This window comes from Mustelus asterias, chromosome 8, assembly GCF_964213995.1.
Source record: "Mustelus asterias chromosome 8, sMusAst1.hap1.1, whole genome shotgun sequence".
Lineage (NCBI taxonomy): Eukaryota > Metazoa > Chordata > Chondrichthyes > Carcharhiniformes > Triakidae > Mustelus > Mustelus asterias.
Window position 1 is genome coordinate 83,280,883 of NC_135808.1, and position 144,179 is coordinate 83,425,061.

The window sequence follows — 144,179 nt, forward strand, 5'->3', positions numbered from 1 at the left end:
ATATTTATAATGTGCATTACATAGTATTTGCTAAATCCTTATTGTGCAGTATATTAATGTGTACTACATAGTATTTGCTGAATCCTTGATGTGCAATATATTTATAATTTGTACTATATGACATTTGCAAAATCCTTGATGTGCAGTATATCTATGTGTATGTACCATCTGATATTTGCTAAATCCTTGTTGTGCATTATCTTTATTATGTGTAACATATGATATCTGCAGTCTTGCAATGTTGCAGTATCTGTTCCTGGTCCAACCTTTCACGTGACGCGCGGCCGCTGGCTGTCCCGGTGCCACCCATGCGCAGCTCCTCCCCTCGTCCCGGATGTTTGGCGGCGCCATCTTGGGGAAGGAGCGGGGAACCGGAAGCGGTGCTGCTGGAGTGTCCCCTGTGAAAATGAATAATATTCATACCGTGCCTCCAGATGGAAATCGCGCAGTGATGGTATGTACAAGTCTACACTCACCGGGCGGGGTTTGTGGTCGGCACGAGTGTCTTTTGCCTGGTTTCGTTTGACTCGGGTGTTTGCTGTTGTTTAGGCTCAGTTTTGCTGCATGATTGACAAGTGAAGCAAAAGACAAAACTACACCGGATATTGACTCAAGGCAGGGCCTTATAGGGTACCATAACCTAGCATTATCTCACATGCCAATTGGCCTTTAAAAAAAATGTAGGCTCGTGATACAGAACTTCCATCACTTTTCAACTACGGTAAAGTAAATGCTGTACCAGGCATTGGTTAGACGACACTTCTGGTACGGTGCAGACACTTGGTATTGATGTACTGTTTAAAAACATAACCCTGCCTGAGAAAGTTCCCAACGCTAGGCAGCTCGTTTTGCTACAACGATCATTTATTTGTGAGATAGCAGTGCCACGTCGTTGGGCTGGCCCGTTCTCCAGAACCGAAGAAAATCTCATACTTTGTCTTTTTAATTTTGAATGTACAATTAAATATCTTTAAACAGCACATTAAGCCCCAAAGTGAAGAGTTCATTGCCAACAACTCTACCCCAGTATGGTTCCTTTGCTAACTCCTTTTTCTCCAGGAACAATCAACAATCTTCCACAAACCTTAGCCTCTGTGTTTTCTAATGATTCATTTAAGAAAATACTACTGCCCAGTTTCAGGCCCAGTGAGGCGAACATGTAGTGGAATGTTTGCTGTAATTGGCAGAACACATCACTGGTACTGAACCAGAAGGTGCTGATTCATTTAAAGAAAATCTGTTAAAATTTTAAATTAATGTAACCATTCACTGCTCTCATTGTGGACCTACTGTGAAAATTACCTGGTGAAAGACTACAGAGGGAACCCGTACCAAGTGCTGATTTAACTTTTTTGTTGCTGAATACAAATAGCATCACTGATAATTTTGGATTCCTGCAAGTAGCTATCTGGGTCATAAACTGCCCAGAAAGTAAAGGCACCAAAAAAGGTTTAACACTAATCTTCTATATCAGTAGCCTTGGAGTCATTTTAGAATACTGTAATCAATGAGATAACATATCTCTTATTTAAATGACAGTTATGCTGAAATAAATTGTATGGGACCAGGGTAAGGAGAGTGATGCAATTGCAGTTCAAATTTTGATATTTTCTTGACCATTGAATCCCAGATGCCTCCTTGATGTACCTCATTAAAAGAGAAAGTATAGCTGAGAATTCTCCTAAAGCCTGGTTATTTTCCATCAGTCTGATTTTGTTAACATTTTATTTCCATATCAATTCCTTTTGCATTTGATTTTGAAGCGGTATTACCTTCAGAAAATGCAATGGCTTGGAACCAAGAGGGTAACGTACTCTGAAAATTAATTAATCCTGTTAATCTTTAAAGTGAACATTTTTTGTGGTGTTATTCAACTGCAGCTTACATTTATATGTACCTTTAACCGAGTAATTGTCATAGTTACTGAGGGAATATTGAGTTAATCTGTGGATCAACTGATTTCCCCAAAATAATTGCCTTCCTGTGCACCATGTCGAGCTTAATTTGTAGCTTTTTCATAGAAGGTTTACTCAAATATCACCAGACTCTACATTAGTACTTTTAAAATAGCTTACTCCAACTATTTCACATGGAATTACAAATCTTTGAGTGACCTCAAGATGCTGTTATCACCAAACCTAAAGCAAATAGTACTTTGGTGATCCTCAACCTGCATCAATCATCACAACTCAGTGAAGCAAGATAACATGATAATCATACCATTGAAGTACAGGAACTATTAAATAGTACACAATTAAAAGGAGTTTACAAAAAATACATTCATCACAAGATTAACACTCCTTGTGACCGATATAATCAGTTCAGGTTCATCATCATAGAATCATAGAGTTTTATGGTACAAAAAGTGGCTCTTCAGCCAGCGTGTCTCATTGGCCATCAAACACCTATCTATTCTAATCCCATTTTCCAGCTCTTGGTCCGTAGCTTTGTATGCCATAGCATTTCAAGTGCTTATCCAAATGCTTCTCAAATGTTGTGAGGGTTCCCGCTTCTATCATTCTTTCAAACAGTGAGTTCTGGATTCCCACTATCCTGAAAAACCTTTTCCTGAAATCCCATCTAAATCTCCTGACCCTTTCTTTAAATCTATGCACGCTAGTTTTTGACCCCTCTGCTAAGGGGAAAAGTTTCTTCCTATCCACTCTTATCTATGTCCCGCATAATTTTGTACACCTTGATCAGGTTCCCCCTCGGTCTTCTCTGCTCTAACGAAAACAACTCCAGCCTAACCAGCCTTCCTTTACATACCTGTAGAGATGTTTACAGTCAGTTTTTATGTTCCCCGCTAGCTTACTCTATTTTCCTCTTCTTAATCAATCCCTTGCTCGTCCTTTGCTGAATTTTAAACTGCTCCCAATTCTCAGGTCTATTGCTTTTTCTTGCCAATTTGTATGCTTCTTCTTTGAATCCAATACTATCTCTAATTACCCTTGTAATCCATGAGTTTGCCACAATTCCCTTACCACTCTTGCACCAAGCAACTTCTGGAGTTCACCTATTTGTTCCTTAAATGCCTGCCATTGCTTGTCCACTGTCCTTCCTTTCAATAATGTTTCCCAGTCCATCATAGACAATTTATGTCTCATACCATCATAGTTACCTTTATTGAGATTCTGGACCCTGGTCTCAGAATCAACTACATTACTATCATATTATGGTCACTAATCCCCAAGGGTTCTCTCTCAGCTAGATTGCCAACTAATCCTTTATCATTGCACAATACCTAGTCTAGGATGACCTGTTCCTTTGTTGGTTCCTCAACCTATTGGTCCAGAAAACCATCCCATATACACTCCAGAAATTCCTCCTCTATTGTACTGTGATTAATTTGTCTCTCAATCTGCATGCAGATTAAAGTCACCCATAATTACAGATGTTCCTTTAACACATGCATCTCTAATGCTTTTCCCAACATTACCACTACACTCTTGGCTTTATCTTTATTCTTTTCCTCATGTATCATTTCAAACACCCACATGTTCACTCTGAGCAATTCACCACATCATGATAATTAGAGTCACATTTAAAGCACCTATTAGTGTTTCCTTGGGCATTCCTAGGATTCATTAAGCTATTATTACTGTTCCAGTTTCATTTTCTGCTATTATAACCAGATTTGCCGTACATAATTTCATAACATCATTTTGACTGCTTTCAGTCCTTCAGTTGTTTTGGCTGCTGTGATGATGTCTGGCCTAGAAACTTGGTAAACATTCAGTCTTCTATTCTTTCTGTCACAACGGAATGGCTCATTTATTCCATGATGACTGAACGGAATGACATTTCCCCAGGAGTTTTTTTTAAAGATATCAGCCACAGTTCGACAGCGGCTCCTTTAACCAGTTGCCAGTCCATATGCAACAACTTGGCACAATTTAATAATTTAAATGCTAGTACTGATCTCCGGGTCCCTACGTTGAACTTTAACAAATTATACAACACAAAAGTGTTCATGATACTCTTTCACAGAATGTTTATTCATTCCCAATAATCTGTCAAAATTCTAACAAGGCATCAGAAATTTAACAACTGATCTTTTTGTAGATACCATTCCCCCCCCCCCCCGAAACTCCAAACCTTCAACAGTATCACATCCATTTCAGAGAATCCCTTACATTGTGCAGGGAACTACAACATCAAGATTAAGCCTTGTTTTTTCTTTGGTGAATAGTAACCTGTATCCACGTATCAACCTCATTCTATCATTAGTTATATGGTTCAGGCTCCAAGAACATCAGAGGGTAATTGTATGCCAATTTAAACCTGCTTTCTGCAATTTTCCATGATACTCACAAGGATTTTAGTTCTGTGCCCAAAAACAGATTGTTATTTAATGCCTCCATCTTTGGGTAACCATCCTATGTGAACTTAAGAGAGTAAGATAGTGAAGGATAGAAACTAGAAGCAGGAGTAGGCCATTTGGCCCCTCGAGCCTATTCCACCATTCATTTTGATCATGGCTGATCATCAAATTCACTATCCTGATCCTGCCTACCCCCCATATCCCTTAATCTAATTTCTTCTTGAAATCACACAACTTTTTGACCTCAACTACTTTCTTACCAAGTTGAGGAACCAACAAGGGAACTGCAGAAGGAGACCATTTGGCCATCGAGTCTGCACTGAACACTATCCCACCCAGGCCCTATTCCGTAACCCCTCATATTTACCCTGCTAAACCCCTTGACACTAGGGTTAATTTAGCATGGCCAATCAACCTAACCCGTACATCTTTGGAAAATACTTTGATAATTAAAAAGAATAATTAATAAAGCTCACCATTTGAGTATGAGAGGGAAAGAGTCAGTCTACCTCACTCCCAAATGATTTTCACAGATTCACCACTTTCTGGGTGAAGTAATGTCTCCTCACCTCTGTTCTAAAAGGTTTGTCCCTCATAGGAGGCGATGGCCTAGAGGTATTATCACAAGACTATTCATCCAGAAACTCAGCTAATGTTCTGGGGATCCAGGTTCGAATCCCACGAAAGCAGATGGTGGAATTTGAATTCAATAAAAATATCTGGAATTAAGAATCTACTAATGACCATGAAACCATTGTCGATTGTCGGAAAAAACCATCTGGTTCACTAATGTCCTTCAGGGAAGGAAATCTGCTATCCTTACCTGGTCTTGCAGACATGTGACTCCAGAGCCACAGTGCCACAATAATGTAGTTGACTCTCAAATGCCTTCCAAGGGCAACTAGGAATGGGAAATAAATGCTGGCCAGCCAGCAACTCCCATGTCCCATGAATGAATGAATAAAATGAATATCCTCAAATTATGACCCATAGTTCTGGACTCTCCCACCATTGCAAACATTCTTTCTGAATCTACGCTGTCTAATCCTGTTAGAATTTTATAAATTTCTATGAGATCCCCTCATATTCTTCTAAACTCCAATGAATAAAATCCTAACCGACTTAGTCCCGCCTGATATGACAGACCTGCCCTCCCAGGAATCAACCTGGTAAAACTAATAGTGTAGGTTTGTCCAATCTTTTCACTTGGGGAACAAAATTTCTATTTTTTTTCTCACTCAAGGGGCCGGTCAGCAATTGTTGGAAAGATAAAGTTTGGCACATTAAACATTAATTTCAAAATAAAGTTAAGTTATGAAGAAATGAAACAATTTGAGGTAAAATCATAGAATCCCTACAGTGCAGAAGGAGGCCATTCACCCCGTCACGTCTGCACCGACAACAATCCCACCCAGGCCTTATTCCCGTAACCCCTCATATTTACCGGATGGGATGTACCCCAGGTTACTGTGGGAGGCGAGGGAGGAGATTGCGGAGCCTTTGGCGATGATCTTTGCATCGTCGATGGAGACGGGAGAGGTTCCGGAGGATTGGAGGATTGCGGATGTGGTCCCTATATTCAAGAAAGGGAACAGGGACAGCCCGGGAAATTACCGACCGGTGAGTCTAACCTCAGTGGTTGGTAAGTTGATGGAGAGGATCCTGAGAGACAGGATTTATGATCATCCAGAGAAGTTTAGTATGATCAAAAGTAGTCAGCACGGCTTTGTCAGGGGCAGGTCGTGCCTTACGAGCCTGGTTGAGTTCTTTGAAAATGTGACCAAGCACATTGACGAAGGAAGAGCGGTGGATGTGGTCTATATGGACTTCAGCAAAGCGTTCGATAAGGTCCCCCATGCAAGACTTCTTGAGAAAGTGAGAGGGCATGGGATCCAAGGGGCTGTTGCCTTGTGGATCCAGAACTGGCTTGCCTGCAGAAGGCAGAGAGTGGCTGTGGAGGGGTCTTTCTCTGCATGGAGGTCAGTGACCAGTGGAGTGCCCCAGGGATCTGTTCTGGGACCCTTGCTGTTTGTCATTTTCATAAATGACCTGGATGAGGAAGTGGAGGGATGGGTTGGTAAGTTTGCTGACGACACCAAGGTAGGTGGTGTTGTGGATAGTTTGGAGGGATGTCAGAAGTTGCAGCGAGACATAGATAGAATGCAAGACTGGGCGGAGAAGTGGCAGATGGACTTCAACCCGGATAAGTGTGTAGTGATCCATTTTGGCAGATCCAATGGGATGGAGCAGCAGTATAAAATGAAGGGTACCATTCTTAGCAGTGTAGAGGATCAGAAGGACCTTGGGGTCCGGGTCCATAGGACTCTTAAATCGGCCTCGCAGGTGGAGGATGCGGTCAAGAAGGCGTATGGCGTACTAGCCTTCATTAATCGAGGGATTGAGTTTAGGAGTCGGGAGATAATGCTGCAGCTTTATAGGACCCTGGTTAGACCCCACTTGGAGTACTGCGCGCAGTTCTGGTCACCTCATTACAGGAAAGATGTTGAAGCCATTGAAAGGGTGCAGAGGAGATTTACAAGGATGTTGCCTGGATTGGGGGGCATGCCTTATGAGGATAGGTTGAGGGAGCTTGGTCTCTTCTCCCTGGAGAGACGAAGGATGAGAGGTGACCTGATAGAGGTTTACAAGATGTTGAGGGGTCTGGATAGGGTGGACTCTCAGAGGCTATTTCCAAGGGCTGAAATGGTTGCTACGAGAGGACACAGGTTTAAGGTGCTGGGGGGTAGGTACAGGGGGGATGTCAGGGGTACGTTTTTCACTCAGAGGGTGGTGGGTGAGTGGAATCGGCTGACGTCGGTGGTGGTGGAGGCAAACTCGTTGGGGTCTTTTAAGAGACTTCTGGATGAGTACATGGGATTTAATGGGATTGAGGGCTATAGATAGGCCTAGAGGTGGGAATGTGATCGGCGCAACTTGTGGGCCGAAGGGCCTGTTTGTGCTGTGGCTTTCTATGTTCTATGTTTAAACCCTCTGACACTAGGGTTAATTTAGCATGGCCACTCAACCTAACCCGCACATCTTTGGACAATACTTTGATAATTAAAAAAGAGTAATTAATAAAGCTCACCATTTGAGTATGAGAGGGAAAGAGACAGTCTGTTTCACTCCCAAAGTCTAAGTACAGCTCGAAGAACTCCAATAAATTGGTTATACATACTTCCACAAAACCATGTTGACTCTGCCTGATTGCCTTAAACTTTTCAAAACACCCTACTACAACATATTTAATTACTAGTTTCTAACTTTTTCGTTGTCACACATGTTAAATCAACTGGACTGTAGTTTCCTGCTTTCTGTCTTTCTCTTCCCTCCCCACCTTTTTTTGAGTAAAGAAGTTGCTATTTTCCAATCTAGTAGAAACTTCCCCAAATTGAGGGAGTTTTGGAAAATTAATACCAATGCATTAACTATTTCACCAGCCATTTCAACATTAATTATTTTGCTGGCCACTTCATACTCCTGTTCTTATTTCCTCTGTTCCTATGATATAGAGCAAGACAGGACCCTAAATCTAAGTCTCGTGTCCTTTTTGTGTTAGAATTTTTGTCTACACCATAAATGTCACTAACCTTTGATTCCACTAATATAAATGTCAGAATAAAACTAGTATATCTTTAAGTTGGAGTTTTAAATGTTAGAGAATAGTTAATATGTTGAAAATAAAGCAAATGTTAAGATAAAATAATAGGAATAAGGAAAGAAATATATGAACAAAATTTTCAAAATATTTTGTCTGCGTCTAAAATTGTATTTTTAAAGCATCCACTTAATTGTGTGTAGTTAATATTAAAGCAATGGAGGCATATTTGGGTGGCATTATTTCTCTTTAATTATCTGTGCTCATCTAATTCTGGCCTCTTGAGCATCCTAATTTAAATTGCCACAACATTGGTGACCATGTCGTCAGTTGCCCAGGGCCTAAGCTCTGGAATTATCTCTTTGTTCCTCACTGCCTCATTTCTCTCCTTTAAAACTTTCCTACTTACTTCTTTGACCAAACTTTTGGTTGTCAGATCCAATATCTCCATGTGTGCCTCAGTATCATATTCTGTTTTATAATGCTCCTGTGACGTGCCTTGAGATATTTTATTGTATTTAAGATGCTGTGTAAATATGAGCTGTTGTAAAAGTTTTTGTCATGGCCATGTTTTTGAACTGAAAATATTTAAGCAAAATGGGTTATTTTTGGAATTATTCCTTTTGTGAGTGGGTGGGTGTGGGGAGCTAGTGAGCAGAGGATTTACTTGTGCTCTTAGCTCAGTTTCACATTGGACAGTGCATTTACTCAGAGCAATGTTTGTTTCTTGAATTGATAGATTTGAATGTTACAAAACCAATACTTTACTGTTTCATCTCTCAGTGAGTTCTCGGCCTTGTGTTTGAAGTCTGCTCCATTTTGGAATAAAGCAAAGTGTTTTACATCAACCCAAGGGAAGCTGGAATGGCAACATCTGCTAAAAGCTGAAAATGGAAGATAGCGAACCTGATGAAGTGGATAAACTGAAGGCGAAGTTTATGTCAGCATGGCATAATATGAAGTACAGTAGGTGCTGCTCGTACACTTTGACTGAAGAGAGTAAGGGTACACATCGGGTTAATGAAGAGCTGTTAAATTTCAAAGCAATGTCGGTGTTAAAATCTAATGATTCATACAAGCCATATGCATGGAACAGCACTACATTTTAATCCTGATCTGAGTTTGCTGTTCTCAGCTGGGGCGGCTGTCAGGTAGTATGGTCATCCTCAGCAGTATTACCACTTTCCCACCTCCCACCCCTGACTGGGAAAAGAATCATTGGCCAGAATTCCTCTTCTTCATCTTACTTCAGTGACTGCTAATGGAAGTCACATGTGAATGTCATGTGAGGGTGACTGTGATGGTCCCTATGATTGAATAAGCTATCAGCACTCTTTATCTCTGGCCTCTCAGGTAAAGAGCCATTTACAACACAGAAGAGGGCCATTTGGCCTTCAAGTCCATGGCTGTTCCACATAGAGCAATCTGTTCCACGCCACCGCTAAGTCCCCGTAATTTGTTTCCTTGAAGCATCCACCCAATTTTCTTTCGAAATTCTTGATTGTTTCTGCATTCATTACTCTAATGGACAGCAAGTTCCAGGTCATTACCACTTGCTGCATAAAAACATTCTTCCTCACATTTCCCCTGCATCTGTTCCCAAAAGTCTTAAATCTGTGGTCTCCAGTGCTTATACAATCAGCTAATCGGTAGAGCTTTGCCATGCCTACCTTATCAAACCTTGTCATAATCTTGTACAGATCTATCAAATCTTCCCGCCAAACCCTTTGTCCCGAGGAGAACATCTCCAGCCTTTTCAGCCTTCCAGTCGTGTTAAAAAAAACCCGCCCCCACCACCCAACCCTGGAACCATACTGGTAAATTTCCTCTGCACTCTTTCAAAAACCTTCACATTTTCCCCCAAATGTGGTGACCAGAGCTGCATGCTATACTGTAGTTGAGGCCCAAGCAGAACTTAATATAGGTTCAGCATAACTCCCCTGCTTTTGTACTCAATGGCGTTATTTATGAAGCTCAAGATCTCTTATGCTTTGCTTACCACTTTCTCAGTAAGTCCTGCCACCTTCAAAGATCATTGCACATGGAGCCCCAGGTCCATCTGTTCCTGCACACTCTTTATAATTGTGCCATTAAGTCTATATTGCCTCTCCCAACCCTTCTGTCAATATGTATCATCTCACACCATCCATCACGACTGGCTGCTTTCTGTCCTTAAGCCATTTTTTAATCCAATTACACACTGGCCCGCCTATTCAATAAGCTTTTTTTAACCAGTTTCTCATATGGTTCCTTGTCTTAAAATTTGTATAGGCAACATCCACCACATTCCTTTTATCAACTATTACTTCATCAAAAGAATTCAATTAGCCTAGAATGATTTGTCTTTTACAAATGACATGTTGGCAGTGGAAATGCAAAGTGACTGGCATGAATGGAACTGGATCCCAGCACAGACATAATGGGCCAAAGGGCCTCTTTCTGTGCTGTAAAGCTCTATGATAATCCAGCACCTTCAGGAGTGGAGCTAAACAAGTGTGTGGTGACAAAATAAATAAAGGCTGCAGTAGTTGAGGCCATCTGCGTGACTGAAGAATCTTGCTTCTGGGCTGAAGGCTACAGACTTAAGCCCCTCTTCAGGACTTAAGAGCATCTGTCTACCCGGACTTCTCAGTTCTATACTGAGGGAGTGAAATATTATTGAATGTGCTCTCTTTCAGATGGAACATTAAATTAAAGGTAGGATGGGTATAGAGGGACATGGGCCAAATGCGGGCAATTGGGACTAGTTTAGGGGTTTAAAAAAAAGGGCAGCATGGACAAGTTGGGCCGAAGGGCCTGTTTCCATGCTGTTAACCTTTATGACTCTATGAAACCATGGCAGCCTATTTGAATGGATTTAAAAAATTCCCATGGAATTGTTCAAAAAAGAGAAAAAGAGTTCTCGCAGGGTTCCGACTAACATTTTTCAGCCAATAGATACCAAAAAATAAATCAATTACTCATTTGTTTCATTGCTGTTTGTGAAATTGTCCTGCCATATTGCATTCGAGACATACCATGGACATGAAAAGACAGAGGGATAAACTTGGCAACGGCAGGCCAGTCAGTCTAAAGTCGTTAGTGGGGAAACGTTTAAACACATTAATTTAGATCAAAATTGGGGCTTAGAAAAATATGGGTTAATATATGAAATAGGTAAATATATACTATCCTTGGTATAGTAATGATGTAGTAATGGAGAGGAATGATGAAGGTAGTGCAGTTAATGTTGTGTTGTACAGGCCTTTAAAAGGTGCTTGACGAAGTAATCAACTTGTTAGCAAATTGAAGCCCATGGGATTAAAGGGGTTGTTCTGTTGATACAAAATTGACTGAGGGATAGAAAGCAGAGAGTAGTGGTAAACGGTTGTTGTTCAATTTGGAGTGGTGTCTGCCAAGGACCAATGTGGGGCCAGTGCTCCTATTAATGAGCTGGACTTGGATATGCAGGGGATAATTGTAAAGTTTGCAGATAACACAACACTCAGAAATATAGTAAACTGGGAGGAGGGTAGGAGGACATTGAAAGACTAGTTAGAAAGGAAGAATATACCAGGTGAAATTTAATGCAGAGAAGTATGAAGTGATTTTATTTTGATAGGAAGAATGAGGAGATGCAATATAAATTGTACAATTTTAAGGTGGTGCAGGTGCAGAGTTACATCCGTGGATATATGTTTGCTAGGGGTACAGTAGCATTATGGTTATGTTATGGACTAGAATTCCAGAGACCTAGACTAATGATCCAGAGACATGAATTCAGTTCCCACCATGGCAGCTGAGGAATTTGAATTCACTTGATAAAATAAATTCTAGAATAAAAAGCTAGTGTTAGCAATGGTGATCATAAAACTACTAGATTGCAATTTAAAAATAAATATGGCTCACTAATATTCTTAAGGGAAGGAAATCTGCCAATCCTTTTTTTCTTTCAAAAATATGCCTGTCCTCTGAAATGGCATAACAAAGCCACTCAGTTGGATTCAAGAACGTGGCTCACCACTATCTTTTCAAGAATGATTAGGGATGGGCAACAATTGCTGACTTTGTCAGCGCTGCCCACAACAGTTTCCAGTGGCTGAAAGGTTGGTAACCAGAGTATGTAGATTTAAGGATTAAAAGATTAAAGAAGCAGAGATGACAATGAAGAAAAAATTGTTGTTGCACAGTTAGTTGTTATGATCTGGAATGCACTGTCTGAAAGGTGGTGGAAACAGATTCTATCATACATTTCAAAAGGGAATTGGATAAATATTTGAAGGGGAAACATTTGCAAGGCAATGGGGAAAGAGCAGGGCAGGAAGACTAATTGGACAGCTCTTTCAAAGGTCTATCAAAGGCACAATGACCCCCTCTGTACTGTGTCATTCTTTGATATAAATGCAAGTACACTTTCTTTACACTGCTGCTCTGTAACAAAGTGAAGTTGGTTTTCTCTAAATTTCAGATTATTGTGTATTTTGGAATCAAATAAAATGCTCGAGCTGCTAAATTTGTTCTGTAACCTTTCTTGACAAAAGATCTTATTCATCATGATAGAGTTTTATAAAATGTGTGGTATTTCAAATTTGGGTGTGAAATATGCTTAAAAAAACATGATTTTAAATGTTAGCATAGATCGTTTTTAAATGTCAGCTCGTATAAACTATATTTCAATCTTTAAAATCATGAAGTGTACTTGTCATTTTCTAACTGGCATTCCCAATAAAATAAAATGTCAGTAAACATTTACAGATATTCAACTTGAGATAAGTTTCTTAGCCAAGTGTGATCTTGTTCTTACCAGACTTCCAGACATGCATGCTTTCCAGCAGGAATCTTGGGTAGCAACCAGTGGTGGGAGCTTTATTTAAATTTCCTTCCTCTAACCCAGGCTCTGAAACCAAATGTAGTGCTCCTATCGTTGCCCTGACTGCATCAATTAACTTTACACAAACCAGGGATAGAAACTGGCCGATGTGATCTAATCTTTGTTAAATAGTGAAATTATTAACTGACCCTTCAGAGACAATGGGCAAAAATTCACTTGGCAATTGCAGGTTTTAATATGTAATTCAGCTCAATGTCCAGTTCACTTTTAAGTATTTTGAGAATGTTCGTGGTGCCAACATGATAAATGACGCCTTCGTCTTCTTCCATTTCGACAGCAAAGTCAATTCTTGTGTTCCTTCCACCCCCCCCCCCCCACCACCCCCAACACCAACCACACCCCACCCCACCCCATTTGAATGCTTTAATGAAATTTAATTTCTTTAGATGCCAACTGTGCAGCCTTTTGCCAATGGCAATTTTTTAAAAAAGAAAGTTAAAACAATGGACTTCTGTATTCTGTTTGTGAGTGAAGTTTTTTTGGGTCACTCTAGAAATAATTGGAAATGTCCCATGTAGCGCTTTGTAGTGTTGTTAGCTAATAATACTCCTCTGTCTTCTCTCCCTTCAGGCTGGGTTGTGAGAACCAAAACAAATTTTAGCAGAAACTCGCCTGTCTTTTTGCTGGGAAAATGCTATCATTTCAAGACAGAGGGTAAGTACAAATACTTGCTTTTGATTTTCTTAAATGATTTACTGTTTTCAGTTTATTATTTGGGGTGGGGGAGGTTGCGTGGGTTTCACATTGTTATTTCACTTCTGAGACTAAATTTGAATATGATGGGTTGAAATAAAATGGACAATGCAATATACAGCACGTTGATCAGCCTCCAAAAAAGAAAGATTGTATGACAGCCATAGATCTCTCTGAGAACTAGGCTCCACCTGAAACATTGGCCTGCCTTTACTCTTTTCGATGTTAACCGATGTTGGCTCTGGGATGAACGTCAGATTGCTCCAATGGATATTAAGGTTGAATGTGAAATGAATTTGGGAGCAGCAACCAATTTCTAAAAATATGCTTACTTGTAGAACAAAATTGGCCAAACACCATTTAATTCTAAATTGTAAGTCTCTCTAAGAGAGGCTGCAGAAATGAGAAAGAAGATGGCACAATGGTACAGTTGATGTCAAGGAGCACAGTTAAGATGGGAGTTATAGAAGCACTATCTTGCACCTAATGTGATTGTTTCCTTAACAGGAAATAATTATTTAATTTCTATTAATCAAATGGATCAGATAGTTCACGTTGGATCATGTTACAGAGATGGTGAAGTTGTCATGATGCTTAACTCTGAAAATGATAGAATTCAGATTGTTGCTCCCTGTAGTGAAGGTAATTCCATATTGTACAAAGGTGCTGCAAGACATTGGGCTACAACTACAGCCTTTCGTGTTAAGGAGGGCTTAATAATCCACTTCTGTTAGTTATAGCTGGGACAGCAGAAGAGAATACCTTCTAATCAACTTTGCAGTCACTTTTTAAAAAGAGAAATTTGTTGGTTTCTTCCAACTTCTAGCAGAGCCGAGGAAGAGATCCACATTAAATAGAGTTGCACTTTAATAGTAGACTAATAAATTGAGTAATATATGGTACAGCATTTCTGTTGTCCAACAGTGCAACATTTGACTCAGCAAAAACAACACAGGAGACATGATATTGAAACATACGACAACATCTTGGTATTAAAATTCCAAGATGCTTCACAAGAACATTATCAAACAAAATCTGACACTGAGCAACATGAGATATTGCAGCCGATGACTAAAAGCTTAACCACTGAGGTACTTTAAGGAGCATCTGAAAGGAGAAAAGAGGCTGAAGCTTTAGAGAGGCAGTGTCAGAACAGGGCGCCTTGGTAGCCAAAGGGCACAGCTGCCAAAGGTGGAGCAATCGGGGATTCTCAAGAAGCCCAGAATGGAGGAGTGCAAAGATCATGGAGGGCATTAAGACTGGAGGGGATTACAGAGATATGGAAGGAGAAGGCAAGGAAAATTCCCATCCTTGAAAACAAGGGTGGGAATTTTAAAATCGAGGCATTGCTTCACTGGGAGCCATTGTAGGTCAATGAGCACAGAAGTGATGAATGAATGAGACTTGGTGCGAGTTAAGACAGGCAGCAAAGTTTGCATGACTTCATGAGGATAGAATATGGTAAGCTGGCCAGGAGTGCATTGGAATAGTCAAGTCTAGAGTAATAAATACATGGATGAGGCTTTCAGCAGCAACTGAGCTGAGGGAGGGCAATGAGGTTGAGTAAGTTATGGAAATGGAAATGGGCGGCCTTAGTAATGGTGCAGATATGAGGTTGGAAATTCATCTCTGTCAAGTGTGACACCATGGCTACAAACAGGGTGATTCAATCTCATCGCCAGGGAGAGCGATGGAGTTGATGGCAAGGGAATAAGGTTTGTGGTGGGACCAAAGACAATGACGTGTACTTATATAATTAATCACACATCCCAAACCTCTTATTAGAATTTATCATATTTCCTAAACCTCCTAAAGCACTTGACTGTATAATGATACTTCGAATTACAATTGCCCTATCAACAAAGTAAGATTCTATAATGAACAACCAAGTGAATGATCAGTTAATCTGTTTTTAAGTATAAATATTGGCTTGAAACTGGGAAAACTCTTATATCATTGAGTTCTTTAAAAGCAACCAAAACAGAATCAGGTTCTTACCTGAAATTCAAAGTTTTAAAGTTTCTGAAACTTTAAATAAAGAAACTTTAAAACTTGGAATCATAGCATCTCCAACAATACAGCATTTCCTCAGAACTGCATTGTTGACAAAAATTGTATTTAGTTGCTGGATGAGGATTTGATTTCGCAACCTTTTGATTCAGAAGTGAGTGTATTACCAATTGAGCCATGCTTGTATGAAGTGATTTATATCAAAAGAGAAAGTAGAGGTAATGATCCAGTGATAAAAGCAAAATACTGCTGGAAATCAAAACAAAAACAGAAAATGCTGGAAAATCTCAGCAGGTCTGACAGCAGATGTGGAGAGGGAGTAAAGCCAATGTTTAGATGCTGTCAGACCTGCTGAGATTTTCCAGCGTTTTCTGTTTTTGTTAATGATCCAGTGGTTCAGGTCAAAACTTCCAAATGCTATTCAGGGAAACCTACGGACTACACTCGAAACTGCCTCGGAATAGATACTTGTGTAAAATAATCAGATTTGACTTTGTTCTCCATAATCTCACAATGCTTAGAATGCTTTGAAAAGTTGTAACTCACTTGTGCAAGTATTGTCCATTTGACTTGTACAGTGTCGCTCAGAGAATGGCGATCCATGTTAATCACTCATTCCAAGTACTGTTTGATAATGTATTACTTCTTCAGGAGATCATTATTATAGCTGAGTTGGATGAAGCTATTTGAAGAGTATTTTGGTGTCATTTGTTCATAAATAACAATGCCTGGGATGGCTTTTTTGATAGTGCAGTGTCTTATTCTTATCACTTGGTGTCACTGCAACCAACATTTTGAGTAAGTTACATTATTGTGGTACCTGATACTCGCCACTGAGTGGCATTGCAGGAAATCAAATTGTGTGCAGCAGTGCTTTACAGCAATACCCAACGCTGTGGTCCTCAATATCACATTATAGAATCAGAGAATCCCTACAGTGCAGAAGGAGGCCATTCGGCCCATTTAGCTTGCACTGACAACAATCCAGGCCATATCCCCACATCCAGGACCTATTCCTGTATCCCGACATATTTACCTTGCTAGTCCCCCAGACACTAGGGGGCAATTGAGCATGGCCAATCCACCTAACCCGCACATCTTTGGACTGTGGGAGGACACCGGAGCACCCGGAGGAAACTCACGCAGACACTGGGAGAACGTGCAAACTCCACACTGTCACCTGAGGCCAGAATTGAACCCGGGTCCCTGGCGCTGTGAGGCAGCAGCGCCAACCACTGTGCCACCGTGTTGCTATGACATTTAATATCCAGTATGAGAATGAGACATTATACGTATTATGAATTTTCAAAAGAAAATGATATTTGTGAGTGCAGAGAAGTTTAAATTAATTGTGTGTTTTGGGGAAAAAAATAATGATTTGCTAAACTCTTGGGGGGGGGGGAAAGATAAGGAAACAGAAGATTTCAGGATAAATTGGATGGGCGCTTGAGAGAAATAAACCTGCAAGGCAATAATGTTACTGGAGAGCAGTGGGACTGATTGAATTGCTCTGGCATTGACTCGATGGGTCTGACGGCCCCTTTCTGTATCATTCTAACAATATCTATGACTGTGAATCTCAGCCATTGAAGTAAGACACTAAAGATGGTGACTAAGAAAATCTGAGGGAATTGTATTTTCGTTCATGGGATGCAAGATCAGCATTTATTGCCCAATTCTTCTCGTATTGACAAGATGGTGAACCACCTTCTTGAACCACTGCGGTGTGTGGTGCTGGTGTACCTTCAGTGCTATTAGGAATGGAGTTCCATGGCTCTTTGATTTGATTTATTATTACATGTATTAGTATACAGTGAAAAGTATTATTTCTTGCGCGCTATACAAACAAAGCATACCATTGATAGAGAAGGGTACAAAAGAGTGCAGAATGTAGTGTTACAGTCATAGCTAGGGTGCAGAGAAAGATCAATTTAATGCAAGGTAAGTCCATTCAAAAGTCTGATGGCAGCAGGGAAGAAGCTGTTCTTGAGTCATTTGGTACATGACCTCAGACTTTTGTAACATTTTCCCGACGGAAGAAGGTGGAAAAGAGAATGTCTGGGGTGCATGGGGTCCTTAGTTATGCTGGCTGGTTTGCCGAGACAGCAGGAAGTGTAGACAGAGTCAATGGATGGGAGGCTGGTTTGTGTGTGATGGATTGGGCTACATTCATGACCTTTTGTAGTTTCTTGATGTCTTGGGCAGAGAAGGAGCCATACCAAGCTGTGATATAACCAGAAAGAATGCTTTTTATGGTGCATCTGTACAAGTTGATGAGAGTCGTAGCTGACATGCCAAATTTCCTTAGTCTTCTGAGAAAGTAGAGGCATTGATGGGCTTTCTTAACTATAGTGTCAGCATGGGGGACGAGGACAGGTTGTTGGTGATCTGGACACCTAAAAACTTGAAGCTTTCGGCCATTTCTTTGAAACAATGATGATGAAGGAATGGCAATATATTTCTGGATGATGTATGACTTGGAAGGGAATTTGCAGATGGTGATACTGTCATGTGCCAGCTGTCTTGTTCTTCTGCACCAAACTTGTCAGAATGTTTTTTGTCGGGGCCACATTTCAATGTTTTTTCCCACTTAAGGGACGAATGAGCAAATTTTGGAAAGATAAGGTTTGGCACAAGATTAAACATGAATTTAAAAAAAAAAATGCTGAGGTATGAAAAGAAAGAAATTGTTGAGCACAAAAAAATGTCAAAATAATAAATTGATAATTTTTTTAAAAGAGTAATAAATGAAGATGGCCGTGAGAGTGTGCACATCCAGTTCACTCCAGTCTCAGGGCACTCAGGGTAGGAGTGTGTATTGGGTCAATGAGAACCGTGAGACTGGGAGTGAGCCACCCACACATACACTCACTCACCCGCCCCCCCCCTCTTCCCACCCCCCTTCCCACCTTCCCCCCCCCCCCACCCCCCGGCGCGGCCTCCGCCCCCCGGCGCGGCCTCCGCCCACCGGCGTGGCCACCTGCCCCCCGGCGCGTCCCCCCGGCGCGGCCCCCGGCACGGAGCCCCGCCCCCCCGACACGGCCCCCGAGCGCGGCCCACGGGCGCAGACCCTGGCCCCGCGCGCCCCCACCCCCAGGCGCGGAACCCCTGGTGCCGCCCGGCCACCCCCCCCACCCCTTCGCGCCCCCGCCCCCCCCAACCCCTTCGCGCCCCCCCAACCCCTTCGCGCCCCCTCCGCCCCTTCGCGCCCCCTCCGCCCCTTCGCGCCCCCTCCGCCCCTTCGCGCCCCCTCCGCCCCTTCGCGCCCCCTCCGCCCCTTCGCGCCCCCTCCGCCCCTTCGCGCCCCCTCCGCCCCTTCGCGCCCCCTCCGCCCCTTCGCGCCCCCTCCGCCCCTTCGCGCCCCCTCCGCCCCTTCGCGCCCCCTCCGCCCCTTCGCGCCCCCTCCGCCCCTTCGCGCCCCCTCCGCCCCTTCGCGCCCCCTCCGCCCCTTCGCGCCCCCTCCGCCCCTTCGCGCCCCCTCCGCCCCTTCGCGCCCCCTCCGCCCCTTCGCGCCCCCTCCGCCCCTTCGCGCCCCCTCCGCCCCTTCGCGCCCCCTCCGCCCCTTCGCGCCCCCTCCGCCCCTTCGCGCCCCCTCCGCCCCTTCGCGCCCCCTCCGCCCCTTCGCGCCCCCTCCGCCCCTTCGCGCCCCCTCCGCCCCTTCGCGCCCCCTCCGCCCCTTCGCGCCCCCTCCGCCCCTTCGCGCCCCCTCCGCCCCTTCGCGCCCCCTCCGCCCCTTCGCGCCCCCTCCGCCCCTTCGCGCCCCCTCCGCCCCTTCGCGCCCCCTCCGCCCCTTCGCGCCCCCTCCGCCCCTTCGCGCCCCCTCCGCCCCTTCGCGCCCCCTCCGCCCCTTCGCGCCCCCTCCGCCCCTTCGCGCCCCCTCCGCCCCTTCGCGCCCCCTCCGCCCCTTCGCGCCCCCTCCGCCCCTTCGCGCCCCCTCCGCCCCTTCGCGCCCCCTCCGCCCCTTCGCGCCCCCTCCGCCCCTTCGCGCCCCCTCCGCCCCTTCGCGCCCCCTCCGCCCCTTCGCGCCCCCTCCGCCCCTTCGCGCCCCCTCCGCCCCTTCGCGCCCCCTCCGCCCCTTCGCGCCCCCTCCGCCCCTTCGCGCCCCCTCCGCCCCTTCGCGCCCCCTCCGCCCCTTCGCGCCCCCTCCGCCCCTTCGCGCCCCCTCCGCCCCTTCGCGCCCCCTCCGCCCCTTCGCGCCCCCTCCGCCCCTTCGCGCCCCCTCCGCCCCTTCGCGCCCCCTCCGCCCCTTCGCGCCCCCTCCGCCCCTTCGCGCCCCCTCCGCCCCTTCGCGCCCCCTCCGCCCCTTCGCGCCCCCTCCGCCCCTTCGCGCCCCCTCCGCCCCTTCGCGCCCCCTCCGCCCCTTCGCGCCCCCTCCGCCCCTTCGCGCCCCCTCCGCCCCTTCGCGCCCCCTCCGCCCCTTCGCGCCCCCTCCGCCCCTTCGCGCCCCCTCCGCCCCTTCGCGCCCCCTCCGCCCCTTCGCGCCCCCTCCGCCCCTTCGCGCCCCCTCCGCCCCTTCGCGCCCCCTCCGCCCCTTCGCGCCCCCTCCGCCCCTTCGCGCCCCCTCCGCCCCTTCGCGCCCCCTCCGCCCCTTCGCGCCCCCTCCGCCCCTTCGCGCCCCCTCCGCCCCTTCGCGCCCCCTCCGCCCCTTCGCGCCCCCTCCGCCCCTTCGCGCCCCCTCCGCCCCTTCGCGCCCCCTCCGCCCCTTCGCGCCCCCTCCGCCCCTTCGCGCCCCCTCCGCCCCTTCGCGCCCCCTCCGCCCCTTCGCGCCCCCTCCGCCCCTTCGCGCCCCCTCCGCCCCTTCGCGCCCCCTCCGCCCCTTCGCGCCCCCTCCGCCCCTTCGCGCCCCCTCCGCCCCTTCGCGCCCCCTCCGCCCCTTCGCGCCCCCTCCGCCCCTTCGCGCCCCCTCCGCCCCTTCGCGCCCCCTCCGCCCCTTCGCGCCCCCTCCGCCCCTTCGCGCCCCCTCCGCCCCTTCGCGCCCCCTCCGCCCCTTCGCGCCCCCTCCGCCCCTTCGCGCCCCCTCCGCCCCTTCGCGCCCCCTCCGCCCCTTCGCGCCCCCTCCGCCCCTTCGCGCCCCCTCCGCCCCTTCGCGCCCCCTCCGCGCCCCCTCCGCCCCTCCGCGCCCCCTCCGCCCCTCCGCGCCCCCTCCGCCCCTCCGCGCCCCCTCCGCCCCTCCGCGCCCCCTCCGCCCCTCCGCGCCCCCTCCGCCCCTCCGCGCCCCCTCCGCCCCTCCGCGCCCCCTCCGCCCCTCCGCGCCCCCTCCGCCCCTCCGCGCCCCCTCCGCCCCTCCGCGCCCCCTCCGCCCCTCCGCGCCCCCTCCGCCCCTCCGCGCCCCCTCCGCCCCTCCGCGCCCCCTCCGCCCCTCCGCGCCCCCTCCGCCCCTCCGCGCCCCCTCCGCCCCTTCGCGCCCCCTCCGCCCCTTCGCGCCCCGCCCCCCGCCCCCCCTCCCCTTCGCGCCCCGCCCCCCCTCCCCTTCGCCCCCCGCCCCCCCCTCCCCTTCGCCCCCCGCCCCCCCCTCCCCTTCGCTCCCCCGCCCCACCCTCCCCTTCGCTCCCCCGCCCCACCCTCCCCTTCGCTCCCCCGCCCCACCCTCCCCTTCGCTCCCCCGCCCCACCCTCCCCTTCGCTCCCCCGCCCCACCCTCCCCTTCGCTCCCCCGCCCCCCCCCCACATCTTCGCGCCCCCGCCCCCACCACATCTTCGCGCCCCCGACCCTTCGCGCCCCCCCACATCTTCGCGCCCACGCCCCCCCCACCCCTTCGCGCCCCCGCCCCCCCACCCCTTCGCGCCCCCGCCCCCCACCCCTTCGCGCCCCCGCCTCCCCACCCCTTCGCCCCCACCACCCCTTCGTGCCCCCCACCCCTTTGCGCCCCCGCCCCCCCACCCCATTGCGCCCCCGCCCCCCCATCCCTTTGCGCCCCCGCCCCCCCATCCCTTTGCGCCCCCGCCCCCCCATCCCTTTGCGCCCCCGCCCCCCCATCCCTTTGCGCCCCCGGCCCCCCACCCCTTCACGCCCCCCCCCACGCCTTTGCACCCCCGCCCCCCCACGCCTTTGCGCCCCTTCGCCCCCCGCCCCTTCGCGCCCCCGCCCCACCGTCCCTTTCGCGCCCCTGCCCCCCCACCCCTTCGCGCCCCCGCCCCCACACCCCTTCGCGCCCCCCACCCCTTTGCGCCCCCGCCCCCCCACCCCTTTGCGCCCCCGCCCCCCCATCCCTTTGCGCCCCTGCCCCCCACCCCTTCACGCCCCCCCCACGCCTTTGCACCCCCGCCCCCCCACGCCTTTGCGCCCCTTCGCCCCCCCGCCCCTTCGCGCCCCCGCCCCTTCGCGCCCCCGCCCCACCGTCCCTTTCGCGCCCCTGCCCCCCCAGCCCTTCGCGCCCCCGCCCCCCCAGCCCTTCGCGCCCCCGCCCCCCCAGCCCTTCGCGCCCCCGCCCCCCCAGCCCTTCGCGCCCCCGGCCCCCCTCCCCTTCGCGCCCCCGCCCCCCCACCCCTTCGCGCCCCCGCCCCTTCGCGCCCCCGCCCCCCCACCCCTTCGCGCCCCTGCCCCCCCACCCCTTCGCGCCCCCGCCCCCCCACCCCTTCGCGCCCCCCACCCCTTCGCGCCCCCGCCCCCCCACCCCTTCGCGCCCCCGCCCCCCCACCCCTTCGCGCCCCCGCCCCCCCACCCCTTCGCGCCCCCGCCCCCCCACCCCTTCGCGCCCCCGCCCCCCCACCCCTTCGCGCCCCCGCCCCCCCACCCCTTCGCGCCCCCGCCCCCCCACCCCTTCGCGCCCCCGCCCCCCCACCCCTTCGCGCCCCGCCCCCCCGCGCCCCCGCCCCCCCACCCCTTCGCGCCCCCGCCCCCCACCCCTTCGCGCTCCCGCCCCCCCACCCCTTCGCGCCCCCGCCCCCCCACCCCTTCGCGCCCCCGCCCCCCCACCCCTTCGCGCCCCCGCCCCCCCACCCCTTCGCGCCCCTGCCCCCCCTCACCCCTTCGCGCCCCCGCCCCCCCTCACCCCTTCGCGCCCCCTCCCCCCTTCGCGCCCCGCCCCCCCCCACCCCTTCGTGCCCCCGCACCCCCCCCCCACCTCTTCACGCACACGCCCCCCACCTCTTCACAGACACACTGCGGTAGGTCCCACTTTCGCTCCAAACCTCCAGGACCCTGATCTCACCTTGGGCCCTCCCTATGGCCATTCTCAGCTCAGGTCCTCCTTGGTCCTGCAGTTGCCTTGAGCCCTCCCAAGCCTTGCTCTAGTGTCGCTCTCTCCCCAGCCCTGCTTACAGTGAACCTATCAGCAGCACGTGCAGTGATACATTAGCCTGTGATTGTACACACAGCAACATTTTTCAAATCTAAGTCTATTCAGTGGACTATTTTATGTTCAACAATGTTCAGTAGGCCAACCCCAGAAGGTTTGTGGAGCACACTCTGGCCTGTGGGTCACCAGTTAGACAAGTCTGTTTTACTCCATAGAGGTTGCAGGTTTGAAAGATGCTGTCAAAGGAATTTTAGCAAGTTACTGTGCAGATGGTACACATTGCTGCTACTGTGAGTCAGTGGTGGTTAGGGTGAAAGTTTAAGGCGATGGATAGGGTGTCAATCAAGCAGGCTGCTTTGTCCTGGATGGTGTCAAGTTTCATGAGTGTTGTTGGAGCTACATTCATTTAGGAGTATTCCATTACACTCCTGCCTTGTACTTGATATAGATAGATTAGGTGACTGGGTGAAAATGGAGTTTAATGTGGGGAAGTGTGAGGTCATGCACTTCGGTAGGAGGAATCAAAAGGTAGATTATTATTTAATTGAGAGAGACTGCAGAGGGATCTGGGTGTTCTTGTTCATGAATCACAAAAATCCAGCAGGCAGGTCCAACAAGTAATTACGATAACAAATGGCGTTTTGGCCTTTATTGCAAAGGAGTTGGAGTTAAAAAATAGAGAGGTTTTGTTGCAATTATATAGGGTGTTGGTAAGGCCTCACCTGAAATACTATGTACAGTTTTGGTCACCTTACCTGTAAAGAAGATTCACCAGGCTAATTCCTGGGATGAGAAACTCTAAATAGTCTGGGTCTGTATCCATTGGAGTTTAGAAGAGTGGGGAGTGACCTTATTCAAACATATAATATCCTGAGGGGTCTTGATAGGATAGATGGTGAGATGTTTTCACTAGTGGGAGAGTCTTAAACAAAGGGACATAGCTACAAGATAAAGGGCAGATCAGGTAGGGGCGGCACGGTGGCACAGTGATTAGCACTGCTGCCTCACAACACCCCCCGGGACCTGGGTTCAATTCCGGCCTGAGGTCACTGTCTGTGTGGAGTTTGCATGTTCTCCCCGTGTCTGCGTGGGTTTCCTCCGGGTGCTTCGGCTTCCTCCCACAGTCCAAAAATGTGCGGGTTAGGTTGATTGGCCATGCTAAATTGACCCTAGTTTCGGGGGAATTGGCAGGGTAAATATGTGGGGTTAAGGGAATAGGGCCTGGGTGGGATTGTGGTCGGTGCAGACTCGATGGGCCAAATGGCCTCCTTCTGCACTGTGGGGATTCTATGATTCTATTTAAAACTGAGGTGCATAGAAATTTCTTCTTGGAGAGGGTGGTGAATCTCTAGACTCTGTTCCAAAGGGTGGCGGAGGCTGGATCGTTAGAAGTATTTAAAGTGGAAACGGATAAATATTTGATGGATCGAGGAATAGAGGACTATAGGGAAATGGTACAGAAAAGGAGTTGAGGCCGGCATAAATCAGCCATGATTGTATCGAATGGCAGGCAGGTTTGAAGGGCCTGGTGGCCTACTCTTGCTTCTATTCCTTGTGTTCTTGTAGCCACGGTATTTATTTGCTATTTAGATCTTGTTGCATACGGGCACAGACCTCTTCGTTATTTGAGGTGCTGCGAATGGAACTGAACACTACAGTCATCAGTAAAAATCCACAATTCTGACCCTATGATGAATGGAAGGAGATTAATAAAGCAGCTGGAGAGTCTTGAGCACAATCCTGAAGAACTCTTGTTTCAATCTCCTAGAGCTGAGATTTTTGTCCTCCAACAGCTACAACCAACCTTCATTGAGTTAAGTGTGATTCTAGCAAGTGGAGAATTTTCTGCCTGATCCTCAATAACTTCAGTTTTACTAGTGCAACTTGGTACGACACTGGGTTAAATGCTGTCTTAATATCAAGGGTAGTACTCTCATATCGCCTCTTCCATTTAGCTCTTTTTCCCATCTTTGGATTAAGGCATTTTTAAAAATTATTTCACAGGATGTGGGTGTCGCTAGCTGGTCAGCATTTATTGCCTGTCATTAATTGCCCTTGAGAAGGTGGTGGTGAGCTGCTGCCTTGAACCGCTGGAGTCCATGTGGCACAAGTACACCCACAGAGGGAGGGAATTCCAGGATTTCGACCCAGCAACAATGAAGGAACGACAATATATTTACAAGTTAGAATAATGTGTGGCTTGGAGAGGAACTTGCAGGTCGTGGAGTTCCCATTAATTTCCTGCCATTGGGCTGCTAGATGGTAGAGGTCCTGGGTTTGGAAGTTATTGTTGAAGGAAATAAAGATGGCCATTAGAGATCTGAAATTGTGTAGTCTTGGCAAAACTAACTGAACATTAGAGAGCAGGCTATTGTTATCTAAGTGTCATTTGATACCACCATCCTTCCATAATTTTACTTATAATTGAGAGTAGACTGATTGGGGGCTGTATTTGGCCGGATTGGATTTGTTCTATTTTCTGTAGACAGAATATATCTGGTAAATCTTTCACATTGTCATGTAAATTCCACTTTGTAGCTGTACTGGGAAGGTGCGACTAGTTTTGGAGAATAAATCTTCAATATAGCTGGAATGTTTTTAGGGTCTGCAGCTTTTGCTCTATCTAAAGTGCTTAGTTGTTTATTGATATCATGAGGGATGAGTTGAATTGGATTGGCTGAAGACAGACATCTACAATAATGGGGAACTCAGGAAGAAGCATAGATGGGTCTACCACTTGGCACCAAAAGAGAGAATGCTGGAAAATCTCAGCAGGTCTGACAGCGTCAGACCCTACGGGCAGGGTGCTAAATTGGGGGAAGGCTAACTATAGCCGGATTAGGCAGGAATTGGTGGATGTTGATTGGGAGAGGATGTTCGAGGGTAAGTCCGCGCCTGGCATGTGGGAGTCTTTTAAGGAACTATTGATAAGGCTGCAGGATAGGCATGTGCCTGTAAAAAGGAAAGATAGGAAAGGTAGGATTCGAGAGCCGTGGATAACCAGGGAAATTGAGGATCTGATTAAAATGAAAAGGGAGGTGTACGTTAAGTCCAGGCAACTGAAAACAGATGGAGCTCTGGAGGAATACAGAGAGAGTAGGAAAGAACTCAAAGGGGGAGTTAGAAGGGCAAAAAGAGGTCACGAAATGTTCTTGGCAGGCAGGATTAAGGAGAATCCGAAGGCATTCTATTCATACGTTAGGAACAAAAGAGTTATCAGGGAGAAAATCGGACCTCTCAGGGACAAAGGAGGGGAATTATGCTTAGAACCCAAGGGAATAGTGGAGATCCTAAATGAATACTTTGCATCGGTATTCACGAAGGAGAGGGGCGTGTTAACCGGGAGTGTCTCGGAGGGAGGTGTTGACCCGTTAGAGAAAATCTCCATTACAAGAGAGGAAGTGTTAGGTTTTTTAGGGAACATTAAAACTGACAAAGCCCCAGGGCCTGATGGCATCTATCCTCGACTGCTCAGGGAGACGAGAGATGAAATTGCTGGGCCTCTGATGGAAATCTTTGTCGCTTCTTTGGACACGGGTGAGGTCCCTGAGGATTGGAGGATAGCGAATGTGGTCCCGTTGTTTAAGAAGGGTAGCAGGGATAACCCAGGAAATTATAGGCCGGTGAGCTTGACGTCCGTGGTAGGGAAGTTGTTGGAGAGGATTCTTAGAGACAGGATGTATGTTCATTTAGAACGGAACAATCTCATTAGTGACAGACAGCATGGTTTTGTAAGAGGGAGGTCGTGCCTTACAAATTTGGTGGAGTTTTTTGAGGAAGTGACAAAAACGGTTGATGAAGGAAGGGCCGTGGATGTCGTCTATATGGATTTCAGTAAGGCACTTGACAAAGTCCCACATGGCAGGTTGGTTAAGAAGGTTAAGGCTCATGGGATACAAGGAGAAGTGGCTAGATGGGTGGAGAACTGGCTTGGCCATAGGAGACAGAGGGTAGTGGTCAAAGGGTCTTTTTTCGGCTGGAGGTCTGTGACCAGTGGTGTTCCGCAGGGCTCTGTACTGGGGCCTCTGCTATTTGTGATATATATAAATGATTTGGAAGAAGGTGTAACTGGTGTAATCAGCAAGTTTGCGGATGACACGAAGATGGCTGGACTTGCGGATAGCGAAGAGCATTGTCGGGCAATACAGCAGGATATAGATAGGCTGGAAAATTGGGCAGAGAGGTGGCAGATGGAGTTTAATCCGGATAAATGCGAAGTGATGCATTTTGGAAGAAATAATGTAGGGAGGAGTTATACAAGAAATGGCAGAGTCATCAGGAGTATAGAAACACAGAGGGACCTAGGTGTGCAAGTCCACAAATCCTTGAAGGTGGCAACACAGGTGGAGAAGGTGGTGAAGAAGGCATATGGTATGCTTGCCTTTATAGGACGGGGTATAGAGTATAAAAGCTGGAGTCTGATGATGCAGCTGTATAGAACGCTGGTTAGGCCACATTTGGAGTACTGCGTCCAGTTCTGGTCGCCGCACTACCAGAAGGACGTAGAGGCGTTGGAGAGAGTGCAGAGAAGGTTTACCAGGATGTTGCCTGGTATGGAGGGTCTTAACTATGAGGAGAGATTGGGTAAACTGGGGTTGTTCTCCCTGGAAAGACGGAGAATGAGGGGAGATCTAATAGAGGTGTACAAGATTATGAAGGGGATAGATAGGGTGAACGGTGGGAAGCTTTTTCCCAGGTCGGAGGTGACGATCACGAGGGGTCACGGGCTCAAGGTGAGAGGGGCGAAGTATAACTCAGATATCAGAGGGATGTTTTTTACACAGAGGGTGGTGGGGGCCTGGAATGCGCTGCCAAGTAGGGTGGTGGAGGCAGGCACGCTGACATCGTTTAAGACTTACCTGGATAGTCACATGAGCAGCCTGGGAATGGAGGGATACAAACGATTGGTCTAGTTGAACCAAGGAGCGGCACAGGCTTGGAGGGCCGAAGGGCCTGTTTCCTGTGCTGTACTGTTCTTTGTTCTTTGTCTGTAAGGAGAGAAAAGAGCTGACGTTTCAAGTCCCACTTTGGGCACTGGCTGAAGTTGTTGGTAAATACCTCAGCTATATTGTGTGCACTCACATGCAGGAGAGAATAGCATGGAGAGGCAGTATGAATGCACATCGAGAGAAACAACATGGAGAGCCAGTATTAATCTAAATAGTTATAGTTTATTGGGGGATGCATAAGGCCACAGAGCAAATTGATAGAGTGTCAGCTTTATAAAGTGCAATACCAGGCTTTGTAAGTAGGAACATTGAATTCAAAAACAAGGAAGTGATGCTAAATCTTTACAAATCTCTTGCTAGATGTTTCTTTGTTGACATATTGCATATATTTTTTGGGCAACACACTTTAGGAAGGATGTCAAGGCTTGGGAAAGGCTTTGGGATGATACCAGGGATAAAGGTCTTCCGTTATGTGGAGAGATTGGAGAAAGTAGGATTATTCTGCTTTAAGTAGAGAGGCTACCTTTTTAAATTATTCAAAATTGAGGAATTTTAAAAGAGCAAGTGTGGAGAATCCATTCACTTTGGAACATTTTACTTTGGTAAGTGGATTGGCTAGAGGTCATTGATTAAAAATAATTGTCAAAACAAATAGAGGGTTGTTAAAATCTGGAACACAATGCTTGAAAGGGTGATGGAATCAGATTCCACAAGAATATCCAATTCAAGAGGTGGTACTCTCTGAAAAGATATATTTCCTAGTAGTTAATCTGATTTTATTTTCAGTTGCGTCTTAGTAATGCCCTGTTTATCTAGTTCAATTGACTTATCCGTTTGAACAGAACCTAATCCAATATTTATTTTAAAAACAACAATCATGCCTTTTCAGCGTAGAAAGCCCTAGTTCTCCAAGCCTGTCTTGATAAATGCCCTTGAACTAGAAATCAAGTGCCCTTTTTCTGAACATTTCCAAGGCTTCACTAAAACCTATCATGTAAAGAGGCCCAATCTGAACACTGTGAGTGACCTTTTACAAGCTAGTAATTGCACTCCTAGTTTCATTTTAATGATAATCTCAATTTTTTAATGAATTAGAACACCCACACCACCTCCTGTTCGGCAGCGTTGAGTCTGCAATGTTGCTTGGTGTCTGTGTCTCAAATTGTCCCTGGCTATTTGCAGCATATTATAAACAGAAAGCCAGTTGATGAAGGATATAACTGGAACCAATCTTGCACACTTTTATAAGCATTGTTTCTATTTATAGGGGTAGAAGTGAATGCATTAATGCCCACCACCTGCATACAGTTAAACAGTCAATATATCATTAACATAGTGTGTTGTGCTCGTCTCTATTGAAAAAAAGTTGCAAGCACTGTCCCCATGTGACTAAATCTACTGATATGTTTTTTTTCTCATCTTGGGTATTCTCTCCCTATATCTTTGTCACTCACTTTCAATAGCAGCCAGGAATTGTGAGCAGGGTGTCACAAGATCAGGAGATTCACAGTTCATTATCACTGAATTAGTGTTGAGTACAATTTTTAAATTTGCTCTAATTATGTTTTGTAATATATTGCTTATCAATAATAATTCAAATATTAAGGAATTAATTTTTGACTTAATAACGAAGAGAAGCTTGCATTAAATGCAGTTCCTCGGGATACCTCCAATTAAGATAAGGACATTTTGGAGTTGTGTACAATGAGTCAGATTAATGTCTCCACATAGAATTTGACATTATGGCTGGAATTTTACCACCCTGCCCGCCACGGGAATCGGAGTGGGCGAGGGGTGGACCATGGGAAGGTCCATTGACCTCTGGCAGGATTTTACAGTTTCAGGATGAGCAAGACTGTAAAATCCCACTCTGTGTTTTTTCTATTTGCACCCAAATGATTTCTGCTTCCAAATAATGCCTTGCGCCGTTAACTATTTTTTATTTGATAATGAGGGCCCCTATGCTCTATAGTGGTGGACTCGTCAACATTGAGAGCGTTCAAGTGCTTTTTGGATAAACATATGGATGATATTGGAATAGTGTAGATTAGAGGGGCTTTAGATTGGTACCACTGGTCGGCGCAACATCGAGGGCCGAAGGGCCTGTACTGCGCTGTAATGTTCTATGTTCTATATTAATGCAGAATTAATCTCTCCCTTCTCCTCATCCCATGGAGATATTGAGTGCCGCTTGTTGAAAATCATCTTTGAGAAGATATGTTCTGCTGAAGTCCCATCTGCCAGGAACAAATGAACTGGTCATTTATCAAATTGCTGTTTGTGGCACTTTGCTGAGCACAAATTAGTTACCACGTTTCCCTAAAGTACAGCATTGACTACTCTTCAAAAGTAATTCTTTGGCCTTGAAGCACTATGATGACTTGTTCTCTCATATGGTACTGAATAGATGCAAGTGCATTCTTTCTGTTGTTAGTATGTTATAGTAGTTCAGTCAACTACAGGGGAAGGAAAGTCTAGAGGATACTTTTTGTCTTAAAGTGTGCTTTCAATATTTGCCTTTTTAAAAAAACAAATTTTTTTAAAGTTAAATTTCTGCCTAAGTAAGGGAGAGAAAAACTGTTTGCTTGCGAGTTGTTTCATTGGTGCTAGTGATGGACAGCAGTCATCTATTTCATAAAGCCAGTCTGTTAATTGCAATGTGGGACTGCAACAATAGACATATCCAGGGATGACTACCCCTCCCGCCTGACAATAGGAGGGCACTAATCTTCAAATGTGCAACAGCATCCAGTGAATCAGGTTTATCATCGAATTGCATTGGTGCTGCTAGACTTGTGGATAAATCTGAATTTGTGGTCTCTTGCTGAAAAATGTAGCTTCTGCAGGATGCTGCATGTTAATGGAATCGTTGGAGCAACTTGGATATTGTACTACAAAGAGGTGGCCATTTGTGAACCTATATCTCCGATTGAATCAAATCCTTCAGCATAGGTGATATGAGAGAGAAACCAGAGAGGAAATTTGATCGAAAGACAAGGAAATAGTTTGCCATGGTGTTCCCAGATAATGTTGGTTTTGTTATACACAATACGCTACATCTACATTGAGACTCTTTTTTTTATTTTGCCAACCAAGTACTTTTCAGTCAATAGTAGTTCAAATATAAGAAAATGCAATTTGGCACATCAGTCTCATTCCTTTCACATACCAGGTACACTACACCCTGTCATAGCCTGTATCCAATCTATTTAGTCTATTGAAGGAAGTTTCTGCATAAATAGTCCCTGATCCCCAAAGATAATCAAGCAAGTCTCAAATGTTCATCCATCCTCATTCTCCACCATTCAACTCTTGCTTGCATCCCTCTACACACAGAATAAAACACCTTGTCTGTGTCTGTCAGTTTATTATAACTAAGCGCTTCAGGGACTTTTTTTAAATGTTTTGCTGTTTGAATTTTTCAGGAACGGGTGAGAGTGCATCAGGCTGCACAGATACAGCTGCAAGCACTGAAGCAGTTTTGTCTAATGTGAATCAATTCCGTAAGGACTTCATCACTAGAATCTGGCTAACGTACCGCCGTGAGTTCCCACAGTTAAAAGGGTGCACACTCACTACAGACTGTGGCTGGGGCTGCACACTGAGATCTGGTCAAATGTTGTTGGCCCAAAGTCTTCTGCTCCATTTTCTTGGGCGAGGTGAGTTTTGTACTGATGGAAACCTATTGTAGATTTTACAATGCTAGCTCAGTGGCTGAATTCAACAAACCCTACATGTCAGAATGAACCCTGGCTTGATCACGGTTCTGTGCTGTGTTAGCTGCCCTGTATAGGAGTGACGATGGCATTCTAACATTTAACTAAATGAAAATCACTACGTGGTATCCCATATTTGAAATACATGTGCTTAGTACAGCAAGTAAAAACAGGGTGAGTTTCTGTTGTGAAGAATGGGTGATGTATCAGGAGGCATGAAATATTTGTGGAACCATGTCCTAGGAGAATTTCAGGACAGGCAAAGAAGGAATGGATGGGTAAATTAAATGGCAGAGAAGTAGTCTACCATTTATGTTGATCTGCAATAAATAGCCATAACCCATTTGATTGCAGTGCAAGCCACTATGAGTACACAAAACCTTTAATATCTTCTATATTTCTGCACTGCCCCCATATATTCCTTGGCTGAGAGGTCAGGCGGATGATCTGATCCAGTACCTCTCCCAGTGCTCATCCCACTCTTGTACTTAAAAAGAATCATTGTGCAGATGTGAGGACTGGGGAACCCAGGCAGAATTTCCCCTATTATACTAGGAACACTGAAACAAATTGAGATGCCCCATAATGCAGTGTTGGATAAAATTGACTAACTCAGGACATGATGATCAGGGGGCACCTGTGTTCTGATCCACTGCTACATCAGTGAAGTGTTTGTCTTCTGTGCCATTAGGAGAATATCTGTGAATACTTGTTTTATTTCAAAGTTTAATTGATGGGTCATATTCCCTTGCAGATTGGTTCTGGCCGGATGCACTCCAATTGGTTACCTTAGACTCTGAGCTATTCAAAACCAAGCCATCAACAATGTCTGAGAGTGATGCAGGTTTTGCCTTCCTGCCACCTTTAGAAAGACCACTACAGAATATGGGTGAACAGCTGGGCTCATCAAGTAGTCAGAAACAAACTCCAAAGTTAGATCCTGCCAATACAGCAAGCGAGGATGAGAAGTTGCATCGGAAGATAATATCCTGGTTAGCAGATAACCCAGCAGCTATATTTGGAATGCACAAACTGATAGAGCTGGGAGAAAACTCCGGCAAGCGAGCTGGGGATTGGTATGGGCCAGCTGTTGTTGCCCACATTTTAAGGTGAGTAGACATGACAAATTTTATTTTGATAAACTTAGCGCAGGACACTACCAAGGCTTAAAAATGTAGACAAGGCAAGAAAAACCAACTAGAAGAACAACGAGAGGGATTCTAGAGATTTTGGTTGCCAGGCATTCAAGTCACAGTTTTTAATGTTCCTTGATTATTCTATAGTGAGATTTTAAGCAGGAAGGAGGGAGCCTATAATGATACATTTGCAGCTTTGAATAAATGAAAAAAAATGTTTCAATTAACTATTGTATCAATAAAACAGAGGGAGAGATAAGGAACGTTGGAGACTAAAGAGGGATCAAAATTTGACCAACTTTTCCTTTATATTCAGTATTTTGAATAAATGGTCTCTCTTGCTTTGTCCTCCAAGTCATATCACTGCAGCCAAAAGAGCCTTAGCCTCCGAAAGTGGCTGAATGTGGAGCAGAGCTCAAATGTATGTTTATTTCCATGCTGTGGTACTATGCCCAGTTTAATTTAGTGTTGCTTTTTTATTTCTTTGAACTTCTCTGTAATGTAGCAACTGAGAACCTTGCAGTAATAATTGTAGATGTTTTGTTTCAATTTGTTATGGCATATGGGTGATGCTGGCAAGGCTGCCCATATTGCTTGAGCTTGTAGCCTTGAGAAGGTGATGGTAGACCTTCTCCTTGAACTACTGTGGTCCTTGCTACTATAGTGTGGATTTACAGAATATTGCCTTAGTGACCATGAAGGAACAGCACTTATATATGTTCAGAACAGGATAATGAGCAACTGGGAGTGGAGCTTGAAGGTAATCATATTTCCATAACATTGCGGCTTTGTGCTTTTTGGTAGAGGTCAAAGGGAGGAATCTACTGTCGCAGTGCCCTTGGTGAGTTGCATCAGTCAATCCTTTAAATAGTACATGCTGCAGCCACAGTGCAACAGTGATGGAGGGAATGGATATTGAGTCCATCTTCGGGAGTGCTGATCAAGTGGATTGCTCTGACAGGGTAGCATTGAGTTGCTTGAGTGTTGCAATTTCACCCATCCAGGAGAGTGGTGAGTGTTCTATCATGCTCCTGGGTTGAGACTTGTAGATGCCGCAGAGGCTTTGAGGGTTCACTCATTGCACATTACCAATCCTCTGCCCCATTCTTGTAAGCACATTATTGATATGACTGAGTCAGTTAAGCTTCTGGTCACCCCTATGATGTTAATGATGGAGGTGCTTCGAGATGATGATGCCATTGATGCTCAGGAGAAATGTTTGGACTTCCTCTTGTTTGAGACGGTCATCATGTAACACAAATGTGCCACTTATCAGCTGCAGTCTGGATGTTGTCCCAGTCCAGCTGTCAGCTGCATGGGCTGTTTTATTATCAAAGGAGTTGTGAATGGAGCTGAGCACTGGAATTGTCAGTGAAAAACCACACTTCTGGCATTACCATGGTGGGTAAGTCATTGATGAAGCAATTGCTTTGATGAATTCCTGCAGTGATGTTCCAGGCCTGTGATGAGTGTCCTCTGACAACTACAAATAATTTGCTTTTGTGTCAGGTATGATACAAAATGCTGGAGACTTCATTTTCACTAGGCTTTGGTTGAATACAACTTTGATCTTGATGGCAGCTATTCCACTTCTCTGGCATTCAGCTGTTACATCTATGTCTGGATCAAACCTTTGAGTTCTGAAATGAGGTTCAGCCCGAATCCGAAGTGAGCATCGGCCAGTATTGGTGATGAGGTTTTGCTTAATGACACTGGCTCCTTCTATTACATTGATTAGGAGGAGTCTTATAATTGGATAGGTTAGAATTATCATGGGTTTTTAGCAGGCAAGGCATGTCTGGGCAACTTTCTAGATTGTTGTACTGTAACAGCTTGGTTGAGGTGAGGGGATGGCTAGTTCTGGTGTGCAGGTCTCCAGCATCACAAGCAAGCTGTTGTCAGAGCCTTACAGCCTTTGCTATGAAAATGGCCCATCGTAATTGTGATTAATTGACAAGATGAGTGACCAATAGACTTGCTTGATAATGAAATTCTTTTGCATTTCAGGCTCCCCATGTTGGGATCTTTTCCTTCCCCTTGCACATTGTGTATTCTCTCTCCAACAGACACTGTTACCTTTTTCCCCATCTGACAACAGTCCTTTTCAGTCTTATTGCCTCCCCACCCACCCAACCTCAAAAAGATTTGTTCCAAATTTTGCTTCCATCCTGTCCCTGAATGAGGTTGGTCTCTTTTATTTATCTTTCTTTATCTTTTCCCTTTCTCCTTGTGCCTCTGAGCTGGGGCATTCTGTTCCTATTTCTTGAACACTTTCATTGGTATCGTAAAGATTGGGGAAAAAAGCAAACTGGCCCACCAGTTCTAAGTTCAAAGCAGAACTGAGAGTTGGTAAATTGCTGAGCATTGGGACAGCTCACACAGTACCTCCCTCCCTAATTCCCAAAAAAACTCCTTTAATGTGATCTAAATGCACCCTTCAAGTATGATCTAAACACATTACAATTTTACAAAATGTAAACTTATTGCCCTGCACAGCTTGAGCGCGATAGGTGCTTTGAATAGGTCTGGATTTCCTAAGGTTCTGGCCCCACTTACAGAATTGGAGGAAAATGCGTCTCTATTGGACAAGATTGATGATTTTTAAGAGAAGTAATGGCATTTGTTGATTTTCGTTTTGAACATCGACAACTAGACAGCACAGAAAATAAATTTACTACACTTTACTTCTATTCCAATGTCCATCATGGTGTTAAGAGTTGAAAAAGTTTTTCCATGGGAACTGCTTGATAATTATCCAGTGGGGAGACTGAGTGGTGTCATAAATTGTCATACCTTGAGCCACTGTTTAGGTTTGAAACCAATCTCAATCTGATGGACTATAAGGATTCTGTGAGAAATTATTTTGGAGTGATCTTATTACGGATCCCAATTTAGTATTAATACTGGTAAGCTAACTCAGAAAATAAAAATATAGTGATCCAGCGAGGTGGGGAGGGGTGCTTGTTTGATATGTTGGTTGAGGCACATTTTTGGGCAGAGCAAAACTTTTTAACTATGCATCTAATGAAACTATAATTCTAAAGTACTTGATGTTGAAATAGGGTTCCTGAAATGGGCCTTTCATTTTCCGGCACTAATGCTTTGTGTGCAAAATAATGTACTTTAAGTTTTAAAAAAAGTTGCTTAAAGTGATGTTGAATTGCTGCACAATATTGATGCATTGTACTCTGACCTCAAATCTTTTCCTTACAGTAAAAATTCAGCTGTTTTGAGTTTTATAAAATAAAATCAGTCCAATTCAATTAGCACTGATTCCAAGGTGACTGTCTAAACCTATTTAAATCCATTGCTTAGGAGAGCAGTGGAAGATGCAGTGGAGCCCGAGCTGCAAGGAATAACAGTTTACGTTGCTCAGGACTGTACGGGTGAGTGACACGGTATGGTAATGAGAAAAACTGACTGGGCATCTTGCCCAGTTCTGCCAGTCATCTGAAATTGATGATGCCAGGCAGTGCTTAACATTATTGAACATAACTCATGTCTGATGTGTTAAGCCAATGCTTCTGTGTTCTACATGAGGGTAATTTTAATCCTTTTTTAATGTTTTCACTTCAAAATGAAGATCAAGGTGGTCGTGGCTGTACATTTACTCTAATATAAACAATGTCATTATTTTAGTAAACTACAACACCCATTTTCATTTAGTATACAAACCAAAAATGCTTCAACTTTATAGCAGGTCAATCAACATTTTGAAATAGAAAGAAAAAGACAAGATAACAATTAGTTGGAATCTTGCAACTGGAGAGTTTCTTTATGATTGATTGAAACAAAGAGGGGAGCATAAAATGTCTGGGCTAAGATGTGGTGATGCATTTTAATTACCTGTAAATGAATAAATTCATATACAGTATTCACACCTCAGGAACATGGCGCAAAGGGCTGTTTGGTAAAAATGTTAACTCAAATGGGCATGCAAAAGACATGAGAAAAACAACAGCCTTGGTTTTGATCTAATCCACCTGATGATAATAAATATGTTTGGCTCAGATCCCCAATTTACACCCAACTTGAATATATTGATTCCAGTGAAGTATGAAGTCAGGTGGGGTGTGAATTGGGCATCCAACCTAAGCCTCCTTGTTAGGGTAAAATCAGTGCTTGAAAAGTTAATGCACTCTATTTCTATTCCAAATTTCTATTTATGATCTTTTCTCTCTATTTTAACTGGCTGTTTAATTCTAATTGGCCTTTTCATATTTTTTTAATGTATTTTTATTCATTGAAGTGTGTCTACTACTTGGTCTTCTAGAATTATTGCAAGTTGGACGAAAATACGTTACTACTTAATATTTTGTAATTATACAATGCAAATCCTGTAATATATTTGAATAGTGGTGGTAGCATCTTACTTTATGTTATAAATTATCTGAAGTATTACTGATGTTGTTAATGCACAAACTTATCCAGAAGAGATAGAGTCTACCCCAGTTAGCTATCCTGCATGAAAAAGCTCTTAGTTTTTACTTGGTCCTGGTTGACACAAAACTTGACAAACACCCTCAGAAGCTACAAGATGATTGGTGTGGTAAAAGTTAAAATATCTCTCAAATTCTGAAGAAAGGCTGAAATGCATTGGAGCAGACCATCCGACACTTTCTTTTAAACTTAATTGTATAGAATTGGTGGCATAGTGGTTAACACTGCTACCTCACAATAGTGTGACATGGGCCCAATATCCCGGTTGAGGCCGTCCTCGTGTGTGCGGAACTTGGCTGAAGAAGGGGCTTAGAGCTCCGAAAGCTTGTGTGGCTTTTGCTACCAAATAAACCTGTTGGACTTTAACCTGGTGTTGTTAAACTTCTTACTGTGTTCACCCCAGTCCAACGCCGGCATCTCCACATCATGACCTCACAGCACCAGGGATCCAGGTTTAATTCCAACCTTGGGTGACTGAGTGGAGTTTGCACGTTCTCCCCATGTCTGTGTGGGTTCCCTTCGGGTGCTCCAGTTTCCTCCCACTGTCCAAAGATGTGAAGGTTAGGTAGATCGGCCATGCTAAAATGATATCAGATTTTTATGATGTAATGATGATGTCCAAAGATGTGTAGGTTAGGGGGATTAGTGGGGTAAATGCAATGGAGTTGCAGGGATAGGGTGGGGAGATGGTCCTGGGTAAGATGATCTGTTGGAGAGTTGGTGCCGAATTGATGGGTCGAATGGCCTCCTTCTGCACTGTAGGGATTCTATGATTCTATATACTATTTATATTTACATTATTTTCAAAAAGATAATAGAATAATTTTTACATCATAAAAATCTGATATCATTTTAGTTGTGACGACCAAAACTGTGTCCAAAATCAGTGACTAAGTAAAATAAGTTATTTTTACTTATGAGAAACTGAGATAAAAGGCCGAGAACCATTGTAAGGACATCATTGTAAGGTTGAAAAGGGTGAAAGAAACTATGGAATGGGTGTAGACACTAAGCTTGGGTTTCTAAAGTCTGAAGTACTTCAGATTAAAAGTGATGATACAATTTCAATGTTCTGGGAGATTCTAAATTGGAATAGGAGATGATACCATAAATTTTGGATTCAACACACTAGATGCAGGGGAAAGGAAGAACATGTAGGAAAGTACATTTGGAGTTTTGGAAGAACAAAACAATTATTAAAGTGTTACTATCTTTTTCAGTTTATATTGCTGATGTAATAGAAAAACATTTGCAAGCTGTTGGATCTGGAATACCAAAGTCATCAGACAGGAGAGCTGTTGTTATCTTAATACCAGTGAGACTTGGAGGGGAGAAGGTCAACCCTGAGTACAAAGAGATTGTAAAGGTAATGGTGATGGAACCTCTTACTTTAGGATCTGTCATTCTATGATGTTTTATAAATCTTTTTCTCATCTTAATTTCAAATTCTTCCATTTTCCAAAAGGGATTAAGTTAGATCTCCAATGGTGAGGATTTCCTAGGGCATGTTCATTTAAAATCTTTTCTGTGCTGCTTGGATTTGGTCTGAGATGGAGCAGCATTGGGACACTGCAATAAGCCTTGGTATCTCTGGCCAAGGATGGATAGAAAAGTTAACCAACTTCCTGCGGTTGATTATTCTCCAGTAGCTTCTGCTGAGTAGTGTATGTGTATACATCTATTGAAAACAGTATTCACGTTGGTTATGGCACCATCCATCCACGGCTACCTAGCTTGTGACACAGTGTTGTAGCTCTCATAAATAATTCCCATTTGAGTAAGATACTGGCGAATGGTTGGCACTGAAGCGGGAATGCACCAGCCTTATCAAATGGCGGGGAATGCATAGGGTGAAAGGCAAATAAACTACTAGAGTATTGCTGTTTAAAAGTATACACATTAGTGAGAGTCAGGTGTTGTAAGGCCAATAAATCTAAGCATACCATCTTGACCTCCAATTTCTGCACAATTTGAACTCAGTCAGTTGAAAGGCCTTTAGTCTAATCACTGTACAACATAATATTGTGTAATTTCACTGAAGCTACTGTATCCTGACCAAGGGATTGTGGAATAATCTACAATTGCTCACCTGAATAACTACATGCTCTGCCAACCAGATTGGTATCCAGGTGTTGGAGGGCAGCTGAATTTACTTATTGTCAGTAAACACTTTATGGTTTTTATTCAATTTTCACGTCAAAGATTGATCTGGGTTTCTTACTAGTTTAAAACCAGTCATTGTCAGTTTTCAGGCAGTGGTATTTTCTTTAGGGCTGCCTGTGGCAAGACAAGTGCCCTGAGATACAACAATGTTAAATGGGTGAGCTGCTTATTGTGACTAGCAGATACTGACAGTTTATCTAAATAATCTAAACAAGGCCCAAAGCTCATATTCCAGCTGACCTCCAACCTCCCAGTTGGGACACATGCTGTCTGCACCCCATTGAGGTGAAAATCATAATCTATTCCTAGGATATTGATTCCTTGCTGGGCTGCAGTTCCATAGCAGAAGCTGACTTCAGCACCTTGGCCAAATGGCTGTTGTTTAATTGTGCCTGTAGTTCGAATGCAAGTTGAGTCACAATAATTCTGTCCTCTGTGTCGATGCATCCATATTTCCAACAGAGATTATTTGATAGAATTGTGAAAGGGAGAAGGGGAAACTCCTCAGTTTACTAATTCTGAAACAATTTATAACATGTCATTCCAGTTGAGTTCAACCAATTTAGCACAGACTAGGAATTGAATCTAGGACATTTCTTTGTTTGGCCCAGCTACTTAATTACGCAGCTGAGTTATCTGAGGCAGTGGGTACATGCTTATTTTGTGTTTTCACTGAAATTAGTGGCAACATTTTCTAAACCATTAAGGCATCATTGAATGGTCCAATAAGAATATTGTCGTCTTCTGTGTTAAAAGCCTCTAGAGCCACACAATAAATTACCCTTTCCTGTGGCCTTGAGCTTATCCACATGATAAGCTTTTATTGCACTTCACTTAACATATGAAAAGTATGCTAACTAAGCATGCTTAACTGGGCAGGTAATAAATACCTTTAATATTTCCAGGGTCAAGGCTGCTCCGTCATTTAAAAAGTACACTGTTTTTATGTTCATTGTAGAGAACTGTCTATAAATGAGTCAAGGCCAACAGCTGATTAACATTTGTGTTCCTGTGATCAGTGAAGATATTCAGTTTGAATATTTATAAACCCCTTCAATTGCAAAAAATGAATCAGTGCTATTACGTAGAATTGAAGCTTCCTGATAACTCAATGGATAATTGATATTGTCAATATATTAATAACCCAGTCAGATCAGCAGAGTCCAAGATTCCTAAATTAGTTGGTATCTGTTAGGGTGCTGGCGTTGCCCCCTGTTAAGAGGGGCGAGGGTGTCTACCCCTGATGTATTCCAGTCCTCATCACTGGAAACTCTGTGCTTATTTGGACATCCAGTAAGGGTAGAATCGGAAAACGAGATACATCCCCCCACCCCGCCCCTGCCATTGGCAGGACCAAACAATCCCACTGGCAGGAATGGCGGGAAAATCCCACCCAGAGTTGATGGTGGTGCCCTCTGTAAAACATGCCAAGGAGTCCAGGAACAAGCATAACAAATTTGTTTGATTGATATTGGATAAAATACAGTGCCCATGAAACTCATCAGTATAAGTCCAAATGTAACACTATTATTCAAGAAAGGAGAGAGAAAATAGGGACCTACAGTTAGCCTTACATAGTCATTGTGAGAATGCTGAAATCCATTAAAGTCCTAACAATGCATTTAGAAAAGTATAGTACGATGAGAACGAATCAACATGATTTTATGAAAGGGAAATCCTGTGATAAATTTATTTGAGTATTTTGAGGATGTAACTACTGTAGGTGTGGCATATAAAGCGACCCCATTTTCTGACACCAAAAATCATGTTTTTGCATATACTCAGCATATAATTTGATTCCTCTTTCAGCTGTGAAATGGTGTACTTACGTCAGTAGTCGACCTCAATTTTTCACCCCAGAAATGTATGTTTTACTTACCTCATACTGAGTTGTCAGAGAGGATCAAGTCGGCAATATGGGCTGTGCTGTGAAGAAGATGTGCAGGACTTTGAGATATGCCTACGGAGGGAAAACCATACATGTCATGGCGAACAGAATTGGGTCCTCTAACAAACAAAATATATAATGCTGCTTTCAGGCTAAAATTTAGAACATTCATTAACTCATCAAATAACTGCTGCAGCGAGGGAATTTGGTTTTAGTGACAAATTGGTATGAGAATGGAAGAGATATTGATTTGCCCTGAAGAAAATACCCAAGTCCAAATGTACTATAGAGCAGGAACCAGCCATTGGCCTGATCTTGAGAAGCATGTATCAGAATGGGCACTCGAAAACTATCAGAATGGTTACATCATCAGCAGAAATACAACGTGTACATACACACTTAATTGGGTCAAATCAAACCTTTGAGTCCAGCAAGGATTTCAGAACAACAACTAGTTGGTGCAGCTGCTTTATAGAGCAAAACATTCTGGTTTAGTGGCAAAAGACCAAAATTGCTCAGAGAATACCTTGATGTCAAAATTACCTGTTTTCAGCTATTCTACATAGGCCAAAACAGGAGTACCCATTTTATCACATTGGAAACATGGATGAAAACCCAATGAATTTTGATACGTCCAGGCAGCTAAACTGTGGAGTGGAAAGATTTAAAAACAATTCTCTAGTGAAAATGATAGGATATGAGAAGACAAGATTCATGGTGGCACTAGCCAATGATGCCACAGCCAAAGTGACACAAAGTAGTTTCACATCTTCCATTTCCATCAAAGGCAATGGAAATAAAAATCAGGAGAGATGTGAAGCAGGTTTTGTATCAGTTGCCGAAGACAATAAATTTGACAGTTTCAAAATGCTTTGATTGTGGTTAAAGGTATCTTTGTACAATTAATGAATTCAACAAACCATACCACAATATGAATTACTGTGTTTTTTTTCACATTTAAAATTGTCAACCACCTACTCCAACACCAGTGGTGCACATTTTATGCTCCGTGAATAAGTTAACCCTGTTTTTGGGAAGATTTTTAAAGACTCCTTACAGCACAATTTATGGTAGTGGGGTAGATAAAGGGGAACCAGGACATGTAGTATTTGGATTTCCAAAAGGCATTTGATAATATGCCACACAAAAGGTTAAGATGAGGGTTCATAGAGTTGGGGGTGATATATTAGCATTCCTTAGAGCACTGGTTACAGGACAGAGTGGGGATCAATATGGCATTTTCAAGTTAGCAGGTGCTAGGATCAATGTTATAGGTCTCAACTATTATAATCTATATTAATGATGTGGATGAAGAGACAAAGAATAATGTCAAAGCTGATGATACAAAATTAGGTGGAATATAAGCTGTGAGGAGGACAGAAAGAATCTGCAAAAGGATTTTGAGAGGTTACGTGTGTGGGCAGCAAGGTGACAGATGAATATAATGTGGGGAAATGTAAGGCTTTTCACTTTGGTTGTAAGAATAGAAAAACAGAATATTTTGTAAAAGGCGTGAAAACTTGTAAATGTTTATGTTCAGAGAAACCTGGATGTGCTTGTACAAGAAACACAAAAAATATGCAGATATACCGAGCAATTAGGAGGGCAAAGGGCATGTAGTACAAGAATAAACAAATATCACTATAGTTTTCCAGAGCTTTGGTGTGACCACACCTAGAATACTGTTTGCAGTCTTGGTCTCCATATTTAAGAAAGGGATGTACTTGCATTGGAGGTAGTACTGCAAAGGTTCACTAGATTGGTCCCTTGGATGAGAGAACTGTCCTCTGTTGAGAGCTAAGTAAATCAGTACTGTACTCTCTGGAGTTTAAAAGAATGAGAGGTGACCTCATTGAAACATTCAAGATTATGACAAGATTTGACCGGGTAGATACAGGGGGTTGTTTCTCTGGCTGGGGAACCCAGAAAAAGGGCGCACAGTCTCAGGACGGCACGGTAGCACAGTGGTTAGCACTGCTGCTTCACAGCTCCAGGGTCCCAGGTTCGATTCCCGGCTTGGGTCACTGTCTGTGTGGAGTTTGCACATTCTCCTCGTGTCTGCGTGGGTTTCCTCCGGGTGCTCCGGTTTCCTCCCACAGTCCAAAGATGTGCGGGTTAGGTTGATTGGCCAGGTTAAAAATTGTCCCTGAGAGTCCTGGGATGCGTAGGTTAGAGGGATTAGCGGGTAAAATATGTGGGGGTAGGGCCTGGGTGGGATTGTGGTCGGTGCAGACTCGATGGGCCGAATGGCCTCCTTCTGCACTGTAGGGTTTCTATGTTTCTATGTTTCTATGACAAGGGGCTGATCTTTTTGGACTGAGATGAGGAGAAATTCCTTCCCTCAAAGGCTTGTCAATCTTTGGAATTTTCTGTGATTGGTGTTGCCCTTTCTGTGGAGAGTAGTCTGGTTTGTTGGTTCCTTATAACTATGTAGCTGAGAAAGTCTTCAAAGGTTGTGGAGTTAATTTGACTGTGCAATAGTGTAAGATGTGTAGCAGCAAACTGACAGCCCATTTTACATCTCCTGAATCCATTGTAGGCAATGGAAATAAAAGTAAGGAGAAATGTGAAAAAGGCTGTTGATTCATCATTATCTGTTTTGCATCTTCACACAGTTAGTATTACCCAATCTCCATGTTCTATCTTACTGACTGATAGGTAGTATTTTTTCAGTTAGAAGTGTCTGGTTGAGGGATGAGGGTTGGGTGGAAGAAAGCACTGCCTTTCATCTTTTTCCTGATTTTTAAAAAAAAGCTGTGTTTGGTGTATTTGACATGAGTTGAAAAAAGCAGAACCTACCCTCACACATGTTCTTTTTTTTTGGAAAAGGGGATCTTGAGTCTTGAGTTCTGCGTTGGAATTATTGGTGGAAAACCAAAACAGTCTTTCTTCTTTGTGGGATTTCAAGGTTTGTATGTTTTACTTGTGATATTTTTATGTAAGTACTCAGCTGTATAATTATAGACTTTGTCCTGTGTTAAGACAGTATTTTTGGATTGTCTAATATTAGGATGTTGTCAGTAGTGGAGTTATGATTAGAGAAGGTTATTATATTAAATTTATATTAACTGTTTATGTACTATTATGTACATAGTTTATGTACTATTTTCCCAACAGAGTATGGGTTTTAATATACTAAATAAACATAGTGACAACATTGAGACTATTCACTTCTTAAAACAGCAAAATGTACCTCAATAGTTTGCTTTTGTTTCAGTGCTGCGAACTTTTGTCCTGCAGGAATAAGAGGATAGAATATCCAAATATCATTTCTGACATAATGATATCATGCAAAAAATGCCAACTTTTTCTAATATATGATGTTTTGGTGCGAATTGTGCAATAATAATATATACATAATTTAGCACAACATTATTTCAAAATTATGCACAGTGATAAATAACTTTTACAGATTTAATGCAACCAAAAAAGACTAATGTTGGTACTAAGATAGGCTGAAAATGAGTTTATTCACATAGTGTACCCTTCCTTCAGAGCTCACTGACAACCATACTTATAAAATAGCAGTGTCCTTCTGTTTAAGATTGAGAAAGGTGTTAAATATTAACTATCCACAACCATGTTAATCCTGAATTTTTTTGAATTATTTGAAAAGTGTCTTTTGAATCAATTGACAATATTTTTCTAATTTGATCTTCCCTCCAAAACTCATCTCCTAACCTCACCCACCCACCCATCCAATTGGTACTGCTATATATTGTACCCAAAGTTATGGCTGTCTGACTAACACTGCATCAGGTGCTGAAGGAACTTAGTTTACTTTAACCTCACCAGTCTGTCCACACTAGTACCGGTAGAGATGACCACCTCACAATTCTTATCCTCGTAAAGACAAAAGTCTGATCTTCTCATTGAGGACACTCACCATTCTGTAGTGTGACACTACTGCTGTGTTAAGTGGTGCAGACTAAAGACGCATGTAGCAGTCCAAAATTGGACATCCATGAGGTATGGTGATCAATAAGCAGGAGCAAAATTGTGATCACAGTCTACAACATCCTGGCCCATCACTTCTGTCAATCCTCCCATTAACTCCCCATTTGGAGACCAACCCTTGTTCACTCAGAAATGTATAAGGATATATCAGGAGCTCTATCATTCTATGGATTCCAAAAGTATGTGTATGCCCCATGATCTCTATCATCAAGAAAGATAAGCACAGGAATGTAACATGAGCACCAGCCTCTCCAGGTTCCATTCCAAATCAGATCGCCGTGTCTTGACCAGATATAGCCATCCCTTCATTGTTGCTGGGTCAATAACTCTGAATTTCTGACAACACTATCAGCAGGACTGTAGTGATTCAAAGAGAAGCCTCAGCACCACATTTTTATGGTAGACAGAAACTGGTAAAAAGAAACCTTACTTAAATATCAAATATATTACTGTAACAATGTATTATGCTCCATCAATATTTTAAACAAGATGCAATTTGAAAGACATGAATGGCCAGCTCAGTTTACAAAAGAAGTACTTTTTGAGGAATTAACTAAAATAGTCACAGGGGAATGTCTATTGATGTCGTTTTTGTGAACTCCCAGAAGACATTTGATAAGGTTTCATGTTCAGACACTTCTTAAAAATTTGTTCACGAGATCTGGGCATTGCTGGTTGGGCCAGCATTTATTGCCCATTTGTGAGAAGGTGGGAGTGTGCTGCCTTCTTGAACTTCTGCAGTCCATGGGTGGGATTTTCCCAAAAAAATTCTAAGTGTCAAATTCTTGTAAAAACTGGAGTAAATCCCGCCTTTTTTTTCAGCGGGATTTTCAAAATGAATCACCCACACTCAGCACTGCAGAGTGCACTAGCGTGAATCTCATTAAAAATCAGAGGGTGGGGCCTATTCCCGCTGAAGAAGCTGGCAGCATAGCGGTGAGCGGGCCACTGCGCATGCGCTGATCTGTCAGAGCGGAGAGCGGCGCGTGCATGCCGCACTGCTGGCCTCCCGATCGCTGGCCAGCACAACAACCGTAGATCGCTGGCTCGCAGAGCCGCCCACCCTCTGATTGCTGGGCCCCCGGTCGTGTCTGGCCCAGCTCCGATGCCCCCCCCCACCCCCTGGGCCGCTGGCAGAGAGCTGTTGTAAATCCCGCTGGAGTGAAACGCTCCTGGCAGGGGCAGAGGGGCTAGTGGGCCTGGAGACTTCAGAACCGGGCCCACTAATGGGATGGTAATTCTAATTTAAATAATTTATTCAGCTCTGCGCCAATTTCTGGCATGGAGCTGACGGCGCCGGAAAACTGGTGGCTGGAGACTCGCGGAGGCCGTGGCGCCCAGCGGGGTGCCCGCTACATGACCTCCACTTGAGCCTCCCGGCCTGTTGTACCACTAGAGCAGCACAGCGGGCTGGGAGAATCACCTCCCCATGTATTGTAAGAACATCCAGAGTGCTGTTAGGAAGGGATTTCAGGATTTTGACCCAACAACAGTGAAGGAATGGTCATTTAGTTCCAAGTTAGGGTGGCATGTTGAGCATTGCTATTTGTTTCCATATCGAAAGCATTGGAAATATGCAGCAGGTCTGGCAGCATTTGTGGAAAGAACTAACATTTCAGGTCTATGACCTTTTATTAGAATGAAATTTTAACTATGTTTCTCTCTCCACAGAGTATTTCTTGCATTTTCTATTTTGTATTTCAGATTTCCTGTATTCACAGTATTTTGGATCGAACTTTTACTTTTTTAACCAGTCTGCCATTTGGAACCTTGTCTGACACCTTCTAAAATCTAGACTGCATCAAATACTTTAGCCTCATCAACCTTCCTTCTTACTTCCTCAAAATATTCAACCAAGTTAGTCAGATAGGACCTTCTCAATAAATTCACCATGATTTGTTCAATAATTTGCCCATCACTGGAGTTAGGCTCATTGGCCTGTAGTTACTTGATCTATCCCTTTCCTCCCTTTTAAACAACATCAACAGCCCTCCAGTCCTTTGTCATCATACCTGTAACCAAAAAGGATTGGAAAATGTTGGTCAGAGCCTCTACTATTTCTTCCTTTGCTTCTCTTTGACAGCTTGGAATACATTTCATCTAAACCTAATATTTCCTATCTCACAATTTGTATGCCCTCCAATATTTCACACCACTCCTGCTTAAATACAATGCCTGTATCTTACTCATCTTTCATGAAGACAGACACAATAGCCTATAACTTCTAAGCTTCGGGGCCATCGTGTCCAGTGTGGGGACCCCAAAAAGCGCTGGTGACTCCCCAAGGAAGTCCCCAAGTAAAGATTGCACAGCAGTTGCCCAGTAAGTTCAAACTTCCATTGGACAGTTGCAATGGGAACCATCTAAAACTTTAATGGTTCCAACTTTAGGTGGGTCCAACTGTCTTACAGCAGTGGTTCCCAGAATAACCTTGAAGAACTAAAACCACTTTCAATTCTGTCTGTGTGGAGTTTGCACATTCTTCCCGTGTCTGCGTGAGTTTCCTCCGGATGCTCCGGTTTCCTCCCATAGTCCAAAGATATGCAGGTTAGGTGATTGGCAATGCTAAGTTGTCCTTTAATGTCAGGGGGTTAGCAGGGTAAATAAATGGGGATAGGGCTTGGGTGAGATTTGTGGTCGGTGCAGACTCAATGGGCCGAATGGCCTCCTTCTGCACTGTAGGGATTCCATGATTCTATGATCCGAACTCCTGGGTAACTACCCTCCACAGAACCCCCCTAACTGCCCTTTCAGCCCCCCCAACTACCTCTTCCACACCCCCTGACTGCTCTCCCTAATCTCAAACTACCTGTCCTCCTACAACTTCTCAACATCCAAGGGATTCTAGATTTAAGAATCACATCCTTTTTCTCTGTGGGAACAGAACCCTTTTTATCTTCTTATTGAATGCCTCCCATTGGTCTATCACTGAATTACCTTTAAGTTGCTGTTTCTATGTCCATTCTTGCTAAATTGCTTCGTAAAATTGCCCTTTCCTCAGTTGAAAACTTTTACTCCAGGTCTATTTTTGTCCTTTGGCGAGGCTAAATCTAACTGAATTATGATTAATGTCACTAAAATGCACTCCCACTGATCCTCCTCCTATCTCCTCAACTTCATTCCCTGAAACTATAATCCCCTTCTCTTTGAGGTTGCTTTGTACTAGCGAAAGAATGAATTTTCAAAATGCATCCTTCATGCATATTGAAAATTTGGGACCCTCTATACCTTTTACATAATTCCATCCCAGTTAATATTAGGGTAGTTGAAACCTCCAACAATCACTGCTCTATTGTTGTTGTAACTCTCAAAATGTTGCTTATATATTTGCTCTTCTGTTCAGCTCTGACTGCTTTGGGGTCCACAGTAGATTTCAAGCAGGTTCCTGCTAATTGTTGATCCAGGGTATGTAAAGCTGTTATCAACATGGAAGGTGGAGTCTCTACATCCTAGCTCATAGCTTTTGTCTTTCTGATGCTGATTGTCAAGTCGAGCTCCTTACAGACCCTGGAGAACTGATCTACAAGCTTTGCAAGTGAAGGGATGTCAGGTCGCAATTGTCGAAGTTGAAATGTCAACTGCGGGCCAAATGCAAACTAACCAAAAAAAAAAGCTCCATGTGTACTCAGCATGTATTCTCAGCAGCCTCCTTTATAGTAATAAGGCATGGACAACTTACGCAAGCCAAAAAAAGCAGCTGAACAGCTTCCACTTATGCTGCTTCAGACAGATATTGGACATCTTCTGACAAGACATATTGCTGAATATGAAAATACACCAACATGCAGGGTTCCCTTGCACGTTTGAACTCTTGAGTCAGTGGCGACTCCATTGCCTGTGCCATGTGAGCCAAATGGATGATGGCTGCATCCCCGAAAGTATGATCTATGATGAGCTTGCTATTGGCACAAGACCAGCTGGCCACCCGTGCCTGCGATGCAAGGATGTCTGCAGGCAAAACTTGAAGTTGATCGGAATCAGAGTAATTGCATGGAAAGTCCTCATTGCTGACTGGAGATCCTAGAGACAAATAGTCAAGAAGGGAGTGGAAAAAGCAGAGGGCAAAAGAAATGACTAGATAGTGGAAAAGAGAGTCCGCTAGAAGAAAAAAAGAAACACCAGTTGACCTTGAGCCTATACTATTCATCAGTGCCAGCTGCAGAAAGGCATTGGCCTCTACAGCCACAACTGACTATTTCAAAATCCTGTAACCAGGAATGTTGAGCTGCCATACTTACTCTCTTTTAAGCCATGTTTCAGTAAAAGCTCCGATATACTCCAAAGTGCCAAAATGTGTCCTTAGCTAATCTGCTTTTTTCACTAGACTCCCTGCATTGAAGTATATACCATTCAGCACTATCCGATTCCTTGTCTATATTCCAGCCTTTGTTTTCTTTGCCTGTTACACTGACTAGTTTTCTGTCTTACATTCCAGCTTTGTTTTTCTCTCTTCTGAATTTACTCTCAGATTCTCATTCCCCTGTCAATCTGGTTTAAGCTCCCTCCTCCTCTCCAGCCAACAGTACAGGAAACTTCCAGACTGTGAAATAAAAACAGAAAATGCTGGAAAAGCTCAGCAGGTCTGACAATATCCATGGAGCGAGAAACAGAGTTAACATTTCAAGTCCAAATGACACTTCTTCAGATCTTTTGCTTTTACTCCAGACAATGATATTGGTCCCAGTCCAGTGCAGTCATTCCAGCTTGTACATTTCCTACCTCCCGCAGAGTCCACCCCAATACTCCAGGAATCTAATATCCTATCTCCTACATCACCTCTCCAGCCATATATCTGTATGATCCTCCTATTTCTGTACTCAAGTGACACCGGGACTAATCTGGAGAGTTCCTGTTTATTAATTTCTTTCCTAGCTCCCTAAAATCTGCTGGCAGGATCTCACCTGACTTCGTACACATAACCTCCGCATACAAACCTATGAAATAGGAGCAGATGTAGGCCACCTACCACCTCAAATGTTCCGGAGTTGCACTGTAACATCCTTGACCCTGGCACCAGGGAGGCAACGTACCATCCTGGAATCAAGTCTGTGGCCGCAGCCAACCCTCTCTGTTCCCCTAACTTATAATTCCCTCATACTATTGCTTTAATGTACTATAGAAGGTTAAAGAGGCATTTCAGTTGATCAGTTTTTAGGACTTTGAAAGGATTTGATAAAGGAGACAGAAGGGATTTTGTTCCCATTGGTGGAGGGAGTCTAGGATAAGGGGACATAATTTTAACATCAGAGCCAGGGCATTTGGCTGAAGAATCAGTACTTCACATGGCACGGTGGCACAATGGTTAGCACTGCTGCCTCACAGTGCCAGGGACCTGAGTTCAATTCCGGCCTTTGGTTACTATCTGTGAGGAGTCTGCACGTTCTCCCCATGTCTGCGTGGGTTTCCTCCAGGTGCTCTGGTTTCCTCCCGCAGTTCAAAGATGTGCAGGTTAGGTGGATTGGCCATGCTAAATTGCCCCTTACTGTCAGGTGGATTAGCAGGGTAAACATGTGGGGTTAGGGGGATAGGGCCTGGATGGGATTATTGTCGGTGCAGGCTTGATGGGCCAAATGGCCGCCTCCTGCACTGTAGGGATTCTATGACATAAAGAGTGGTAGAAATATGGAAGTCTCTCTTACAAAAAGCAGTGGATGCTAGCTTAATTAATTTTAAACCTGAGAAATTTTCACCAGATAAGGTCATAAGAATAATGATCCAAGGCAGGTGGATGGAGATAAGATATGGTTTTGGGGACGCAGCCATAATCCATTTGGCTCACATGACCCAGACAATGGAGTTGCCATTGACTCAAGAGTTCAAACGTGCAAGGGAACCCTGTATGTTGGTGTATTTTCATATTCAGCAATATGTCTTGCCAGAAAATGTTCAATATCTGTCTGAGGCAGCAGAGGTGGAAGCTGTTCAGCCGCTTTTCTTGGCTTGCGTAAGTTGTCCATGCCTTGTTACTATAAAGGAGGCTGCTGAGAACACAAGCTGAGTACACATACACTTTTTTTGGTTAGTTTGCGGTTGGCCCGCAGTTGACATTTCAACTTTGACATAACAGCTGCGACCTGACATCCCTTCACTTGTAAGCTTGTAGATCAGTTCTCCAGGGCCACCATTATGAATTCCCCCATTTCTGACTGGAAGGGATCTGCATTCAGTTTTTCTCAATCTTTTTTTCTTTATATACCTTTAGAAACTTTTACAGTCTGTTTTTATGCTCCCCGCTAGATTACTTTCATTCTCTATTTTCCCCTTCTTAATCAATCTCTTGGTCCACCTTTGTTGAATTTTAAATTGCTCTCAATCCTGAGGTCTATTGCTTTTTATTGTATTTGTATGCTTCTTTGAATGTAATACTATCTCTAATTTCCCTCGTAAGCCATGGTTTGGCCACAATTCCCTCACCATTCTTGTGCCAAACAGGAATAAACAACTTCTGGAGTTTACCTATTTGTTCCTTGAATGCCTGCCATTGCCTGTCCACTGTCCTTCCTTTCAATAATATTTCCCAGTCTATCATAGCCAACTCATGCCTCATACCATCATAGTTACCTTTATTGAGATTCAGGACCCTGGCCTCAGAATCAACTACCTCACTTGATCCACCTTAATAAAGAATTCTATCATATTATGGTCACTAATCCCCAAGGGTTCTCACAACTAATCCTTTCTCATTACACAAAATCCAGTGCAAGGTTGACTCCTCAACGTTTTGATCCAAAACCATCCCCATATACACTCCAGAAATTCCTCCTCTATTGTACTGTGACTAATTTGACTCACCCAATCTATATGCAGATTCTTTATCACATGCATCTCTGATTTCCTGTCTAATGCTATTCACAACATTACCACTACGGTTCGGTAGCCTGTTTACTACCCCCACAAACGTTTTTTGCCCAAGGACATCAGTCCTGGTCCTGCCCAGGTGCAACCCGTCCACTTTGTACAAGTCCCACCTCTCCAGAACCAGTCCCGATGCCCCAGGAATTTGAAACCCTCCCCCTCACACCATCTCTTCAGCCACAAATTCATACTATATATCCTGTTGTTTTTGCTCTGACCAGCACATGATGCTGATAGTAAACCTGAGATAACTACCTTTGACGTCCTGCCTTCAACTTACTTTCTAACTCCCTATATTCTGCTTTTAGAACCTCAACCCTTTTTTTTTTAAACCTATGTCATTTATACCAATGTGTACCATGACAACTAGCAGTTCAGCCTCCCCCTTCAGATTGTCCTGCATCCACTCTGAAACATCCTTGACCCTAGCACCAGGGAGACAACATACCATCCTGGAATCACTTTTGCAGCCACTACTACTAATTCTAATAAAAATGTTTTAATTCACATGGAATACAATGTCAGTCAATGTGCCACTTTTTTACACATTCAGTCATGTTATCCTTGAAACCTTCTTAGGTCCTCAGAATTATTATACTATGCTTCTTATTTATAATTTTCTGTAAATTTGGACACCAATATACACGCCTCCCTAAACTAAATGCTGGTGTTTAGCATCATCATATCTGAGAGAATGCCTAGAGCAGGATTCTAAACTTGAAATGTGCTGTTGCCTCCAGTGCCTTACATGAGTCCACATTCTCTACATGTTAGTCAGCTGAGACAGAGCCTGTTCTTTCTTGACGTCTCTGAATGCAACCTTTTCACCATGAGTCATTGGATAGTGGCTGATTCCCTTCCTCTTCCATTGTATAGAGAGCATTGAGATTAATTGCCAGTAGGTCAAACTGCCACTCAGCAATGTACAGTTCGTTTACTGACCCATTTTTTAAATATAAAACAATTTTTGGAAAATTTTAAATAAGATTGGAATTGCTATGTAAAATATTTGCTTGAACAGCACAATTTTGCAATGCAGAATGCAGTTTTATCTGAAAATAAACTTTAAACAGCGAACAGTGTTGAAAGGATGATGTGTGGGCATTATTTGACTCATTATATAAACTGGAGGGATGAGGTTGGAAGAAAATGTCTCATTAGGTATTTTTGAATTTTTTATCTTCTTCTGTTTTGCCCTTCAAGATGACAGTTTGATTTACATGGATCCTCATTATTGCCAATCATTTGTGGATATCACAACAAAGGATTTCCCACTTGAGGTGAAGTTCTGGATATTGTTGACTTTATTTTTCTCCTTTTTAATTGAATTAAAATGATTTAATTTTATGCTAAAGTATACTTTATTCCGAATTTCAACACAGTTCCATTTTAGTAAAAATTACAGCTGGGAATTTACCAGCAGGGGTAAATCCCAATATTGGTACCACATGTGGATTCTAAGCCCACCCAAGCGGACCAAAGTGACAATCTTCCTGGTGGCAGTCTTTTAATCGACTGTCGCAAGGTCCACAGTCCAATTTGCTCCATGCTACTGGCCTAGTGTGAAGGCCATGGTAGCATTACTGAGAGAGGTGGCCACTGCTGAGGTTGCAAGAAGAATGAGAGAGTCTCTCCACTTTGCAGCAGCCTTGCAAGTGAGAAAGTCAGTTCACATTTCTGCCAGGGCCAGACTGGCATGCCCCAGTGCTCAGAAGGGCAACCCTTCACTGAGCATTGCTGCTGGAGCCTCTCCCGAAAGCCCCTGGAAGGCTTGGAAAAATGGCTATCAATTGGGCCTCCCAATTATTCACATGGTCTGTCTTGCTTCCAGATAGTAATGGGACAACCCACGCAGGGGCTGGTAAAACTTTGCCCTACTTGCCAATAATGTAGCAGTTGGTGTAGCTTTCAAGCTTGGGATTTTCCATTAAGTTTGTTTTTTACAAACTTGGTGAGGAATGTTCTTGATATATTCTATTCTATCATAATTGTATTTCAATTTCTGCCTCTCCATGTGGGGTATAGCGCAAGTCAAATGATGATTAAAACTTCCTCTGTAAGCTGTACCCCACGAACATATCTAATCCATCAGTGTGACACTTTCATTTACCATTATAGCCAATGTGGGCTTCTAACTTCTAAACTCCCCAGCATCAGATTAGGGGTACCCCAAAGATGAGCTGGAGAATCCTTCTTGGAACTTTACAGGTAAGGGATTGCATGGCAAGTGTCCAGATGTGCTAACGTCCTCTGGGAAATTGGGCTTCGCCCGGAACCATTTGAAAATGAGATTTAAATCGGACACTTTGGATGGTTTCACCAGGGTTACACTAATAGTTACGTCAGAAAAAGTTAGAAAGTTAAAACCTCTTCTAAGTTCTGGGTAACTATTGTAACGACCCAGATCAACTCTCCACCATGGGATGCCCCTGACTCCCAGTGTTTCCCATCACCCCGACCCCAAGGATTCCCCCAGTCCGCCAACCCAACCCCCACCTCATCTCCCCAACCTCCAACTCATTACTCTCAACTTACTTTTCCATTAATAACGCTGCACTACGTAAGATTACTTGCGTTGTATTCAACAGTGAGTCAGTAATTAATAGATGAAGTGAATTTTCTATTGAAAAATGTATGTTAAGGAAAGAAAGTTGATGTTGCATACATGGTATAGATTAATCTAACTTAGTGTGGATGTGCCTTTGGATGTTTTGATTATGTTAAAGGCGCTATATAAATACAAGTTGTTTGTTATTCTGGCAGAACTTTTGCTGATGAGCTAATTTTGCTACTTTGTATTTTTAGTCATATCACTGTCCGTCTCCGAAAAAGATGTCGTTTAATAAAATGGATCCCAGCTGCACAATAGGGTTTTACTCGCACAGTGAAGATGATTTTGAAAAAATAATTGATGAGATAACAAAGGTGTGTAGTAAGGATTGTTGATGGAATAAACTGGGAGGAACCACTAAGCTAAGTGGTCCTCTATTATTTCTCTAGCAATATATAAAATCTGTTAATTACACTTGAAGTAAAGAATCCCCCGAGTGACTTAATGGAAAAATGCAAACATGGTGTGGTATTGAGCCAAACAGACCTGCAAAATCCCTGATTTTATGGACTTGGCTCCTCTCAGTGGGTAAGAAGCAGTGGTATGGACCATTTACAGTGAATTTGGGTGTTCTTTTGGTCAAGAGTGGAAAAAGAATGTGTGATTCCCATCTCAATGCTGGAGAATAGTATGTTTTCCACTTTAGGCATTTGCTGCTACTATTTTACAGCTCTAGGTCAAGTGTAATATGGTCATATGCAGATTAAAGCTCTCTGTGCTTTGCCACGATCTCAGAAAAATATAAATTACTGCAGTATGATGGCAATTTGTTTCTTTCAGTAGCCAATCTTTGACTCTGAATGATGGTGTTAATTGAATGTCAGACTCTGGGAACCCAGGTTTGAATCCTACCATGGCAGATGGTGAAATTTGAATTCAGTAAAAGAAAATCTGGAATTAAAAGTTTACCAATGACCATGAAACCATTGTCAATTGCCATAAAAACCTTTTGCACTAATGTCCTTTAGGGAAGTAAAACTTCCATCCTTACCTGGTCTGTCCTAAATGTGACTCCAGATCCACAGCAATTTGGTTGATTCTTTAATGCCCTCTGATTTGGCCTAGCAAGCCATTCAGTTCAAGAGCAGTAATACTGGCCTGGTTAAAAAAAAATACTGGCCTGGTTAGCAATGCCCACATACCAAGAATGGAAAAAAAAAGTTATGTTTGTTGGACCTGTACCCATTAGCTTACTAAGGAATTTTATTGCCACCAGGCTGAGGAAACCTTCATCCCTCAGTCTAGTGTAGGACCTGAGTTTTAATCTATTTTTAAAATAAGTGCGCTAACTTATTGTGCTGCACACTACTACGTTTTTAACACATTTTGTCTCAGTTTTAGTATCTTAATTAATAGAATCAAATGTTAGATACCAACCTATAGCTAACTGCACATTAGCTAAACTATGGTTGGTTGGCGAGCTTCACACTTTTTTTGGGTATCGGAGGAGAGGTATAGGGAGAACCAAGCAATTCATAAGAGTGTATTTTTTAAGTGCATCTCTTTGTTTGTAGATTAGTACAGGCAATGTATTAAGACATTGTCAGGTTGTTATTCTCAGTCAAAAAGGTTTTGAGTTGAGATATGGTCATATTTCAATTTCATGAGAACATAAGAATTCTTAGGAAAAGAAGATCAAGAGGCCAACAAGTCTGTTCTCTTTTGAATGACCTCTCCAGCTTCTTACTATGCCCCCTAGTCTTTCCCTCTGTAGAAACTTATATAATTGCTTCTTGAAGGCATTTATATTATCTGCTTCAAGAGACTTTTCTGATTTATTCTACATCTCTATAACCTTTTCGGTGAAAAAGTTCTGCCTCATTTCCTTTTTTCATAATCTACCCCTTCGTAACTTGTACTCCCTGGTGTTTGAATCCTTAAGCACAATGAGCAATTTGACTGGGCCACCTTCGTCAAGTCCGTTTATGATCTTAAACTTCTATTAGCCCACTCCTTCAAGTTCAGTTATTCTTGGGTCCTATAGTAATTGCTTTTCTTTCTAACATATTAATGTTTTAGTGAAGGTAATATGTTGATAACTGTCTGCAATATTCTAAAACACATCTCTGTCAGTGAGTAGTCTAGGATTGTATTAACCATTTTTATTAACGCCGTTCTTTTGGCCTTGCAGCATTTTGCAAATAGCTGTCCAGTATTGTCACCAGCAGGTGGCAATATTGAAAGTAAAATAAATTCAAGCTGAGCAAATCTCCTACATTAGCGCTTGGAATTAAATGAAGCTTTACACTGTGTAGTTCTGATAAATTATTTCATTTGTGACTCAAATTAAAGCTAGTTTGAATTGGAAAAAAATGATTCCCTTAATGAATGCGAAAATGTGCTTAACTGTATAGAAATTTAATTTATCTTAAAGTTCCTATTCTGCATAAAAATTATAATGAGCAATTTTAAGTGTAAAAACTATTGATTTAGCAGATACATACCTAACTGTGGTTCAAATATGGTAAGAATATTAGCAAACTGTTGCTCAGATGCTATCTGGAAAGTATCCTATGTAATTCTTTGTGCTTTTCTGCCTGTGTTTTCCTATTCCTACCTCCAAACAAATCAGTCGCATTTTTTCCACCCCACCTTGTATTTCAATTAAGAGCAATAATTGGCAGGATCTAAAATTGGCGTTCCAGTCTATCACATTGGTTTTTTGCCCAGTGGGTTAAGTTAAAATTACAACCAATCTACCTTTCAAAACTAATTGTAAAACCCTCCTTAAAAAGCCAACTTGGTTCATTTAGTCACACCAATTATTGCCTCATCTTTAAACATATTTTTATCTTTAAGATCCTTAAATGTCTCATTGCTTCCTTTTGCATTCATCTCATAACTTGAGAACACTACTTTTTAGTGTCAGACATTGCTAGTGCCTGACAGGATTTGAAGTTTCTTTTCATTTTTTAGTCCTGGTTTAATGTATTTTCACAGTGCACAGTTATTTTGTTTCAGTTATACTGAAGAGTCACCATAGTGATACTTCACAATACAAAAATGCAGCGTAACGCTCAATTTACAGTTTGCAGTCAATAGGGTAATAACCTGAAACGGGTGCTCTTCCACAATTAGTGAGTACATCACTATACTCAGCCCTGTTGTTTTGGAATTGAAATTTTAAAACAGCCTTCAAATATATGACATTGAATAGGAGTGGATGCTGCCATCAGCTTTATTCAATCGTTTGTAGTTTCATCAGATATCAGTGAGCAACATTGTGCATCTGAATAAACATTAATAAAATTTTAACTTGCACCAATCAGCAGTGAGGTGAGCAGATTTAACCTAACTGTCGACTTGCAGTATTGTTAAAATGTAATCACTGGCTCTTCAGTGGCTGAGTTGGTGGTGATATTCCTTGCTATGATGGAGCTGTACAGACCAGGAATTTCCCATGTTTGGTCACTGGACTATGCTAAATTGACTAATTTCAGCTTGGCCAGTGGTAGGGTTTTACAATTAACCTTGTGCAGATAGGGAAATATAAACCAGCTCTAGATCTTTACATAAGGGCTGCTCCTCTAAATTACAATCTCTGAATTGTGGAAAAATGCATGGGTAGACGTTGGGGCCAGAATTTTGTTGAAAACCAGATTATCCCACTGCGGGACCAAAAACAGAACCCAAGCCCATCGGGACAGATGGTGAGACCCTGGGCAGCACTTAATTGGTAGGGGCTAGTTAAGAAGCTAGGACTGCTGCCTAGTTGATGATGGTGACTGCCTCCTAGAGCTTCCAACCCAATCAGAGGGACAACAGCTTGGCAGCCTCTGCAGTGCCACTGATAGTGGCTACTTAGGCTGCAGGAAAGAGTACGCCTCTGTGGGATCCTCTGTGTGATTTGCTTTAGTTAAAAGGCTTCATTTTAAGGTATTTTTGTCTATGTAACTAATTATGCAATGCTTTAAAGCTAGCTTAAGCTAATTTGGCCACATTTTAAAAGAGCATGGAATTCTGGGTTTAGCGTAGTAATAGGCTACATTCTTTGAAAGTACAATGTAAGGTAAACAGTCTTTCTCATAAGGTAAACAGCAGTATTTCATGGTCACAGCTGCCAATTATTTATGTGTAGTTGAAGACTGCTTGTACCCAGCTCTTTAATAACACAGATAAGTATTCAGTTATATTGTAGACATAGATCGATGTTTAGTCGGTTCGATCCAGACTATGTTTTGAGTTCTTTGGCCAGCACAATACTGGCTTCTGCTGCTTTCTCCATTTCTCGCTCTCCCTCTCTCTTTCTTAAATAATCCTTATTTCGTTTTCTGTAAATGCTAAATTCTAAAGGATGCTTAATAAAGAAGTTTCTACTTCGGACTAGTTGTGCCTATGTCTATTCTAAACGAATGAATGGATCCTACAGCCTCCAATGTTGAAGGCCAAGAAAATACTTTAATGTGCTGGGGCTAGGAGAGTGAATTCCTCCCTCCCCAAGTTGACTGATAACTCTTCCAAGGCTGTCACTGTTCAGCAATGTTCCTAACTACGCATATCAGCAGGCCACAATGGCCAAATCTAGTATTTTACACATCCTAGGTTGGATTTTACCAGCCCTCTGAAGACTGGCTGGGGAGGCGGAGGCAGGTCCCCCCTCCCCCGACTCCACGGAAACCCGCTGGAAGGCAGCTAGGATTTACTGAGTGACCTCCTCCCATGCATTGGGGGGGGGGGGGGGGGGGTGGGTGGCATCCTGACCCCAGTAAAATGGATATGGCAGCAGGACATAGTCCTTAATTGGTTTAATTGGCTAAAGGCTTCTGGTCAGCATGCAGCCTTATTGCTGCCTTTCCTGCCATTCAGAATATCCTTACGACGTGTTCCGCTGCAATTTTACACCTCCAACCTGTCTTCAGAGAAGTGATGAAATCCAGCTCAGATTGCGCAAAGAATCAGGTTTGGCTACTATAACCTCCTAATATTCACTTGGTAGAATCCTGTATGAAGAATGACAGTTTTGTTAGAGGTATCAAAAGCTTGGGGATGGGAGGAAATGGGACTGAATATCACTGATAAAAGTAAAACGTTAATTTTCCACTTGCACAAAGAAATGTGATTTGCAAAGTATGAAAATAAATTGAAAAGTATTCTATTTGTATTTAAACTTTAGGTTCTAAAATCACCGTCTTCCAAGGAGAAATATCCACTGTTTACTTTTTCAAAAGGACATGCTAGAGATTATGATATTGATAAACTTTGCACGCCAAAAGCTGATTCAGCTGTACACCTCTCAGAGACTCGAAGGAGGAAAGCAGAGAGATTGAGTAATGAGGAGTTTGTCTTGCTGTAACGGAATTTCACAACAAATGCAGTGGGACTACCCTGTCAGTGCTGGCATCTACTGTGGGTATCCATTAGTACTGATATACAATGAATCTGTAATTATACAGCTTAATGCTGCTGATTTAAAAATACTTTGCTATGGTACAAAGTAGATATTTTATTGTATATAAAAAATGTAATCTTCCCTGATATAGTTTCTGACTGTGTATAGTTATGAAAATAAACTTTTTTTAAATTGACCATTAATAAAATTATGCATTGGAACATCTTTTCTTGTCTACATCTTTATACCTTTATCCATCTTTTGCTTTTCCAGGTTCTCTTAAGTTAAATCATAGCCACTGGAGACCAGAGGAAAGATTAATCAGGGATCATCACAATAAGACTGATAACTGAACAGAATTGTGCACCAGCCAAAAGGTTTCCCTGCCATCCTATATGACCCTTACCCATAAATTCCCCACCCATATCCCCTTGACCCTGCTATCTCATTGTAGCCTCATTGTAGCCTCTGCATCCAAAGTCTTGAATGCTGATGAGGCAATCTCTGACCACTTTCCTCACCACCTTTTCTTTGGGATAAAATCTTTTCTAACTCCAACAGTAGAATTAATCTAAAATGTAGCCATCTGTATTATGTTCTGCAATAGGTGATACTTGTCCTTCACCCGGCCTTGTTGACCTGCACTTGTTCCTTGTCCCTAATTTAGGGGGAGGCTGGGGAGTGGTATTGTCATAGGATAAGTAATCCAGAGGCCGAGGGTAATATATATGTAGCATGGTTTAGAAAGAAATAACATTCCCTCTACACCGCCTTTTTAAGTAGAAGGTTGGTTAGGGCAAGTTTAGGGCCAGTTATAGATGGCAGAGGGAAGTTATGTGTGGAACCGGAGGAGATTGGTGAAGCATTGAACCAATATTTCTCTTCGGTGTTCACGCAAGGGGACATGAATATAGCTGAGGAGGACACTGGGTTGCAGGGGAGTAGAATAGACAGTATTACAGTTGATAAGGAGGATGTGCAGGATATTCTGGAGGGTCTGAAAATAGATAAATCCCCTGGTCCGGATGGGATTTATCCAAGGATTCTCTGGGAGGCAAGAGAAGTGATTGCAGAGCCTCTGGCTCTGATCTTCAGGTCGTCGTTGGCCTCTGGTATAGTACCAGAAGATTGGAGGTTAGCGAATGTTGTCCCATTGTTTAAGAAGGGGAACAGAGACTTCCCCGGGAATTATAGACCGGTGAGTCTCACTTCTGTTGTCGGCAAGATGTTGGAAAAAATTATAAGGGATAGGATTTATAGTTATTTGGAGAGTAATGAATTGATAGGTGATAGTCAGCATGGTTTTGTGGCAGGTAGGTCGTGCCTTACTAACCTTATTGAGTTTTTTGAGAAAGTGACCAAGGAGGTGGATGGGGGCAAGGCAGTGGACGTGGTATATATGGATTTTAGTAAGGCGTTTGATAAGGTTCACCATGGTAGGCTTCTGCAGAAAATGCAGATGTATGGGATTGGGGGTGATCTAGGAAATTGGATCAGGAATTGGCTAGCGGATAGGAAACAGAGGGTGGTGGTTGATAGTAAATATTCATCATGGAGTGCGGTTACAAGTGGTGTACCTCAGGGATCTGTTTTGGGGCCACTGCTGTTTGTAATATTTATTAATGATCTGGATGAGGGTATAGTTGGGTGGATTAGCAAATTTGCTGATGACACCAAAGTCGGTGGTGTGGTAGACAGTGAGGAAGGGTGTCGTAGTTTGCAGGAAGACTTAGACAGGTTGCAAAGTTGGGCCGAGAGGTGGCGGATGGAGTTTAATGCGGAGAAGTGTGAGGTAATTCACTTTGGTAGGAATAACAGATGTGTTGAGTATAGGGCTAACGGGAGGACTTTGAATAGTGTGGAGGAGCAGAGGGATCTAGGTGTATGTGTGCATAGATCCCTGAAAGTTGGGAATCAAGTAGATAAGGTTGTTAAGAAGGCATATGGTGTCTTGGCGTTTATTGGTAGGGGGATTGAATTTAGGAGTCGTAGCGTTATGTTGCAACTGTACACAACTCTGGTGCGGCCGCACTTGGAGTACTGTGTGCAGTTCTGGTCCCCACATTACAGGAAGGATGTGGAGGCTTTGGAGAGGGTGCAGAGGAGGTTTACCAGGATGTTGCCTGGTATGGAGGGGAGATCCTATGAGGAGAGGCTGAGGGATTTGGGATTGTTTTCGCTGGAAAGGCGGCGGCTAAGAGGGGATCTTATTGAAACATATAAGATGATTAGAGGTTTAGATAGGGTGGATAGTGATAGCCTTTTTCCTCTGATGGAGAAATCCAGCACGAGGGGGCATGGCTTTAAATTGAGGGGGGGTAGTTATAGAACCGATGTCAGGGGTAGGTTCTTTACCCAGAGGGTGGTGAGGGATTGGAATGCCCTGCCAGCATCAGTTGTAAATGCGCCTAGTTTGGGGGCGTTTAAGAGATCCGTAGATAGGTTCATGGACGAAAAGAAATTGGTTTAGGTTGGAGGGTCACAGTTTTTTTTTAACTGGTCGGTGCAACATCGTGGGCCGAAGGGCCTGTTCTGCGCTGTAATGTTCTATGTTCTAAGTGAGGTATAGCATTGCTTGGATGCAGGGTAAAGTTTCCTTTTTACTGCCCCATTAAGCACTTTCAGTTTAGGTGCCGAAATATTTCTTCCTTGCAGTTCTCCCTAGAATTTTCTTCCCTTCGTTCTCTCCTTGCAAAACACTAGTTTATAATATAAAAATAGAAAATTTACTGCAAATATGTAGTAAGTCAGGCAGCAGCCGTGGAGAGAAAAACATCTGTTTTTTCTCCACAGATGCTGCCTAGCATTTTATGTTCTTATTTCAGATTTCCAGCATGCACGGTATTTGCTTTTGCAAAGCACTAGTTTATGTTGGCTATAGTGCCAATGCAATATCTACCTTGAATATCTCATTAATGTGAGCCCGGACTATTTGGCCAGGAATTGAGGGGGTGTGAGGTGTGTGGGGGTAAGGAGTGAGATGTGGAGTTCATAATCTAATCCCATGTTCATCCAATCATCCACAGTCCAGACCCACATATATTTCACCCGGGATTCTGGGGTTGCAATCAGCAATTTTCTCTTTCAAGAGCAAGGGGCCTAAGACTGATTATAGCTTTGCCACTGGCTGATCCTATCTAACTCAAGTAGGCCAAGGGTTGAACCAGTAACCTTCAAGATCTATGTATCTCAGCAAGCAAATATGCTTATGGTTAATCACGAACATTAGTTTTTCCTTGAACAGATTTGTAAAACATGTTAAAAGAGAACAGGCACAAACATCAAACCTGAGAAATGTGAAAAAGTTATCTAGTTATTTCAACTTATGGTTGCATACTGAGTACTTAAACCACGGGAAACAGCACACATGTAAAATCTGTTTTTATGACTGTTCTATTGGCAATGTAAGCAATAGTTTGTTGTCAAGCCAAATACAAATTCTTGTACTTATGGGTTAGTTCCTGGCTTTTTTCATCCGTTATTTGAGAACCCATTGAATTGATGGTAAACAAGGGAACAGAAGGAGAATTCATTGTGGGCCTCTTGGTTACAGATTAAAAATGGTTGGTATGAAGCAATGAAAGAATAATTTTTAATTTAATTGTGTGACCATGAACATTTTGTAATCGGTCAGAGGGGGGTTCACTTATGTCCTTTTTGGAAATGGCAGTGGAGAATTGCACACATTATAAATTCAAAAACATGACCACATGTTCTGAGGATTTTTTTTGTTGCAGTTTTTACATGAAAGGGTGCTTGTACTGGGATGCTTTTCTCTAAGGGGATACACTGTTCAGTGTGTATTTACAGAGAGGTATGAATATTTGATTAAATGAGTCATGGTCTCTGGAGAAATTTAATAACTGTGGCATACACAGCACGCTCCTTTCACTGTTAACACAGCTGCCAATAATGTCAGTGACATTCAGACCTTCCAAATCTAATATATTCTGTGGAGTAAATTCCTGGTTACAAAGAGATCTATAAAGTGACACTATTCAGATATCAGTTTTGAACTATTATCAGACCAATTTACTGTGTCTAATTTGTAAAGATTTTTTTCCTGCGGAAATGAGCAGCCATGGGAAAGAGACAGAAGCTTACACACTGAGCACATGACACTTGGGGCCACATAACTTTGGTAATTTTGCTTAAAGGAAGCTAATGGTAGAAAAATAACAATGTGCAAACAATGCCATGTGAACCATTTTTAAGTTTGAGTTTCAATGCAAGTTTTTTTAAAAAAAATCAATTTTGTTCCCCTGTTCAGTTTCGGTGTTGAGTCAGCCCTAGGCTACTTTATCCACAGTGACCACTTCTCATGCATGAATCGAGACAATGACTGCTAGACAGCTATTCCCTCATTGGGGAGGGAGAATCACAGTCAAACCTGACCCTTTCCGCACCTTGCATCTACATACACGAATCACCACTGGAAGGTGGAGATTAAATTGGAATCTATAAAGGGGTTTACTCAGCTTACTTAAACTTTAACCCCAAACATTTTGAATAGCTTTCTTTTTTCCCCCCAGTAGCATCCAAATATTTTTTAAATGATGGAAGTTTTTAAAGCTCAGAAAAGAAAGCAAGAAGATTAGACATTTGAGTCAGCGAAAAGGGTTGAATTGTAAGTTACATCTGTTTTACAAAGTTAAAGAAATACCAGTGGAATTATTTTCTGCACAGATCTGGAAGCTTTGTGGAAGATGGTCAAATTCTCAAAATTACTGTTAATGTGCCTGTGTGATACTATTACTGCTAAATATAAATAATAGTATGTAGTGGCCAGGGAATTAGCAGCATTGAGGACTTTAGCAAGTGGCAAACTCAGTTGATCCGGCCACATTTAATGACAGCAAGAAACAATCAGGGGAATGAAACCCATAGAATATGTCATCTCTATTGCACAGGACATTGAGATGATTTGTAATAACACTGTTGCCACACCAGCTGAGATTCAGATAACATAGCAAGACTGGGTATAAATGTGTGACCTTTCTGATCTATATAGTTCAGCAGTGTTCTGGGCTGTGCTTTAACTAGGTGGGAGGGTATATTGCTGCTTATTAGAGCAAAAGTGGACAACATGCAAGAAATAATAATTTCCATATATTTAATATCCACTTAATATATACACTTAATATCCATATCCTGTTATCCATTGTGGATACAGCAATACAACAAAAATATAGAAATATAAAACTTTCTATCTTGAAAATATTCCTTTCAAGATAACGAAATTAGTGAAGGCAATCATAGGGTTTGAGGTCCATTAGCAAAAACTCCTTTGAATTGTTTGCATCACAACAATTTATTTGGGATGTTTGGAAGAATCTGTCAATTCTTTCAAATCCTATTTCCAAATACAAGTTAAATGCTTGGTACACAGACTTGCAGATTTTTCAAAAATGTGTTGAACAGGTACACTGACTGTACACTTACCTTTTGTTGTCCATGGGCTAAAGGCAAGGTAGTACTGAGCAAAGCAATAAAGCAGAATGGCTCAATCTTCAGCAGTAGCATAGGCTGCCCTATGCAAATGTTCAAGCCTTGTGGTAGTTATCGCAGCAGCCTAGAAATCAAACGCAACCAAATAGGCCAATTTTCTATGCACAATGTGGCCTGAAGCTGAAGTGTTCCCATTCACCTGCTTTTCCCAATGTTGCCTCTGCACAAGGATAAGTAGGACTCCAGTTTAGGAAACCAGGTGAGGGAGCTAAATAATGAGGGCAAAGAGAGCTGAGGTGCATGTTTACTGGGAGATGTTCAGAAAAGGAGCCACTCAATCTTCCCATTATAGTTGATCTCTCCATTATGGAGGTGACCATACTGTATGCAGTGATATACGAGATTGATGACACATTAGAAATTAATTCCCTTTAAAGAAAATAATTTGCTTTGAAGGAGGTTTGGTGGTGCAGTGATACCAACCCTACTTCTGGGTTAGAAGCTTTGGGTTCAAGTTCCACGTCAGGATTTGATGACCATGGAAGATGTGTTCATAATGTGGTCAATCAGGTAAATCCTTCCATTCTGCAGCAGGCAATGCCAAACAACTGCAGTACTTTGTTAGGCATAATCATGGACTAATCCAATGGTCCATGGTCACTAATGTCCTCTCTGGGCCTGGTACCTGGAAGAGGAAATTGCTTTGGATTTCATGATTTGAGTTCAGTATGGTAAGAAGGTAATAAATTTATGTAGCACAAAGAAAATGCAGGTAAAGTGAAATAAAAGCACAGCCAGTCAATCAGCATCTATAAGAGAAAGAAATCTTGCTATTCTGACCAAGACCCTCTTTAGAAATGTTACATTATGATGTATAAAAAACATTCAAATGCTTTAATGGCTTAATAATACTCTTTTGATAGTGTACATGTAAAGATTCATCACCACAGTTCCAGCTGTGCCAGAGAAAAACTGGAAGATTTTTTTTACCTCAGTCCACCTTTAAGACACAAGCAATTAATAGTTTGTTACAGGGTTGCAATAAACATTGTGCTAACTCAACGGCAGTCAGCTGTAATTGTGATCATGAATCAGATCAATTGATAATCACAGTGAGCAAAGCATCAGCAACTTAATGTTTTAATCCAATTTTTTGTCGAGCATGAAATGTTTACATTAAAAACAAAAGGGTAATACTTCATGGGTAGTGATATAAACATTACCAATTATATCTTTTTAAAATGTTCAAACATTTTTTTTCAAGGTAATCAGTTTCTTTTTAGTGAGTTGAGGGTAAAATTTTCATGATAGATGTAATTGATCACAATTTATAACCTAGAAAGGAACATATTTAAGTCAGAAGAAGAAGATAGAAATGGTCTCTAAATTAGGAGGGTCAAAAGATACAGTATGACTGGAGGACGCTGGTGGGGAGCAAAGGGGTTTAATTAAGTTAATTAAATGTTAATGTTGTTTTAGAAATATAAAAATAATTTATCTATAGTGAGTATTAAGCTTACAGAGTAATTACATCTCTAAATACACATCAGGCTACAATATCAGCGAGAGGCATTTAATATGATTTGTTTACCAGTTATCTCTTCTTACCTGAAGGCATTGGGAATGAAAATGGCCGACAACAATAGCAACTTGACAGCCCATTTTACACCTGCTTGATTTTGTTTTCTATTGAAGTTAATGGAGAAGGTCAGGCAGTGTGCAGAAGGGGCTACTGATTGTCACTTGTTTTGGCACTTCCGTTGAAGATGGATTTCACTCCCGTTGACTCCTGCTGGTGTACAATTCCACAAGTGCTGACAACCTCTAGTGCCTCATCCAAATAGCTATTTGGTTTGTGTGACCCAAGGCAGTGAGTGCTGTCTAGCTTTTGGGCTTTGGGGTGCAGCATTATTGAACTGGACCTTGTCCTCGCCAAATATACATTTTGGTGTATACATGCTGGCACACACAAAAGTTCCTAGATAGCACTCAGAAGTAAGGACACTTATTTTTTCACTTTACATGCCCAGGATACTGAGAACAAAGTTAATGATTCAGTTGAAATCAGTAAATCGGGCATACACTAGGGTCAGTGCCTTAACCTGAGTAACACAAACAGAGAATGCTGAAAGCTCTCAGCAGATCTGGCAGCAGTTTTGAAGCGAAAAAGAGTTAATATTTTTGGTTGATAAGTATACAACATTACTGTGGGGTAAATATGTGTAGTAGGGGTGTGACAATTAACCTTAGCACCTTTAGAAATGAAGGGATAATAAACCACAGTTCTCCTCCCTGGTTGTTATCCCACAGAGTAAACAACAGTCAGCAAAACTTTAGATGGGGAAGGCAGCCTAAACTAAATGTTGTAAATCCTCTGTGGGCATCCAGAAGACATTTGACATAGTTCCATGCCATATTGTTAATTAAGCTCAATTCTGGAAATTCAGGACAAAATGTAGGTATGGATGAGAAATTGATTGAAGGGCTGGTTAGAAAACAGTGGGTATTCATTAGAGAGGTAATATCAGAATGGGTGAGGTGGGGGCAGAATATTGACAGGGTGCCTCATTGTTGTTTTTTCTCATGTGCAACTAATTAATATCAATGGCTTGGGTTCAGAAACTCAACATCAATAAAATATGCAAAATACACCAAGTTCATAAGAGCAGTGGAATTGAAACTGCAGAATAAGTTTCATTCTGAAATTAAGATAAAGAAGAAAAAATGTGCTTAGAACAGGTGTCAGGTGAAAAATACAATCAAGAACAAAGGATAAATATAAAAAGGTTAAAAAGAAACATATTAGAGAAGCAAAGAGGGATTGTGAGAAAAGACTGGCAGCCAACATATAGAGGAATCCCAAAGTCTTCTCTGGGCATATAAATAGTAAAAGGAAGAGTAAGGCCAACTAGGAACCTAAAAGGGAACTTACACATGGAGGAAGGGTGCACGGCTGACTTGGTAAATGAATACTTTACATCTGTCTTTACCAAGGTGGTAGATGCTGCCCAGGCCATTGTGACAGAGGAGGAAACTGTCTTTAGAAGGATTCAAAATTGATGAGGAGAAAGTGTTGGATAGACTGTCAGTAACTAAAGTTGACAAGGCATCCGGACCGGATGAGATGCCTCCAAGTATATTGAAGGAAGTGAGAATGGAAATTGCAGGGATACTGGCCCGAATCTTTTGGTCTTCCCTAGACTCAAGGAGGTGCCAGAGGACTGGAGAATTACAGGCATTATGCTCTTGTTCAAAAAGGTTTTAAGGATAACCCCAGCAATTATAGACCAGTTGGATGGAAGACTGGCTAACTGACAAAACACAGTAAGAAGTCTCACAACACCACGTTAAAGTCCAACAGGTTTATTTGGTAGCAAATACCATAAGCTTTCGGAGCACTGCTCCTTCGTCAGATGGAGTGGATATCTGCTCTCAAACAGTGCACAGACACAGAAATCAAGTTACAGAATACTAATTAGAATGCGAATCTCTACAGCCAGCCAGGTCTTAAAGGTACAGACAATGTGGGTGGAGGGAGCATTCAACACAGGTTAAAGAGATGTGTATTGTCTCCAGACAGAACAGCTAGTGAGATTCTGCAAGATCAGGGGGAAAGCTGTGGGGGTTGCTGATAATGAGACATAAATCCAACATCCCGGTTTAGGCCGTCCTCATGTGTGCGGAACTTGGCTATCAGACAATACACATCTCTTTAACCTGTGTTGAATGCTCCCTCCACCCACATTGTCTGTACCTTTAAGACCTGGCTGGTTGTAGAGATTCGCATTCTAATTAGTATTCTGTAACTTGATTTCTGTGTCTGTGCACTGTTTGAGAGCAGATATCCACTCCATCTGACGAAGGAGCAGTGCTCCGAAAGCTTATGGTATTTGCTACCAAATAAACCTGTTGGACTTTAACCTGGTGTTGTGAGACTTCTTACTGTGCTTACCCCAGTCCAACGCCGGCATCTCCACATCATAACTGACAAAAGGCAGAGAGTCAGGATAAATGGGTCTTTTTCTGCTTGGTAAGATGTAGCTAGCAGAATGCCGTGGGGTTCAGCCCTCGGGCCCCCAACTATTTATAATCTATATTAATAACTTGTATACATGGATAGAAGGTACTATAGCTAAATTTGCACATGACACTAAAATAGATGGGATGGTAAATTACAATGAGGAAATAAGAAATTTACAAATGGATACAGTTAAGTTAGGCAAGTGGATCAAAATGTGGCTGATGGAGTTTAACGTGGATAAGTGTGACTTTATCCATTTAGGTTTGCAAAAATGGAAAGGCAACTTATTATCTAAATGGAGAGTGACTTTGAGGTGCTTCGGTGAAGAGGGATCTGGGTGTCCCCTTGCATGAGTCGCAGAGAACTGGTATGCAGGTATAGCAGGTAATAAGGAAAGCAAATGGAATTTTGGCATTAATAGCTAAAGGAATTGAGTGTAAAAGTAAGGAGGTTTTGCTGCAGCTATACAAGGCACTGGTGAGACCGCACCTGAAATACTGTGTACAGTTTTGGTCCCCTTATTTGAAGAAGCATTAGAGGCAGTTCAGAAGAGGATTATTTGATTGATTTCAGAGATGAGGAGTTTGTTTTATGAAGAGAGTTTGAGTAGATTAGGCCTATATTCTCCAGAGTTTAGAAGAATAAGAGGAGATTTAATTGGGGTATGGAAGATGATAAAAGGTATTGACAAAGTAGATGTAGAGTGAATGCTTCCTCTTGTGGGGCAATCTAGAACAAGAGGTCAAAGTTTTAGGATAAAACGTAAAACAGAAATGAGGAGAAACTACTTCTCTCAAAGATCATTAATTTGTGGAATTCACTACTCAGAGGGTGATGGTTGCTGGGACATTAAGTAAATTTAAGGAGAAGATAGACAGATTTTTAATTAGTAATGGGTTGAAAGGTTATGGAGAAGGGACAGGAAAGTGCAGTTGAGGCTGAGACGAGATCAGCCATGATTGTATTGAATGGCGGTGCAGGCTCGAGGGCTGAATTGCCTACTTTGTCTCATAGTTCTTATGTTATGTTCTTATGTTAACTTAAGTGGTGGGGAAGCTTCTAGAAACAATTATTTTGGATAGAATTAGTAGTCACATGGAAAGATGTGATTGATTAGGAAACTGTGCTTAACTAACTTGCTGGAGATTTTTGAAGAAGTAACAGAAAGGGTCAATGAGGGTAATGCTGTTGATGTGGTGTACATGGGCTTTCAATAGGCATTCGATACAGTGTCACACAACAGAATTGTGAGAAATGTTATAGCTGGTGGAATAAAAAGGGACAATAGTAACATGGACACAAAACTAACTGAGTAATAGGAAATAGTCAATAGATACTTTTCAGGCTGGTGGAAGTTTGTCGTGAATAGATCATTGACGGTAGCAGGACAGGTGGAGAGCGCAGTTAATAAAGAATACAGTATCATAGGCTTTATTAAAAGGAGCAAGTACTAGAGCAAGGAGGCTAAGCTGAACTTTTGTACAAGACACTAGTTAGACCTTAGTTGCAGTATTGTGTAGAATTCTGGGTGCCACACCACAGGAAGGATGTGAATGCATTTGTGAAAATGCAGAAGAGGTTTATAAGAATGGTTCCAGGGACGAGAAACTTCAGTTATGAGAATAGATTGGAGAGGTTGAGACTGTTCTCCTTGGAGAAAAGAAAGCTAAGAAGAGATTTCATAGAGATGGTCAAAATCATGAGGTGGCTGGACAGAGTAGATAGGGAGAAACTGCTTATACTCATTAAAGAATTGAGAACAAAAGGGCACACAACTTTAAAATTAATTTTCAAAGAAGCATATGTGATTTAAGAAAAATCTTTTTCACACTGTGAGTGGTTCAGATCTGGAATGCTTTGCCTGGAAGTGTGGTGGAGGCAGGTTCAATCGAGTCATTCAAGAGGGCAATAGATAATTTGAATTGGGGTGCCCTTAGGCCCCACCCCACTTTGAACCAGTGCAAAACTTACCCTCCCTCCCAATAAAATGACTAAGTGCGGGAAGATTGTGATTAGATTCACTTCAGACATGCAAATTGCCCTGGTTTGCTAACTGAAATATCAGGTATTCATTTTTTTGAAAATTCTGCTCAATGTTAATAGAACAACAGGATGGAGGTTCAAACTTCTAAAATGTAACTTGAGGACTGATATCAAGGGGCTCTTTCCCCTGAACGATCAAGCAATGGGATGGACTTCCAAGCAGAATGCTGTATGAAAATTCTGAACTCATGAAGAGAAGAATTATAAACTGCATAGGGTTAGCAAAGATTGCATTGCTGGAAGAAATCATGATCTGACTGGATGACTCCTATTTATTGACTACAGCTCAGCCTTCAACACTATTATTCCCACAAAACTCATCTCCAAACTCCGTGGCCTGAACTTCCTAACTCACAGACCACAATCAGTAAGGATAGGCAACAACACCTCCTCCACGATAATCCTCAACACTGGTGCTCCACAAGCCTGTGTTCTCAGCCCCCTACTATACTCCTTATACACCAATGACTGTGTGGCCAAATTCCCCTCCAAGTTGATTTTCAAGTTTGCTGATGACACCACTGTAGCAGGTTGGATCTCAAACAATGATGTGATAGAGAATTTGGTGAACTGGTGTGGCAACAATAATCTCTCCCTCAATGTCAACAAAACGAAGGAGATTGTCATCGACTTCAGGAAGCGTAAAGGAGAACATGCTCCTGTCTACATCAAGGGGGATGAAGTAGAAAGGGCCGAGCGCTTCAAGTTCTTAGGTGTCCAGATCACCAACAACCTGTCCTGGTACCCCCATGCCAACACGATAGTTAAGAAAACCCACCAATGCCTCTACTTTCTCAGAAGATTAAGGAAATTTGGCATGTCAGCTATGACTCTCAGCAACTTTTACAGATGCACCATAGAAAGCATTCTTTCTGGTTGTATCACAGCTTGGTATGGCTCCAGCTCTGCCCAAGATTGCAAGAAACTACAAAAGGTTGTGAATGTAGCCCAATCCATCACGCAAACCAGCCTTTGACTCTGTCTATACTTCCCGCTACCTCGGCAAAGCAGTCAGCATAATTAAGGATCCCACGGACCCCGGACATTCTCTCTTCCACCTTCTTCCTTCGGGAAAAAGATATAAAAGTCTAAGGTCACGTACCAACTGACTCAAGAACGGCTTCTTCCCTGCTGCTGTCAGACTTTTGAATGGACTTACCTTGCATTAAGTTGATCTTTCTTTACACCCTGACTATGACTGTAACACTACATTCTGCACTCTCTCGTTTCCTTCTCTATGAACAGTATGTATCGTCTGTATAGCACGCAAGAAACAATACTTTTCACTGTATGTTAATACATGTGACAATAATAAATCAAATCAAAATCAAAATGAATTAAGATTGTCCAAGATGAACTTCTTCATTCAAAAAGTATCTTGTTACTTTGTGATTCCTGATTGAAGTAGGTATGAAGATGTTGGGTGACGACTTGGCTGTGGTTTCTTTTCATAGTATATTTGCCTGCTTGCATTCACTATTTACAGTCACCTGTAACACTTGAGGGGATCCAAAGTCAGGGCCTGACAGGATAAGCAAACACGCACAAAGCAGGTGCCTATATCCACCTTTCTAACAATGACTGCCTATGTAAAATTTGCAATCAGATCTGCAAATCAAGATTTTGTTTAACATCACATACGAGACCACACCAACTAGAGAGTGAACTATTGGTTTAGTCGTTCTCATCTGTGATGGAAAAATCTATCAAAGGAAAGACTAGTTGAACTAGTAGAGGATATATGATATCCACGTCAAACTGGAGCTCATTGTGGGGCAGTTCCCGTGGCATGAAGAGGGCAAAAATTTTAAATTTTAGAACATAGGCCAGGGTAGTGGAAACTGAAGATGAAACATAACTCCCAATTGTGTGCTTGCTTGTTCGCTGTTCTAATTTACCGAGTGAAAAAAATTCACTGCGTTGCTACTGAAAACAGCAATAACCTCAAAAGAAAGATATCTTTCTCTTAACTAGATGGGAACATTTAATTTACACCGGGATCAAATTACAAAAAAAACATATTGATCAATTCAACCTCTCATTTCCAGGACTGAGTTGACTAAAGCCCTTCACTGAATTTGTCTAATTTCTTGCACCTGTTTAAATTTTTATAACAGGAAATGAATGAATCCCACAGTAACATTTTATAGAGCTTATTTCTGTATTACGCACCAATGCCCTGCAGCAATTTACTTTGTTTTCTAGGCCCTGTCCTGGGTGAGGCTGTTCAACTTGTGTACAGATGGGTCTCTGACAGGCCTACAGCTGTTTCCTAATTGTCCATTAAGTGTTCTATTGATTGTATGATTCAAACTACATGTGTCTTTCAGCGAAGAGCTCTCATGTAAAGTGGCAGGAACATTCCGGGCAGAATGACAGAGTCAGTCCAAAGCTAAAATGTGAGCTGCCAGTTTCAATAGAGGAGAGGCTACAGTGAACAGTGAAGCCCACAGTAAAAAGGAGCTTTGTAAGATTGGTTAGGCTTTTATTTTTCCAAACTTTTAAGGACAATCAATTAAGCCCACGAAACAAAGTGATTTTTCATTTTGCGTTTTTTAAAATAAATCCCTGTAGATCCAGCTGACATTCTTTTTTAGGGGCTTCTTTGTGAATTATGCACTCATCAAAGTGAGGGATGTTAGTTCTAGTGAATCAAATATTCTTTTCACTTCATGTTCCCCAGTGTTAGTTAGCATCTAGCACTGTCGGGTTAGGTATAGCCTAACAATGGCCGCAACTTTCTGGCTGTTCTGGTCTCGCTGACGACATACCCCTGCTGCAGGTTTCCCGGCGGTGTGGAGTGGAATCCATAGGAGATCCCATTGACAGCAGCAGGACCAGGAGATCCCACTGTTGGCCAATGGCACACAGCCTTTTGCTGCAAGAAAGATGCCACGGGAAGGCCAGAGAATCCGGCCTTAAATTTCCAGCAAATTATTTACCCCGTACTAAATTATCCTCAAACTAATCTGAGTAGATTATCAACTGGTAGATATTAGGGGCAATATGGGGTAGATTTGTGCTTGGTTTCACAACCAAATTGGAGTGAAGCTGTCCCAACTTATTATTTTATTCTATCATGGAGCGTGGGCACCGCTGGGGAGGTTGTTGCTTATCCTTAATTACCCTTGAAAAGTGGTGGTGAGCCTCCTTCTTGAACCGTTGCAGTCCATCTGATGTAGGTATACCCAAAGTGCTGTGAGGAGGGGAATTCCATGATTTTGATCCAGCAACAGTGAAGGGACGGCGATATAGTTCCAGGTTTGGAGGTGCACTTGAAGGTGATGGTGTTCCCATCTACTGCCCTTGTCCTTCTAGGTGGGGGAGATTGTGGGTTTGGAAGATGCTGTTGAAGGACCCGTGGTGAGTTGTTGCTGTGCATCTTCTATATGGCATATTTCACATAAGATTCTTACAACCAGCAGAGAAAGAAGATCTTCACCCCATTTGTCAACTGGATTTAAACCAGAGCACAGAGGCGAAAGCTTGTGTGCTGAACAGACTAAAATTGTTTTGCCATGTCTAGTTAGTTGAACCCAGCACAACTCCCACCGCCGCCCCCCCCCCCCCCCCCCCCCCCCCCCCCCGCATCCCCCCCACCACCTCCCCCACACCCCCCTCAATTTCCTTCCCTCCTCTCCTGCAGGCATTGCTTCATCTGGGGCAAACCTCCATAGCACCAACAGCCACTCGGTACCCACCAACTGGGCGTACTTCTCCCTGAATTTGATCAGTAAGCTATTTGACCAGCTGAGCTGGACTGTGTTTCGATCTGATACTAGCAACAGGATTGCAATACAGAATGGGATTCCTGTCTGAAGCGGCCTCTCCATTATTCAAGAATATTCACTCAGCCAAAAGCACAGGGTGTGGAAAGAACAGAGACATGTGATTCAGTACCACATCACGCATTGCAGCTCTTTTCAGTAAAGGGAAAGATCATCTAGTGGTTCAGTGTTATATCTGTCAGAATGCACATTTTTAATCCTTTTCTTTTAAGCTGAAAGCAGTAAAGTGCTGTGAGTGAAAAGATATTTAAATAGGACAGTGGTCACGAATCTTTGAGAAATAAGCTGAACTCATTTAGATCCCCATAAACGGAACAATATACATCGCTTTAACATTTTAACACAAAGAGTTCTGTCTTCTAATGTTCATTGCTGTTTATAGCATTGTGCCTTAATTATAGTCTCTTTGAGTTGACATTTTCAGATTACAATGTGATTATTGAAAATTATTTTCCTTACAGAATAAAGAGAAAGCAATTATAGTTCCAAAGAATTTTTGGTTAGAACTACATTGCACAAAGAAAACTAACCAAAGGGGTAAAGAGTGTATTCAAGCTCTGGTGCACGAGAGGGAGGTGGAGTGGTTGGAGCCCAGCTGGTAGGGCCATACATCTGGCCTCAACGCTCATGTTCCAGTGAGGGGAACAATCCAACTCGGGTTCTGACTCCTGCTCACAAACTGGTGAGAAGTGTTTATGTGTAGATGTAGGATGAGCACCAGATAAGATTTAACACTTGACTCTTTATAGTTGAATAATTTTATTTTTTACTTTCACAGCCTCAGTTCACAGAGGAAAAGCAGCCACATGAGCGAAGTACCAGAGAGTTGGAGAAGTGGGGGTAAAATTGCTAAAACAGAATTCAAGAAACTAGGTAGCCTAGTGGCTAAAGCGACTCTTGATGGCCAATGCACAGTTTGAATAGCTGTGTCAATCACTCAAAACCATTTAACTTAGTTGAGGCGTGGTGGTCAGTTAACTTTGTTGAGAGATTGCAGAGAGAACGATGGAGGGTATGAACCAATATATTGGAGGCGATTTTCCCACTCTGCTGCACTTGGCACAGACCACACCAATCTTGGAAAATAGCGTGCAGGCCTAAAAATTGCTGGTGCGAAACAGTTTGCAATCGTCCCAGTCCCTTTCTAATGGTGTGAACCAGATCGCACCCAGAAAGGGCGCGAGGCCCATTAGCATAAGATTGACTAGATTTCAATCTCATTAGCAGATTTGACACGCGATGGTCTCCCCTTCCAGAATGTTCCCACCTCTCCAGCAGCAGGTCACACCAGTGCAAATCACTACTCGTCTCCACAAGCGATGGTTATGCCAGGATGTTCAGAGGCCATTGAAGCCCCCAGGGGGTTGGGGGCATGGCCAGGCAGTGTCCCATCAGATAGTGTCCACCTGGCGGTGCCCACCTGGCATCCAGCAGTGGCCAAGTGCCCCAGCTGTGCCAAATGGGCAGTGTCAGGGTGGGGGGTGGTTGGGGGGGGGGGGGGGGCACAATGGGTCTGTATGTTGGGGGTAATAATGGGGGACCTATCGGGAGGGCTCTGATGCCAGTGACCCGTGTCGGGATGGGGAGGGGGGGTACATGCGCTGGTGAGGGGTGGGGGTTTGGATGTCCATCGGGGGGAGAGAGGGGTTCTCCCAGTGCATTGAGAGATCAGGGCACCCTTGTGAAACAGCGTCCGAGCACTCTAAAACCGGGCTCAATGGCGTATTCAGGCCCTGTCCCCCCCAGCACCAGCACACACCACACCGCGCTCCAAAAAGTGACTGTGTGTGGGATGATTGCGGTGCGGAGTGCGCCTGGGGGACAGCACGAATCGCTCCGATATCCTATTATGACATTTAGCTTTTTGGGGGGAAAATTCCACCCATTGTGCAATGTAGTTCTAACCAAAAATCCTTTGCAACTATAATGGCTTTTTCTTTACTCTGTAATGAAAATAACTTTTAAAAATCACATTGTAATCGGAAAATGTCACCTCAAAGAGACTATAATTAAGGCACAATGCCATAAACAGCGAATGCCCATTGAACAGTGACTCCACCATTAAGATCAGGGAAGGGAGATAAAAATAATCTCTAAAGTATCTGGTATATTTTAAATCCAAGCAGTGTACAAGATGTGCAGTGCAAATGGTATTACAGGGTAAAAATAGATATTAAAATATTAAATACTGATCTTAAAAGCAGCAATCTTAATTATAGGCAAGTATGAATTCTGGAAAAAAAACAGGCTGTTTGATTTAAGGTTAAGAAAGAGTGAATTTTTGGTGCATTTTAAAAGATAAAAGAATTGCAGGAGAATTAAGCAGATGTAGAGAGTCAGGTACTGAGCTGATAGAGCTCCGGTCGGCTTTTAACACTGTGGGTAAGATGTTTATTGCAGATGATGGTTGCAGTAACAGTGTTTTGTCAGTGTCACCATTTCGCTGCTATGCTTTGTGTAATAATATGTAGTTTGGCACTGCTCCCTGATGTTTCAAATTATCATTTGGAGATGTGCTAAGTACATGTGGTATTAAAATGGAATCATTTAGTGAGATTACAGTGTGGTTGTCTGCATACGACAGGGGAGGAGGGTGGCGAGAGGAGTCTCCCTGCGGTGCAAGGGGATTGGTAATACTTGCGATCTTCTGACCACACTCCTGATTCATGGCAGAATGATTGATGAAGGTTCAGAACCAAAATTGAGTAAGCTAACATTATTACTGTCTAGCATTTCAAGCTATTTTCTATTACAAGAAATGTGTGACATGACTGAAAATTATACAAGGGTCATCATGATGAGCACCTTACAACTTGACACCTGGGAATTTTTTTTTAGGATCACTGCTCCCTCTTAAAGTGGCACTGCCTTCATAAGATAGACATCGGAGGGGTGGATGCAGGGGAATCTTATTCCGAGTTAATTTGATCTAAACATCATTCGCGAGTGATCTGGTGATACATTTCAATATATTACCGTGCTGCCTCCTTCTGCAGATTGTGAAATAGTTTGTTGTGGTTAAATGAGTGATGTGATACTGAGCCAGACAGTTTTAGGATCAATTGCAGTCAGTTATTTGAGCGAATGCAACTGGCCTCACTATCGGATTAATGAAGGAAAAATTCAACCGGGGTATCTGGTCATGACAGGTACTAATGATTCGTACATGGAAATTGAGTGGTTGAGCGATTGTGTCTGGGGGAATTGGGCTAGGTCAGGAAGATTTCTACAGTCATAATAAAAACAGAAAATGCTGGATAAACTCAGCAGGTCTGGCAGCATCTGTGGAGAGAGAAACAGTTACCATTTTGAGTGTGTATGACTCCTCTTCAGTCTGTCAACGGGCACTGTGTAGTCTCACACACAGTGGATGATCAATTGGGCAAAGTGCTGCAAGTGCTCCAAGGCCTAGCGTGGGTCAAAATCTTTAGAAGCAGGGAGAAAATGGGAACAAAATAATGAAATAACCCTTTAAAGGCACTATTCCTCATATTATTGTATAGGGTTCCTAGTTAAACAATCTCTGACTACTTTTTATTTTCTCTCATTTGTGAGTAGAACTTAGGCTTTAAAGGACACTCTGCCCCTAAACAAAAAGTTTTTTAAAAACCTTTTTGTTTGCAGTAAGAGACCATTTTTATCATGATGACCTCAATGATTGTTACATTTTTATAAAAGCAAAAATGCTTCATTTATCATAAAGAGGAATGATTATGATCTAGGAGTGAGTGATATAACTTCAATTCAAAACCCTTTGAAGAGTTTATTTTTGCTGAAAGATTATAATTTTGACCTTGCATTATACAGGAATGCACTATGTGCAAAGAAATACAATACTTAATCACGCTCGGATTGATAATTCTCTATTTGACAGTTTCATTGCTTTCAAAGAATGAATGCTTCAGTATTTTATTAGATTGCTTCTCCCACCATCTACTGTTGTGGGCGCTCTGAGAGAGATTGACAATTAGTGCCAAATGAGATGCAGTTCTGTGTTCTGGGCTTCTTCTCACTGGGAACTGATCACTGTCCAAACCGTTCCTTCTTAGTCTAAGTTAACTTTGAACATGCATCACAAGGTGAAAGCTTGGTATGCTATTTTCAATACTATTAAAATCAGATATATTTACTGTTTATATTTTATGTCAGATTATTGATAGATTAGGTTGAGAATTATTAATCCATACAAGCAGTAAAAATCAGTGAAGGGAAGTTAGGTGCAAGGTAACGTTTCCTCTACTTACTTTAAAAATATCTCTAAATTTCCATCTCAGATGGACAATTCTTACAGTAAGAACTCTTTCAGTTCTGATGAAAGGTCATACACCTGGAACATTGGGCAGAATATAATACATTCCTCCAGGCAAGTTTGGAAATGGGGAAGGGCATTTATTCGGGCGGGAGAGTTTCAGATGGAGACCTTGCTGCCTTTCTGACTGAACAATGAGTCTGAGACTCATGGAAGGCTTTCTCAACCCACTGTCAATTTAAACCTTTAAGTGAGTATTCAGTTTGCCACACCTGAAGTCCAAAGAGCAAATCCTGCCATGTTGGCTTTCAGAATTGTGGGGGAGGTGTCTCTCATTCAAGGGCACTTAGCACCTGATCGAGAGACTGGGATCAGGAAGGGGCGGGTTGCCAACTCCCCTTCACCCCTCTCCCACAACCCCCACACCAAGACTCCCAACTCATCCAAACACCAATGGCCTGGGTCCCTCAGCAACCCAGACCTCTCCCTGGGTTTACTACAGGCAGCAACCAGGCAGTGCTGCACGGCACAGCTGCCACCCACCCCACCCCCCCTCCCCTCTCCTTCCCTACCCCCCCACAGGGTCCTGAGGATGGCCTACATCTGGCCTCATAAGTATTAGGGAGGCACTTAATTCTGGTGGGCCTTCCTCAAAGGAAGGACTCTATCACCTGCATTAAGTACTGCCCACTAACTCTGTTTTTATCTCTACAGATACTGCCAGACCTGCTGAGCAGGGATTTTTGTTTTGTTGGAGGCACTGTCTTGCAGAAGAAACCTTTACCTGCCTGTTCAGGTAGATGAAAAAGATCCAGTGGAACTACTGAAAAAATAGCAGGGCAATCACTGATGTGTTCTGGTCAAAATTTTCCCCTCAAGCAACAAAAAATATGAACTGGTCACTTATCTTCTTTACTGCACTTTTGTAAGATTTGTTATGGGTAAGTTACCTGCCACATTTTGTCTACATGACAACAGTGATTGGACAGTAAACAAGTTGTGCCATAACACTATCTCACCACCAGGGGCACTATTCTAGCCTTGTGAAGAAGGACATTGTTATATCACAGAGGGCGGGATCTTGAGCCCACTCTCGCCACCCGTGGGAATGGCAGCAGGGGCTCAAGATCCAGCAAAAACCGGAAATCACAAAACTCACTGGCAAGATTGCAGTCACCCCTCGCCGGCGACATAATGGGCGTGAACCTGATTTCAATACATTTCAATATTATTAACCGCTCGCCAGATATTAACCCCTCACCGTAACTTCAATCATCACGATGGTGAGGTTTACAACAGATTCACTCAGATGTGAACCTGTCATGGTATGTCCCCCGGGAGCATAAAGGTGAGTATAGCCCCCCAGAGGAGAGGGTGATGGTCAGGCAGTGGCCTGGCAATGTCCCCGGTACAGATTGGCATTGCCAGGTTGACACCAGGCCTATTTCAACCTGACAGTGCCAACTTGTGCCAGGGAGCAGACTCTAGTGGGAGCCTCATAGGGGAGGGGAGGCATTCATTTATTTGTGGTGGTGCAGATGTGGGAGCTGGTGATGCCGATGATGGCTGTTTGGGTGGAGAGTTGGGAGGGAAGGGGTCCGATGCCGGCTATGTTCGGGACAGGGGGAGGTTGGGGTGGCAGAATTGTCTGTTTGGGGGTTGGGGAGGTGGGGTGTTGCTGTCATTGCCTGTTTGGGAGGATGTGTGTGTGGGCGGGGTGCAATGACTGTGGCTCGGATCATGGGAGGGGGGGCGGTGGTGATGAATTGGTGAATGCCGCTCTGATCGGGCAGGGGTGGGTATGGGGTGAGGCGGTGGTGAATGCTGGCTCTGATTGCCGGGGGGGGGGGGGGGGGGGTGCAGGGGTGAATGCCGACTCTGATTGCAGGGGTGGGGCGCGGTGTTGAATGTCACTGCTTCAAAATTTATATAACATCATCTTTAATTTATTCCTGTCAAGCTTCATGCCACTGTAACCCCTCAGCTTCCTTTCTTTTCACGAAAATTCAGGCATGGCTTGATTTATTTTATATTTTCTCTAAATTTTCAATCTTGGTGACTCCTTCAGCTTTGATACTCCACCACAGCTCCTCAGATTTGTTTTTTATTATTCATTTATGGGATGTGCGTTTCACTGGCTAGGCCAGCATTTATTCCCCATCCTGAATTGCCCTTGAGACAGTGGTGGTTGAGCTGCCTTCTTGAGTTACTGCAGTCCATGCGGTGTAGGTACACCCACTGTGCTATTAGGGAGGGAGTTCCAGGATTTTAACCCAGAGGCAGTGAAGAAATAGCGACATATTTCCAAGTCAGGAGGATGGGAGGCTTGGAGGGAACTTCCAGGTGGTGGTGTTGCCAGATCTCTGCTGCTCTTGTCCCTCTCGATGTAATGGTTGTGGGTTTGGAAGGTGTTGCCTGAGGAACCCTGGTGAATTTCTGCTGTGCATCTTGTAGATGGTACACACTGCTGTCACTGTTCATCAGTGATGGGGGAGTGAAAGTTTGTGGATGGGGTGGCAATCAAGCGGACTGTTTTGTCTCCTATGGCAGCATCTTCCAAACCATGGCGTCTATCACTTAGAAAACAATGACAGCAGGTTCATGGGAACACCAACACCTGCAAGTTCCTCTCCAGGTCATACGCCACCCTGATTTGGAACTAAATCACCATATATTCACTGCTTCATAGAAATCATAGAAACCCTACAGTGCAGAAGGAGGCCATTCGGCCCATCGAGTCTGCACCGACCACAATCCCACCCAGGCCCTACCCCCACATATTTACCCACTAATCCCTCTAACCTACACATCCCAGGACTCTAAGGGGCAATTTTTAACCTGGCCAATCAACCTAACCCGCACATCTTTGGACTGTGGGAGGAAACCGGAGCACCCGGAGGAAACCCACGCAGACACGAGGAGAATGTGCAAACTCCACACAGACAGTGACCCAAGCCGGGAATCGAACCCAGGTCCCTGGAGCTGTGAAGCAGCAGTGCTAACCACTGTGCTACCGTGCCGCCCCTTCTGGGTCAAGATCCTGGAACACCTATAGATTTGTGGATGTACCTACATAATACTGATTCAAGAAGGCAAATCACCAACATCTTCTCAGTGTCAATTGCAGATGAACAATAAATGCTGGCATTGCTAGTGGCAGCCACATCGCATGAATTAATATTTTTTTAAAAGGAGGATCTCAAGGAAATTGTATTGAACATATTAACGCACTGATTTTTATTTGATAATTCCTAATATTCTCCTAATATAAGGGGAATATTCACTGATATTGATGCAAGTAGTTATGACAGAAATCAGAGTTTCTCAATTTTAGTGTACATATTATATTAAAACAGTATTAGACTATTTATCAACCTGTTGCTACTTGGACAGAATAGGGCAGAGCACATTGCCAGCTCATGGTAGAACCCATTCAATTGTCATCCAATGAGGTGTTCCACTCTGTCAAGTTATTACCCAGGAAGCAAAGTTGAAAATTACTCAACTTCCTGTTTGAAGCCAGCCCAGACTGATGGGATGAAAGTCAGTTTTCTTTGCAACCTACATGGGGCTGCATGAATTAAGCTTTGACAGTCTCAATCCAGTTTCTACTGAGTAAGGAACTCAAAACTGCCATTAATTCAGCGCTAATAGAAGCAAGATGGCTGGTGTGGAAAACTGAAATATCTAGCTGCAATTGGGATAATTATTTTGCATTTGGGGTTAAATCACATTATTAGGATAAAGTTTTGCTCTGCTTCTAAGCTGTTGCATACGTAACCAGGAGTGATGCTGATACACACAAAATACAGTATTGATACAAACATATGTAGAATGGTACTAATAAATGCATAATACAATGTTTAGATGAGTGTAATGGTAATACAGGCATCAATACATAGACTGTACTAATATTGATACACACCCTAAACAGTACTTAGCACTGCTGAGCAAAAGACAAATAGCAAAGATGGTTGTAATACACCATTTAGCTTCAGTGACTGTAAACACCAGGCAAAAAAGCCATTCCTGTAATGGAACATTTTAAAATAAATTACTTTCTTCTGCATTAAAAAAATCTACATTAGAGACCAACATTTCAAAAGAATTGTAAATAGATTTCCCAGTCAAAAGCATGATAAGTGTTGGCTGACTGGTCATCCATAGAATCCTCACATAACCACAAGTGATAATAACATAAAACTTGTCACATGGTTTCAAATAAGAAAAGCTAGACAGCAATGTTTCAAAATTGTACACTGTAAAACTCCCTTAATAGTTCAGTGGGTAGAACGACCATCCAGCATATTACAATCCATACAGATAAGAAGATTGAATCTCATTCGTGTTGAGTTAGCTCATCTCAGCAAACACAGATGTTGGAAGGCTGCAATTGTCCTTGGTACCCCTGGAATAGGCAGAAGGAAAACAGCTAAAATTCTTCCCCTTAATTGCTATTTTATGACTCCTGCTGGAGAGGTGGAGATGGGTTGAGACAGGATAAGACTCAACAGCCACTTCTTTATTGTTGAATAGCCTTTTGACATTTGTTATTGAGGCTGATGCACAAAGTATGGGCATTTAAGTGAGGCTTGTCTAGTGAATTGTTCTGCCTCTGCTGGAAAGTGAATAGTATGAAGGTGGGAACGGAAACTGGCTCGGCTATGAGATGATGTGGAATAGCCTCGATGCACATAGAACTGCTGCGTGGATGAGGTACAGGAATCTGCACAACATTTGTAGAACAATATCCCAGCGTGTATCGCACACTGAGGGGAGGAAAGCAGAATACTAGGACAGCACAAATTATATTTTACAAAGTATTGAAGTTCACACAAATATTGATTGCACCTGCACTATCACAGCTTAACTACTTAAAGGGGAGTGAGCCTTCAGCATTATGGTTATATTCCTGTCAGATCAGTGAAGGATTCAAACCCTGCTCCAGACAATCTCAAGCCAGGTGGAACCAGGAATCTGGGGTTGATATTTCCATCCCAGGGCGTGGATGTCAAACCTCCTCTATCATCATTGTATGGATAATGGAGAACCTATTAAGTCCTCTTGCTGTTTAAGACTAGCCCACCATACTGGCTGGTATAAATTAGTAACAGCCATAGAAAGAGAATCCTTTTGACAAGTCATAGGTGGTTCTGCGATGCCTTATTCAGTGACCATTCTTCACAAGTGATTCTGTTGAGTGAGCCGCAGCAGCTTTCACCAATAGGCAGCATTGATCTTGATCATGCTCTCGGTTGAGTGTTTAAACATGCACTCCATCCAGTGGAATTCAATGAGTTGCAATCAGGAACAGACATTCTGGATAACTTTTCCTTTCTCTGAAGGGTACTAAGACTATTTGCATATCATCCCCATCACACCCTTGACTAAGATAAACTCCTTCTGAAATAAAAACAAAGTGCTGGAAAAACTCAGCAGGTCTGGCAGCATATGTGGAGAGTGAAGTAGAGTTAATGTTTGAGTTGAATGACTTCTTCAGAAATCAACTAATTCAGTACTGACCAGGCATGGAACTTGAAGCAACCTGATCTAGGTGATTCAATATCATATCATGTGGTACCTAAAATACACATTGCATCAGGATTTGTACTTGTATTGCACCTTATCCCAGCATTTGGATATATTCCAAGACACTTCACAGGTAGTGAATTCATTTGGAGGGCAGTGTGGTTGTGTAGGTGAATGTGGTAGCCATTTTGTCCACAGTGAGATGAATAACTTGCTAATGTGTTTCTGGTTGTGTCGCTGGAAGGAGTAATATTGGTCAGGATGCTGGGAGAATGCCTGATCTTCTTTGAATAGCACCGGGGGATATGTGACCATCACCTGAGCTGGCAGACAGGGCCTCGATTTAATATGTCATCCGAAAGTCTCATATCATTATTTTAGTCTTTTAAAAAATCAGTATTTACCATTACTTTGCAGACACGGGAAAGTTCAGGGTGAAAGCATTCCAATATTGTTTTTAGTTTTTTTTTCATTTAGTTAGCGAATGCATTAAAATATCATTTCAGAAAAAAAGTATATTAAAAAAAAGCTTTGTAAAAAAAAACGCAGGCAAGATTCATAGCTGGTGCTAGTAATAAAGATCTACCTCTAAGCACACGTAGCATAATAAAAACTATGGGGTCACCGTAAAGTTTGGGTTTATTGACAAGAACAAATAACTTTAACATTTGGCAGAGGCACTGAACCCTGAGCAGCGATTGTATTTGACACATCAGCAGCCAACTAGCCGTGACTGTTCCTCCACTTGTGCTCATCTCCTACTACAATGATTCACGCTCTGGGCATGGCAGGTGTCCATTTATAGAGTCATTCGCTTGGAAATTGTAGCATGTTCTGGGGTTTGAAGCCCTAGATAATTGTCAGTGCACAGATGTCACCCCCAACCCTACCCACCCCCCCGACCTTTACCCCTCATTTGTACCTATTGTGTGAGCAGCAGTGTGTCGGTTTCCTACACCCTCCCCCTCCCAAATTGAAATCAGCCGACATAAAATGAATAATATTTTTAAACAATGGGATTAGATTCAAATGTATTACATTATTGAAACAATTAAGCTACTGGGGAGAAAAAAAATCAGAGTCCAGAAATGTAGCAGCCACATCATGGGGCTCTTGTGGATTTACCCGGACACAGCTGCTTTTGCCAAATTGCCTGTATTTGTCAGCATTCACATCAGTGTAATCTTTTTTTTATATATGCCAGGCACTGACTGTTGTAACGGAGTGGGTTGATGGTCTGGACTCATAACTGTTGGTAAAATGTTATGCTAATTTCTCCACGTGGTAACGGAGCTGGGTACCCAAGGGACTGCTTGACAGAAGAGCCGTGATGATTATCATAATTAACACCAGCTTTGAAACAGGCGCGGATCCAAGAGTTTCCTGCAACCCTTCCTTGTCTACTAAATGTTTCCCCTATTATTCTAAAACAATAGCTGGTGCTAATATAGAAAAACCTGGGGCCAGATGTACAATGCTATTCTCGGGGATTGCAACAACTCTCTGGTGACAATAAAAAAAAGAAACTTTAGTTTAAACAAAAAAAAGTTCCACCATATTTGCTCAGACTAACTATGATGAAAGGCAATGAAGGCAAAAAGGCTTCTCGTGTAAGTATCAATATAAATATTACTGCAAGGTCAATTAATATGTAAATTAACTCCTACATTTAATTAGCTATTTAACTATTTTCTGAAGCATGGACATATTAAATCATGCTTAAAGACCCCTCTAACTAGCCTCATGACAATAGTGCTGGGGAGTCGCAGGCTCATAAAACACCGACTTGACCTATAAAGGGCTTTGAGTCTGCTAATTCCATCTCAGCCTAATTTTATTACTTGCATAAAATAACCATAGTGTAGCTTTGTGGCTGTAAAACTGATAAGGATAATAAAACATACCCGGGAAAGCATCTGAAATCTCCTCTTTTTTCCAGTGTCCTCATTTATTATTCTATTATTCTTTGCAAGATACCAAACTCATGCAAAAGACAAATGACCTTATTATATTAAATAATTTGTGAGGATATTAACCGTTAATCACACATAAACAGCATTTAAAGGGTATTGATTTTCCGCACTCTCAACAGCTTGTAAAATTTATGTCCAATAACAAGATTATAGATAATCCGGTGAATTATACGAGTCAGAAAGGGACAAAGAGAGATGAGGTCAAGACGCAGGGGTCAAACTTACACATGAGCAGTGTTATAGTATGGCCTTTGGGAAAACAGTTTGTGCTGACCACTTCCAATAATTTCGAACAACATGGAGGGGTTTTTTTTAAAAATCGGAAATTAAAAACAGAAAATGCATAGCTGGTCAATCAGCAGCTGAATGGGAAAAGTGAGTCAACGCTTTGGACACAACCTTCAATGGTACACTTGAATCGCTAGCTGAGCTGTCTCTTGTGCTTTTAGTAGTGCTGCATCTCTACCCTCCTAATCTGACTCCTGCCAGGACCTAGTACCTTGCCGAAATGACCATTCTTCTTGTGTGACCCCCTCGCACTGGCAGACTGACCAGCTGGAAAGGCAGTATTAGCTAAGGCCGACTGTGTCTTCACCTGATGCCCACGTACGTGCACTTTCCAGCAGGTGTCACTGGCTAGCAAACACAAGCAGAAACACTGGCTCATGTTCCCTTCACCAACCCATGGCTACTGAAGTAATTACACTAACTTCTCCCCAGCAGAGATATCAGCTAACTAAGCGCAGACCAAGAACCAATTCTAGGTCTTCCTGTATTGCAGTGCCACATTAGGCAGTGCACATATCCACTGAGGTGGTTAGAGCTATGCTATCTTTAAAAAATAACTAACAGTAATGGATACTTAGTACTTTTCCAGTATTTATTTTTAAAGTTAAAATTAAGAAAATGAATGTAGTGATTTTTGTGCTAACGTGCTATCTAATTTTCTTGGACAGAATTAACATAGGAGCTGTTGTCAGTTGCCATGGCCTCCCTCTTCTGATTCTGCAATACTGGTGCTCCTGTCTCTTACAATCTGATGATCAGGATGGCAAAACACGGCTCTCAGCATTCAGTGTCTATGACTCCAACAGCATTGCTTTTTGCCCAGAATCAATTCCTTTCTGTTTACAGACCATTTCACAGCCCTTTACCTGCACCGGCACTTGTGTCATTCATATAAACACTTTCAGATATAACGCTTGAATTAGCATAATGGTAAATGCATGGTGCTCAGAAAATGCAAGGCAAAAAAAAGCAAGTGTCAACATGGTTCTTTCAGTGAGGCAATTAGAGCCCATTACACTGCTTCACTGGAAATATCATCAAGGTTAAACCCTATCCCAACAACCCCTCCAACCTTTTTATACCTAGTCTATTAAATGAAGCATAGAAACTGATACGTTAGTAAACAATTTTGCTTTCCAGCCTTTTTGACTTCAGAGTTAATCAGCTCACTTATTTCCTGGATGTAGGCGATAATGAGTTCTCTGCTCTTATGGTTTCTGGAGTTTTCCTCTTCTGAAGATGTGGTCTGAAAAAGCGCATTTCCGCAAGTGCCGTGATCCTTCTCAGCCAGGTAGATATCCCACGTGTGAGACTGAAGAATGAATGAGTGTACTATTTGACTGCGGGAGGTATGAACTCCAGAAACGCGCTTTCCAGTCGGGGTAACCAGATAGCAATCAGGAAAAACAAACCTGAATCCGCTTACCCCGACTGGAAAGCGCGTTTCTGGAGTTCATGCCTCCCGCAGTCAAATAGTACACCCATTCATTCTTCAGTTCGCAGTAGACCAGGAGTGCTGAGACCAATTGTACAATGAAATGTGTTATTCTAGTGCTCTAACTGTCTCAGTTTCGATAGACTAATTCAGTATGTTCCAGTTTTTGAACTGAATTCTGTTACATTGGTTCAGCTAGGTAACACATGGGGAACTGGCTTTAACATCTGCCATCGAGGTCCATTTAATGTTTAGGAAACATTGTATTTTAACCGTAAGACGTAGGAGCAAAATAAGGCCATTTGGCCCATCGAATTTGCTCCACCATTCAATGACTAATGTGATAATCCTAAACTCCACTTTCATTTCTACCCTTTGAGAGAAGAATTTTTTCCTCATCTCTATCTTAAGTGGGCAACCTCTTACTCTGAGATTATGTGTTTTGGTCCTAGAATCTTTCATAAGAACATCTGGGCATTTACCCTGTCAAACAACCTGAGAATCCTGTATGTCTCAATAAGGTCACCTCTCATTCTTCTAAACTCCAATGAGTACAGGTCCAACCTACTCAACCTCTCATCATAAGAAAATCTCTCCATACTGGGATCAACCTATTGAACCTTCTCTGGACTGCCTCCAATGCCAATATTGCTTAGATAAGGGGAGCAAAATAGTTCGCAGTATTCCAGGTGTGGTCTAATTAGTGTCTTGTGTAGTTTTAGCAAGGCTTCCCTATTTTATAAGAAAATAAGAACATAAGAACCAGGAGCAGGAGTAGGCCATCTGGCCCCTCGAGCCTGCCCCACCATTCAATAAGATCATGGCTGATCTTTTTGTGGGCTCAGCTCCACTTACCCGCCAGTCACCACATACTCCATTCCCTTTGAAATAAAGGCCAACATTCCATTTGTCTTTTCTATGATCTGCTGAACTTGCATTCTAGCCTTTTGTGAATTATGCACGGGGACCACAAAATATCTCTGTGCAGCAGCTATCTGCAGTCTTTCTCCATTTAAATAATTCAACACTGTTATCCTTCCTACTAAAGTGCATAACTTCACATTTTCCTACATTATATTCCATCTGCCAAATTTTTGCCCACTCACCTAACCTGTCTATATCCCTTTGTAGACATTTGTCTGATCTGCACCACTTGCCTTCCCACCTATTTTTGTGTCATCTGCAGACTTGGCAATAGCACATTCACTTCTATCTTCCAAGTCATTTATATACATTGTAAATAATTTTGGCCCCAGCACCGATCCCTGTGGCACTGGTTACAGATTTCCATCCTGAAAATGCCCCTCTTAGCCCAACCCTCTGTTATTTATCCACTGTATTTGGATATGTTTAATTGCTATTTCTTTTCTTTGTATTGTCCTAGTATGTATAGATGGGACAGAGTAGATAAGAAGAAACTATTCCCACTGGCAGATGGGTTGAGAAACTGTGAATACTGATTTAAGATACATGGCAAAAGTCTTGTAGATACCCAGCTCAACATAACAATGCATATAATCTCAGATACCCTCTGATCAACTCAACTCCCCTGGCTCCCAGTGCTGATCAACCTCACATAAGGAGGGACACTGCAACAAGAAAGTTCCTGGAGAAAGTTTACATTAACCCAAGCCTGCCACTATAAAAGGACCTTACCGATTCACCTGCTGCTTGCCTCCTGTCATGCCAGCATGTATGGCCAAGTCCACCATGCCAAGGAACAACAGCAGAGGCCCAATGGCAACAGGAATGGAACCAACATGCCATCATTTAAAGACCGCTTCCACATCACAGACCACACAGCCCACCCAACCGGCCTCAACCTGCTACGCGAACATTGGGCACTCCTCAACTGTTTCCACACTGGTCAAGGCCTTTTTGCAGCAAATCAGCTCAAATGGGGTCTTGCAGAGAGCCCAGACTGCAGCTGTGGTGCACCCCAATCAATGACTCATCACTGAAGACTGCCTCCTGACAAAGGTCAATTGAGGACTCACAGAGCTCCATTTAATCACTGCGGAAGCTACTGCCTGGTTTGGTGATTACTGCATATGCTGAAACAAAATTAAGAGAGAGTGGTGGAGGCAGACATTCATTATGGCCTTCAAAATGGAATTGGATCATTATCTGAAGAGAAAATCATTTGCAATGGGGGGAAGGTGGAGAGTGGCATTAATTTAGTTGCTCTTGCAGAGAGTTGAATGGGCAGAATGACCTCTTTCAATGCTGTAACTATTGTATGATTCTACGATATGTTCATATTCGATATGATTCTACTTTGGCTGAGATGAAGAGTAGACAACTGGGGATATTACCATAACCATTGTCAGCCAACAGTGAGGTGATGTAACCCACACTGAGCCAAAATCATGCCCTCTGCCCCTTTCTTGTCAGCTACATTGAAAAACATCCTGGGGTTTCCACTCAGTCATACAATGTATGCTGACAGCTAACTGATTTTGATCTCAATCCCAAGCAATTCTTCACAGAATAAAGAGATTCTTTTTGTTAGTTTCTTTTACTACACCTCTTTCTTATACTCCCTCTGGCACCTCACCGAAATGGGTACACTTAATGTGGAAGTCTAATTGACTATTCAATATTGGAGGATACCACAGCCATTCCAACGTGGCTTAGCATTCACCGATTTTGTGGCAAGGGTCTTGGAGAGCAATTAGTAATGTGAATCCTGGCTGTTTATGCTGAGGTCAGTTGTGTTCTTGCTACTGCTTAGCAGAGAAGCAAACTGAGGATGGAACTTGGATCTTTATAATCTTAATGGCATGTTACCACACTGGATGGTACACTTACCACTGAGCCACCAAGAGAGCTGAATAAAGAGAATGGAGAGAACCTTTACAATGAGCTGGTATGTTCATGACCTGTGAGTTATGGCTCCCTCACGCTGATAAAAGACCGGCTGTAACACACATCACTGGTACAATGTGTATTAAACTCCAATTTTGCCTTTTAAAAAATCCATTAAATAGGATCATCCATATTACTGTAATTTTTGATTGCAAAATCTGTATTATTGAATTGGAGACAGGTTAATAATAACAGCAAGAATTAAACTAAATAAACTCTGGAATTCAACACTAACACTGCCTGCGTGTCTCTTCTAAAATTACTTGCAAAAATTTTCCTTTCAGGCTGGTCATTAATTTTTTGCTGGCATTTGAAAATTGCAATTTTTGCTACCTGGCTCACTTAAATTCTGTTAACCTGATGGGATGGATTCTGATATTTTGACTGCTAATATGTTTGAAATGAAAATTATTTATACATATATTTTGCGGCTGACCAGCTTGTATTTGATCACTGCTGTTGGAAATGAAAGCAGAACACCACGAAATTTACATGTCAACTCCTGATGTATTTCCAGATTACAAGATGATCAGAAACACGTAAAATAATTTGCATCAAACTATGGCTATCGTGAGCCTCCTGACAAGCCTTCTTGATATCCCCCCTCTGTTTTTGATGCATTTCATGGAATTTCAATCTATTGACAAGACCAGCTATTAAACATACTCAGTGGAGACAGCAAGAAGAATTTCTAAAGGTTATTTTTCCTTCACTCACCGTTGCACACATACACTGTGTAGGATCAGGAGTGAATCATATTTAGAATCTGCATGCATTATGATACGCTACATGGCATTCATCAACCCTGTTTAGTTATGGTTAGGCTGAGAGGTAAAGGATGCAATCTAGACTCTGCATGGGGTCTGAAATAGAGATGTGTGGAGCCACAATAAATTATTCACGTCTTACAAGGAAGAAGAAAAATTTCTTTTCGGCTGCATAAAATGACAATTTGCCATTGAAGGTGGAAGGAATGCTATCATTTTTTGTTCAATTACAAAGGCAAATATTTATTATTTATAAGTACTAATCTTGTAGGGGCTTAATGTTATTTATAAACCTGTTGCACGGTGATTTTCAATGTAACTCATTATTTTTAGCCTAAGGGTGTTGTAAAAGAGCAGGGATATATTTAATGACACCAGGCTAGTCAGCGCAATTACAGTGTAATCATTATGTAAAATGTGCTATTAATTAAACCAAATTCTTGCTGGTACGTGGTTGTCTGTGGAGACTTTAATCTTGATCTCCTGCAATCTTTCTTACTGTTTTTCACCTGTTACTTTTTGTTGTTAGTTAGCGAATGAAATTTTTGGGGGGGGGGGGGGGGGTTGCAGAGGGGGAGGGGTGAATTATTCATTATCTGGTTTCTGTTGTTTAAGCATCTATATACTGTTAACCGGTTGTTGGATTTTCTTTTAGTTGGGAAATTAGATGGAAAAATCATTGAGAGGGTAAAAGTCAAATGGCTCCCCTCCCAGCTCCCAGATCATGTAAAAAAAACTGGTGAAATCTAGATGCAGAGTCAAGGCTTGTAGCAAAGATCAGCACCAGAGGTGGAGGAAAGTTACTGAGAAGAATAGGAAATAAAAAAAGTGATGGTTAAATTGAGGTCAACTTGAATTTTCAAAACCTGTAGATTGTAAGAAGGAAAAAATGAGTTAGAAAATTTGAAAGGGGATCTGTGGTTATAAGGGAAGAATGGAGTTAAAGTGGAAATAGTAGGTAGTAACAATCTTAATTTCAATACAAGTGAAGATGCAGGAATATGAGTACGTGGGAAGTAAATGGAAAATCAAAGGAACAAGAATCATGTAGTATCGGATCTAGTTTTTTAAAAAGTTTATTTATTAGTGTCACAAGTCGGCTTACATTAACACTGCAACGAAGTTACTGTGAAAATCCCCTAGTTGCCACACTCCAGCGCCTGTTCAGGTACACTCAGGGAGAATTTAGCATGGCCAATGCATGTAACCAGCACATCTTTTGGACTGTGGGAGGAAACTGGAGCATCTGGAGGAAACCCACGCAGACACAGGGAGAACATGCAGACTCCGCACAGACAGTGACCCAGGCCGGAAATCGAACCCAGATCCCTGGTGCTGTGAGGCAGCAGTGCTAACCACTGTGCTGCCCCTATACACTAGAGATCTATTCACTGGAGCTTTGAAAACTTTATTACAGGTGCAAAAATGTACACAGAATCAGTGAGTGTCACTGTAATCTTAGTGGGTTAAATTAATCAAACAAAAGAGTCCACAGATTTGGGTTGTTATTTACTTAGCATTGTCCCAGTGATTGTTATGTAACTTGTAACCTACTAGGCAGAAAGGTATAAGAAAGGATGAAGCAGAAATGGCTGGGTCACTCCAGTTGTTTAGACACTGTCTTTCCACCTCTGGCTTTGGGCTTCACCTTACTGATGGGATTAAAGCTTTTTCTCTGTATTGGCTATGAAAGTCCAATATGAAATATTCTAGTCATCATGGGCTTATGGCACCATGATAGTGCACTTGTGCTTTTGATGTCAGTAATCTCTCCCAGAGAGGCTGCAAGAGGTCAGATGTTGAGGTACAGGGAAATGTCATACCCTTGGAGGAGCTTTCCTACCATTGGCATATTATTGTGGTACAGAAAAAGAAATTTTACTTCACATCTAACAGCGCCATACCTGCTCTAGCAATGTATTTCATTATATAACATTGTCACTCTCAGTCATATGAGCAAAGGAATACACTGAAATAAAAGAAGATATAGAATGGGAAAAGGCTATTCAGCCTCTCAAGCCACTTCTTTCTGTCAAGTTACCATGTACCATTTATCCTCCTGGGGGAAAGTTCTGTGTAAGTATTCCAAATCCCAAATATTAATTGAGTAAATTTGTTAAATATTTATTCTTTCTCATATTTTGGGAAATCGAACCTGGTTTGCTGCCTTCCACTGACAATGCCTCATTCTCCACCCCCATTGTGTCCTGCTTATTCATGTACCCCCATACTTACCAATGGCACATTAATCTCATTCCCAAAGGATATGTATGCAACTCATTTCTATAAGGAGTTAATCAGCACTGTAAAGTAATACTGAACAATGGTTAACAGCTTCAGAAGATGACAATGGGTGAGAGGCAATTAGGTAAAAGATGTGAATGGAAAGGAATTATTTTTTGTTGTTGAGATATGGCAGAAAATAATTATTCCTACAACAAATTGTAAAGTAACTTTTATTTGGTGTCTGAACAGGAATTTTCTGATAAGAATCTTATGTAGAAAATCGATCAGATGAAAAGGATTTTAATGCCTTTGTTTTTCATCCAAGTTATTTTTGGGACACAAACATGCACAGGCCTTTCTCCTCTTGGAAATTAAATAAATTGGGGCAGTCCCTGACTGTATAAGTTTGACTTGATCCGTGAAAGTAGACAACTTATTATCGCTGAATGTTCTTTTCATGTTAACAAGTTTCATGCTTTTAAAAAAATATACTAAGTGGACCTAACACAAAATCCAACACACACCATTGTCTCATAAGACCATAAGACATAGGACACTCAGCCCATCGAGTCTGCTCCGCCATTCAATCATGGCTGATATTTTTCTCATCCCCATTTCCCTGCCATAACCCCATAGCCCCTGATCCCCTTATTAATCAAGAACCTATCTATCTCTGTCTTAAAGACACACAATGACCTGGCCTTCACAGCCTTTTGCAGCAAAGTGTTCCACAGATTCACCATGCTCTGGCTGAAGAAATTCCTCCTCATCTCTGATTTAAAGGATCGTCCATTTAGCCTGAGGTTGTGCCCTCTGGTTCTAGTTTTTCCTACTAGTGGAAACATCCCCTCCACGTCCACTCTATCCAGGCCTCGCAGTATCCTGTAAGGTTCAATAAGATCCCCCCTCATCCTTCTAAACTCCAACAAGTACAGACTCAGAGTCTTCAACCGTTCCTCATATGACAAACTCTTCATTCCAGGGATCATTCTTGTGAACCTCCTCTGGACTCTTTCCAAGGCCAGCACATCCTTCCTTAGATATGGAGCCCAAACTGTTCACAATACCCAAATGGGTCTGACCAGAGCCTTATGCAGCCTCAGAAGTACATCCCTGCTCTTGTATTCTAGCCCTCTCGACATGAATGCTAACATTGCATTTGCCTTTCTAACTGCCGACTGAACCTGCACGTTAACCTCAAGAGAATCTTGAACAATGACTCCCAAGTCCCTTTGTGTTTCTGATTTCCTAAGCATTTTCCCACTTAGAAAATAGTCTATGCCCCCATTCCTCCGTCCAAAGTGCATAACCTCACACTTTTCCACATTGTATTCCATTTGCCACTTCTTTGCCCACTCTCCTAACCTGTCCAAGTCCTTCTGTAGCCCTCCTGCTTCCTCAATACTATCTGTCCCTCGACATACCTTTGTCTCACTAGACTTCGTTTCTTATTGGGAGCTAAAGCAGATTTGGAGAAATTATACTGGACATCAAAAGGCAGCTCTCAAGGTCCCAATATTTAATGCTTACTACAAAACTCTACTTTTACCCTAATGTGGTGGCATGGTGGCACAGTAGTTAGCACTGCTGCCTCACAGTGTCAGGGACCCGGGTTCGATTCCTTGCTTGGGTCACTGACCGTGTGGAGTTTGCACATTCTCACTGTGTCTGCATGGGTTTCCTCTGGGTGCTCCGGTTTCTTCCCACAGTCCAAAGATGTGCAGGTTAGGTGGATTGGCCATGCTAAATTGCCCCTTAGTGTCAGGGGACTAGCTAGGGTAAATACATGGAGTTATGGGGATAGGGCCTGGGTGGGATTGTGGTCGGTGCAGATTCAATGGGCCAAATGACCTTCTTCTGCACTGTAGGATTCTATGATTCTATGAAAGTTGTTCCGTGGTGATTGCTCCTCTGAATGTCCCCTCGATTGTCATAAGCTCCAAATACATATTGTGAGTGTTCTTCTTCCTCACTGTGTCCCCTACTTCAATATATTTTGTTCAGGACATCAAAATTGTGGAACTCTACTATTCTTAGCCTTCCCTATCTGGTACAGACTTTCAAGATTTAAGTCCTATGAAAAGATGCACTGTAATAGATATTACATGCACAATAACATATGTATCTCTTGGAGATAATTATTTTAACGGATGGCATTGAGTTGGCTAGGATAGCAGTGAGGCATTATTTCTGCCCTCAACATCCATGGCCTGGTGAAGGGGAAAATTAATCAGGATTCTCACCACTGATTGCTGCCCAGCGATCCTTCTTGAGTCAAAGCATGAGAGTGAAGGCACAACGTGGTGCCACTCATGTTTGAAAATCTCACCAACACTCACTGTACAGACTCACGTATGAGGGAAGAATACTTAGGCAAAGTATCAGAGGGTGAATGAAATCTATAGAACTTTTCCTCAGAATATATTAATTCCTATGAGTAAGGAATAGAGAATATTGAAGGGATAAAAAAGAATAAAGCAATTTTTATGGGATTATAATCAGTGACATGAAGCATAGCAAATATTTTCCCAAACTTGTCCAGAGAAGGGATTGGGGTTAGCCAACAATGCCCTCTTAATGTGAGACAGCTTTTTATGCTTTGAAGCTTTTAAAATACTTCCCCTACCTTTTACAGATTTCTCTATTCCTCTCCCAAAGGTGATGCCCTGTGCTGGAAAATGGGACTGGATTATATGACTCTTCTGCCCCTCCCTGCTGGGTGTGTTTTTAACCGGGGGTGGGTGGATGATGGAGGGCCGGGGAGTGGGTGGGAAAGGGGAAGGGGGGAGAGGGGGTGGTGCACATGTAAAATATATCAGGTGCCCAGTCCACTTTCTTCCTGCCCACCCCGAACTGTTCCCCAGAAGACTTGGGGTGGGTAAGTTGACCATTTGGCTGTCCGCCCACCCTTAGGCCTAATTGACAATTAGGGTCCCAATCTGCCATAAAGCTCTGGGTAGTAGCAGGTGGGCTAAAGTGTAAGATTGTTTTTGAAAAGACTTCTTTGAAAGAGTGGAGGGGCGTACATCAGTCCAGGGCAACACACCCGCCCCATCCCCCCCACCCCCCAAGATGTTACTGCACGTTTGTTTCACATTGCTTACCCTCCAAGACCCATACCTGCTCCCCCACCTTCCTCTCCCAAGGCTCCCAATCCCTCTTCAACCTAAAAGCCCCAGGACTTAGCTGAGTCCAGTCACCATTTCTCTTCTTCGAGTGTCTCTCTGCAGTTTCAGCAGTGATACTTACTAAGTTCTGGTGTTGATGTGCACTTCTAGAGCTGCCGGTTAATCTGATTGCTGGCAAGCTCTCAAGGAGAATCTATAGAATCCTTACAGTGCAGAAGGAGGCCGTTCGGCCCATTGTGTCTGCACCAACCACAATCCCACCCTATTCCTGCAACCCCACATATTTACCCTATTAATCGCCCTGACACCAGGGCCAATTTATCATGGCCAATCAACCTAACCCGCACATCTTTGGACTGTGGAAGGAAACTGGAACAGCCAGAAGAAACCCACGCAGACACTGGGAGAATGCGCAAACTCCACACAGACAGTGACCCAAGGCTGGAATTGAACCCGGGTCCCTGGCGCTGTGAGGCAGCAGTGCTAACCACTGTGCCACCGTGCCGCCCAGGAGGGGGACTTCCAGTCCACGGAGGGGTGGAAATCTGACCTTGAGCTTTTATAACCTGCGTCCACAGTGCTATTGCTGCTTGGCAGGCTTTTTAAAAGGTCAATCCATTTGGTGTGGAGATGCCGAGTGTCGATGGTAGTCATGATGTGGAGATGATGTGGAGATGAGTTTCACTGGCTGTCTTGTCTGGAGACAATACACATCTTTTTAGCCTGTCTTGATGCTCTCTCCACTCACGTTGTTTGTATCTTAAAGACTTGATTAGCTGTAAGTATTCGCATTCCAACCATTATTCATGTAAATTGAGTCTGTGTCTTTATATGCCCTGTTTGTGAACAGAATTCCCACTCACCTGAAGAAGGGGCTTGGAGCTCCGAAAGCTTGTGTGGCTTTTGCTACCAAATAAACCTGTTGGACTTTAACCTGGTGTTGTTAAACTTCTTACAATCCATTTGGGACAGACTTTCCTGCTGTAGGGGTGCGAGCTGTCTGCCCGCACAACTCTCACACCCAAGTGGTCAACAGGCTCATACTTTCTAACAGATGTAACTAGATAGCAATCAGGAATAGGAACCTTGATTGATTCCCTTTCTCCTCCCTCATCCCAAAATGTTGAGTCTAATTGTGAAGTCCCACTGAAAACAGATAACTTGATCTTGAAGGATCGAATCTTCTGATTTCGAATGGCTTGGTGTGCAATGTGTCAAATGAGCTCACTGGAGAGTGCCTTTAACTGATAGCCAGTCATACAATTTTTTACATCACTATTAGTTCCTGCTAAACACTTAGAAAAAGTATTTGTATTTGTGTTTGTTGATGAACCAGAGTATTTTGAGAGAATTCTGGTCAATGACTCTAATTTTGGGAATCCTGATGCAACGCTATAGTGACAACTTATGCAGAATGCAGTTATGTTAATATTCTGAAGACTAGTTCATGTTTTGCGACTCACCTTATGTGCAAGATGGATGTGTTATAAAAATTTTTATGGCACTGTGTGCACTGGGTAATATATCGACACCTTCAGAAAAGTAACATTAAGACAGAGACGTACTGTATTTGATGAAACATAAATCACACCCTGCTTTTGGTTTTAGCACTTGGTTTTTGTGAACTCGTATAAGTCACATCAGAGTATAAGCTGCACTTGATATATTATGGACAGGTGACTTCAACTTACTGATAAAACAAATGTCAATCAAAAGCTTCAGTCGCATACTTTGGGCTGTAATATTTATAAAGGTTTATCTGAATGTTTTTACTGAGGTACCGTAAGTAAACTTAACGCCTCTTTGCAGATTTGTAGACAATGTTATTTTCCTGTTGTATTTCTCAATCTGGTACTAATCGCAGCCGGTATAGATTTTTTGTCATTTTTCCTTTCCTTATTGTGTTGAATTTAAGTACTGTATTGCATAAGGACATACAACATTTGAGCAACTGGAGAAGCCATTATGCCTAACTGGGTTGCTCTTTTAGTAATGGATCAATTCCACTTTCTCAACGTATTTCACAATCTCTTTTATCTCTGGTAATGTACTTCATTGTATCTCACATCCTCACTTGTATGGATTTCCCAGCTACTTAATCTACCTTTAGATGAAAAATTTGATGTTAATTCTTTCTTACTTCTAATCTCCCAATGTTTAACTCGTATACTCTGATAATTGAACTCTTTATCAATTTGCCAAGATCAACTTCAATAAGTCTCTTCATAACCTTGAGAATATTATTTTGGTTATTTTCCAAAGAGAGCAGATCCAGTTTGATAAACCACTTCAGCTTAACTTAGACTTCTGATACTGGAATCATCTTGGTTGCTCACCTCAAACATCTTATTGGTGAAGATAAAAACCTCAAATTCACAACCAGAGTCACAAATCAAAGTCGCTGAGCTGCCCACCATTGCCAAGTACTACCAAGTATAAATCTAGACTTTGACATATGCCTCGAGACCATTCTATTTTCCCCCTATCTTCTTAATTTTTTTCTTAAGGCACTGTCTCTGGAGCAAAGATCTATATGCCCTTAATGTGACTTTTTAAAAAATCTATCTGAATAAGGGAGAAAGACTGACTTGCATTTGTAAAGCACCTTTCATGACCTCAGAATGCTTCAAAGCAGTTTAGAACCAATTAATTACTTTTGAACTGTAGTCACTGTTGTGGTGTAGGAAATGCAACAGCCAGTGAGTGCACAACAAGATCCCAAAACAGCAATGTGATAATGAATAATCTGACCAAGTGATGGAAGTTGAGGGATAAATATTGACTGGGACATTGGGGAAAACTGCCCTACTCTTATTCAAATAATGTTATAGTATCTTTATGTTTCACACTAACAACAGAACTGTCAAACCGATTATCAAGAATTGCTCAAAAGGTTTGTATTTTTTAAATATTAAGGTCAGAATGGTCAGGTCAGAATGGTTAAACACTGCCTTCTTGTCTAAGTTTCGGGCACCTTTATTGCGGGTGGCTTGAATAATAGTGAGCAGTTTCACCTCAGTACATTTTAGGGTAGAGTCTAGAGGGAGAAAAATAGAGATTTTCTGATTTGCATTGCTGGAATCATATTTTCTACTGCTCAGTTATAGTGCAACCGTCAATCAAAACTGGACCAAAATCCCCAATCTCCTCCTCCCAGCTGAACGAAGATGCAAGGGACCAATTAACCTCGCAGGAAAGAAAATCATACATCTTTTTTAAAAATCAGGTGCATTGTTAGCTCAGTTGGTCAATGCGCCATGTAATCTGAACACTGAGCCAAACAGAGAATGATATGACCAGATTCAAACACCAATCAGTGTTCAGTTTGGTGATTTTATCTAACCTGGTGGTAGAAACTTTAAAATGGAGTCAAAGCCCTAGACCTAAGGGAATGGAAATTTAGACAGGGTTCCTATTACTATCAGTGTAAAGTGCAAATATAAAAGTCAGGACTGATGGCTTCTCTTAACCTAATTAACTCTAAAATTATTAACAAGACAGACAAAACAACAAATTTATTTAATGTAGTCCTGCCATGTTCTGAACAACGTAACACAACGCAAAATGGTCCAAACTATTTAGTCACTTGGCGTACATTTGTTCCTATAATTTTCAATCTCATTCTCTTCCAGATAACCATCCAACTTTTTTTTAAAGGGGCTCAGTGTATTAGTGCTATTTGGTCTACAAGGGACTCAGGGGTTATGGGGTGGGGTGGACAGGCAGAAAAGTGCAGTTAAGGCCACAGTCAAAGCACCATTAATTTAATGAATGGTGGAGCAGGCACAGTAGGCTGAAGGCCTACACCTCCTCCCATTCCTTATGATGACTACCTCTGATAGAAGTCCATTCTGCATGTCACTCATTCTGAGAACACATTCTCAAGAATCTCTCGCCTTACTAGTGGTTTAACTATGCTCAATCACTGCCCTTACTTCTGAAACCGCACTGGAAGTTGCAGAATGACTTAGATCTACATCAGCCATTCATTTTTTTTTAAAGACTTGATTCATGTCACCTCACCATTCACAATTCTTGAATGAAAACAATTCCTTCAGTTTTAAATCCTCAGCTCATCCTTATTGTTTTTCAATGTGTTGTGTTCCATATGATATGAAAAGAAATGCACAACTTTATTTTTTGCCTTTTTAAAAAACAACTTTTTGTGGAGTTTAACAAAGATGGCTGCTACAAGTCACACGATCACAGGGTTGGACCATTGTTTTGGGAACTACCACCATGAGTTGCAGGAACAGAATAATTATTTTCTGAACTGGTGGAATCTCATACCTCATTGCACCGATCCCTTGTAATCATGAAATCAGGAGGGTCTCATATCAAAATGCAAATGCCTGCAGAGCTGGTAACAGACTTATCTCACACCTGGGAATGTCCGGGTATATTTCAAAAGAGAACCAAAGGAGCATAATTTGTATCTGATAAGCTCACCTTGCTAGTGGTGTTAGCGGACTTAGACAATGACTTCTCAACACCAGATCCTCAATATGTGCGTAATTATTTCAAAACTAATGGAGCAGCAGTATAAAATGAAGGGTACCATTCTTAGCAGTGTAGAGGATCAGAAGGACCTTGGGGTCCGGGTCCATAGGACTCTTAAATCGGCCTCGCAGGTGGAGGATGCGGTCAAGAAGGCGTATGGCGTACTAGCCTTCATTAATCGAGGGATTGAGTTTAGGAGTCGGGAGATAATGCTGCAGCTTTATAGGACCCTGGTTAGACCCCACTTGGAGTACTGCGCGCAGTTCTGGTCACCTCATTACAGGAAAGATGTTGAAGCCATTGAAAGGGTGCAGAGGAGATTTACAAGGATGTTGCCTGGATTGGGGGGCATGCCTTATGAGGATAGGTTGAGGGAGCTTGGTCTCTTCTCCCTGGAGAGACGAAGGATGAGAGGTGACCTGATAGAGGTTTACAAGATGTTGAGGGGTCTGGATAGGGTGGACTCTCAGAGGCTATTTCCAAGGGCTGAAATGGTTGCTACGAGAGGACACAGGTTTAAGGTGCTGGGGGGTAGGTACAGGGGGGATGTCAGGGGTAAGTTTTTCACTCAGAGGGTGGTGGGTGAGTGGAATCGGCTGACGTCGGTGGTGGTGGAGGCAAACTCGTTGGGGTCTTTTAAGAGACTTCTGGATGAGTACATGGGATTTAATGGGATTGAGGGCTATAGATAGGCCTAGAGGTGGGGATGTGATCGGCGCAACTTGTGGGCCGAAGGGCCTGTTTGTGCTGTGGCTTTCTATGTTCTATGTTCTATGTTCTAATCATAGGGGAATTATCAATCCTCAAATCAAAGTGAATTCTAGATATTGGATAAACATCCTTTTTGAAGTCATTGTGGAGAAAGAAGATCACAGGACTTGAGTGACCATTTTGAAATTCCTACATGCCTTTGAGAACTGAGAAATCCTTAGTCTGCTATTTTAACATCAACCGGATAGGACTCCAGCTGCCCTGTTGAGTAAGCAATCGGAACCATCTCTCAGCTCCTCCAAGCCCGCCTCAGATGGAAGATTTCCTATAAAACTGACTCCATTTCTGTGTGCCTACCTCATCTGTGGTATCCATGCCAACTTCAAAGTGAACCCTACAAGTCCTAAACTTGAACGCTTACGTGAAATAATTCCTCATTGCACTCTGACTCTGAATATCATGTGTACTAACATTAATTTCTGTGATCCTTGTACTATCATTGTAAACACCTTTTTCTACCATTCCCCACTTTTACGGTATGTGCATGTATGTGTGTATAGAATCATATAATCCTTACAGTGCAGAAGAACGTCATTCGACCCTTCAAGTCTGCACCAACTCTCTAACAGAGCACTTTTGCCAAGGCCCTATCCTTGTAACTCCACATATTTACTCTGCACATCCCCCTAACCTACACATCTTGGGACACTAAGGGGCAATTTATCATGACCAATCCACCTAACCTGCACATCTTTGGACTGTGGGAGGAAACAGGAGCACCCAGAAGAAATCCACGCCGACTTGGGGAGAATGAGCAAACTCCACACAGTCGCCATAGGTTGGAATTGAATCTGGGTCTCTGGCACTGTGAGGCAGCCGTGCTAACCATTGTGCTGCTGTAGTGGAGTGGGAAGTTCTTCTTCCCTGGGTTTTGAATGTGAATACACTTTTAAGTTAATCATAAAGCAAGTTTGCTGTGCGTTATTAGCAACTTTGACCACACAAACAAAGGGTTTAGGAAAACACATCATCCCCTATCATAAAAATAACTCAAAACACTTTCTGCTTACAGATAGGTGGTGAAGAGAAAGCCTATCTCTCTCCTGTTTGTAACAAATGTAAGGGAGAAAATAATTGATCAGTTATAGCTGGAAATGATCAATGATAGGAAGTGATGATTAGACTCTTCCAGAAAAGGAAAGCTCATTAAGGTCAAGAATATATATTCATTTTTGAAATATTAGCATTATCTATCCATCTTATCATCACATTCTTCAATCCTTCCTCCTGAATCACACCTCATTGTCTCTCAAAAACCTGCAATACAAACACAAAATGCTGGAATCTCAGCAGGTCTGGTAGCATCTGTGGAGTGAGAAACACATTTAATGTTTCACATCGCTGGCCTTTCAACAGAATGACATTCCTTGATAACTTTGCCTTTTGTTTTGAAAAGTTTTGCCTGCTGAGGCGAATCCATTCTTAGCCCTCTGTCCCTAGTACATTGATGCATCACATTTCCCATTCTCTAACCTTACATTTGTGATTCTTGATTCTCACTTCTGATTGAATGGATGTTATTATAACTGGGCCACAGCCTAGAGATGTGAAACATCAGTGTTATGGTACAGGGGCCTGTCATTTATCTGATCTCTTTACAGGCAGAAATACTGATGGAGAATGTGTACCTTTTTAGTCTTTATTTTTGGCTGGGGGACAACTTTACAATCACTAATTGCCCTCTGGTAGTTTGCTGAAGTGCCCACTGTTCATATATGCATGCAGATTTTGGGGATGAAATTGGGCTCAGTCTGTGCTCAAAATGGACATTAACAAATCATCCGCCCGTTTTACACGATTCTCTTTCCTGTTGCCTTCAAGGGATTTGCACCCACTATAAGTTTTGGGTGACTATAGGCTGGAGTGCCATTGCAGCACAACCATTCCCATTTATTTGATTCAATCCTATCCTAGGTAGTCCATTCACTAAAATAATCATTCAAAGAATGTAAATCTTCCAATCTATATCTGCAATAAGAAAGGAAAACCTCAAATATCTTTCCAGTCTGAGCATGAGCGAGCAAAGTAGTCGGAATTTTGTAAAAGCATCCTTGATGTGATTCTATACGTTCAGAAATAAGGTGGGAGATAAATCTCCCGCCATTTCTTTACAGCATGTCATAAATGTCAGTACAACAGCACTTTAAACTTTCCAAATGCACTGATGTTTCTGATTTTGTTTCAGTACAATGTGGCTGAATTGCAGGCACAAGGTTACACGACCCTCCCATACAACTAGTAATATTTTCTTCTCACAGCGGGATTCCCATGGGTCTGGTGAAAAGATTGCATTGGGAGTGCTTGTTTACACCCTCAAAGTCCAACAGTTCGGCAGTCACATTACAGAATACAGAAATGCCTTCTCGAGATCAAAAGTCTAAAAGGCTTCTAAAAAATGCCTTTAGCTTTTTAATCTCACTGTTGAGTTGTACAGGGAGGCGTGCCACGATCACTTAAAGATTAATGTGCTCTTGAGGTGCACTGAAATGTACAAGAATTCTCTTTTACTTTGTTTGGCTATGAGATTGAACCTTTGATAGATTCGCTGGTTTGCATACGATTGGAGTGAAATTAAAGTGCAAGACCATGTCCGTTTTTTCAAACAGGGTTAACCATTATCTTGACAATGAGAATTGGACAATGAGAATATATTGCCTTTACTGCTGACTTAAGTATCAGTACCAGAACATTTTTAAAAAATGTTGCAATGTTAAGTTTAACATATACAGGTTTAAGCTCCCTATTTGAAACTTGTAAAAAGGCAAACAGTTGTAGAATGTGATCGAAAATTACTTTAACTATCCGGTGAATTACGTTAAAATATAATTGAAATGAGGTTAAGCACCACGGTTGGTTAGATTAAGAAAAGATAGCATCAGCCAATCCAGGAGCCTGCTAGACCGCAAGAACTGGCCATCTTTCTCTGTGTGTGTCAGTGAAAATAGACTGATGGATCACTTTGCTGTGTCAAAAGCTGCGACTGGTGACAATCAGGGAAATGATTGTGTCTGCCTCTACACATATTTGTAATTGATTGCCCAAACCCTAAGACTCTCTTTTGCTGTTGATATGATGGAACATTGTAGCACAATCACTCCAGATGAGGAGGAGCTGAGGCCATTTGTTATTTACTTGTGTGAGTTGCTCCTCTCTCACTCTTTCCGAATTGTGCCGCAAGAACGCGTTATGGTAATAGGAGGAAATGTGTGTACAGGAATCAATCAAAGAATGAGCCTTCGCAAGAGTTATGACGTTGCAAAGTCTGTTTGTAACTTTTGATTTATGGAAGGGTCTCAATTTTATAAATTGAGCAAGATGCATGGTGGGAAACTTTAACCCCTTGTGGCTCCCAGCGCTAACTCAGTCCATTACCGCAAATGTTTTATTTTGGTGTTACTTTTAAACATTTTCGGCGCGAATTGCTTAAACCGCTAATTACAGTCTAAGTTTGCATTGGAACTGTGGTGCAATGTTGTTAAACAACAACAATCATAGCTAGTTATCATTCATGAATAATTAATATTAAAAAAAACCTCTCGGAAAAAAAATGACAATTGCTCAAGTGCAAAGTTGCATCCACTGCGGTAGGGTTGATCAGGGGTGCAAATATATGTGGATGTGGGGTGGTTAGGGAGGGGGAAACTGGGGGTTGGAAATGGACGTCGCCCCCACTCCCCCCCGCAACCAGACACATTTTAACCAGGGTTTCTTTCCGTAAGCATTCCCGCTCAGTTTGGGGGACTGAGGATGTCAACCTGAACGAATAATCTGCAGTTGTTTTAATAAAAAAAGGTTTGGATTCCATTGGACTGGAATGGAACCAGTTTCCTCTTCCTCCCAACGTGCACATAGAGTGATATATTACATGTGGCAAGAACAACTTTTAAGATATAGTTGTAAAATGCAAGCTACATCTTTTATTCAGAAAGGTTGTCAATGATTTCTGACAGCATTGAAACAACTCAGATTCCAGCTGGAATCCCCTGCCAGTTTATATATCAGGACTGAGGCTGCTTTTAGTTGGAATTAGTATCTACCCAGACCGAGACACTGTAGTCAACAATCTTTTTGTTAAATTGAATGAATGGTTCCGTTCATCCTCATTGAAAAATTAAAAAGAGAAATTGTACATCCCAAATGCACAATATTTTAAAAAAACAATTACAGAAAGGGCAGAATCAAAAGTCTCATCTAAATAAAGAAAAATCATCTGGGTTACATTTCAGAAATAGCTCAGAGATTATAGCTACAGGGTAAACGCTAATGTTTCATCAAAATAAAATTTTCCAATTGCAGAATGTTCAGAATCCACTGAATACACAGACAAGAAGCAGATAATGTGAAAGGAAGGATTGTTCTTTCTATTGGATATTTATGATTTTTCATTTCAATTCAAATTAGAAAGTGAGCCAATTCAGTGGGTAAATGTGTCACCTGGTACAATACTGAGCCATATAGGTCAGGAAGGTTCTATGTTCAATGCATTAACTATTAAATTAGATAACCTTGGTGTGATAGCCCCCACGAGGTCAATGGGGAATTGCTGATTGATCCCCCTGTGGAGTTTACTGAGTATGAATTCCCCTGGTAACAGGCAGTAGCATACCCAGCTGGAACTAATTACCTAAGCCTTAATAAGGGAGGCCCAGGACTGGGCCTGCTGAACTGTAGTCCCAGAGACTAATGTGTGTACACCACGTAGTGGTTTTACTTTACATTCTGTAATAAACTATATTCCTTTCCAGTCAGGCTTCCTGAGTTACTACCTTAGGCAGGTCAACATGCAGAGAGAAGAGGCCCTATAAGTGACATCACTGTCCCTCGGCCATGGAAGACAGACATTTCTTGCTCCTGATTGATGTCCTTTGAGTATTGTTATAAAATGTGATTGCATGGTTATTGAATGAGGACAGCATTGGGTTCAGCCATGATGTACCCACAAGTGAATCATTTGCCCACATTAAATTGTGAACAATGGCTGGTTGGTCAAGGCAGTCTGTGGTGGACAGTGCCCATAGTAGAATGTTTCAGCACCTTCAATGGAAAAGGATGGGAAAAGTTAGCATCTTATATGTCACTATTTGCTTATTGTATGCGAATTTAGAGAGATGAACCTACAGATATATTTTGAGTTCTGGCAACTTTATTCATCATTTTCTGTTTTATTATCAAATGCAAATGGTTAGCATGTATGAAACAGCCAGAGAAACTTATATAAAAGTATTGTCTTGACGAACCTTATGGCTTTTCCTGTTTCAAACATTGCTACAAGCTAAATGCAACATTTGCATACTCAGGATAACATTGTCATTTGCTCAGGATAATACCAGCTATATGAAACTGTCATGATAAAAATAACTGTTTTATTTTACTGAAAAACTTAGAGAAAGATCCAACAGGCAGGGACCCGCCCAGAATGAAAAGGGTAGGGGACAACACAAAATAAACAAAGAAGTAGCAATTAATAATGCTAAACTTGATTTTAAAATGCTAAAATTCTGTGGAAGGAAGAAGTTTCAATTTTGGAAGTCTTAGAAAATAATCAGTTAGACTAAGGGGCAGAATGATGAGTATTAATTTTAATACATCAGTATATAGGTAGAAGGGGGAGCTTGTAGGGTTGTTTACGTAGAGGATAATTTAGGAGTTCAGGAGAGGAAAGTTCAGAACAGCAATGTGCATAGTTACATAGAAAAATGGAGAAAGAGAAGAGAATTGCAATGACGAATATAAAGAGAGTTTGGTTGTTAGAGCCAAAAGAAAAATCAGAATCAGACACAGGCTTCTTCCTGAATACAGCAAACTGAATCATTCTGGAGTGCTGCAAATCAGATGGATGAAACCAAACCGTTACCCCAGAGAGGAAAGTGGATTGGACTGCATTCCTAAAGTGTGGTGTCAGCAGCCCTGGGAACTTCGGAAGATATTAGGTCTGTAAATCCATGGTGCAAATTGTTTGTGGGATCTTCATTAAGCTCCTTATAATATTGTCATTTGCAATCAGCTCAGTAGGAAAACAGAGCACTGAAAGGGGAGGAAAATCGTTTGATCCACTGAACCACCCTGGGTCTGAATATGCAGATAAGGTCAGCGGTCAGGTTACAGGTGAAACTTTGGGTCAGAACACAGGACCAGAGAGACAGAACCTTTTTTATATCCCTGCAAATGACCTGATGAAACAAAGCTCTCAAGAGGAACATTTTTTTTATATATAAAGTCAGCTGCTTTCTTTGCAGAATGCTACCTTGGCCTGTAGATCCTGCTGACAGCACTAGTAACCGTGCCTCTAGGTCAGAGACTGGGCACTTGGCTTGATGACAATTGATATATTAGAGGAAACATTTTGAGCAAACACTTTTGCTGGACTTCTGCAGCCAATGTCCAACTAACTAAATATATATATAGAAATTATTTTTTACTTTTTGACATGCTACAAAGAGAAACATCCAACAGCACAAATACAAGGTTTGACAGACAATTAGATGTATTTCTAAAGAGAAAAAGGATTGAGGGATGTGGTAGGAAGATGTGTCGATGGTGTCAATTTATCAAGACTTAAAGGCGCTTCCCTGTTATTGACAATTCTTTGTGTTCTTTTGAAGCCCAGTCCAAGCTCTAAACAAATTGTAGACAAGTGTTCCAATTTAATTCTAACTATCCCAATTATTATTCATTTCGTGTAACCCAATTAATGGAAAAAAGATTTTAAAAAGGTGCTTGGTGTTCTGCAGAGTAGTTTTCTTCCAATCCCTGGCACAAAAGGAGGATTCAGTCCGAAACTAGGAAACAAGCTGAAGTTTCCTCCCCCAATGAAGAATCTCATTCATGGTACACTAGTCTGCGGTGACTACATTTGCTTAAAATGGACCAACTTAATGCAGTTATTTGATCTCATTCATGGTCACCAAGCAGATGATTGCATAAAAATGTGACAAGTTTTCTTTGATGGAATGAGTGGATATTCTGTGGGAGTGAATAGGTTGAGATAATGCCAGGCAGTAAGGTTATAAGTGAGGAAGACTTGGTGCAGGACATAATGTAGGTGGTAGAGTTTTGGATGAGGGAATGAGGCTGTGTAACTACACACCATTTCCGTTACACTGCACAAGGGACATGAGACAAATCTTTGCAACACAATGCATTTTGTCATTGTAACTGAGGGTTTAGCAAATATTTTTGTTTGTTTGACAGTTGATTTTAAATTGTTCTGTGAGAAATGCAGAATTAGGTTGCACTAAAATATAATATACAAACAATAAATCTATTTATCTTGATGCAATTTCTTAAAATCATCTCATCGTATAAAATGTTGTTTCTCCTTACCATTCCATTTTGAAAAATAATTTTGTCTGATATTCAGAATTTGTATTAACAATGGATCAGTAACAATTTAAACAAATCCTGGTATGGCATACAGGGCTGCATTACACAGTGGCACATTTAATTTTTAAAAATTATTTATTAGTGTCACAAGTAGTCTTACATTAACACTGTAATGAAGTTACTGTGAAAATCCCCTAGTCGCCACACTCCGGCACCTGCCCGGGTACACTGAGGGAGAATTTAGCATGGCCAATGCACCTAATCAGCATGTCTTTCGGACTGTGGGAGGAAATTGGAGCACTTGGAGGAAACCCACACAGACACGGGGAGGACTTGTAGACTCCACATAGACAGTGACCCAAGCCGGAATGCTAACCATCGTGCCGCCCCATGGAGTGTGTGCATATAAAGAGTGAAATGACTTTGTTAAGACAGTTGTGTAAAAATGATTTTTTTAAAAATAGAAGATAATTATTGGAAGAAGACTTGTGCTACTCAAGAAACATCAAGAATTGTATGTGCTGGGGAATGGGACATATTCCCAATTTTGCAACCACTTACATGTCAGGACAGTGCACATTAGACAGAGGATAAAGCTGCTTCTACATGGCCCATCTAGCACTCTTCCTGGCACAGCTTTGATGCAGAGTAAATCTCTGTCCCAGCAATATCACTTAATTACAATCTCAGAAAAACATCAGATGAACACCTCCTGCTTGGGTTGCCAACCTTTCCCCCATACAAAATCATATTGCTGGAATATTAAAGTATTTTGTTGGGGCGGAGTTGAGAATGGTTAGTCAAGAGTAAACAAAAAATAGGGAGTGGAGAAAAAGAAAGAATGGAGTGAGCAAAGAAAGTGAAAGCAGAAAATAAGAGTTTTATTTTTATTTTAAATAGTTATCTTAAAGTCTTATTCTAATTGCCAGAGCTTAATGGTAAAGCAAAAAAATAACTGCAGCCATCTGTGTAACTTTATTTCGTAATCAATGCCGCATTGAGAATTCTTCCAGCATAGGGGATCAAGAAAAATATTCCCTGCCCAGCACAATTCCTCCCACTCATTAAAGCACAATTGTGTAATAAAATGCCCAAGGATTAAACATCTGACCTTGTGAAGAGCTGCAAAAACTTCTACAAGTTCTTCCATCAAGTCGTCTCAGCCACCCTGCTATGAAGCTTCAGCGGTATCTTTTTCCCACAGTTTGTAGATTTGTTTGACCTGTATATGACATCACATGGGGGCTGGTGTGACCTTTCGAGTAAATAATGCTCCCCTTCACCCCAATACTCAAGCCACGAGCATCGTAATTATTGCAACTGGCAAGCAATGCTGTTCAATTTTATGGTGAGCTGTGCTTACAATGTCTCTGTCAGAACATTTGACCAGGATTCATAGGCTCGTTCCCCATCTGCCCCTGTGTAATGCAGCCCTGTATGCCATATCAAGATTTGTTTAAATGATTGGGAAACGGGAACATGGACAGCAGAGAGAAATTGGAATTCCCTTTCCCAGTCACAGTGGACAGAAGTCTTGCAGAGGTGAATGATGGGTAGTAATATGAGAAAGTGGTGTCATTGCAAATATCAAAATGTAATTATAATTCAGAAAATGAGTCTAACAGGTAATTACATTAAATGTTACTTTGCTTACCTTACTGGAGATGTACTAAATTCCAGTTATGCCTGTATTTCAAACACCATCTGGCATGCTGGAAATCTCAGAACCCAAAAGTTGAGATAATGGCAGTGTCATGATTTGCATCACAGTATGACTGCCCTAATTCTCTAGTGCACTAAGTCCCAAAATTAGCATTTGTATCTTCACCATGGCCTAAGAGTTTCCTTGGAGTTGCTCCCACTGTAACTTTGCTGGGTGTGTGGCAGGGACATAGTTTACATGAGTAGACAGGAGTTCCAACACACACCTGATGGTCTTACGGCAGTAGAACAGGGGCAGGTCAGAGGAAATTCTTGTCTGATGTCTCTGCCTCTTTGTTTCCTGCTGCTAATGTCATTAACATTCAGGTTTTCATTTTGAACTTTATTTACTGATGGGATTTAAAAATAATATATTCAACAGAAGGAAACAATGCTGCAATACAGATAGGTATCAGTAGCGTTCATGAACTTAAATGCAGATGTGCATTGAAGAGTTTTCCTCATTTTCAAATTTCTCCTTTCTTCATCTGAAAGTGCAAAGGTATTACTCCAAGTGATAACTGATACCTCTTCATCAGCCCCATGAAAGGCTGATGAAGACTGGCTTCACATGTGGATTTTCCAAAGTCAAAACAGAAAATGCTGGAAATACACAGCATAAAAAAAAACAAAGTAAGATTATGTTTTGGGTGTGGCCTTCATTAGAACTCAGTTTAAATGGCTGATCATCACTTAGATTGCTGTTCAGCACAACAGTATTTGACTGAACAAAGCAGAAAAAAGTGAATCTATTTATCGATTGGCCACTGACTTTTTCAAATGCTTCTGATCAATGGAACAAAAAAAGGGGAAATCGCCTTTGCTTACATGTAATGTTTTTCTCTGATGACACAGGGAGCTATAAAAATGATTTCTCAGAGGAAATCCAGACATATGAACAACGACTTTGTAATTTCTTTTTTTCTATTATAGCACCTTCATCTTTAATATCTTAGGCTTCTGAGAGTGAACACTACATATTTCAATCTTATATTTTAATCACCTTTGGTAATCCTTCATCACCTGTACCACATCATACAATTGGAGCATTAAACATCAGCTTCGTGCACTTTATGTGAAACGCGGATAATGGGGGGGAGACACACAGACAACACACATGAACTTACTCTTGCTGAGAAATGGCATTGATCAGATGCCATCTGGAATTACCGTGTGCAGTCCTGATCACCGAACCATAGGAAGGATATTATTGCTCTTGTGAGTGCTTGGGGTGAGCAACCTATATGATTGCAGCAACTGAACCTGTGAGAAAGGGTAAGAGAATTTGAGTTCATTCCATTTTGGAAAAGAGGGGACTTCAACATTAACTGAATGAAATTTTCAAGATTTTAAAGGATACCTGATCAAAGTAAATTATTCACGGTCTCCCATATTAGGGGACTGAAAAACTGAAAAAAAGTGGGCAGTTTAGGATAAGAAGCTGAGAGAATGTATTTTTTTTAACAAGTGCAGTAAATTACCAGATAAATCATGAAGGGGGCATTATAAGTGGATTTGAAGTGATCTACATGAGTTTTTGGGGGAGTAAAGGATTGAGGGGCATAGAGAGAAGGTGGGTAGGTGGACTCCCATTAAAGTTGAAAGGGCTTGCTGTTGCAATGGCCTTTTCCAAATCCTTCAAACAATCTCTTTTAACAAATGTCCTCTCAGGATGACATAAGCTCATGCCCGCTCTCCTGAAATACCTTCATCCAGTGTTGGCACTGGTGCCGAAAAGTACCCAGACTGGACTGCCCTTGCACCAAGTGAGGTACCACAGTCTACAGTTAAGCCCAAGCTCCTGGATGACACTGACCATGGGCATCTGATGTACCCTTATTGAAAGCCCAGTGGCCTTCTATCTCCCAAACTGAAGCCAATCCGGGAACACCTCGTGGGAGCATTGGAGTAATTAGAAAAGCATTTAGGACAGATTGCAAATGGTAAAATAGATTATTTTTCAAAATTCTTGTTGCTCAGAACTTGTTGCTTTTTTCTCAGAAAGTCTATACTTGTGTTTGTGGCTGTCCTAAGGAGGATAAAATAACTGGGGCTGATGTTGGGAGAGAGCTGGGTGCAGAGTATTAAACTTTCAGCTGACACATTCCTCAAAGAAATGTGGATGAAGACCTTTTGTAGCCAGCAGCTCAACTGTGCCTTACTCTTCCTGATCACCCTCAGTGTTTGTCTCCCGCTCATGCGCCTATGATGTTTTATGACAAATGAGCTTGGACAAGATGGAACGGATCAATTCTCTATTCCAGATGTAGAGCACTCATCATAAAGCATTCCCCCTCTTTCAGATACCATGCCCTAAGAGGGTGTTGGTGACCCTGGGCTTCCATTGGATTAGGCCATGATTATGTTTGGCAAAGTGCTGCACTGATTTGCTGTTTCCTTCTGCAGTATGGCTGACCATTGAACTCTCCCACTCTTAGTGCCTGCCTGCCAGCGTATTGAATAGATTTACAGGCTGGTAATCATCTTTACAAAGTCATAAAGATGAGGAAAAAGAGACCAAAAATTGGAGGGAGGGGAGGAAATATTGTGCCTTGTTTTGGAAGTTAATACAGAGTCCTCAGACTGAAATTATATTCATCCAACATTCCACTCTCATTTCCTACTGAAGTGAGTTTTATCAGTCTGAACTGACCACTGACAGAGAGAAAGGCAAATTAAAGCAACATATACACTGGTGTAATTCTTAGATTAATTTTCCCAATCGCATTTCATTCTGCCCCTCTAACTCAGGAAAACTAAAGGAACTGAAAGAGAGATAAGGTGCTGGGGGGTAGGTACAGGGGGGATGTCAGGGGTAAGTTTTTCACTCAGAGGGTGGTGGGTGAGTGGAATCGGCTGACGTCGGTGGTGGTGGAGGCAAACTCGTTGGGGTCTTTTAAGAGACTTCTGGATGAGTACATGGGATTTAATGGGATTGAGGGCTATAGATAGGCCTAGAGGTGGGGATGTGATCGGCGCAACTTGTGGGCCGAAGGGCCTGTTTGTGCTGTGGCTTTCTATGTTCTATGTTCTAAAGGGGAAAAATACTCACAAGTAATACGTATATCATTTTGAGACTAATTTCAGGAATTCAATTCCAGAACATTATATCTCCCTACAAAGGGACACCACAATCATTAGAAGAAAGTATCGGACAAACCTTTGTTTGGGATATTGTGACAGAACAAAATAAATTAAGACCTATAATATCCTTTGCGCAAATTGAAAATGATGCACCAAAAAATAGGTGTGCCAAAACATATTTTACATTTCTGTGCCTGTTTAAAATATTTAAAGTCAGGTCATCACTTTAATTTGTATTCAATAATCACCTGCAGTGTAAACCACTAGAAACAGCTATCTCTGTTGCCACAGCCTGTTTCTCAGGAGCTGCTATGTATAGATGTGTCACTGCTTGACATATATCAGATATGTCCAAGTTATTCCATATTCCACCAATATGAGAAAAAAGGGCAAAGGAGATGGAGGGTACAGATCCTTTTAGATATACCCTCTGACACTATCAGTATCAATTGTCTTTTGCTCGCACTAGTCATCACCTCAATTATCTGGTGTCCAGCCTACCTGATAGGTTTTTACCAAACATATCTCAGCTGTTGATGGGCATTGAATAATGACAACTAGAGAAAGATGGGCAGCATACAAAAGAGTTGGAGAAATAATGACACAAAACAAGATGAGAAGGACTGAAAGATGAAAGAAACCACCTTGAAAAATTGAATCGTTTAAAGCTGCTCTTGTATCCTGAAAGGTTTGATCTTTGTTTTTTTTCACTGCAAATAGTTTAAATATAAATATACATTCAGCGATTTGCTTTCCTCTCCAATTTACAGATTCTATAGCCTAGAGATTCGTTTGTGCGCATCCATTTTTCAGGCGCAAAACAAAGCATCCAATATGGTGGACAGGTCACAGGCATTTGGCATGTGTTAGAAGCCCACCACCCACTATACTGGCAAAGGCAAAAATAGAGACCTCAAGGGCCCTCTCCAAAATTGACATGGAAATCAAAATTCAGTTCTATAGCACCCTTTTTTGACAATATAAATGTTATTTTTCCTCCAAAATAGTGTCTGCGGAAGCAGAATCTTTGAATATTCTTAAGGCACAGCTAGGTAGATTCTTGATTAACGAGGGGGCAGGGTGGAAGCTTATCGGGGTAGGCAGGAACGTGAGGTTGAGGTTACAATCAGATCAATCATGTTGATCATCAGTCTTACTGAATGGCAGAGCAGGCTCAAGGGGCCGAGTGGCCTATTCCTGCTCCTGATTCATATGTTCGTATGCATGCACACTGCTGGTGCCAGTCTGGCAGGGCACCATATTGCTGATGGCATTAGTGTGCGCGCAGTGAATTTCTGTCAGAATTTCTGTCAGAGTGGGCAGATCATGATCACTGAATCATAGAGTTGTTACAGTGCAGAATGAGGCCACTGGCCCATCATGTCTCTCCAAATAAGCATCATAGAAATCATAGAAACCCTACAGTACAGAAAGAGGCCATTCGGCCCATCGAGTCTGCACCGACCACAATCCCACCCAGATCCTACTCCCATATCCCTACATATTGTACCCACTAATCCCTCTAACCTACGCATCGCAGGACACTAAGGGGCAATTTTTAACATGGCCAATCAACCTAACCCTATTCATCATGACTTAGTGCCGCTCTCCTGCCTTTTACCCTTGCACATTATTTCTATTCAAGTAATCATCTAATGCCCTCTTGAATGTCTCAATTAAACCTGTCTCCACCACATTTCCAGGCAGTGCATTCCAGACCCAAATCACTCATGTGAAAATGTTATTCTCACATCACATTTGCTTCTTTTGAAAATCACTATAAATCTGTGCCCTCTTGTTCTCTATCCTTTTATGAGGGAAACAGTTTCTCCCTAACTACTCTGTCCAGTCTCCTCATGATTTTGACCATCTCCATCAAATCTCCTCTTAGGCTTCTTCTGTCCAAGGAGAACAGTTCCAACCTCGCCAATCTATCCTCATACCTGAAGTTTCTCATCCCTGGAATCTTTCTTGTAAACCTCTTCTGTACTCTCCCCAATGCATTCACATCCTTCCTATAGTGTGGTGCCAAGAACTGTACACAATATTCCAGCTGAGGTCTAACTAGTGTCTTGCACAAAATCCAACATAACCTCCTTGCTCATATACTCTATGCTCCTATTAATTTCTTTGGTAAGATCACCCTCTGGGTGTTTAAATGACAGTATTGGATGCAATGTGAGCTTCAAAATGGCAGTCCAAAGATGTGCGGTTTAGGTTGATTGGCCATGCTAAATTGACCCTTAGTGTCAGGGAGATTAGCAGGGTAAATGTGTAGGGTTACGGGAATAGGGCCTGGGTGGGATTGTGGTTGGTACAGACTTGATGGGCCAAATGGCCTCCTTCTGCACTGTAGGCATTCTATGATGATTCTAATAAAGCCCAGAATACTATATGCTTTATTAACTGCTCCCAGTCACAATCGTACGACACTTAGGAAAAAAAGAGCCAGCATGTGATCCTTGCCAGTAACTTCACTGCAACCCCTCCCACCATCCCCTGATCGCCACACTGGCCAATGCTAATCCCCAACCCCCCCACCAATGCATAGTACCCCCCTCCCTCCCCCGTCAATAGGGAGCGCCCCCCTGTCATGGCCCTATCCCTATCAGGCCCACCCCCTTGGCACTGCCTGGTGCCTGATGGGGCAGTGTCAGGGTGCCAGGCTCACACTGCCAGGCTGGCACTGCCCCATGGCCACTGACCAACTCTGTCCCCAACCACCCTGGGGCTTTAATGGCTTCAAATCTCCCCAGTGAGGCCATCACATCAGGTCCTTTTGGTGGGGGTCATACATGATCCTCGCCAGCGAGGACCTCCACTGGCGAGGACAAGTGAACCTGGATGAAAACGTCTGGGACTCATTAATTATATTTAAATTAGGCTATTAAACGACTATTAAAATAGGCCTTGCGCCCTTTCTGGCCATTTAACCAATTTCGCCAGCAAAACGGGACCCGGTAACACCGCGAGAGGTGTAAAACCAGACACGAACCTGAACTTTCGTCTCTCACCAGATCTTTGCGGTTTGCCATGCCGATTGCCGAGATGAGTCAATAAGATCGCCTCCCCAGAGTTTAGCATGCATTCAGCAGCAGGAAGGACACCCTATTTAGGGAATATCAACTCCTTTCATGTTATTTGTTGATTGAGTTCTACTGGCACTTGCTGCAAGTATAGAAGTGTTTGGTGGATGCCAAGCTTGTTTAAAGGTGCAGCAATCTTCAGGGTGTTGTTTCTAGGACTGAAAGATTCTGTCCTGAATTCAAGGAATCTGCACAAAAACTTGCTCACAAACACAGATGATGTGATATGCATCCATCTTAGATTACAGTATAACAGAATGAGCAGAGCCAACAAAGAACAGGATAAACTTCTGTAAGAGGGAGCAGAAAAAGGGGGAGAAGGGCTCTCAGTTGGAGACCTTTTCCACCAGAGTCCTCAGGGCGCCATTTACTTTTTTCCTTTGTTCATGGGATGTGGTAGTGTTGGCAAAGTTCCTAATTGTTAAGAAAATGGTGATGTAGGTGGTCCTTACTACTGTAGAGAATTAGATAAGGAATGAAACTAGATGCCACCAGGCATGGACCAGGCATCAGAAATGACAACAGCAAACTCAGACCTGTCAACCTTGCAAAGTCCTCCTTACTAACATCTGGGGTCTTGTGCCAAAACTGGGAGGGATGTCCGACATACTCATGGAACCATACCTTACAGATAATTGCCTGAGTTTTACCACCCCCCCACCCGAGGCTTGTAAGATCCCACCCAAGGCCAACTGAGAATGCTGTTCTGTGAGCCTTGCCTGCCTCAATTCCGGGGCAGGCGTGCCGTTAAAATTCCAGCAAATGTCCCTGACATCCTAACCCAGTGGCAGTAGAACTGGCAGCACAGCGGTATACAGCTGGTAAGGGGTTGTCCTGCGAGTCGCCCACATTGACTCTGGACCCCATGAAGTCTCATGGCATCAAGTCATACATGGGCAAGAAAATCTATTGATAACAATGTACTCCCACTTCCCCCCCACTCCCCCTCTATACTGCAAAGGCTATGGCTCCTGACAATAGTCTGACAATAGTACTGAAGACTTGTGATCCAGAACTTGCCATGCCCCCAGCCCAGCTGTTCCAATAATAAGCTGTATCCATCTTAGATTACAGTAGAATAGAATGAGCAGAGCAAATACAGATAAACCTCTGTAAAAGGAAGGAGGAAAAGTAGGAGAAGGGCTCTCAGTTGGAGGCCATATCCACGAGAGTGTTCAGGAAACCATTCACTTTTTTCCTTTGTTCATGGGATGTTGTGGTGCTGGCAAAGAGCCTAATTATTAAGAAAGTGGTGATGAAAATTGTCCAGGTATGTCCTGTACACAAAAAGCAAGACAAATCCAATCTGGCTAATTATCGACACGTCAGTTGGTTGTCAAGAACAGTGACTCTCACCTCAACCCCTTTGACAACAAAGCAGCATTTCACTGAGTGCAGCACCACAGAATCACAGAATTCACAGCGCAGAAGAGGCCCTTCAGCCCATCGACACGCGAGGGAATGAAAAAACCTCCAGTAAAATATTTTTCCCTGCTTGGCCAAGGCAGGAATGAAGTTTGGAGTTGTGTGGCTCTGGCTTGAGACTTCATGGGATCAGAGTCAATTTTGAGAACACCCAGGCCACTTTCTCCTGAGTCTATACCACTGTGCCGGTGGGACAGGTCTGAACCTGGAGGAGAGAGAAAGTGAAGAAATATTTTTTGTTTGTCTTCACAGTGGAAGATATAAATGACATACCAGAAATAGAGGATGACCCTGGAGCTAATGAGAGTGTGGAACATAAGGTAATTAAAAGCAGAGAAAAAGTCTTGGAAAACTTAAGGAACAAAAAGCTGACAAATTCCCAGGACCTGATGGCTACATCTTAGAGTTCTGCAAGAGGTCACTGCAAAGATAATGAATGCACTGGTTATAAATTTCCAAAGTTCTCTAGATGGAAATGAGAAATTATAACACCTCTATTCAAGAAAGGAGACAGCTACAGACCAATTAGCCTGACATAATGATCAGTAAAATGCTGGATTCTACTATTAAGGAAGTTACTTGAAAATCATAGTAAAATCAGACAAAGTCAACATGGCTTTAACTAAGGGGAATCACATTTGACAGATTTATGAAAGTCCATTGAAGATGCAAGTCATAGGATAGATAAAGGGGAACCAGCAGATGTAATATACTCAGATTTCCAAAGGGCACATGACTAAGTGCTACACAAAAGATTAATATGCAGAATAAGTGCTCCCTTTTGTTTTATGGGTGGCACAGTGGCACAGTGGTTAGCACTGCTGCCTCACAGCGCCAGGGACCCAGCTTTGATTCCCGGCTTAGATCACTGTCTGTGTGGAGTTTGCACATTCTCCCCGTGTCTGTGTGATTTCCTTCAGGTTTCCTCCCACAGTCCAAAGATGTGCAGGTTAGGTGAATTGGCCATATTAAAGTTGCCCCATAGTGTCAGGGGGACTAGTAAATGCATGGGGTTATGGGGATAGGGCCAGGGTGGGATTATGGTGGATGCAGACTCGATGGGCCGAATGGCCTCCCTCTGCACTGTAGGATGCTAAGTGCTCTTTGAGTTGGAAGCAAAATATAAGCACGATTGAGAATTAATTAATGGACAGGGAGCAAAGAGTAGGGGTGACTGGGGCATTTCAAGCTGCAAGACTGTAACTAGTGGAGTTACTGCATGAATCAGTGCTGGGGCCTCTTTACAAGCCATATTTCCATATTTATGACTCAGATGATGAGATCAGGGGATGTGGTATTGTCATTACACTAGTTATTCAGGGACCCAGAGTATTGCTCTGTGGACCCAGGTCCAAATCCCACTAGGGTAAATGATGGCGTTTGAATTCAATACAAAATTTGGAATTAAAAGTCCAATGATGGAACCATTGTTGATTGTTGCAAAGACCCATCTCATTCACTAACGTCCCATAGGGAAGGAAATCTGTCATTCTTATCTGCTCTGGTAAGGTGGCGAGGGAAGCATACATGACCTTATCCTCACCAACTTGCCTGTGGCAGTATTGCTGGAGTGAATACCGTATGGTCCTTGTGGAGACAAAGTCCTGTCTTCACATTGAGAATAGATTTTGAACAGATCTAGCAACTCATGACTGGGCAACAATGAGGCACCATCAGCAACAGCAGAATTGTACTCAACTACAATCTGTCATAGCCTAGCATATCCCCCACTCTATCATATCCCCCCACCAAGCCAGGGAATCAGGCCTGATCCAATGAAGAGGAGGGTGCCCCAGGAAAAACTTCAGGCATATCTAAATATGAGGTATCAACTGGGTTAAACTACAACACAGGACTACCTGCATGCCAGACAGCATTAGCAGCAAGTGATGGAACAAAACAATTCCACAGACAACAGATCAGATCTAAACTCTGCAGTCCTGCCACACCCAGTTGTGAATGGTGGTGGACAATTAACTAATCGAAGGAGGAGGACCCACAAATATCCTCAATGATGGGGCAACCCAGTAAATCAGTGCAAAAGATAAGGCTGAAACATTTGCAATTCAGCCAGAAGTGCCGAATGGACAATCCATCTGGGATTCCTCTGGAGGTCCCCAGTATCACATATGCCAGTCTTCTGCCAATTTGATTCACTCCACGTGATATCAAGAAATGGCTGAAAGCACTGGATGCTGCAAAAGGTTATGGGCCCTGACAATATTACAGCAATAGTACTCCATCTTTGCTCCAGAAATTGCTGTGCCCCGAGTCAAGCTGTTCCAGTACAGCTACAATACCGGCCTCTACCTGGAAATGTGGGAAATTGCCCATGTGTGACCCATACATAAAAAGCAGGACAAGGAAAACCTGGCCAATTCCTGCCCCATCAGTCTACTCTTGATCATCTGTAAAGTGATGGAATGGGTCATCAACAGTGCTATCAATGGCACTTAGCAATAAGCTGCTCACTGACGCCCTGTTTGGGTTCCACCAGGGTCGCTCAGCTCCTGACCTCATTACAACCTTCTTCAAATATGGACAAAAATGCTGAACTCCAGAAGTGAGGTGAGAATGACTGCCCTTGATGTGAAAATAGTATTTGACCAAGTATGGCATCAAGGAGCCCTGGCAAAACTGGAATCAGTGGGAATCAGGGAGAAAACTCTGATGGTTGGAGTCATACCAGGCACAAAGAAAACTGATTGTTGTTGTAAGAGGTCAATTATCTCAATTTCAGGAATCTAACCATTGCCTCTTGACACTCAATGCATTACCTTCGCTGAATCCCCCATAACAACATCCTGGGGTTACCATTGCTAAGAACCTGAACAAGGCTAGCCCTATAAATACTGTGGCTACAAGAGCAATTCAAAGGCTCGGAGTAACTGACCTCCTGACTCCCCAAAGCCTGTCCACTGATCTACAAGGCACTAGTCAAGAGTGTAATGGAATACTGTCCACTTACCTGGATGAGTGCAGCTGCAACTACACTCAAGAAGCTTGATACCATCCAGGACAAAGCAGCCAGCTTGATTGGTAGCTCATCCTCAAACATTGATTGGCACCCTATCCACAAACATTCACTCCCTCCACCACTGACACTCAGTACCAGCACTGTGTAACATCTACAAAATGCACTGCAGGAACTCACCAGGGCTCCTTAGACAGCACCTTCCAAACTCCCTACCACCTAGAAGGACAAGGGCAGCGGACACATGACAACACCACCACTTGAAAGATTCCCTTCAAAATACTCACCATCCTGACTTAGAAATATATCACCATTCCTTCACTGTCACTGGATCAAAATCCTGGGACTCCCTCTGTAACAGCATTGTGAGTGTACCTACATCACTTTCTCCAGCCCACCGGTCTTCACAAGACTATGCAGGATGTCCAGAACCCAGAGGAAAAAGCCTCAAGAAGAGGTTTGTACTGCAACTCAACCACCATGTCCTCGCGGCCTTGATTCCATGAGCCTGTGTGTAGAGGCATGTCTTCACAAGGAAACCTCCAGGAAACACATCAACCGCACCACTCCAACCTGGGAAGCTGTTGCCCAGGAGTCAGTGGGACTGGAAACTGCGCCAGAAGCATCACGCAGTGCAGGAAGTGGATGAATGATCTCATCCACTCTGCCAGGGTAAGTCCTGTCTCAACTCCCTCCACTATCAAGCTCTCATCATGGCATCATGTACTCAAACAGCAACTCTCTTCATAGATCTCATGCATCCATTAGCGGAGGACACATATTCTCTCATGGATATTTTCACATCACCACCAACCCATCTGTCATATTGCTCACATTCCATTCTCTGGTTCTTCTGGTACAAGAAAGGTTCACTAGATTGGTTCCTGGGATGAGAAAGTTACTCCTTGATCAAAAGGCTGACTAATTTGGGCCAATACCATCTAGAGTTTAGAAGAACGAGGTGTGATACCATTGAAGCAGACAAGATTCTCAAGGGGCTTGACAGTGTCGACACAGGGAGGTAGTTTTCCCTGATAGAAGAATCCAGAACATGGGAACACAGTCTCAGGATAAGGAGCTAACCATTCAGATTGAGAAATGTTTTCACTCAAAGGGTTGTGAATCTTGAGAATGTTTGCCCCAGAGCTTTATAGATTATCTATCATTGAGTATATTCAAGGCTGAGATAGGCAGATTTTTGATCTTTCAAGGAATCAATGAAAATTGATTTGAGGCTGAAGATCAGCCATGATCATATAGAATCACAAAGTGGCTTGAGAGCTATGTCACCTCCTCCTGCTTTTATTTCCTCTTATTATTAATCCAGAATCATTAGCACTATGCTACTCATCACTACGCCTGAACCTCAGCAAGGAACAATGTGTCTGAGGAGGAGGAAGAGGAGAAGGAAGAAGAAACATCCAACAAGGCCCTTTCTGGACCGGCTTTCTCCATATCCCACTGCAACACCAATGTCTAAAACCCCAATTCTCCACTTACAAACGGTCTTATCTTCCCTCTGTTGCCAGCCATCACAGTGATCACTTGACTAGAATGCATAAATAACATTATTATTCCAAACCAAATTTATTAATCAAACCATGGCATATTGTATACAAATGTCAACTAATCACCCTTGTTAATTCTCTTAGTGCTTGTATTTTGTGTACCTTTGCGTGTCCTGATGTTTTCATACAGTGCTACCCCAGTGGCTTCAGCATGGCTGATGGAAGGCTCGCATTGAGGGAGATTGCAGGATTCCCTCATGCATCTCTGAGCCTAGAGGGCCCAGTTTCAGGCTTCAGCAATCCTAGTCAGCTGTTGGAGGATAGCTGGCTAGACTGCTGTGATGCCCTGCAAGCTCCTTCAAACATTGTAATCTGTCAGGACCTGTTGTACACACCAGTGATGTGACATCACGCCAGTGTGGGGGGTGCGGAACGGGAGAAATCCTTACATAGGGGGGATAATACAGTGGGCAGGCCTGCTAATGACATTCAAATGTATGGTAATGAGGTTCCCAACCTTTTATGGTGGAAATACAAACTTCATTGGTGGTGGTGGGGTGGCAGGATTATCTCAACAGTTTAACATCTCATCCAAATACAGCAACTCCAACAGTTCACTCCATTTATAGCAATGCACTGGAGTGTTAGCCTAGATGTTTATGTCTTTGAGTGGAACTTGAAAAGGTGTGTTTGAACTCATCTCCTAGCTCTGCTGCTGTACAGAGAACCATTGTCAGCCTCCATTCTCCCTCCCTTCTGGTTTCCACCCTCTTGATTGCTTCCTGGCTTTTGCAGGACCCACCCATGAGCTCTGCCAGCAATGCAGTGCCTGGAAAGTGAAACACTCTTTACCCAAGGGTGCAGAGCATGCACATACATCCCATTGGTCTCAGCCAAATGAAGCTCAATGTCCAATAATGTGCATGCCTTGATTTGCACAAACCAGTCTCTAGATCTGTGCCTTCCAATTACACTACTTCAGACATTTTGGGGGTAGGAATTTGCTTTGGGCAGTAACAAGAAATGGACATTATCATTGCCATGGACAGAGTTTAGGTATTGCTTTTTATTGCCTGTGATCAAGATATAAACCCTGTGTTTTCTTACCCTCAGTGAGTGTCCCAGTTGAAATAATCCCTGCAGGAAGTTTTTTGAGTGTTTTTTTAAATAATGTCGGTTATTTATTATCACACACTTGCCCCGGGGGTTTAAAATGGTCACTCACTCAACTCGCACACATTATCACACACACAAATGTCTAGATATAGATGAAGGTAAAACAATACAATTATAATTTAAGATTGTCTCTGTCTCTTTCATGGCAGGACTACAGTTTCTCAGGTGCACTGACGCTTTAGCTGGAGTGAAAGTCATGTGAAGCAGAGGATTCTCAGTAAGTTGTGAAGCTTCTTGTAGTTGAATATCCAGGAGGTTGGTTCTCAGGTGAACTCGAAGTTGGAGCAGATTCAATGGAGTCCTTCTCCCACTGACAAGGCATTGCTGTTCATTACCTTGGCTGCTTAGAAGGCTCACAGCTGGTTCCATGCTTTTCTGATGGAACTCTGTCTCTGCAGAACAGGTTTCTGGATGTTCAAAAAGAGCAGAAAGTGTAGCTATCTCATCATGTGATCTTTTTCAAGTCCAAAGTCCTTTTCCAATTTATGTGCTTCACTCCACAAAATGGCTAGGAACATGAATTTATAATTTTATGAATAAACACTTGAAAAGTATTTTCTAATGATAAACCCTTTCGCATTGATCATGATATAATATTAAAATGCTTTATTAGCAGGTTCAGTTTTCTCCACTATGTTTCTGGGATATGACTCCAGGGATGCTGACCATCCTCGATAACTTGTTCAATGGCCATTCTTGTGTGTGAACCTGGATATTGAAGATTGGTGGACTGCTTGACTGTGGGTTTAGGGGAATTGCAAAACAATCCTATCCCCAACTGACCCAATGCCTTCAAATACAGATTTTCAAACAGGGATCACTTGATGGTGATCGAAAGCTGGAGTCCCGACTGAAATTCACATTCATAGTCAATTGTTGAATGCTGACTGATGCTCATGCTATCATCAAGTCTAATGACCATTAAAGTTGTACTTGAAGCACTGCCATGTCAGCAAAGTGCTGGAGGGAAGTTTCTGTCTGTAGAAACACAGAATTGGTTAAAGTTAGAAGAGTGAGAGAGGAGCTTGTTGAAGTCAATGGAGGTACAAATTGAGAGAGACGTAGAATGGGCAGCTTATGTGATGTTGCATGTTTTACACTACAACCCAAAGTTACCAATACCTCATGCTGTGCAGGTGGATTAAGTGGTTTTAGATCCAGCAAAAATTGGTTGTCTTGTTCAGCCAAGTAGCCTCTTCCCATATCTACAATATTTGTGTTCCAATTTCAAAAATGATAACCATGTGCATGATTATCTGCAATATTGCACTAATGTGATAATATACCTGGTGGGTGGGCATCGCATACATTGCTTTACAACATGAAAACCCGGTGAGTGGTCGAGGTCAATGGTGTAAGACAGGAAAAAGTAACAGGGACAACAAAGTACTTGCAGATAGTAGGAGGATGTGAAGACTGAGAGGTGTGAGGCTTTTCACAGTTTTGAAATTCTAATAAGTGTGTCAAAATTCGCAGATGACACTAAGATGGGTGGAAGAGCAAAGTATACAGAGGACATTGAAAGTCTGCAAAGGGATATAGATAATCTAAGTGAGTGGGCGATGGTCTGGCAGATGGAGTACAATGTTGGTAAATGTGAGGTCATCCATTTTGGTAGGAATAACAGCAAAATGGACTATTATTTAAATGGTAAAAAATTGCAGCATGCTGCTGTGCAGAGGGACCTGGGTGTCCTTGTGCAGGAATCTCAAGGAGTTGGTTTGCAGGTGCAGCAGGTAATCAAGAAGGCAAATGGAATTTTGTCCTTCATTGCTAGAGGGATGGAGTTTAAAAACAGCGAGATTATGTTGCAACTGTATAAGGTGCTGGTGAGGCCACACCTGGAGTACTGTGTACAGTTTTCGTCTCCTTACTTGAGGAAGGATATACTGGCACTGGAGGGGGTGCAGAGGAGATTCACTAGGTTGATTCTGGAGTTGAAAGGGTTGGCTTATGAGGAGAGACTGAGTAGAGTGGGGCTATACTCATGGAATTCAGAAGAATGAGGGGAGATCTTATAGAAACATATAAGATTTGAAGGGAATAGATAAGATAGAAGCAGGGAAATTGTTTCCACTGGCAGGTGAAACTAGAACAAGGGGGTATATCCTCAAAATAAGGGGAAGCAGATTTAGGACTGAGTTGAGGAGGAACTTCTTCACACAAAGGATTGTGAATCTGTGGAATTCCCTGCCCAGTGAAGCAGTTGAGGCTACCTCATTGAACGTTTTTAAGGCAAGGATAGATAAATTTTTGAACAGTAAAGGAATTAAGGGTTATGGTGAGTGGAGCTGAGTCCACAAAAAGATCAGCCATGATTTTATTGAATGGTGGAGCAGGCTCGAGGGGCCAGATGGCCTACTCCTGCTCCTAGTTTTTATGTTCTTATTAAGTAGCAATTTGAAATAGTACTCTGCATCTTGATTTTAACAAATGATTTCAAAAGGTGCCTAGAAGCCTTCTTAGAGATTGAAATGATGTGGCAATGCTGGTGTTGGACTGGGGTGGGCACAGCAAGAAGTCCCACAACACCAGGTTAAAGTCCAACAGGTTTATTTGGAATCACGGGCTTTTGGAGCGCTGCTGCACTCACCTGATGAAGGAGCAGCACTCCGAAAGCTGGTGATTCCAAATAAACCTGTTGGACTTTAAGCTGGTGTTGTGAGACATCTTACTGGAGAAAGAAAGGAATGAGTGAAAACCCAAAAAATATCCTTGGGTCGGCTCTAACATGAAGAGTTTGACTTAATTAAAAACGGCCTTTTTATATTTTGACGCACTATTATGTTCTTTGATCTGCTTCTGCTGTTCATCTGTAATTATTCAATAAGTCTCTCTGTTAATGAGGCCTTTTTATGGAAGATCATCCTGAACCCACAGTTTCTCACCGATGTTAAACAGACCCAACCGATTCTAGTAAATGAATTCAATCTGTGCATTTTTCTGAAAATCACCATAGCCGTGGAAGTGCAGCTGCAAATTAATAAATCCTCGGCTTCTCTGCAGGGAACTTTCAGCCACGAGTCTTTAAATGCAGGTTTGATTTAATCCAATTATTCTAATAAAGTGGAGTCAATTGTTGAAGTGGATTTGAAGGTCTAGTTCATCATGGTGATTAGGATCTCTGTATTAGGTGGAACATAAAAACATGAAGAAAAAAACAACTTAAGTCGCTTGGCTCTTTTTCTGTTCCACTCTTTCACTAATCTAAACTTCCTGAAGTTACTCTGACTTTAAGGACGGGTAATTTGGGAGCTGTCTGAGTGTTAATCTGCAGGAGGCCGTCTGTAGGGATTAAGCTCCTTCGCGTTTGCCAGGGCTTTGCTCAAGAGATTCCAGTCTTAATCCAATTTACTCAGCTGTATCAGTATCAGTGCTGCAGCCTGTCACAAAATTAAAACCTTTGCTTCATAAAAACACTTCAGATTTAGAACTTATCAGCCAAGCAGGGAGCCTTGAAACTTCATTTACTCTCAGTAACTTCTCAATTATCTTCTCAGCGCTGGAGATGTGTAAAACTGCAGAAATCAATAGGATTCTATTCTTCTTATATTGGAAAGGGAGAAATTAATGAGATAGGACATTCTCTTAATCAGAAATAAATGTTTTAATTCAGATAATGACATAGTTTTCTCTTGCAGAAGGATGACAAATAAGATGCTGCACCCCCAGAAGAGGCAGTTTCAATTTTATTGTAAATATAAAAGGTATTGATTTGTGAGATGTACAAACCCTATTGCTTACAAAAGCCATTCAGAGAGACTGGGAAAACTATTAACCATCGGGTCAGAAATCAATAAACAACACTGAAATGTATCAGAGGTCGCCCTTTACAGCACTTTGGAAAGCAAAATGGCAGAGCTTGTGACAGAACTGTCTCTTGTGAGGCAATGTTAGGGATGAGGAGGTCAGACATTTAATCTCATCTGCGGTTTGACAGGTCCTTTGACAGTCCGAATGTAGTTCCAGCGAATCTCCAATTATTAAAGACACTGATTCTCTGTGTTAGACTCAGTTATGGTTTCTCTCCTGATGAGGCACACAAGACTAGGCTATTACTTATTGGTGATTGCTTTGTGATATTACATTACAGAACAATTATGTTCATTAAATACACAGTTAACACTAAAATCACAATAAATGTCCTTTATAGTCAAAATCATTGTAATGCAAAGTGTGCTTCGGTTATTGAATATTTTATTTTAAAATGTTTCTTTTTTAATATAAAGAATTGTAAATATTATGTTAATCCAGGTGAGGAATGGAACACTTTATGTTTTGGATCATTAGTGTTAGCATCTAGTTCTTCCAGCTCAGGGTACAGCATTGGGCAAGGTGCAGAGTAAAGTTCTCTCCAATCCAAAATTTTAGCTATAACAGATTGTTTTGTAACTTTCTAACTATTTTCTTTTCCATACAACTTGGTTCAATGGCAATACTATCAACTACGTAACTAGAATTGACTTAGAATTCTAAAAATCGATCAGACGTAGGGGTAGAAGTGATTTGCAGCTCTAATTGCTTGGCGGCTATCATTTAGTTCTTTCTAATGTACTTTTTCTAAAATATCATTTATGTATTGGAAATTAACATGTTGAATGAATTTTATTGTTCCAAAAGTAGCAGTTTAGATTGTGATTAACTTAAACATACAAAATGTCCCCTTCACTTAAACTTACTGAACAAAGTTTGCAGTACTTTCAGTCCAAATCCATTTTAACTCTTTATGTTATGCAGGCAATTCACAGGATGTTCAGAATGAATGTATACACTGTGGAGAATTTTCCAAATTGTAATACTGCAATCATTTCATGTCTTTCTATATTCTGTGAAAGGATTTCAGGGTTCCTTTGTTTTTCCAAATTATTTAAAATAAATTGCGGTGTGAATTCAGGATCTTACGAAGTAGAGGAATTTAAGATGCAGTTAATACAGGTGGCAGCACAATTAGATAAAGCTATAAGCAAGCAGACGAGAATTCTTGGCTTTGCATCTAGAAGCATAGAATTCAAAAGTAGGGGAGCAAAACTGAACATTTGATTCACAAGAGCTAATGGAATCATAGAAACCCTACAGTGCAGAAGGAGGCCATTCAGCCCATCGAGTCTGCATCGACCACAATCCCACCCAGGCCCTACCCCCACATATTTACCCTGCTAATCTCCTGACACTAGGGTAAATTTAGCATAGCCAATCAACCTAACTCGCACATCTTTGGACTGTGGGAGGAAACCGGAGCACCCAAAGGAAACCCACACAGGCACGGGGAGAATGTGCAAACCCCACACAGACAGTGACCTGAGGCCGGAATTGAACCTGGATCCCTGGTGCTGTGAGGCAGCAGTGCTAACCACTGTGCCACCGTGCCGCCTCAATGTGGGGCAATTATGTGGGCAACATTATTGCATTCAGATTTTGGTATTCCATTAGTAGAATGATATGCAGGAACTGGGGAAAATGCAGAATGGTTTCTCTATGATGTTACTGGTGGGGGTTCAGGCCCGTGGTGAGCATTCTGAAGTCCCGGAGGCCACATGCGGCTTATCAGGGTTCTGAATGTGGCCCACGAGACATTTAGTTGACTGTTGCCCCCACGCAGAGTTGCCACATTCTGCTGGTTTCATCCACGTAACTTTCGTTCTACCAGTACGACTGAAGATATACCAGACAAAGCAAGGCATGTGAAGTGAGGTGCATGCTGATTACACACATTGACTGTGAAGGCTATGCATCCAATCAAGCTTAAATATTTCTTTTGTTTTTACCATATCGTTAGTGAACAAGGGCGATTTCAATTTTGCAGCCCACTGAGATGAAGGAGGATCATTTATATGGCCAATCACTAGCCTAGGTTGCTTATCACTGCTTTAGACAGTAATGGGATGTGGGTATTGCTGGCTAGGCTACCCATCCTTAACTGCATATTTCAGAGGACAGTTAAGGGTTAACCACAGCCATATGTAGGCCAGACCAGGTAAGGACAGCAGATTTCTTTCCCTATGTGACATAAATGAACCAGATGGGGTTTTACAACAATTGATGATAGTTGCCGTGGTCATCATTGCAGAGACTAGCTTTATGTTCCAGATTTATTAGTGAAATTTAAATTCATGAGCTGCCATAGTGGAATTTGAACCTGTTCCCAGAGCATTCACTTCAGCCTTTGTTAAAGTTAAAGTTTATTTACTAGTCACAAGTAAGGCTTATCTTAACACTGCAATGAAGTTACTGTGAAATTCCCCTAGTCGCCACACTCCGGCACCTTTTCGGGTAAACCAGCATGTCTTTCAGACTGTGGGAGGAAACCGGAGCACCCGGAGGAAACCCACGCAGCCATGTGCAAACTCCACACAGACAGTGACCCAAGCCGGGAATCGAACCCAGGTCCCTGGGCGCTGTGAGGCAGCAGTGCTAACCACTGGATTACTCATTCAGTACTTTACCACACATCATCATCTCCCCCTACTTTAGAACAGATTTAAAGGTAACCACAAAACAAAAAAGGGGAGATTTTAAAGAATGATTCGATTGTTTTTGGCTACAAACCTCCAGTGAGGCAAACATTTTAAATTATCTTAAAAATGAATTCGATAATTGCTTGAAAATGAGGAATCAAAAGACATAGCGATCGAGCAGAGGAGAGTAGGGTAGGTGGCTCATATGGAGAAAAACATCAGTGCAGACCTGATGGGCAGAATTATCTACTTTTGTTTTGTGACATTTGTACAATTAGCCTTCCTATGGTGTATGTATCAATTTTAATTGAGATTCTAAATCCATGTTCCAGCAAATGCCCTTTTTTGTACACAAATTGATACATAGCAGGGTGAATACCAAGGAGATAGGAACAGCAGAAATCCAGTCCTACTATTGTGCTTTCCTTGATGCAAAAGAGTTTGGACAATGTAACACAGGGGACCGCACGAAGGACAAGAAGTTCACAGAGGTTATACCTTTTTAAATGGAACTAAATTTAATTTTAAAATATATTTAAATAACTTGTTGGCCAGGCTCATTGGAATAGTATTGAATGTACATTTTTATGTTTCATAGACAGTTAATTTCAAATAAGATTTTTAATATTAATTAACAAATGTTTTAATTAAGTAAATATTTTGCATTTTCTAGTTTTGTTTTATTCAGATGACTGACTTCCTGTTGATTATTTTTAATTAAGAATGGTGGAATCAATGATGGATCTTATAGAGTAGCAACCTGACATGGTTATCCTCACAGAACCATACCCTACAGACAATGTCCCAGACACTTCCAATGCCATTCCTGGATATGTACTATCCCATCAGCAGAATAAGTGCACCAGAGATGCTGGCACAGTGTAAAACAGTCGGGAGGGAGTTGCCCTGAGAATGCTCAACATTGACTCCAGAATACATGAAATCTCATGGAATCAAGTCAGAGCTGGGCAAGGAAGCTTTCTACCACCTACCGCTATCCCTCAGCCGATGATTTAATACTCCTCTATGTTGAACACCAATTGGAAGAAGCACTGATGGTGAAAAGAGCACAGAATGTACCTTGCATGGGGGGCTTCAATGTCTTTCAATGAGTGGCTTGGTAGCATCACTATGGACAAAGCTGGGTGAGTCCTAAAGGGCACAACTGCTAAAGTGGTCTGTGGCAGAGAAAAACCTACTTGACCTCACCAATAGCTGCCTGTCACAGGTGCATCTGTCCATTACAGTATCGGTAAGAGTGCCCATTGCACAGTCCTTGTGGAGGTGAAGTCCCATCTTCATGTCGAAGATACCCTCCATTGCATTGTGTGGCACTACCATCATACTAAATGGGACGGATTTGGATTAGATCTAGCAACTCAAACCTGGGCATTCATGAAGCACTGTGGACCATCAGCAGCAGTAGAATTGTACACAACCACAGTCTGTAACCTCATGGCCCAGCATATCCCCCAGTCTACCGTTACCACCAAGCGAGTAGATCAACCCTGTTTCACTGAAGAGTGCAGGTGGGCATGCCAGGAGCAGCACCAGGCATACATAAAAATGTGGTGTCAACCTAGTGAAGCTACAACATAGGACTATTTGTGTGTCAAACAGCATAAGTAGCAAGTGATAGACAAGCTAAGCGATTCCACAACCAACAGACAACTTCCAAGCTCAGCAGTCCTGCCACATCCAGTTGTGAGTATTGGTGGACAATTAAACAGCTAACTGGAGGAGGAGGTTCCAACAATAACCCCATCCTTTCTGTCTAAAAGGCAAGGCTGAAGCATTTGCAGCCACCATCAGCCAGAAATGCCAAATAGATGATGGATCTCAGCCTGCTCCTGAGATCCTAGCATCACAGGTGCCATAGGGTCATACAGCCCTGACAAAGGGTCATCCTGACTTGAAACATTGACTCTATTCTCTCTCCACAGATGCTGTCAAAGCTGCGTAGTTTCTCCAGCGTTTTCTGTTTTTGTTCTACCACCACCCTTTTGTGTCCTATTACTAAGCCAGTTTCTGATCCATCTCACCAAGTCTCCCTGAATTCCATGTGCTTTAATCTTCTCAATCGGTCTCCCATGCGGGACCTTGTCAAAACAGAATTTCCCTCATCCACACACTTGATCACATTTTTGAAAAATTCTAAGTTTGTTAGGCATGACCTCCCTTTGAAAAAGCCATGGTGTCTATCCCTAATTAACCCATGCCTTTCCAAGTGGAGATTAATTCTCTTCTTCAGAATTTTCTCCAATAATTTCCCTATCACTGACGTGAGACTGTAATTTCCTGGTTCATCTCTACTACCCTTCTTGAAAAGTGGAACCATATTAGCTGTCCTCCAGTCCTCTGGCACTTTCCCCGTGACCACAGAGAAATTAAAAATTTGTGTCAGAGACCTTGCAATTTCCTGCCTCGCCTCCCACACCAGCCTGGGATGCAATACATCTGGGCCTGGGGATTTGTCCATTTTTAAGTGTTCGGAGCCTCCAATATGTCCTCATTTCCTATGTCAAACTGCTCAAGGTCCTCACAGTCCCTTTTCCTGAATGTCAGTCATTAGCCAATTCGATTCAGTCCATGTGATATCAAGAAATGGCTGAAGGCACTGGACCCTGACAATATTCTGGCAATAGTACCGAAGACTTTTGCTCTAAATCTTTCTGTGGCCTTAGCCAAGCTATTGCAATTCAGCTACAACACTGGCATCTGCCTAGCAATGAGGAAAATTGCCCAGCTATGTGCTGTCCACATAAAGCAGGACAAATCCAACCCAGCCATTTATCGTCCTTTCAGTCTACTCATAATTATCAGTAAAGTGATGGACAGTGCTATCAAGTGGCACCTACAGAGCAATAACCTACTTACTGACACTCAGATTTGCTTCTGCCAATGCCACTCAGCTCTGACCTCATTCCAGCCTTGGTCCAAACATGGACAAAAGAGCTGAATGCCAGAGGTGAGGTGAGAGTGACAGCCCTTGAGATCAAAGCAGCATTTGATCAAGTATGGCATGAAGAAGCCCTAGCAAAACTGGAGTCAATGGGAATCAAGAGAAAACTCTCCACTGATTGGAGACATACCCAGCTCAAAGAAAGATGGTTGTAGTTGCTGGAGCTCAATCATCTCAGTTCTAAGACATCACTGCAGGAGTTCTTCAGGATAGTGTCCTCGGTCCGGCTATCTTCACCTGCTTTATCAGTGACCTTCCCTCCAACAAAGCGAGAAGTGGGAATGTTCGCTGATAATTGCATAATCTTCAGTACCATTTTGCAACTCCTCTGATACTGCCTGATGGCAAATGCAACACATCCTCTCCATCTCGCCTGTACTTCTGTCCCCTCCCCACCCAGAGTGTGAAGATGAAAGTGAGAACCCCCCTCCCTGTCTCATTTCTCATGTAGCACAGTGGTTAGCACTGCTGCCTCACAGCACCAGGGACCCAGGTTCGATTTCCACTTTGGGTGACTGAGTTTGCACGTTCTCCCCGTGTCTGCGTGGGTTTCCTCTGGGTGCTCCGGTTTCCTCCCACACTCCAAAGATGTACAGGCTAGATTGATTGTCCATGTTAAATTGCCCCTTAGTGTCAGGGGACCAGCAGGGTAAATACATGAGGTTGCAGGGATAAGATATGGGTGGGGTTGTTGTCGGTGAAGGCTTGATGGGTTGAATAACCTTGTTCTGCACTGTAAAGATTTAATGATTCTATGAAACAGTCCTTGTTCATTTGCAGCAAATCCTGGACAGGATTCAGACTTGGGCTGATAAGTCACAAGTAGCAGTTGCATTACACAGAGCCAGGCAATGACTATCTCTAATGAGAGAGAATCTGACCATCACCCATAAAATTCACTGGCATTACCATTTCTGAATGCTCCACTATCAACATCTCAGGGGTTACTATTGACCAGACACTTAATGGATCAGACATACAAAGATTGCAGCTACAAGGGTGGGTCAGTAGCTAAGCAGGTTTTTTTGATTTTTGCAAAATTAGGAGTTACAGGTTGAACATTAATACGAGTAAATTAAATCAGATGTTAAAAGAAATGATATTCCTCACAAAACAGCATCAGTATAGGGCCCTGAGAAATTAAGCCCTGAGAAATCCATTTTGGTCGTTATAAGGATTTGAATAGATTGTCAGATACTCGGTGGGAGGAGGAAATAGGAACTGGAGGCAATGTAGTAGGAGGGGAAAGGAAACTTTTCCAGAGGATAGCAAACTGGGGTTAAAGAGTGGAGATGTGAAGATGGAAGAATATTTTCAGTATTCCTTGATTATCTTTCAGGATCAAGGACTGTGTGTGAATAATCTTCCCACAAGATTGGGTAATGTCCACATAAAGGAAGATTTTACATTGGCTGAGGAAGGAGCAGCTCAGTGTTCTAACAGCATCTTGACTGAAATGAATGTCAGGTAGTCCTAGCGGATTTTGTTTGGGTTCAATACTTCACAACACCGACAGAACTTTAATCTCCCGTGGATGAGCAAAATGGGTGGTCGGTGGTTCAGCTGCCATTCTTGAATGCTGTCCAGGTTTACTTTTATTGATTTCAATGAAAGCACAAATCAGACAAGTTACATTACAGGTGGCAAATCCATGGCTGCCAGTTTTATACAGCCAGTGGAGCTGAAAGTTCAGAGTTGAGCTCATGATGCACTCCCCATACAGTCTTACAGAACAGGGAGGTGAAACAGAGGTCAAGGTGAGATTAGATCACCTCCTACCACTTGAGTCGCTCCGACAAACCTATTAGTGCCCAGTAACAGAACATCTTTTGCAAAACTCTGAGAGCAGATCTGAGAGTAGTTCGCACTAGTCATACTACTTCACAGTATGGTATCACCCTAAATGTCATGAAGAAAGTTAAGAGAGAAAAGGAAAATTAAGGGAGTAAGTGGTGTAGTTGTTAATTCTTTCACCTCTTGGATCTAAGTTCAAACTTAGCCCCGACTGAGGGGATTTGACACACTCCACTGACTGCAAAGCAAATTGAGTTTCAACCCAGTATCTAGTTAGGCATGGGCCACAGCACAAAGTTGATTTGACAGTCTCACTCAGATACAAGCTGACTTGTGTGAGAAATGGGGTAAGATCAGCCTGATACTTCCAGGTGCCCCTTTAGAGGTCTTGGTTAACTCACATTTTTGGGATGGCTATGCTCTGCACCAAACTGCGTTGGCAGTCCTTGATGTTGTCACAGGACACCTGAAACAGAAACAGAAAATGTACCATTCCCCAGTCACAAAATCCCTCTTTTTGATAAGCGCAAACTATTATGCAAAGAAAAGAACACGTCTTTTGAAATACAAGTTAACACTTGCACCAAATAGTGGAAGAAACAAAATATTTTCTGGATAATATCCGTGTTACAGAGAATGAAATGTAACCGTTGCAAATCTTTTTTAAAAAAAAGCACTTTGGCAACTATGTCACAGTAAAATTTTAATAGTATCAGCAGCAGAATAAAAGTACTAGAATATTCTATTCTTTCATTGGAATTGCAGCCAGCAATGAAAGCACAGGCGCGATAAGCCTCGTCAGGGGTCAGGCTAGCTATCAGCAGGTGAAATGTTCAGCAGCAATGGATTTTAGTCCCATCTCACCTCAAGTGAAGATGGGGGATTGTGTCAGTTTCATGTCATTTCCATCACCAAGTGAATGATTTCAGGGGGCTTTCTGTGTCCCCTGTTATTGCGGTCACTTGACCTCAGATGTAATTCCCATTTAATGCCATCATTTTAACAAAGCCTGGATTTTAGGCCACACATAGCGACCACTTGACCTCCCACTCTACACAATGCAGTTGGCTGCAGCTCAATTTCCTTCTTCCCTGATCATTTCAAACAAATAAATTTAAAAACCCAGCAGACGTATTAGGTTAACATTTAAAACATATAACATCTATTATCTATTACCATTTTGAAAAACATGTGGGTAAACTAGCTGCTTCTCACTGGAAACAAGAAATAAAACATTGCTTATTGCTTGAACTATAATTGGATTTATTTGAATTGAGAGATTCTTTCTATTATAGAATTTCTATGCAGTGTATTTGCAACAACTGCGCTAAATGTTGTGTACGAATTATATATTTTTTAATATTAAACTGTTTTTCTAAGCCATCTTGGATTATTATCAATGCAGACTATTAAGGGTCCCACTGGAAATGTTAACACTATCTATTCCTCTTGGATGCCGACTGATCTGAGCATGCCCAGCATCTTATGTATTGGTTTCAAATGTCCTAATTGTCAGTTTTTCTTTATACTTTTACTGTTAGCAGTTTTGACCTTGTATTTTTCTCCTTTTACCATTGTTGCCCAAGGGGTGGCACGATGGCACATTGGTTAGCACTGCTGCCTCACAGTGCCAATGGGTTCAATTCCGGCCTCGCGTCACTGTCTGTGTAGAGCCTGCACGTTCTCCCCATGTCTGCGTGGGTTTCCTCCGGGTGCTCCAGTTTCCTAGAACGCACCAAAGATGTGTGGGTTAGGTTGATTGGCGGTGCTAAATTGTCCTTTAGTGACAGGGGAATTAAAGTTTAAAGTTTATTAGTGTCACAAGTAGGCATACATTAAAGCTGCAATGAAGTTACCGTGAAAATCCCCGAGTCGCCACACTTTGGCGCCTGTTCGGGTACACTGAGGGTGAATTTAGCTTGGTCAATGCACCTAAACAGCACGTCTTTCGGATGTGCCACCGGGCCGCTCCTAGGACCAGGGGATAGGGTAAATACGTGGGGTTACGGGGTTAGGATCTGGGTGGGATTTTTGTTGGTGCAGGCTCAATGGGCCAAATGGCTTCCTTCTGCACTGTAGGGATTCTATGATTCTGTAAGTGGTAACATCTTCCTCGGGTCTAGTTGCCTGTGCACCTTCCTGTATTTTACCATGTGGCTGTTCGTCATCCATGAGCCATGACTGTGGGTATTGGAAATATGCTTGGCACTGGGGACAGTCTTACCCTATCCTTACCTGATGTCCACATACATGTATAGTCATTAGGAGTCATCATTTGGGCTGGGATTGACTAATATAACATTTTCTATTTTTATTGACTAATCTAACACAGGCTATGGATTGAATTTCAGAATTTTGTGGTCTGTATGGCTCTGCTACTACTAAGGTGAGACACTGAGAGAGCCCATCTACGTTCTTTTTTATGATTTTTCATTTTCAAATTGTTTTCTTTTTGGTAATTTGGAATTACAAAGAGAAACTCTGAATTTTGCTCAATTGCGCTACAGAGGAGAAGACTCAATTCGAAGTTCCGTTCCTGTATATGCTCTGTAGCTAAACAGACAGCTGGCACTTACAATCTAGATTCATGAACAAGATTACCTATTTGTTCAAGGTACCAGACAGCAGCCATGTACTTTTGGGCAGGTGAAAGAAGAAGTTAAAGAAAGAACTTGCATTTATATAGCGCCTTTCATGAGTTCAGGATGTCCAAAGTGCCTTAAACATAAAGAAGTACTTTCCAAGTGTGGTCACTGTTGTAATGTAGGAAGTGAAGTGTGCAGCCAATTTGTACATAGCAAGATCCCCAAAAAATGCAATTAAATACGTGACCAGATCATCTGTTTTATGTGTTGGTTTGGGATAAATATTGGCCAGGACACTGGGAATAAAACTCCTGCTCAACTTTAAAACAAAACCATGGGATATTTTCTGCCCACCTGAGAGAGTTGATGGATTCTCAGTTTAAAGTCTAATCTGAAAGAATAATTTAAGGATAGAAAGATAATTGGATGTTTTTTTTTAACATGGAATACAGCATTTACTTCTTTATACTTTCTTTATACATTATTACTTTAATATTTGTTGCTATGGTGTTTTTATTTCTCTCTCAGCTGTGTGATACAGCTACAATTAACCACCGGCTAAAAGCCCTGAGAGAAAAATGATATGTTTCTTAATTCCTAATTATCCATTTTTCCCAAATTATTTGAAATGTTCTAAATGTTTCTTTTAAATGCCTAAATGTCACTGTGTACATTCTTTGCAGCTTTCAAAATCCAGAGACGGCCACAGGCTCTTTTTTTCCCCTTATGATAGTGGTAACTACAACTACACTATGAGCATTTAAAAAAAGGAGAAAGATTGCAAACTTTTACCTAGGGTGTAGGGTTGTCTTCTGTTTTATGGCAGAATAAACTCCCCATTTTTCATAATGCCTGATGTATACTATGCTTCTGACTAGTCCATAATTCAGTGTAAAGAATACAGGCACTTTCTGAGCATTGTTGCCTTATGAAGGACTGCCCTGGGAGCTTCTGCACTCGAGCACGAAGGGAAGACAATTTATGATTCAGTGACACAAGCAGAGGGTGTGATTTATAGTTTAATTTGCTGTCGTAATGGACACAGCATAATAACATGTAAAATATTAATCAATGTGTAGCTACAGCAGACACCATTTGCTAAGCTTGTTATCTGCTGGTCTACCCCTGACAGTGAACAATTAAACTGACATCGTATTGCTTCAAACGAGAAACTGAGAATGCATGGGCGCCTGTCAGAAAAAAGCAGGCAGAAACCTCCCAAGGCCATGGGAAATTGGGAAAATAAGATACCCGATATATTTCATAAATTGTTTCATTCTTACTTAAAAATGCAGAGATCTTTAACCAGGTAATTATTTTTGTGTGTTATAAAGACAGCCAGCAGTATGTTGCTGCAGTTGTTTCTTCCATCTCCCACCTCCCCTCCAGTGCATGGAATCAATTTCTAAACCGTCTGCTTGTTTTTTTATAAATTCCATCAGCAATCTCTCTGCCAAGGGCTATGAAGGCAACAAGAAAGTATGGCACTAGATCTATGTAAGGTCAGCGCGGGAGATGAGCAATGCAATGAGAGTTTAACAAGAACCCTTCAAAAATTCAATTACAGCCAAAGAAATTAATAAATCTTTTCTGTTGGTATGGAACAAAAATTTGTCAACCTGTCCATTTTTTCAGCATCTCCCTCTGACCCCGGTCAATTACATTGCTTGTAAATAGTTTTTATACATGTTCAAATAATTGCTCATCCTAATGTGCAGTGATCTGTATTCGTCACGCTCCGCGGCCCTATCCCATCACTACGCTGCCACCAGGACCCATTACTTGCAGTTAAGTGAAATCGAAATTGAAGTTATAATTGATATCAGGGCCCATCACCATAATGGGTTCATCATAGCTCCCATCTAAAATATTAATTTTCTAATTATGGATAAATGATCGGACAAGCTGAGCCAGTGCTTGCAATGGAGCCCCTGGGAATTTAGACTTGCACGATGGGAGGACAGGGCCTTGTAATGCCTACAGATCTTTTATTATTCTCTTCCAAAGGCTGGTGAGATTCAATTCTATCCAATAATGGGCAAATAATAGTTAAGGATCAGTCTGTTAAGCTCAATTCTCCTTCTCTCTCTCTCTTGTTTTGTCTCTCTTTTGATTTTACAGCAATATTGTTGTAGTTGTACCTCATGTGGCTGTCAAACCAGCCTAGTTAATCATTTAACTTTTAATTATACTGAAAAAAAAGACAGTATGTTATTAAGTCAGGGGCCATTTGTTCAGGCACAAATAATATTTGTTTATTTTTGGCCCTGGTTTTTAAGAAAAAATAATATGTATTTTGCTTAATTGTTTTTCTATAATTGGGGGTTTTGACTTTTACAATTGTTCCATTGCTCACTCGCTTTGATGGCAGAGATATGTATGACTCTCCTCCTCATAGCCGAATGTCACAGCATCCACCTCCCTCTGCCCGGGTTAGACCTGGAACCATCAACTACCATGGCAAATTGCCACACCACCAGCTGAGCCGCTACAAGTTTACAAATTAGTTGGACTGGGATAAAATTAACACAGAAGAAAAATGCAAAAATGGAAAGGGAAGGTGAAACCCAACTGTAGACAAATTAAAGGGTAATTTATATCAGGAATGGCGGTTTACGCTGGTTATTTCTGCAGAGCTGCTTAGCTGCTAACATGTTGGAAGCTGGCAGGCTTCATCAGCCTGAGGGGGGCCTAATGCAGCCTGATCAGGTGCATGGATTTCTGCTCATTTCATGACTCAGTGGGGCTTCCAGACACAGAGTCGCTGTGACTGTGCTCACCAGAGAGTGGTCAAACCAATGGATGATCTGCTAGATATGCTTAAACAAGGAATGGCAAATCCTCTACAATAGCCACTTGCTTTATTATGTTCCCTGTATTGCATGTCATAGAATACAGCTTTCAATATATCCAGAAAAATTACTTCACTCACCTTAAGTTTTAAGATAAATTTGTCAATACGTTAATGGAGATTCTATTATCTAATTTGCCTTTAATTTTTAAAAAATAATTCTCAGGAGGCAGGCAAGGCCATGAGGCCCAAAACAGCCCTTTCCCAAATAGCTATTCTGCTACGTGTGTGACACGGGAGCAGCAAGCAACAGGCTACTCAACTGTGAAGCTCAGTTCCATCTCGGCTAACACCTAGAACTTGAGTATCCTCCAACCATGGTCATTTCTTAGGAAATAGGGGCTACCCCACCAATCCATAAGTATTGATGCAGAACACCAAGCCCACCTCTAAATCAGATCAGCTAACGATACAAACTGAAATTTCTACCTGGCATATTCCCGGTCTTTGTGGCACAGTGCCGCATCGCAAAATACATTTACTGACCAAACCTCAGGAAAGCCACAACTTTCTTAACTGAAGGATCACAATAACACAGAGTTTTTTAAAATGGGTTTAATAATTGACATATTTAAAAAACAACCCAACATCAGTTGACAAAAGGAATTATTACCTCAGAGATGAAATGGTGTTTCCTATATAATTACATCGAAGTGTTAAACTGTGCATTGCTGCCTAATAGAATAGAATCCCTACAGTACGGAAGGAGGCCATTTGGCCCATCGAGTCTGCATCGACATCAATCCCACCCTATCCCCATAACCCCAAATATTTACCCTGCTAATCCCCCCGAAACTAGGGTCAATTTAGCATGGCCAATTAACCTAACCCGCACTAGTTTGATCTGTTCCAATTAATCTGACATACAGCACTTGTGAATGGCACATTTCTTAGAATTGTTTTCTTAAACCTGTAATGGAAACTTGTTCATTAAGAGCTTAACTGTTCTCTGGCTGTGGTGTCCTGCTACAAAATAAATACTTCGCCGGGCTGCCTAATGGCCTGGGGAGTCCCAGTGTAGTACTGAGTTGTACAAATTGTGTAAACTTGTGGTCTGAATCTGTACTGATTATTTGATCTCACTCATTACAACAGTCCCTGATATGATTGTTACGAAATAGTCATTGTGGAAATTAGCTGTGGATAGATGTTAGATGAGGACAGGATCAGGACCAGATGTGATGCCCCCCCCCCCCCCCCCCCCCCACCCCCAGTCAAATAACATATTAATGATATCCAAGTTCACACCTAAAGAGTGACCAGTTAGGTGTGATTTTAGAGCGGGTCTGCAACTTGTGGAACCGTGCCCAAACAAGGATCAGTGTCTTCAGGTTAGAAAGGAAAAACAAACCCTTCCAGGGACAATTTTAACCTTGCCCTCCAACTAGGCTGTTAAAACTACCCTTTGGACGAACCTGCTCTCTTCCCGTTTGTTCCAATTTTAACTGGCTTTTTGGATATGTGAGTAAGAACAGCAAGGACACCAGTCAGAAACCAATGGGATTCTTTATAAATATGGAGATTGGGTCCCGATTAAATCAGTTAGCCTGCTGAAAATAAATAGTTCAACACACAGAAACACAACATCAGTTCATGAAACATTTGTACACGAACATTGCCACTCACAGTTCTTACCCTTGTGGTTTCATGTTTAAGTGTTTGGTGCGTCACACTAAAGCAACACATAGACATGTCAGCCAAGGTAAACATTATTTGCAAAGGGAAGAATCTGTTTGATTTGATGATGATCAGTGGAATTCCAGGAATGAAATAAAATGGTCATATGAATGAGAGAGAAAGAATTGCACCACGTAGTATAGTTATAAACTACACAGATTCAGAGGTTCAGTGCACTTTCTCTTGACCTTATCTGAGATGGGGCACTACAACTCTCCTCTCTATGCCCAAATTAGTATGATGAAAATGCAGTCAGGTTCTCATTACTGACTGCAATCCGTATTAGAAGAAAGTCTATATTCTAACTTGAGTATAAACCCTATAAGTTGTAAAGGGGGAGGAGGAAACAGGTAAGAAATCTGTTAATTTAGTTCACTGTCGTAAAACTTAGTGACTTCTTGTTAAATTGCTCCCTGCTCCTATATTGGTTAATATGTAAAAATGAAACCTGGCACAAACAACCAATGCTGATTATTCTTTAAGAGACTCTCCCTTTAATGCAGTTTAGAAGCTGCTAGAACACAGCTCTTCGTAGTCACGGAGACTGCTGCTATAACCATGTGAAATGTGTTTAATTGGCATGAAAGAACACTAACAGTGGGTTTTGGAAGACATGAGTTGGGCTCCTTAGACATCTTATTTAGTTCATCACAGACATAGAACCTGGAGTGATGAGCTCTCCATGCTTTTGCATTTCAAATAATAAAGATAATTGATCATGCATTGTGTACCTTACACAATCATTTAACAAATATTGCCCTTCCTACT

The 144,179-nt window shown here is 42.5% G+C and overlaps 1 protein-coding gene across 1 annotated transcript; it reads left to right on the top strand.

Annotated features, from left to right (window-relative positions):
* The first annotated feature begins 349 nt into the window (after positions 1–349).
* Positions 350–60,001, top strand: atg4c (autophagy related 4C, cysteine peptidase). The gene is made up of 11 exons (XM_078218398.1): positions 350–454; positions 8,706–8,888; positions 13,363–13,446; positions 31,107–31,340; positions 32,152–32,506; positions 35,849–35,919; positions 38,194–38,339; positions 43,854–43,932; positions 53,040–53,116; positions 54,642–54,761; positions 59,561–60,001. Exons 2-11 carry the CDS (start codon positions 8,813–8,815, stop codon positions 59,738–59,740), a joined length of 1,422 nt encoding a protein of 473 aa, XP_078074524.1. The 5' UTR covers positions 350–454; positions 8,706–8,812; the 3' UTR covers positions 59,741–60,001.
* The last annotated feature ends 84,178 nt before the right edge of the window (positions 60,002–144,179 follow it).

Coding starts and splice junctions, on each gene's coding strand:
- atg4c (XM_078218398.1), top strand. CDS start 8,813: ATGGAAGATAGCGAACCTGATGAAGTGGATAAACTGAAGGCGAAGTTT. Junction 13,447..31,106: donor CTATCATTTCAAGACAGAGG/GTAAGTACAAAT, acceptor TGAATTTTTCAG/GAACGGGTGAGAGTGCATCA. Junction 38,340..43,853: donor AGTACAAAGAGATTGTAAAG/GTAATGGTGATG, acceptor TTTTTGGAAAAG/GGGATCTTGAGTCTTGAGTT.